The sequence below is a fragment of the Girardinichthys multiradiatus genome, chromosome 2 (assembly GCF_021462225.1).
Source record: "Girardinichthys multiradiatus isolate DD_20200921_A chromosome 2, DD_fGirMul_XY1, whole genome shotgun sequence".
Taxonomy (NCBI): domain Eukaryota; kingdom Metazoa; phylum Chordata; class Actinopteri; order Cyprinodontiformes; family Goodeidae; genus Girardinichthys; species Girardinichthys multiradiatus.
In genome coordinates, this window is record NC_061795.1 from 12,584,952 (window position 1) to 12,687,445 (window position 102,494).

The window sequence follows — 102,494 nt, forward strand, 5'->3', positions numbered from 1 at the left end:
TTATTTTTATCAGAATTTTGTGTGACGTGCCTGCATTAACCCGAGTGACCTTTATTTTAATCAGAATTTTGTGTGACGTGCCTGCATTAACCCGAGTGACCTTTATTTTTATCAGAATTTTGTGTGACGTGCCTGCATTAACCCGAGTGACCTTTATTTTATCAGAATTTTGTGTGACGTGCCTGCATTAACCCGAGTGACCTTTATTTTATCAGAATTTTGTGTGACGTGCCTGCATTAACCCGAGTGACCTTTATTTTTATCAGAATTTTGTGTGACGTGTCTGCATTAACCCGAGTGACCTTTATTTTCATCAGAATTTTGTGTGACGTGCCTGCATTAACCCGAGTGACGTTTAATTTCATCAGAAGTTTGTGTGACGTGCCTGCATTAACCCGAGTGACCTTTATTTTCATCAGAATTTTGTGTGACGTGCCTGCATTAACCCGAGTGACGTTTAATTTCATCAGACGTTTGTGTGACGTGCCTGCATTAACCCGAGTGACGTTTAATTTCATCAGAAGTTTGTGTGACGTGCCTGCATTAACCCGAGTGACCTTTAATTTCATCAGAATTTTGTGTGACGTGCCTGCATTAACTCGAGTAACCTTTATTTTCATCAGAATTTTGTGTGACGTGCCTGCATTAACCCGAGTGACGTTTAATTTCATCAGACGTTTGTGTGACGTGCCTGCATTAACTCGAGTGACCTTTATTTTCATCAGTATTTTGTGTGACGTCCCGCATTAACCCGAGTGACCTTTATTTTTATCAGAATTTTGTGTGACGTGCCTGCATTAACCCGAGTGACCTTTATTTTTATCAGAATTTTGTGTGACGTGCCTGCATTAACCCAAGTGACCTTTAATTTTATCAGAATTTTGTGTGACGTGCCTGAAATAACACGAGTGACCTTTATTTTTATCAGAATTTTGTGTGACGTGCCTGCATTAACCCGAGGGACCTTTAATTTCATCAGAATTTTGTGTGACGTGCCTGCATTGACATGAGTGACCTTTAATTTTATCAGAATTTTTTGTGACGTGCCTGTATTAACCCGAGTGACCTTTATTTTTATCAGAATTTTGTGTGATGTGCCTGCATTAACCTGAGTGACCTTTAATTTTATCAGAATTTTGTGTGACGTGCCTTCATTAACCCGAGTGACCTTTAATTTTATCAGAATTTTGTGTGACGTGCCTGTATTAACCCGAGTGACCTTTAATTTTATCAGAAGTTTGTGTGACGTGCCTGCATTAACCCGAGTGACCTTTAATTTTATCAGAATTTTGTGTGACGTGCCTGCATTAACCCGAGTGACCTTTAATTTTATCAGAATTTTGTGTGACGTGCCTGCATTAACCCGAGTGACCTTTAATTTTATCAGAATTTTGTGTGACGTGCCTGCATTAACCCGAGTGACCTTTATTTTCATCAGAATTTTGTGTGACGTGCCTGCATTAACCCGAGTGACCTTTAATTTCATCAGAATTTTGTGTGACGTGCCTGCATTAACCCGAGTGACCTTTAATTTCATCAGAATTTTGTGTGACGTGCCTGCATTAACCCGAGTGACCTTTAATTTCATCAGAAGTTTGTGTGACGTGCCTGCATTAACCCGAGTGACCTTTAATTTCATCAGAATTTTGTGTGACGTGCCTTCATTAACCCGAGTGACCTATATTTTTATCAGAATTTTGTGTGACGTGCCTGCATTAACATGAGTGACGTTTAATTTCATCAGAAGTTTGTGTGACATCCCGCATTAACTCGAGTGACCTTTAATTTTATCAGAATTTTGTGTGACGTGCCTGCATTAACCCGAGTGACGTTTAATTTCATCAGAAGTTTGTGTGACGTCCCGCATTAACCCGAGTGACCTTTAATTTTATCAGAAGTTTGTGTGACGTGCCTGCATTAACTCGAGTGACGTTTAATTTCATCAGAAGTTTGTGTGACGTCCCGCATTAACCCGAGTGACCTTTAATTTTATCAGAATTTTGTGTGACGTGCCTGCATTAACCCGAGTGACGTTTAATTTCATCAGACGTTTGTGTGACGTCCCGCATTAACCCGAGTGACCTTTATTTTTATCAGAATTTTGTGTGACGTGCCTGCATTAACCCGAGTGACCTTTAGTTTTATCAGAATTTTGTGTGACGTGCCTGCATTAACCCGAGTGACCTTTAGTTTTATCAGAATTTTGTGTGACGTGCCTGCATTAACATGAGTGACCTTTAATTTTATCAGAATTTTGTGTGACGTGCCTGCATTAACCTGAGTGACCTTTAATTTTATCAGAATTTTGTGTGACGTGCCTTCATGAACCCGAGTTACCTTTATTTTTATCAGAATTTTGTGTGACGTGCCTGCATTAACATGAGTGACCTTTAATTTTATCAGAATTTTGTGTGACGTGCCTGTATTAACCCGAGTGACCTTTAATTTTATCAGAATTTTGTGTGACGTGCCTGTATTAACCCGAGTGACCTTTATTTTTATCAGAAGTTTGTGTGACGTGTCTGCATTAACCCGAGTGACCTTTATTTTTATCAGAATTTTGTGTGACGTGCCTGCATTAACCCGAGTGACCTTTATTTTTATCAGAATTTTGTGTGACGTGTCTGCATTAACCCGAGTGACCTTTATTTTCATCAGATTTTTGTGTGACGTGCCTGCATTAACCCGAGTGACGTTTAATTTCATCAGAAGTTTGTGTGACGTGCCTGCATTAACCCGAGTGACCTTTATTTTCATCAGAATTTTGTGTGACGTGCCTGCATTAACCCGAGTGACGTTTAATTTCATCAGAAGTTTGTGTGACGTGCCTGCATTAACCCGAGTGACCTTTAATTTCATCAGAATTTTGTGTGACGTGCCTGCATTAACTCGAGTGACGTTTAATTTCATCAGACGTTTGTGTGACGTGCCAGCATTAACCCGAGTGACCTTTATTTTCATCAGAATTTTGTGTGACGTGCCTGCATTAACCCGAGTGACGTTTAATTTCATCAGACGTTTGTGTGACGTGCCTGCATTAACCCGAGTGACCTTTATTTTTATCAGAATTTTGTGTGAAGTGCCTGCATTAACCCGAGTGACCTTTATTTTTATCAGAATTTTGTGTGACGTGCCTGCATTAACCCGAGTGACCTTTATTTTTATCAGAATTTTGTGTGACGTGTCTGCATTAACCCGAGTGACCTTTATTTTTATCAGAATTTTGTGTGACGTGCCGCATTAACCCGAGTGACCTTTATTTTTATCAGAATTTTGTGTGACGTGCCGCATTAACCCGAGTGACCTTTATTTTTATCAGAATTTTGTGTGACGTCCCGCATTAACCCGAGTGACCTTTATTTTTATCAGAATTTTGTGTGACGTCCCGCATTAACCCAAGTGACCTTTATTTTTATCAGAATTTTGTGTGACGTGCCTGCATTAACCCGAGTGACCTTTAATTTTATCAGAATTTTGTGTGACGTGTCTGCATTAACCCGAGTGACCTTTATTTTTATCAGAATTTTGTGTGACGTGCCTGCATTAACCCGAGTTATCTTTAATTTTATCAGAATTTTGTGTGACGTGTCTGCATTAACCCGAGTGACCTTTATTTTTATCAGAATTTTGTGTGACGTGCCTGCATTAACCCGAGTGACCTTTATTTTTATCAGAATTTTGTGTGACGTGCCTGCATTAACCCGAGTGACCTTTATTTTTATCAGAATTTTGTGTGACGTGCCTGCATTAACCCGAGTGACCTTTATTTTCATCAGAATTTTGTGTGACGTGCCTTCATTAACCCGAGTGACGTTTAATTTCATCAGAATTTTGTGTGACGTGCCTGCATTAACCCGAGTGACCTTTATTTTTATCAGAATTTTGTGTGACGTGCCTTCATTAACCCGAGTGACCTTTATTTTTATCAGAATTTTGTGTGACGTGCCGCATTAACCCGAGTGACCTTTATTTTTATCAGAATGTTGTGTGACGTGCCTGCATTAACCCGAGTTATCTTTAATTTTATCTGAATTTTGTGTGACGTGTCTGCATTAACCCGAGTGACCTTTATTTTTATCAGAATTTTGTGTGACGTGCCTGCATTAACCCGAGTGACCTTTATTTTTATCAGAATTTTGTGTGACGTGCCTGCATTAACCCGAGTGACCTTTATTTTTATCAGAATTTATGTGACGTGCCTGCATTAACCCGAGTGACCTTTATTTTTATCAGAATTTTGTGTGACGTGCCTGCATTAACCCGAGTTACCTTTATTTTTATCAGAATTTTGTGTGACGTGCCTGCATTAACCCGAGTGACCTTTATTTTTATCAGAATTTTGTGTGACGTGCCTGCATTAACCCGAGTGACCTTTATTTTTATCAGAATTTTGTGTGACGTGTCTGCATTAACCCGAGTGACCTTTATTTTCATCAGAATTTTGTGTGACGTGCCTGCATTAACCCGAGTGACGTTTAATTTCATCAGATGTTTGTGTGACGTGCCTGCATTAACCCGAGTGACCTTTATTTTCATCAGAATTTTGTGTGACGTGCCTGCATTAACCCGAGTGACGTTTAATTTCATCAGAAGTTTGTATGACGTGCCTGCATTAACCCGAGTGACCTTTATTTTTATCAGAATTTTGTGTGACGTGTCTGCATTAACCCGAGTGACCTTTATTTTCATCAGAATTTTGTGTGACGTGCCCGCATTAACCCGAGTGACCTTTATTTTTATCAGAATTTTGTGTGACGTCCCGCATTAACCCGAGTGACCTTTATTTTTATCAGAATTTTGTGTGACGTGCCTGCATTAACCCGAGTGACCTTTATTTTTATCAGAATTTTGTGTGACGTGCCTGCATTAACCCGAGTGACCTTTATTTTTATCAGAATTTTGTGTGACGTGCCTGCATTAACTCGAGTGACCTTTATTTTCATCAGAATTTTGTGTGACGTGCCTGCATTAACCCGAGTGACGTTTAATTTCATCAGAAGTTTGTGTGACGTGCCTGCATTAACCCGAGTGACCTTTAATTTTATCAGAATTTTGTGTGACGTGCCTGCATTAACCCGAGTGACGTTTAATTTCATCAGACGTTTGTGTGACGTGCCTGCATTAACTCGAGTGACCTTTATTTTCATCAGTATTTTGTGTGACGTCCCGCATTAACCCGAGTGACCTTTATTTTTATCAGAATTTTGTGTGACGTGCCTGCATTAACCCGAGTGACCTTTATTTTTATCAGAATTTTGTGTGACGTGCCTGCATTAACCCAAGTGACCTTTAATTTTATCAGAATTTTGTGTGACGTGCCTGAAATAACCCGAGTGACCTTTATTTTTATCAGAATTTTGTGTGACGTGCCTGCATTAACCCGAGTGACCTTTAATTTTATCAGAATTTTGTGTGACGTGTCTGCATTAACCCGAGTGACCTTTATTTTTATCAGAATTTTGTGTGACGTGCCTGCATTAACCCGAGTGATCTTTAATTTTATCAGAATTTTGTGTGACGTGTCTGCATTAACCCGAGTGACCTTTATTTTTATCAGAATTTTGTGTGACGTGCCAGCATTAACCCGAGTGACCTTTATTTTTATCAGAATTTTGTGTGACGTGTCTGCATTAACCCGAGTGACCTTTATTTTCATCAGAATTTTGTGTGACGTGCCCGCATTAACCCGAGTGACGTTTAATTTCATCAGAATTTTGTGTGACGTGCCCGCATTAACCCGAGTGACCTTTATTTTTATCAGAATTTTGTGTGACGTCCCGCATTAACCCGAGTGACCTTTATTTTTATCAGAATTTTGTGTGACGTCCCGCATTAACCCGAGTGACCTTTATTTTTATCAGAATTTTGTGTGACGTGCCGCATTAACCCGAGTGACCTTTATTTTTATCGGAATTTTGTGTGACGTGCCGCATTAACCCGAGTGACCTTTAATTTTATCGGAATTTTGTGTGACGTGCCTGCATTAACCCGAGTGACCTTTATTTTAATCAGAATTTTGTGTGACGTGTCTGCATTAACCCGAGTGACCTTTAATTTTATCAGAATTTTGTGTGACGTGCCTGCATTAACCCGAGTGATGTTTAATTTCATCAGAAGTTTGTGTGACGTGCCTGCATTAACTCGAGTGACCTTTATTTTCATCAGAATTTTGTGTGACGTGCCTGCATTAACTCGAGTGACCTTTATTTTCATAAGAATTTTGTGTGACGTGCATGCATTAACCCGAGTGACGTTTAATTTCATCAGACGTTTGTGTGACGTGCCTGCATTAACTCGAGTGACCTTTATTTTCATCAGAATTTTGTGTGACGTGCCTGCATTAACCCGAGTGACCTTTAATTTTATCAGAATTTTGTGTGACGTGCCCTCATTAACCCGAGTGATCTTTAATTTTATCAGAATTTTTGTGACGTGTCTGCATTAACCCGAGTGACCTTTATTTTTATCAGAATTTTGTGTGACGTGCCTGCATTAACCCGAGTGACCTTTAATTTTATCAGAATTTTGTGTGACGTGTCTGCATTAACCCGAGTGACCTTTATTTTTATCAGAATTTTGTGTGACGTGCCTGCATTAACCCGAGTGACCTTTATTTTTATCAGAATTTTGTGTGACGTGTCTGCATTAACCCGAGTGACCTTTATTTTCATCAGAATTTTGTGTGACGTGCCTGCATTAACCCGAGTGACCTTTAATTTCATCAGATGTTTGTGTGACGTGCCTGCATTAACCCGAGTGACCTTTATTTTCATCAGAATTTTGTGTGACGTGCCTGCATTAACCCGAGTGACCTTTAATTTCATCAGAAGTTTGTATGACGTGCCTGCATTAACCCGAGTGACCTTTATTTTATCAGAATTTTGTGTGACGTGTCTGCATTAACCCGAGTGACCTTTATTTTCATCAGAATTTTGTGTGACGTGCCCGCATTAACCCGAGTGACCTTTAATTTTATCAGAATTTTGTGTGACGTGTCCGCATTAACCCGAGTGACCTTTATTTTTATCAGAATTTTGTGTGACGTGCCTGCATTAACCCGAGTGACCTTTATTTTATCAGAATTTTGTGTGACGTGCCTGCATTAACCCGAGTGACCTTTATTTTTATCAGAATTTTGTGTGACGTGCCTGCATTAACTCGAGTGACCTTTATTTTCATCAGAATTTTGTGTGACGTGCCTGCATTAACCCGAGTGACGTTTAATTTCATCAGAAGTTTGTGTGACGTGCCTGCATTAACCCGAGTGACCTTTAATTTCATCAGAATTTTGTGTGACGTGCCTGCATTAACTCGAGTGACCTTTATTTTCATCAGTATTTTGTGTGACGTCCCGCATTAACCCGAGTGACCTTTATTTTTATCAGAATTTTGTGTGACGTGCCTGCATTAACCCGAGTGACCTTTATTTTTATCAGAATTTTGTGTGACGTGCCTGCATTAACCCAAGTGACCTTTAATTTTATCAGAATTTTGTGTGACGTGCCTGAAATAACACGAGTGACCTTTATTTTTATCAGAATTTTGTGTGACGTGTCTGCATTAACCCGAGTGACCTTTATTTTTATCAGAATTTTGTGTGACGTGCCTGCATTAACCCGAGTGACCTTTATTTTTATCAGAATTTTGTGTGACGTGCCTGCATTAACCCGAGTGACCTTTATTTTTATCAGAATTTTGTGTGACGTGCCTGCATTAACCCGAGTGACCTTTATTTTATCAGAATTTTGTGTGACGTGCCTGCATTAACCCGAGTGACGTTTAATTTCATCAGACGTTTGTGTGACGTGCCTGCATTAACTCGAGTGACCTTTATTTTCATCAGTATTTTGTGTGACGTCCCGCATTAACCCGAGTGACCTTTATTTTTATCAGAATTTTGTGTGACGTGCCTGCATTAACCCGAGTGACCTTTATTTTATCAGAATTTTGTGTGACGTGCCTGCATTAACCCAAGTGACCTTTAATTTTATCAGAATTTTGTGTGACGTGCCTGAAATAACACGAGTGACCTTTATTTTTATCAGAATTTTGTGTGACGTGTCTGCATTAACCCGAGTGACCTTTATTTTTATCAGAATTTTGTGTGACGTGCCTGCATTAACCCGAGTGACCTTTATTTTTATCAGAATTTTGTGTGACGTGCCTGCATTAACCCGAGTGACCTTTATTTTTATCAGAATTTTGTGTGACGTGCCTGCATTAACCCGAGTGACCTTTATTTTTATCAGAATTTTGTGTGACGTGTCTGCATTAACCCGAGTGACCTTTATTTTCATCAGAATTTTGTGTGACGTGCCTGCATTAACCCGAGTGACGTTTAATTTCATCAGATGTTTGTGTGACGTGCCTGCATTAACCCGAGTGACCTTTATTTTCATCAGAATTTTGTGTGACGTGCCTGCATTAACCCGAGTGACGTTTAATTTCATCAGAAGTTTGTGTGACGTGCCTGCATTAACCCGAGTGACATTTATTTTATCAGAATTTTGTGTGACGTGTCTGCATTAACCCGAGTGACCTTTATTTTCATCAGAATTTTGTGTGACGTGCCCGCATTAACCCGAGTGACCTTTATTTTTATCAGAATTTTGTGTGACGTCCCGCATTAACCCGAGTGACCTTTATTTTTATCAGAATTTTGTGTGACGTGCCTGCATTAACCCGAGTGACCTTTATTTTTATCAGAATTTTGTGTGACGTGCCTGCATTAACCCGAGTGACCTTTATTTTTATCAGAATTTTGTGTGACGTGCCTGCATTAACTCGAGTGACCTTTATTTTCATCAGAATTTTGTGTGACGTGCCTGCATTAACCCGAGTGACGTTTAATTTCATCAGAAGTTTGTGTGACGTGCCTGCATTAACCCGAGTGACCTTTAATTTCATCAGAATTTTGTGTGACGTGCCTGCATTAACCCGAGTGACGTTTAATTTCATCAGACGTTTGTGTGACGTGCCTGCATTAACTCGAGTGACCTTTATTTTCATCAGTATTTTGTGTGACGTCCCGCATTAACCCGAGTGACCTTTATTTTTATCAGAATTTTGTGTGACGTGCCTGCATTAACCCGAGTGACCTTTATTTTTATCAGAATTTTGTGTGACGTGCCTGCATTAACCCAAGTGACCTTTAATTTTATCAGAATTTTGTGTGACGTGCCTGAAATAACACGAGTGACCTTTATTTTTATCAGAATTTTGTGTGACGTGCCTGCATTAACCCGAGTGACCTTTATTTTTATCAGAATTTTGTGTGACGTGCCTGCATTAACCCGAGTGATCTTTAATTTTATCAGAATTTTGTGTGACGTGTCTGCATTAACCCGAGTGACCTTTATTTTTATCAGAATTTTGTGTGACGTGCCTGCATTAACCCGAGTGATCTTTAATTTTATCAGAATTTTGTGTGACGTGTCTGCATTAACCCGAGTGACCTTTATTTTTATCAGAATTTTGTGTGACGTGCCTGCATTAACCCGAGTGACCTTTATTTTTATCAGAATTTTGTGTGACGTGTCTGCATTAACCCGAGTGACCTTTATTTTCATCAGAATTTTGTGTGACGTGCCCGCATTAACCCGAGTGACCTTTAATTTCATCAGAATTTTGTGTGACGTGCCCGCATTAACCCGAGTGACCTTTATTTTTATCAGAATTTTGTGTGACGTCCCGCATTAACCCGAGTGACCTTTATTTTTATCAGAATTTTGTGTGACGTCCCGCAATAACCCGAGTGACCTTTATTTTTATCAGAATTTTGTGTGACGTGCCGCATTAACCCGAGTGACCTTTATTTTTATCAGAATTTTGTGTGACGTGCCGCATTAACCCGAGTGACCTTTAATTTTATCAGAATTTTGTGTGACGTGCCTGCATTAACCCGAGTGACCTTTATTTTTATCAGAATTTTGTGTGACGTGTCTGCATTAACCCGAGTGACCTTTAATTTTATCAGAATTTTGTGTGACGTGCCTGCATTAACCTGAGTGATGTTTAATTTCATCAGAAGTTTGTGTGACGTGCCTGCATTAACTCGAGTGACCTTTATTTTCATCAGAATTTTGTGTGACGTGCCTGCATTAACTCGAGTGACCTTTATTTTCATAAGAATTTTGTGTGACGTGCATGCATTAACCCGAGTGACGTTTAATTTCATCAGACGTTTGTGTGACGTGCCTGCATTAACTCGAGTGACCTTTATTTTCATCAGAATTTTGTGTGACGTGCCTGCATTAACCCGAGTGACCTTTAATTTTATCAGAATTTTGTGTGACGTGCCCTCATTAACCCGAGTGATCTTTAATTTTATCAGAATTTTTTGTGACGTGTCTGCATTAACCCGAGTGACCTTTATTTTTATCAGAATTTTGTGTGACGTGCCTGCATTAACCCGAGTGACCTTTAATTTTATCAGAATTTTGTGTGACGTGTCTGCATTAACCCGAGTGACCTTTATTTTTATCAGAATTTTGTGTGACGTGCCTGCATTAACCCGAGTTATCTTTAATTTTATCAGAATTTTGTGTGACGTGTCTGCATTAACCCGAGTGACCTTTATTTTTATCAGAATTTTGTGTGACGTGCCTGCATTAACCCGAGTGACCTTTATTTTTATCAGAATTTTGTGTGACGTGCCTGCATTAACCCGAGTGACCTTTATTTTCATCAGAATTTTGTGTGACGTGCCTTCATTAACCCGAGTGACGTTTAATTTCATCAGAATTTTGTGTGACGTGCCTGCATTAACCCGAGTGACCTTTATTTTTATCAGAATTTTGTGTGACGTGCCTTCATTAACCCGAGTGACCTTTATTTTTATCAGAATTTTGTGTGACGTGCCGCATTAACCCGAGTGACCTTTATTTTTATCAGAATTTTGTGTGACGTGCCTGCATTAACCCGAGTTATCTTTAATTTTATCTGAATTTTGTGTGACGTGTCTGCATTAACCCGAGTGACCTTTATTTTTATCAGAATTTTGTGTGACGTGCCTGCATTAACCCGAGTGACCTTTATTTTTATCAGAATTTTGTGTGACGTGCCTGCATTAACCCGAGTGACCTTTATTTTTATCAGAATTTTGTGTGACGTGCCTGCATTAACCCGAGTGACCTTTATTTTTATCAGAATTTTGTGTGACGTGCCTGCATTAACCCGAGTTACCTTTATTTTTATCAGAATTTTGTGTGACGTGCCTGCATTAACCCGAGTGACCTTTATTTTTATCAGAATTTTGTGTGACGTGCCTGCATTAACCCGAGTGACCTTTATTTTTATCAGAATTTTGTGTGACGTGTCTGCATTAACCCGAGTGACCTTTATTTTCATCAGAATTTTGTGTGACGTGCCTGCATTAACCCGAGTGACGTTTAATTTCATCAGATGTTTGTGTGACGTGCCTGCATTAACCCGAGTGACCTTTATTTTCATCAGAATTTTGTGTGACGTGCCTGCATTAACCCGAGTGACGTTTAATTTCATCAGACGTTTGTGTGACGTGCCTGCATTAACCCGAGTGACCTTTAATTTCATCAGAATTTTGTGTGACGTGCCTGCATTAACTCGAGTCACCTTTATTTTCATCAGAATTTTGTGTGACGTGCCTGCATTAACCCGAGTGACGTTTAATTTCATCAGACGTTTGTGTGACGTGCCTGCATTAACTCGAGTGACCTTTATTTTCATCAGAATTTTGTGTGACGTGCCTGCATTAACCCGAGTGACGTTTAATTTCATCAGAAGTTTGTGTGACGTGCCTGCATTAACCCGAGTGACCTTTATTTTCATCAGAATTTTGTGTGACGTGCCTGCATTAACCCGAGTGACGTTTAATTTCATCAGACGTTTGTGTGACGTGCCTGCATTAACTCGAGTGACCTTTATTTTCATCAGAATTTTGTGTGACGTCCCGCATTAACCCGAGTGACCTATATTTTTATCAGAATTTTGTGTGACGTGCCTGCATTAACCCGAGTGACCTTTATTTTTATCAGAATTTTGTGTGACGTGCCTGCATTAACCCAAGTGACCTTTAATTTTATCAGAATTTTGTGTGACGTGCCTGCATTAACCCGAGTGACGTTTAATTTCATCAGACGTTTGTGTGACGTGCCTGCATTAACTCGAGTGACCTTTATTTTCATCAGTATTTTGTGTGACGTCCCGCATTAACCCGAGTGACCTATATTTTTATCAGAATTTTGTGTGACGTGCCTGCATTAACCCGAGTGACCTTTATTTTTATCAGAATTTTGTGTGACGTGCCTGCATTAACCCGGGTGACCTTTAATTTTATCAGAATTTTGTGTGACGTGTCTGCATTAACCCGAGTGACCTTTATTTTTATCAGAATTTTGTGTGACGTGCCGCATTAACCCGAGTGACCTTTATTTTTATCAGAATTTTGTGTGACGTGCCTGCATTAACCCGAGTTATCTTTAATTTTATCAGAATTTTGTGTGACGTGTCTGCATTAACCCGAGTGACCTTTATTTTTATCAGAATTTTGTGTGACGTGCCTGCATTAACCCGAGTGACCTTTATTTTTATCAGAATTTTGTGTGACGTGCCTGCATTAACCCGAGTGACCTTTATTTTTATCAGAATTTTGTGTGACGTGCCTGCATTAACCCGAGTGACCTTTATTTTTATCAGAATTTTGTGACGTGCCTGCATTAACCCGAGTGACCTTTATTTTTATCAGAATTTTGTGTGACGTGCCTGCATTAACTCGAGTGACCTTTATTTTCATCAGAATTTTGTGTGACGTGCCTGCATTAACCCGAGTGACGTTTAATTTCATCAGAAGTTTGTGTGACGTGCCTGCATTAACCCGAGTGACCTTTAATTTCATCAGAATTTTGTGTGACGTGCCTGCATTAACCCGAGTGACGTTTAATTTCATCAGACGTTTGTGTGACGTGCCTGCATTAACTCGAGTGACCTTTATTTTCATCAGTATTTTGTGTGACGTCCCGCATTAACCCGAGTGACCTCTAATTTTATCAGAATTTTGTGTGACGTGTCTGCATTAACCCGAGTGACGTTTAATTTCATCAGACGTTTGTGTGACGTGCCTGCATTAACTCGAGTGACCTTTATTTTCATCAGTATTTTGTGTGACGTCCCGCATTAACCCGAGTGACCTTTATTTTTATCAGAATTTTGTGTGACGTGCCTGCATTAACCCGAGTGACCTTTATTTTTATCAGAATTTTGTGTGACGTGCCTGCATTAACCCAAGTGACCTTTAATTTTATCAGAATTTTGTGTGACGTGCCTGAAATAACACGAGTGACCTTTATTTTTATCAGAATTTTGTGTGACGTGCCTGCATTAACCCGAGTGACCTTTAATTTTATCAGAATTTTGTGTGACGTGTCTGCATTAACCCGAGTGACCTTTATTTTTATCAGAATTTTGTGTGACGTGCCTGCATTAACCCGAGTGATCTTTAATTTTATCAGAATTTTGTGTGACGTGTCTGCATTAACCCGAGTGACGTTTAATTTCATCAGACGTTTGTGTGACGTGCCTGCATTAACTCGAGTGACCTTTATTTTCATCAGAATTTTGTGTGACGTGCCTGCATTAACCCGAGTGACGTTTAATTTCATCAGAAGTTTGTGTGACGTGCCTGCATTAACCCGAGTGACCTTTATTTTCATCAGAATTTTGTGTGACGTGCCTGCATTAACCCGAGTGACGTTTAATTTCATCAGACGTTTGTGTGACGTGCCTGCATTAACTCGAGTGACCTTTATTTTCATCAGAATTTTGTGTGACGTGCCTGCATTAACCCGAGTGACGTTTAATTTCATCAGAAGTTTGTGTGACGTGCCTGCATTAACCCGAGTGACCTTTATTTTCATCAGAATTTTGTGTGACGTGCCTGCATTAACCCGAGTGACGTTTAATTTCATCAGACGTTTGTGTGACGTGCCTGCATTAACTCGAGTGACCTTTATTTTCATCAGAATTTTGTGTGACGTGCCTGCATTAACCCGAGTGACGTTTAATTTCATCAGACGTTTGTGTGACGTGCCTGCATTAACCCAAGTGACCTTTAATTTCATCAGACGTTTGTGTGACGTGCCTGCATTAACCCGAGTGACGTTTAATTTCATCAGACGTTTGTGTGACGTGCCTGCATTAACTCGAGTGACCTTTATTTTCATCAGTATTTTGTGTGACGTCCCGCATTAACCCGAGTGACCTATATTTTTATCAGAATTTTGTGTGACGTGCCTGCATTAACCCGAGTGACCTTTATTTTTATCAGAATTTTGTGTGACGTGCCTGCATTAACCCGAGTGACCTTTAATTTTATCAGAATTTTGTGTGACGTGTCTGCATTAACCCGAGTGACCTTTATTTTTATCAGAATTTTGTGTGACGTGCCGCATTAACCCGAGTGACCTTTATTTTTATCAGAATTTTGTGTGACGTGCCTGCATTAACCCGAGTTATCTTTAATTTTATCAGAATTTTGTGTGACGTGTCTGCATTAACCCGAGTGACCTTTATTTTTATCAGAATTTTGTGTGACGTGCCTGCATTAACCCGAGTGACCTTTATTTTTATCAGAATTTTGTGTGACGTGCCTGCATTAACCCGAGTGACCTTTATTTTTATCAGAATTTTGTGTGACGTGCCTGCATTAACCCGAGTGACCTTTATTTTTATCAGAATTTTGTGACGTGCCTGCATTAACCCGAGTGACCTTTATTTTTATCAGAATTTTGTGTGACGTGCCTGCATTAACCCGAGTGACCTTTATTTTTATCAGAATTTTGTGTGACGTGCCTGCATTAACCCGAGTGACGTTTAATTTCATCAGAAGTTTGTGTGACGTGCCTGCATTAACCCGAGTGACCTTTAATTTCATCAGAATTTTGTGTGACGTGCCTGCATTAACTCGAGTGACGTTTAATTTCATCAGACGTTTGTGTGACGTGCCTGCATTAACTCGAGTGACCTTTATTTTCATCAGTATTTTGTGTGACGTCCCGCATTAACCCGAGTGACCTTTAATTTTATCAGAATTTTGTGTGACGTGCCTGCATTAACCCGAGTGACGTTTAATTTCATCAGACGTTTGTGTGACGTGCCTGCATTAACTCGAGTGACCTTTATTTTCATCAGAATTTTGTGTGACGTCCCGCATTAACCCGAGTGACCTTTATTTTTATCAGAATTTTGTGTGACGTGCCTGCATTAACCCGAGTGACCTTTATTTTTATCAGAATTTTGTGTGACGTGCCTGCATTAACCCAAGTGACCTTTAATTTTATCAGAATTTTGTGTGACGTGCCTGAAATAACCCGAGTGACCTTTATTTTTATCAGAATTTTGTGTGACGTGCCTGCATTAACCCGAGTGACCTTTAATTTTATCAGAATTTTGTGTGACGTGTCTGCATTAACCCGAGTGACCTTTATTTTTATCAGAATTTTGTGTGACGTGCCTGCATTAACCCGAGTGATCTTTAATTTTATCAGAATTTTGTGTGACGTGTCTGCATTAACCCGAGTGACCTTTATTTTTATCAGAAGTTTGTATGACGTGCCTGCATTAACCCGAGTGACCTTTATTTTTATCAGAATTTTGTGTGACGTGTCTGCATTAACCCGAGTGACCTTTATTTTCATCAGAATTTTGTGTGACGTGCCCGCATTAACCCGAGTGACGTTTAATTTCATCAGAATTTTGTGTGACGTGCCCGCATTAACCCGAGTGACCTTTATTTTTATCAGAATTTTGTGTGACGTCCCGCATTAACCCGAGTGACCTTTATTTTTATCAGAATTTTGTGTGACGTCCCGCATTAACCCGAGTGACCTTTATTTTTATCAGAATTTTGTGTGACGTGCCGCATTAACCCGAGTGACCTTTATTTTTATCAGAATTTTGTGTGACGTGCCGCATTAACCCGAGTGACCTTTAATTTTATCAGAATTTTGTGTGACGTGCCTGCATTAACCCGAGTGACCTTTATTTTAATCAGAATTTTGTGTGACGTGTCTGCATTAACCCGAGTGACCTTTAATTTTATCAGAATTTTGTGTGACGTGCCTGCATTAACCCGAGTGATGTTTAATTTCATCAGAAGTTTGTGTGACGTGCCTGCATTAACTCGAGTGACCTTTATTTTCATCAGAATTTTGTGTGACGTGCCTGCATTAACTCGAGTGACCTTTATTTTCATAAGAATTTTGTGTGACGTGCATGCATTAACCCGAGTGACGTTTAATTTCATCAGACGTTTGTGTGACGTGCCTGCATTAACTCGAGTGACCTTTATTTTCATCAGAATTTTGTGTGACGTGCCTGCATTAACCCGAGTGACCTTTAATTTTATCAGAATTTTGTGTGACGTGCCCTCATTAACCCGAGTGACCTTTAATTTCATCAGAATTTTGTGTGACGTGTCTGCATTAACCCGAGTGACCTTTATTTTCATCAGAATTTTGTGTGACGTGCCTGCATTAACCCGAGTGACGTTTAATTTCATCAGAATTTTGTGTGACGTGCCGGCATTAACCCGAGTGACCTTTATTTTTATCAGAATTTTGTGTGACGTGCCGCATTAACCCGAGTGACCTTTATTTTTATCAGAATTTTGTGTGACGTGCCGCATTAACCCGAGTGACCTTTATTTTTATCAGAATTTTGTGTGACGTCCCGCATTAACCCGAGTGACCTTTATTTTTATCAGAATTTTGTGTGACGTGCCTGCATTAACCCGAGTGACCTTTAATTTTATCAGAATTTTGTGTGACGTGTCTGCATTAACCCGAGTGACCTTTATTTTCATCAGAATTTTGTGTGACGTGCCTGCATTAACCCGAGTGATCTTTAATTTTATCAGAATTTTGTGTGACGTGTCTGCATTAACCCGAGTGACCTTTATTTTTATCAGAATTTTGTGTGACGTGCCTGCATTAACCCGAGTGACCTTTATTTTTATCAGAATTTTGTGTGACGTGCCTGCATTAACCCGAGTGACCTTTATTTTTATCAGAATTTTGTGTGACGTGTCTGCATTAACCCGAGTTACCTTTATTTTCATCAGAAGTTTGTGTGACGTGCCTGCATTAACCCGAGTGACCTTTATTTTTATCAGAATTTTGTGTGACGTCCAGCGTTAACCCGAGTGACCTTTATTTTTATCAGAATTTTGTGTGACGTGCCTGCATTAACCCGAGTGACCTTTATTTTTATCAGAATTTTGTGTGACGTGCCTGCATTAACCCGAGTTAACTTTAATTTTATCAGAATTTTGTGTGACGTTTCTGCATTAACCCGAGTGACCTTTATTTTTATCAGAATTTTGTGTGACGTGTCTGCATTAACCCGAGTGACCTTTATTTTTATCAGAATTTTGTGTGACGTGCCTGCATTAACCCAAGTGACCTTTAATTTTATCAGAATTTTGTGTGACGTGCCTGCATTAACCCGAGTGACCTTTAATTTTATCAGAATTTTGTGTGACGTGTCTGCATTAACCCGAGTGACCTTTATTTTTATCAGAATTTTGTGTGACGTGCCTGCATTAACCCGAGTTATCTTTAATTTTATCAGAATTTTGTGTGACGTGCCTGAAATAACCCGAGTGACCTTTAATTTCATCAGAATTTTGTGTGACGTCCCGCATTAACCCGAGTGACCTTTAATTTTATCAGAATTTTGTGTGACATGCCCGCATTAACCCGAGTGACCTTTATTTTTATCAGAATTTTGTGTGACGTGCCCGCATTAACTCGAGTGACCTTTATTTTCATCAGAATTTTGTGTGACGTGCCTGCATTAACCCGAGTGACCTTTATTTTTATCAGAATTTTGTGTGACGTGCCTGAAATAACCCGAGTGACCTTTATTTTTATCAGAATTTTGTGTGACGTGCCTGCATTAACCCAAGTGACCTTTAATTTTATCAGAATTTTGTGTGACGTGTCTGCATTAACCCGAGTGACCTTTATTTTTATCAGAATTTTGTGTGACGTGCCTGCATTAACCCGAGTTATCTTTAATTTTATCAGAATTTTGTGTGACGTGCCTGCATTAACCCGAGTGACCTTTATTTTTATCAGAATTTTGTGTGACGTGTCTGCATTAACCCGAGTGACCTTTATTTTTATCAGAATTTTGTGTGACGTGCCTGCATTAACCCAAGTGACCTTTGGTTGTAAAAACATCTAAAAACATACAATTAGAAAGATTTGCTTCCTTGTAATGACAACATCCGGTTAATGACGATATCCGGTTACTCCACCGGAAGTCCCGCCCTAGGATGTCCCGCCACCGGAAGTCCCGCCCACCTGTCAAGATTTTCACACCTTGTTTGATTTAAGGATGTACATTTAGTCTCTAAGCTAAAACAAAAGCAGAAATTCACATTTAACCAGGGGATCATTTCTCCCTCATCATTCTCCGTTCATGCAGTTCTTGCCTCATTTAGTTTCCCTGTTACTTTGGATGAACTCTTGTTGACTCTGTAGTGCTCTACTTTTCTAAATCAGGCAGCGTTTAAAAGGTTATTTTAAAATAATTCTGTTACTGTCTGCACTGTAGGGATGGAGAGATTCACTGATTAAAATCGATAGTGTGAAACAGATGTTTCTGATGCGACTACACCAGTAACTTCAGTGTGCATCAAATATAGCCGCCGGCTAAATGCACAATTTATCTTTCTTAGCATGTCTACATAAAAACCTATGGTAAAAACCCATGGTTACATCGAATATTACATACTTTATCTCCTCTGATTTCGCGTCTATCACTTTCTTTTGCCATTTTGTTATTCAAACTTACGGGAGTTGAGTGGCGCAGCCGCAGTTCGACAACAGCAAAATGGATGTAAGTAAAGCAGGTAAGGAGTCAGCAACTTTAAAGACACAAAAGTCCAAAGTTTGGCTATACTTTGAATTTTCAAGGCAGATAGAAAACTTGCTAAAAGTCACGCAAGTTGCAAATAATATCGTGCAACTATAAAATATGTTAGAAGCACCACGAACATTGCAATGCACATGAAAAGACGGCATGACGTGGATACCTCGGATGCTGCTCAGCCCCACTTCTTCCTTGGATGTCTCTGCTGGTTCACATTCATCCACAACCAACAGCTGCAATACTGGTGAGAGGAATATGGTTTTTTTTTCTTTTATTAAGTTGCTACTATTTAAAATTAATCTGATCAACAAATTAAACATGTTTTTGCATTAACTTTTAGATCTTGAGCCCTTTTCAACAAGAAGTTGTGCTTCGCTAATATGTCAGCTTCAAGTTCTACATTGGTCTTCGAAAATGTCTTCCAATTTACTCTTCAACAGTGTGTTTTGCATTGACTTCATCTTGTTCTGCAAATTTTTGCTTAGGCTAAAATTTTCTATTTAAGTTGATCAGCTTACAGTTTTGCTGTTTTATATACAGCAATATGCTACTTTTCTATATTTCAGCATATCATTTCTGTTGACTTTCAGTTTCAACTGAAAAATTCAGTTTACAGGATTTCCACTGGATTTTCACAGGAAATGCAACTTTTAATTTGTTCCCTCTTTTCTTTATTTGTATATAGTTTGTTTTCTTTACTTCCTGTATCTTGCTCTGCATTTTTCAGTTGAATTGTTCTAGCCAAGAGTTTAAATTAACTATGTTAAACTTGGAGTTGAATTGTTTATGTTAATAAACTCATTTTATGGAGAGGTTATTGGGAATTTATTTCATGTGTGCAGTTTGCTGCTCAATAATATTAGCATTCTGATTACACATCATCTCTGTCCCTGATAATACGCCATTTATGTGCATGATTTTACATGCTCATTTTTGAATGCCTCGTTTAGACGTGAAGATAGCATACAGGTAAATTTCACATCAGGGCTCAGATGTGATCTGAAAGAGTTCTCCCTGTGACTTTCGTTTACCTGTTGCAAAGATGGTGGATGTCACCAAAACCTCAGGTGCCTTTTTAATACATTTAAAAAGTTGAGACTTTTTCAAGCCTTTCTTTCTGGTAATTATGATCATTTTACATCAACATCTGATGAAAAGACATTTAATTTCTTAGATTAAAACAGACCAACAAACAGCATTTTAGCCAAAATGTGGGAATTAATGAAAAGTATATTTAATACCTTCAAGAATATTTTTAATTGGACAAATAAGCCTAATCAGAACACATATTTCAATTTACCGGGATGTACTGTATGAATAAAAGGAGGTGTGGCATATAAATGAAAATTGTTTCCAGCAAGCTGATTCATTACCATTTCATTGTCATCAAGCTGGGATCAAAATGCAGCGACACTGTTTTGTATTTCACATGTGGAATTTGTCCTACATCATGCTTCCAAATCTAATCCAGTTTTTGATAAGCTTCATGGCATTAAACTACATTTGAAGGAACAGAAGTTACATATACAGGTAAATCTCAATTTGTTCCATTTAGTGTTACAATAAGAACATTTATTTTTAATATATTTTATTTATTGAGAACTGCCTGTACAATCAGAGACACACACATTAGGAGCAGAATATTTTTTAGAACTGTATTGAAGTATTTAGTACTGCGTTCAGAGAAAAAAAAGTCAGCTTGTTCATTTGGCTTGTTTATTAAAGTCCTGGGTGTTGGTGGAACTTTTCACAGCTCCAGGATGTTTCTCCCCATCTGTGAGAAACATATGCTGTCGCGTGTCTACATATTCTGATGGGTCTGAACACAAGTTTGATCCAAAACACACAATCCAAAAAAATAATAATTACAAGGACTCTATCCATCCTCCTTTCTGCAGGGGCCACTGTCCTTCAGCAGCTGGTTGAGGATGCTGTTCTGTTTTAGCGCTCTTAGGTTGGATATGTCCTCTGCAATTACTGGTATGTCCTCACTGTGACATGTCTCATCTTCTTCATCGCTGTCACACAGCGTAAATAGAAGGCCATCGTTCTCATATGTTGGGAAATAATATCTGCAAATCACAGATTGAGAACAGAGCTTTACATGAGTTTGAACATGTGTACCTTCCAATGCTAAGTGCAGACAGCTAACTGATGAATTCACCAGCAAAAAGACAGATGGAAAAAGTGGGACCCACTGTGGCTGGTCCCAGGCGGACATCTGTGGCAGTTTCATCAGGTGCCCCATAGAGATGATATGGTCCAACATGTCTGCTCTGGAGTCGAACTTCTCCTGGCAGCCATAGCAACGGCACTGGTGGATCTGCCGCCGAATGAAGTTGACCAGCTTCACCTGCTGGTAGAACCCAAGATCTGAAAGACGAGAAATGAGGACAGGATAAGGAGACGGACACTAGTCTTATTCACCAAGTGATAAACTGTCTTCCTGTTTTATACATCCCAGCTTTAAAACCAAATGTTTAATTACCAGTTTGTACACAAGTCATCTGTTCCGTCCTAAACAAATGATATAAAAAAAGATTAAACTGTTTTTTGGAAAACAGAACCATTTCTAGAAAGTTTTTTATTAGTACAACTGCAACTGACGGTGCCAACTTTATGGCTAATGAAGCATAAATATGCCTTTATGCTGAAAACATATGCTCCATCTGACCCAGCAACATTTGCCCAGATCTGAAGCCACAATTGTCAAATATTGACCAGCAGTGCATTTTATTTTAGAAGTTGTATATGTTTTCCTGAGAAATCCTAGAGATGGTTCTTAAAACGTTTTGGCTCTTTGTGCAAAACCTTGGTCAGCAATTATAGGAAAGGTTTGATTGCTGTAATGCCAATAAATATTTTTCCACTACAGTGATGGGCCCCCAAATTTAAACATGGCTCAGATAATCATACAACCTAGGGCCTGCTCTAATTGTTTCACAGGAAGCTCAAAAGTTGGGATATCATTATCACACCTAAACATGGCAATTGTTGCTGCAGCAGTTTACCTCATTGTATGGCAAACAGCAAGTGATTAAAACTGACCAGCTTCCACCTGGCTTGATGCCTTAAAGTTACTCCAGCAAGTTTCATGGTGTCTAGTAGCTACTTAGTGATTATTGCCAGTTACAAATATTTTACTTACTGAGCTCCATCTTCAGGTTAGGAAGGTCAAAGCCATGGGAATCCTACAAAAAAAAAAAAAGAAATCAGACAACAAATTCAGGAATCCCATCACAACGGTGTTCAGTATGCAGAGCAAAAAAAAACAAAAAACTGCTTTCTTTCCTTTTAGAAAATTAACCTACATATTTTTATACACATACTTTACCTTCATGTGTGTATAAATCAGATGCAATGTCTCTGACTGATGATCACAGAAGAGACAAACAGCAGAGACAGGATGGGCTTGCCAGTCCGACCATTCACTGTTGACAACATATATGATATCAGAGGGCAGGGGCAAGTGCAACATGTTTGATGTAGAGGTGGATATACAAAACTAATTTAACCTTCAGTATCCAAATGTTCAGATACTATTAGAAAAAACTGGGTGTCATAGATGTGGGCTGAGATGTTAACCTTCATGTAGATTTAGCTGCGAATACTTACTCGTCTTCACCATCTACCAGCTCCCGGTCATCTTCACTCTGAACCTCCTCCCAGGTTTTTCCCAGTTCCTTACAAGAGAAGAGACAGCGATGAGAAAAACTACCCTCCAATGCAGTGCCTCATTCATTAACAGCTGAATTCAAGAGCAAAAGGCAAGATTCTGGAAATTTGTTCTGGAAGTAGTTAAAATGGATGAATTGATAGACAATGACAAAAGGCAAACCTTGCCCAGATTAGAGAGACCAGGGAACCTTCTTAGAGCATGGCTTGGTTGGGAGCACGCTGGCAAGTCCCTGGGGGTTGATCCATGATTCCTTGGGCTTGGCCTGGCCTGGCCTGGCTCAGCCCAAAGAAGCTGAAAGCCCCTTACACTTGTGTGGAGGAACATCAGGATTGGTGCTATCCCTGCTTAGTGGCAGGTGAGGAGGGAGCCTTAGCATACCAATTCTCACCATTGAAATGTGGTTTTGGAGACATGGAATGTCACCTCACTGACAGGTAAAGGGCCAGAGCTGGTGTGTGACGTTGGCATGTCCAGCCAGACATAGCTGGACTCACATCAATGCACACCTTGGGCTCTGGAATCTGACTCCTGGAGAATTGGGTTCCAGAAAGAGGCTTGGCGAATTTTCTAGGGAAAGACACGGGTGTGGGGATACTGCTGTGATCGGGTGATCTTCCAGTTTACATTCACACCTCAGTAAGTATTTTTTTTTGTCTTAAGGAAAGTTGGGAAAATGGAAGCAGAATGGGCCATATTCAGGACATTTGTTGCAGATGCAGCTTCCAGGAGGTGTGGCTTTAAGGTTATTGGCACCCCTTGAGTCAGGCTGAAGAAGGTCCTCAAGGCTTGGTTCACTTCTGTCAGTGTCCCCCTGGGCAGCTGTGGCTACAATGTAGCTTACCTCTGTCAGTATGTGTATGCGAATGGGTGGATGACTGAATGTAGTGTGAAGCGCTTTGAGGTCTCTGGGTACTTCATAAAGCGCTATGCAAGTACAAGCCATTGGTTGTCCTGAGGGACTCCTGAAGTAACTGTAAGGTACCGAGTTACCATAAAGCATGCATCTTCTATAGTTGCAAAACACGGGAGTGGTACGAATTTGGAGAGGCTATGCTATGAAGAAAAGCCTTTGGTTGCTCTCAAAGAAGTTTTAGAAAACTGTTTGGTAACTCAAACATGAAAAACAAGGACCATCGAAAACAGTTGTTTGGTAGCAACTGTGGACCCAAACTGAGGATATTGTTGGGTAGAGGAGAAAGCACTTTGAGAATCTCCTGTTTTAGGTCACCAAGTCCTCCATGGATGAGATTTGGCCTAAGTTGCTGAAAGCTCTGGATGTAATTATTTTAATGACTTGAGTCACTCCCCAAGCTTAATAGGTTTTTGAGGAAGTTAGATAATTGAATTAGTGACCCTGAGTGTCATACACGTTCCACCCAATGCTTGTACTCCCTGATACATATAGCTAAAACCACAGATTTTAAAAGGGGAAAGTTATAATGTTTCGTAAAGAAAGATGACAGATTAATAGCACTTAAAGGGAGTTATTTTTTTGTTTCTGAATCACAAAACATGCAAAAAACATTAGTACACATCTCTAGTAACAATGCTTTTGATAAATCGAGTAAACAGTTAATTAATGATTAATAATGTAAATTAACAAACTTAAAGAACTAAAAGGGCAAAAAGTAGCGGGAAAAATCCCCACTGCAGTTATTTTTCCTTGGAACAGACTGTGGAACTGGCTAAACATTTTTATTCAGTCTACTTTGGGATACAAACATCACATGAATGGTGAATCATTTGTTTCTACGAAACTACGGGGAACTTGGGGTATTATAAGCAGCATCAGGCAAGGAGAGCAGCTAACTGCCACACGAGTGGAAGAGTGAGTGAGTGGTAGTCCTAGAAACGTTAAGGAGATATTGAGCTGGATTGAGTTACGGAGACAGTGATTATTTCGTTCTTTAGTGGTGCTTGGCTATTGAGCAATTGTTTCATTCAAAGTTCATTGCAGGGAGGGAAACTGTGAGTTGAGTTGCTTTTCCCACAAGGCAGATACAGAGGTTAAGTTGAAATATCTGTATGAATACACAGTTACAATAGCAGTTGCAAAATTTCATATTGTGTAGGTTTCTCTTCTTTGCAGTTGGCTAACTAGCAATAGCAGGAACAAGTCAGGAAGCGAGATAATAGAAATTCCCACATCGGTAAAGTGACTTAGGACTCCCACATACTGGAGTTAGTCAAGCCGCCATGGTTGTCATGCCTCTTTCGCATGCTGGACTAGGAAAACACTGTAAGAGTGGCAGACTGAAGTTGTGGACCCAGTTTGTAAGAAAGGGGCCAACCTTCTCCAAAGTATGGGGTAATTTGGTTGGCCTTTAAGGGCTATCAGATCCTTGTATTTCCAAAGCAGGAGCTGTGTCCACATTTTCAGCACAAAGTCGAACTTGTTAAGAGTGTGCGTTGAACTCCACCAAGGGTGCCCCTCTTGTCCCTGAACCTCTTTGTAGTGTTAATGGACAGGATCATAAGGTGTAGTCATGGAAAGAACCACAGGGTCTTGCTTTTTGGAGATGATGTGGTTCTGTCAGCTTCTTCAGGCCATGACCTTAAGCATTCATAGAAGCGGTTTGCAGCTCAGTGTGAAGCTGCTTGGAGGAGAATTAGCTTCTCCAAATCTGAGGCCATAGTTTTTGGATTGGGGCTGCATCAACAATAATGCAGGCACGGCTCTGGTGTGTTGTGGTGAAAACAGAGCTGAGTCAGAAAGCAAAGCTTTCTATTTACTTCTGTCTATATTCAGAACCTAACATGTATTCATAAATTATGGACCATGACTGAGACAATGAGATCCTGGATACATGAGGCTGAATTTAAAGAGAGTGATGTGCTCTTTGAACTGGTGGTAGCTCCAAGTAGATGTGCTGCCTATAAGCATCAAAACATAAATATTGGGGATCTAATCACGATACCTCCTGGACACCTTTGTTTGGAAGTTTTCTAGCCATGATTTACTAAGAGGACCCCCAAGGGAAGACCAAAAACTGGCTACATTTAGAACTGGATAATTTATAGCTTTTGGCTTTGGGAAGCCTTTGCCCAGCAAGACTTTTGACATCATTCAGGGGGATTCAGAGGGATGTCTGGATTTCCCCCAAGCACCCATGTACCCCTGTGACCAGATCTGTGATAAGCAGAAGACAATGGATGGATAGATAGTTTGAGAGGGTAGCCTGTGTGACTCATCCATAACATTGTTAAACCTGACTAGTGAAGGAAAAAACATTTTTTGTCAAGTTAAACACAAGGAATGTAAATATATACCATATGGAGACAGCTTAATAATGACTATGAATCACCCAGCACATCAATTACTGCTTTTTCTGGATTTTCTTTAGACTGGAGTGGTCAGAACGAATGAAATTGGTCCAAGGAAGGATTACCAAAGAGTTGGGGAGAAACATACAAGTGGAAGGCTGGGAGATGTTGTCCATCTCAACAAAAGTCAAAAAGTCTTTTCAAAGCCTATAATATTGTAGCCTTCTCAATGAAAGTCTTTTTATTTACCAGGTAGTTGATGACATAGAAGCGGTCATATTCATGGTTGTTGGCATTGATGCGACGATGAGCTTTCTTCCTCATATGATCCTTTAGTGTGGTTTTATCTCGGAATATCTTTTCACAGTACAAACACTGCAGGCTGAAACAGGAAAGAAAACAGATCCTCAGAAATTGTTTGTACCATTTGGCAACGTAAAAGAAACTAAAAATACTTTTTAAAGGTAGGGGACAATCGTTACTAAGCTGAAATGTGACAAATAGTACACAGAGATGACAGCAATAATTTATGGTAATGCTGGGACTTTAAAGCTGCAATACCTAACTTTTGTAAACATGTATTTTTGTTAACTTTTTTTTTAACACTGTCACTAGGTCCTGACAGTACAATATTAGACAAATATGTGAAAAAAAAATCTAGCTCCTCCAAATGGTCCAACTGCCATTTGCAGAAATACACCGCTCCTGGTCAGAAACAACCAATCAAAGCCAGGCTGGATGTCTGAACGCTCAAGTACACACTGCTTACACCCTTCCCCCACACAGTGCATACACAGTTCATGCTTAAGATTGCAATGTTCTGCAGCTGCGTTAATGTCTGTGCTAATGATTTAAGAACCAAGTTTGTAGTCCAAGTATGGGCAGGTCATAGTCAATGTAAAGCATAATGATGCTTCTTCCCTGCCAGTGAATGTGCCATAGCCGTTAATCCGCTGTCTTCGGTGTCCCTGCTTACTAGCTTGCATGTTCACAACAGCCTTTGCTTTTTTCTGTCATGCCACTGTATAGTTGATGTGGAACAGCCCAGTAGGTTGCAGTAATGCACCAAGACTTCCATTACCAGCTGAGAAGACAACGCACAGGAGTTATATCGGTCAACTAGAAAGTTCTAGAACGTTTGGTGAAAAATGATGGAATACTACTTTTTCACAACAACTATTCAGAGAGGCTACCTTGTCAAGGTACTCGCAACTAGCCCTCTTCTGAGCACTTTTCAAATGGACTTTGAGATTTGTGGGTTTTTATTCCACATATTTCATCACCTATTTGTACTACAAGACACATGCTTCATCTCTCTCGCAGTCATACTATGGTGCTTTCTCCTAACTTTTGTTGTCATTTTGCTGGCTAGCATGCCAAACAAAAATGTAATTAATAGAGACCACTTAACTATTAATAGAGACCACAGTTCCAACAGCTGAGATAAATTGCTCATGTGGAAAAAGTTTGAAAGGCTTATAAATTGCTAAACACCGAAACAAAGGGCCTTATACCTTTATATATATCTATAAATCGCTTGTACACAGAGAGCTGTGCCAAAAACAATGAAGAGAGAGTCCGAGGAGACGGAAGAAGCTGTTTTAACTCCACTGTGTGGGAAGAACTCTTCTCATTTGGAGAACATTGACAGCATCATGGACTACATTAACTTCTGTGTGGACAACACCACGCCCCTCATGAAAGTATGGCGTTTCTCCACTAACAAGGCCTGGATCAACTCTGAAATAAAGGCTTTCTTCAAGAAGACAAAGGCCTTTAGATCAGAAAAAAATGAGGAGCTGAGAGCTGTACAGAAGGAACTGAGAAAGAAAAACGGTTAAAAAAATGAAAAAGATGATAGAGGACCAGCTGCAGTAGAACCACACCAGTAGGGGTTGGAAAAGCCGGAAAGTTTCAGGCCACAAACCAAACTGAGGCTGTAGGAAATATAGGGTGGGTGAAAAAGCTGAATCAGTTCTTGAACATGTTTGATAAGACACTCACCCCTCCCCCAGCATCATGGAATACATTTTCTTTCTTTTTTTTAAGACTTTTTGGCACTAGAGGCCTTTGTTTTTCATTTTTCAACAGTAGGCAGAAAGGAAAGAGGGGGAGAGAGGGGGGAAGACATTTGGCAAAGATCGCTGGGTCCGGGACCAGAACCCAAGATGGCCGCATCGAGGACTATAGCCTCTATTTATGATTGCACGTTTAACCCCTACACCACCAGCACCGCAGCCATGGAATACATTTTCAACATAAGCCTAAAGCTGGGAAAAATACAACAGCTGTGGAAGACTTCCAATGTGTTATCAGTGCCTGTACATGCAAGGGACCTCAGCAGCTACAGGCCAGTAGCACTGAATTGAATCTGATGAAGACCCTCGAGAGGTTGGTCCTCACCAACCTCGCCTCCTGGTGAGGTCTTCAATGGATCTGATGCATTTAACCTCTCAGCATGGCACGGGGGTAGATGATGGCCATCATCTACCTCCTGGACCACGCTTTAGCCCACGTGGAGAAGCCTGGAAGCAAACGTGAAGATCATATTCTTTGATTATGCCATCCAGCCTGGACTTCTGAAGGGCAATCTAGAGCTGTCACAAGTGGCCCACCATCTGTCCCAGGACTGGACTGGACTACCTCAATGGACACTTGCAGTAGGTGAGGACACTACACCATGTCTCTGATAGGCTGGTCTGAAGTATGGGGCCCCCACAGAGAATTGTGGTGGCAGCGCTCCTGTCACCTTTTACATTGCACACTTCTCCATCAACTCCCTAGGTTGCAATCTACAAATGTTTTTGGTCAGATGACTGCCATAGTCGGGCTCATCACAGGTGAGGACGACTCAGAGCACAGTCAGTGGACACAGGAGTTTGTCAACTGATGCCAGCAGAACTACCTCCTGATCAACGCTTTTAGCTTCAGATCAGCGCTACAGAGCGCCATGTGCTGAAACCAGCCGCCACAGAAAGTTTCTCCCCATAGGCTGTTCCTCTAATAAACACTTGACAGTCAGAGTTCCAGAACAACACTATGCATATTTGGACTGATCCCACATTATATTCTCTTGTAAAGTCGCTTGTGTATACATACATTTAAAAATATATTTTTTATTTTCACTAATATATATAAAAAAACAAATAAACACTGAGAGCTAGGTGTACCGAAGGTAAATTCTTCTTTTGCGTCACAAACTTGGCAATAAAGCTGATTCTGAAAAGCTAAGAAGCTGGAGATGGATTTTGGACCCACCACACTGACACTGGTAAACATCCAGGGAACTGACATTGAGATAGTGGACTTTTATAGGTACCTGGGTGTTTCCCTGAACAATATATCTGGACTGGAGTCATAGCAATTTGAAGAGAGGGTCAGGGCAGACTACTGCTCAATAATTAAATCTTTTGGAGTTCAGGGGGTGGCTCCTTAAGACCTTTTTAGAGTCTATGGTGGTATCAGCCCTCTTCTATAGTGTAGTTTGTTGGTGCAGATGTTCAGCTAGAGCTAAGAGGAAGTGGTTGGATAATTTCATTAGGAAGGCCAGCTCTGTTCTAGAATGCCTCCTCAACCCAGTGCAGGTGGTAAGAGACTCAATGACTATAGCAAAAATAACCTAATTGTTGTACCCCGTCTTCCACCTCATGCATGAATGTGTTGTAGAATTGGAGAGTTCATTCAATGAAGTTTTTCCATTTCTTTTAAGGTCTTTCGTATGTTTTTTATGCATGCAGGTTTTGTACATTTTCAAAATCACCCTACTGAGTTTCACTTTCCATTTAATCTGAGTCATGCCATTTCTAATAACTAAAGTTTTTTGTAATGCTGTAGATTTACTGTACAGGTATTGTTTTTGTTTTAATAATTTTTTACCTATGTGTGTATCTGCATGCTTTCATTTGCCTTTCACTTTGTTGCTGGTACACTTGAATTTCCCCACTGTGGGACAATAAAGGATATTTCTATTCAATTCTGTCTTCATAAAGACATTTAAGTGGTCCTGCACAGTTCTGAGTGGCAAAGGCTTTTGGACAAAAACTGTTAGCCAGAGGCACATGGGAAAAACCGCCACCGCATTGCCTTTGCTCCTCAATGCAGAAGTCACTCGTTCAAGTCCCACCCTGTTGTCGTTTGCTGCATGTCTTTCCCTCTCTGTCCACCCAGCTCCCTGTCAGTCAACTAACAAAATAAAGGCCACTAATGCCATGAAACAACCCGTTATGTCGTCCATGCATTAATGGACCTGTATCTCCTACCTGATGCGGGGAAAATCTAACTGTTTGTGTGCTGGATGGCAACAATTCCTGGTGCTTCTTAATGCCTTCCATGAGATGTAGATGTCTTCCAGGGTGGGTTTGTATTGATGATGGGTTCAGCAGTATTTACGACTCACTGAAGAGACGTTTTGTTTGTTGCCAAGCTGCTACTGTTCCACAAGAAGATTGCAAAGGTCACAACACTTTTAATGGAGCAGAAGTAGAAAAAGTGTTCTGAGGAATTGCTAACACTGAAAATCGTACTTCCGTTTAGATATCAGCCATTTCGATCACTTCTGGTGGAACCCTGCACCCTATTTCTTTTAGCGGTAGCTGCTTCAGCTAGAGCAAGGACTGAAAATCCTACTTCCGTTTAGATATCAGCCATTTCGATCACTTCTGGTGGAACCCTGCACCCTATTTCTTTTAGCGGTAGCTGCTTCAGCTAGAGCAAGGTACAATAGAGTACTTGTTTTTTTCCATTTTCCTGATGAGGAGTTAAGAAGACAATAGATTGTAGCTATCAACAGGGAAAACTTTCCCATAAAAGCTCACACTTACATGTGTAACCAGCATTATAAACCTGAGGGTATTCAAGAGCGAGCCTCAGAAATATTTCCTTCCAATTCCAAGACCGGGTATATGGGAGAGAAGGCAAACACTGCCGCAAGATGACAGCAGAGAGGAGGATAACACAACAGATAATTGAACTGTAATCATCCTGAAGGAACACGACTATGCCTCTCCCTCAGACCGTCCAGTGATGGATTTGGTGTTGGAGGAAAACAATACTCTCCGGGAAGAAATCCGCCAGCTACAGAAACACGTTTAGAGCCTAATGCTGAAGCAGTAGTTCGGCATTCACCATTTTGCTTCCACTGATAAGGACATTAGATTTTACACAAAAGCACACTCCTTCTACTCCTGCATACTTTGTGCCATTTCAACAGCTCAACTTTAAAAATATTCAGCCCTTTCAGGACATTCCAGCAATGACATTTGGTATTTATACCTTTTATACTTAAAAATATTCAGCTTTTTATGTTTTTTTTTGCTCCTATTGAAGTTAATGGAAAACGACAAAAATTCCACTAAAATGTCACTGTTTTTGCCATTTAACTACTTCTGCATACTTTCAGCTAGAAACAGCATTCAAAATGCTTTCACAACCTTCTGCTATTTTTGTATTATTCAACTTTTTAAAATCTTTTACAGTTTTTCAACAATTTTGGTTAAACCTTTATTACACTTTTTCAGATTTTCAGTTTTGTAATGTAATCCAATCACTGAATTCATCAGTTGCTAGAGTGTACACTAACTTTTTGAATAACCTGAGAAAGGACGAACAAACTCTCCTCACTCGCCCAATTTTCACTTGACCTATACAAATTATACATCAAAACGTAGGAATCTCTTTCGCAATTAAGAAAATTTCATTCTCATAGACGTGGGACAAGCAGTTTTCCAGCAACATGCCCCAAAGCAATCCAAAGTCAACACACCTTGAATAGGTCCACCTATAGGAATTTCAAAAAAAAGTCAGAGCAAAAAATCTTTAAACTCACGTTTTCGAAATGCCGCCTCTCGTAAACCGTTCGAGGTAGAGACATGAGGCTTGTGCAGATTTATCTTCAGACATTGCTGGTGCTCACAGTGAAGGAATTTCTTTGAAGGCACCAGCTTTTATCTGCCAGTTTTCAGCTACAAAATTCAGCTTACAGCATACACACTGCATTTTCACAGGACATACAATTTTTTCTTGTTAAGCTAATGGTGCTGAATAGGCTATGCTAGCATTTTCAATTTTCACCACAAGTGTTTATATCTTACTCCCAAGCATTATTTTACAGCACTTTGTGGCCAGTTCTCTCCTCAGTCTGTGCTGGCTTCAGCAAGTTGTACATAAAACCAACTACTTAGTGTTTATATTACAGACCGTATTAAATAGGCCAGACAAAAACCTGCATAACCCGAGTGCCCCTGCCAGTACAGAGGGCAACAGTATTTTCGCCAGAAAATCCTTCCATCATTCCATTCCAGTAACGTCAAAAACACATAATCCTATTCATACAAATAGCCTATCAAATTAAAGACCAAGTTTTTCTCTTTTCGTAGGCATAAGTGTTATTGCCCTACATTAAATAAAATAAAAAAAAGAAAGAAAATAACAGAACGTGGGTTACGTACTGTAACCCCAGATTTTATGAGTATAGGTGCAGCCCTTTATGAGCTTATCCCTTTGCGCGCAGCGCAGCACTGAAAACTTTAGTCCACGCCCACCTGCTGTGTGGGCCCCACCCCAGTCCATATAAATTATGGTGAGACCGGACAAACGGCTCCCAAATAGCTTTTTCTTCAGCCATTCAGGAACCAGTGAGGCCCAGAGCTTAAAGGGCTGCGCCTATACTCATATAATCTGGGGTTACAGTACGTAACCAACATTCTATTTCGTATAGGCTTCGCCCTTTAAAGGCTATTGCTAGTGGGTTAAAGGCGAAGCAGGATGTAGTCTATGCCTCACTGGGTCCATCCAGACCACAACTGAAACATCTGCTCGCATAAATGAAACCAAACTCAGCCTTCTGAATGCGTAATTACGCACTCCAAGCGTCCTGCGCATCACAATGAACAGAGAAGAATATCTCTGGTCAGGTAAAAGGCTGAGATAACAGACCTGCTGCTGTAAATAGGAAAACGAAGGTTACGAACTGTAACAGTGTAACAATGAGCAGAGCAGGTCAAAAAATCTCCAGGCGGGAACGTGGAGACAGATCAGCAACTGGATCATGCGTAATGATGCAGCATCATAACCTCATGTGCCAGAGACAACACAACAGAGGAGAATAACCTCTGTTCACACGGAGGCTTAATAAATTACAGCCGCAGTGACAATAACAGCAGAAGTCACAAACCGTGGCTGATAATAAATATTATGGCACCCTGTGTCTGCATGCAGGAAGAGTGACTCAATAATAAACACAATGAAATAATAATCCTTCTGTCAGAACCCTGAGAACAGAATGAGTCATGGAGAAACCTGACATCTCACAGGTAGAAACGAATAAATGAACATGGAGATGACCGTGAGGCTGCTGTGCAAATGTCCTCCACTGTCATTCCTCCATGCAGAGCCGTGGAGGATGAAATCCCCCTGATTGAATGAGCTCTGAGATTCTCTGGAGGATCCAATCCAGAGGAAATATAAGCCTCTGAAATAGCCTCACACAGCCAATGTGAGAGGCGCTGGACAGATAGAGGACGTCCTGCAGAGTTTTCTCTGTAATGCACGAACAGACGCTGGGAGCGACGAGGTGCAGCCGTGCGCGCTACATAACGTGAAAGCACGTGCACGGGACAGAGGAGATGAGAGGTGGCCTCCTCTTCAGAGTTATGAGGAGGAGGATAAAAGCTATCCAGAGTTATCACATTCGATCTGAACGAACTCGTGATGCTTTTAGGTATAAAAGCGGGGTTAGCACAGCTGAGCTGCAATCGGCTCGTATTCTGAGACATGAAGGAGCGACAGAGAGCACAGATAAATCGTTCACTCTCTCTGCAGATGTCAGAGCTAACAGCAGGGCTGTTTTAAAAGACAGAATTTTAAGTGGAGCCTGATCTAAGGGCTCAAATGGGGCTTTAACCAGTGCGCACAGGACGAGTGCTAAATCCCACTGAGGGACTAGGGGGCGTGACACGGGTCTGTGTCTACATACACCCCGCAGAAAACGCTTCATCAGCGGGTGGTTAAAAACCATTCTGTCACCAAAACCCTCATGACAGGAGGAAATAGCTGCAGCATATGTTTTAATGGTGCTGAAAGCTAAATTTCTGTTCATCAGCTGCTGGAGGAATGACAGCACGCAGCCTAATGAACATGAAAAGGGCTCCACGTCTTTCTCTGCGCACTAGTGCTGAAAAGCTGCCCACTTTGATGCATATGACGCTGTGGTAGAGGCGGCTCGTGCGCCCTGGATCATGCGGGAGACCCAGCCTCTCTAAGCGCTCCCGTTCAGCGGACAGACCCAGAGACGCTGACCTAACTCTGGGACGCTCCTGATCGCCCCTCCTGCCTGGAGGAGTGCATCCTCTCTCCATGGCAGCTGCCATGGGCGACCTGACACCAGCTGCTGCAGGCTCAGAAACCATGGCGCGCTTTTGCGCTCGGGGGCTACAAGAATCACTGAGAGCTGTTCCTCTAGGACTCGATCCAGGAGCCGCGGGATCAGCAGGCTGTGAGCAAAGGCGTCCACTCCTAACGGTGTATCCTCCCGTGGGCTCAGTGAGAACCACAACTGGCATTGTGCGTTTTCCTGTGTGGCGAAAAGCTCCACTGCCGCTTTCTCAAATCTGCTCCAGATCTGAACAATCAGCTCGGGGTGGAGACTCCAGTCCCCGGGACGAGGACCACCTCTGGACATGATGTCCGCTCCTCTGTTCAGGACGCCGGGGAACTGCTCTGATGGAGAGCACGTTCATGCGTGCCCAGCGCAGCAGCCTTCTGGAAATGTTTAGCAGCTGAGCCAAGCGCACACCCCCCTGGCGATTTATGTAGGCTGCTACCACTCTGTTGTCTGTGTGGATCAGAACATGCTGATCCTGCAGCAGAGGAGCAAAATGCTGTGTCACCTTCCACACTGTGAGAAGCTCCAGAACGTTTATGTGGAGAGACATGTGGTCTGGCCACTGTGTTCCCACCGCCTGAGACTGACACGTCCCTCCCCATCCCGACAGGGATGCGTCTGTGAACTGCATCACGTGAGACGTGTGATGCAGGTCTGCTAAGGGGAACTCCCTTTGACGATGCGGGGATTACCCCAATGGGCCAGGTCGGGTCCCACTGAAGGAGGGACTGAGATCATCCGCCTCTTCTGACACACAGGATTTATGCGCAGGCAGATGAACCATCTCTGAAGATGTCTCATATGGAGCAGACCCAGCGGAACAACCACGTGAGCCGCTGACATCATTCCCAGTAATCGCATAAGTGACAGAGCTGTCACTACGCTGTGAGGATTGACATGGCGGAGAAGCGCTGACAGCGCGTCTGCTCTTGGCTGTGAGAGCCGGACTCTCATTGTGGCTGAGTTGAACTCCACCCCCAGATAAACGATCATACGGGATGGGAAAACAGCTTTTTTGTCAGTTTATGGAAACCCCAGGACTGTCAGAACGCCTTTGTCTGTACCGCCGCTTCCTCTCTGGACCGAGCCAGCAAAAGCAGGTTGTCCAGATAAAAGAGGATTCTCATCCCTGCCGAGCGCAGCGGCTGCAACGCCATCTTCACACACGTGCGTGGGGCGAGAGAGTAATCGAACGGCAGGCGGTTGTACTAATATGAGATCCCCTGATAAGCGTAACGCAGATATTTGCGGTGTTTCGGGATGATGGGGATGAGAAAATAAGCATCCTTCAGATCTATGGAGGTGAACCAATCGTTCTGGCGAACGTTCTCCATCACCTGTCTGACTGTCAGCATGTGGAAACGTCTCTCCATGATCGCTTTGTTGGACAGGGACAGATCGAGAATCGGTCTCATTCCTCCTGTTTTCTTGGGAACCAGAAAATATTGAGAATAAAACCCTGTGTTTTCCTCCCCGTGAGGAACCATGGAAATGACGTTTTTTATCAGGAGTTCCAGCAGTTCTGACATAAGAGCGGAGCTCTGCTCCGGGGAGGACAGGACTGTCTCCAAAATCCCTCTGAACGGTCGGGGGTGTGACAGGAACTGCAGCGTGTAACATCTGCTGATCAATCTGTCCATCCACCTGTCCAGGGAACATACGCGCCCCCACTCTGACTAGTGCTCTGAGAGCGGGCGCGGATTTATCTGTCGTGCCATGGTGCTCATGGATACGAGCCAGGCTAGAGCCCCTAGCGCCGTTACCCGATTCGCATTCTGATCGGAGGTAACCAATGTTTTACACATCCCCCCCACCAGTAATTTCTTAAATCTCCACCGTGACTCCTGTGGAGGGTTGGACCAGGGTGCATGCAAACTGCCGACCTCTGCGATGCTGCTGTGGCTGAGTAGAAGGAGCAGTGGGCGGAGGAACTTGGGGAGCCACGACAGAGCCATGGAGCGTCATCGACCGGTGGTATGGGAGGAACGGACGCCGGAGCGACTAAGAGACCCATGTCTCCTGAGTTCAAGTTCAAGCTCCTCTTGAGAGGTCTGCATCTTCCCCAGCACAGACTGGAAATGAGGCCCGAACAGCCCATCCGGACTGATCGGTCCCTCCAGTAACTCTCTTTTAAAGTCATTGGGAATGGAGGAGGACAGCCGAAGCCATATCTGTCGCTGTAGCAAGGTCTGCCAGGCAGCGATGTGGGAGGAGCACACAGCCGATGCCACACAGATGTTAAGGATGGTGTCCGCAAAATTGCAGAATTCCTCCACATCTTCCAGTTTCAGCTCCATCTCCTGAGCCTTCTTGGAGATGGAGTAGGCTAAGAACCCGGTGTTGTTTGTTGACGCAGCGAACTGAGCGGCACACTGGTGGGAGCGATCTGTCAGCCTGGCCGTGATCTAATCGCTGGGGGAGGGGGGCACAGGCCGTCGTCCGATGCTCCTTGCCGACCTATCCCCAAAATCTGCCGACAGACTGGGCTCCAACGCAGGAACTGGGGGAAATCCCTGATCCATCAGGGACTCCACCCTCGTGATGGGTGTGAAGGTGGAGACCGGTGTCTCCACCTTCACACCCATCAGGGTGAAGCGGCTCGGCCGCCGCTCCCGACAGGTAAGCAGTTACCGCAGGGAAACGGGGCCAAACCAGATCTCGGCGAGTTGGATGAGCTGGGGCAACTTTTTCCGCCAGGTCATCAGTCGGATGCTGGGCTAAAGGCGCGGGAACAGGGACACCTTTAGCATTAGCTACTTTAGCAATGATATCCGGCATTGGGTAAGAAGTGCGCCAATCGCCGGAAGTGGGGTGGTCGCTGACATCGGGAGGCCCTGAGCTTGGACTGGTTATGCATCTGCCTCCGCATCCTCCGTCCGGAGGAAGGGAGTGGAGATATCAGTTGCTGTCTCCGGGGCGGAATCGTGCGATTCCCGCCCAGCATCGAAGATGCCCAATGTCTCATCGAGGGAGCATTGGTCTGCTATGGGGAATTCCCCTTCTAGCAGGGAGAAAATTGCTAGCCGCCGTTGCTTCTCCCCCAGAGGAAGACAGCAGGTGGGCGTGGACTAAAGTTTTCTGTGCTGCGCGCAAAGTGGTAAATCCACTAGCTATAGCCTTAAAGGGCGAAGCCTATATGAAATAGAACAAGCAGCCGAACAAGAGCCTCTTTTCTTGTACCCCGAAACACAGATATCTTATATTTGCTGTTTTATGGTGATAATTCGATATAAGACTAAATATTTCCACTTGCCTCCTGAAATTCATTGTCCCTGCGTTACACAGACATGATTCCTGACTTTATTTGGCTATTTTTATATCCTGCAGACACCCACTCAGTTTTATTTATTTTTTTCAATGAAGGACGTAGGCTACGTGATTTCTTAAATTAGATTAGCTTTGACAGTTCAATAGACTTCAATCACACAAGCTGATCTACAGGGGTTGGACAATGAAACTGAAACACCTGACATTTTAGTGTGGGAGAGAGAGAATTTAAGTACACCCTTTCATCAAACTTTTTGACAGGTGGGTGGGACTTCCGGTGAGGGCGGGATTTCCGGTGGGCGCCATATGGGCGCCATGTGGTTGCCATGTGGGCAGGAGGTCACGTGGTCAAGCAGGTGGTGTGTCCAAGGGGGGCGTAACAGTGGATGCTGATTGGTTGTCGTCATTAGGGGCAATACCTTAAATGAGTCAATTAAAACACAGGGGTGTGTTTGTTATAAATAGAACAAGACAAATATGGTATTATCGGAAACTGTTTGGCATCAGCACCAATTAAAAATAGAGGGGGTGTGTTTGTAAGCATTGTTAAACCTTGAATAACCCAATGAAAACTATAGGGCGTGCCTTAGTGTTTACTTTAAATACAGAGATAAAACTCTGCACTTTACATGCAGCATTCGTTGGAAAAAAAAGAACACCCGTTCAACAATGGCTAGAGTTAAGAGAGTTTATCGTCAAGCGGAGGAGAAACGCAACGCGTGCCAAGATGATGATGATGAACAAGCAACTGCATCATATACTTCCTCAACGGAGATACCTATCGGAATTCCCGTCGTGACATACTCTACCGATGATGAGGATCCAACATCAACTTCAACAACCATGGTTGAAAATCAGACCTCGGTTCGGCCAAGAGGTATGTCAGTTCTGTGCGAAACCCCAGTGACCGTCTACCAGTATTCATCCCGTGAATTGAATGCTCCTAAGAAATCAACATACTACATCTGCAGGGTACAAAGACCCCCGTTCAACACTCTGCAGGAAGAATGGTCTTTGGAGCCATATGGCCTGGTTGGCAGCTGGGGTTATATTTTCATGTATGAAATAGGAGAGCTTTGCCTGTATCAATTGGATCAAGATGAGGTATTAAATGGATCACTGGCTCTGTGTACACTCACCCACAGCGACTGGGCTGTGTTAAAGCTTGCAATCCCGCACCTTAATGATAGCCCTGAAACAGTCTCAAGGCAGGAGAGGGAGGAAGAAGAAGAAGAAGAAAATGAACTGTCTCCTCGACCTGTAAAACGGGCGAGAATGTTTCATATACCATCCGATGTTGAAATAGCTGAGAGAGAACCTCTCTTTAGCGCAGTGTGGGGGTCAAAAACCACAGCAAATGGCCGCTGGTTTTTTCGGGCAAGCAGACGCAGGAACAACCGGACGAGTCCCTCAGATCTGTTTGTGTTGGAGGCTTTCAATCAAGACTGCGGCGTATTCAAGACAATGCTGGCTCTGCCGTTTGAAGCTTGGGCAGAGAAGATGAGTGAAATTGGACATCGTCTTTCCGACCTTTTCCAAAAGTCACGAAGTTGGATCGATGTCATGTCAGTGAAAAAAACGCTGACGTTTCCTGTTTTACGTTTAGAACGAACCCTCTTCTGAGGACACGCCCCTTCCTATGATATATATACGGGGGGATAACTGCAAGCTCACAGACACTGAGAATCGTATCATGAGAATGAGTGGACCGACACCATACAGGGATCTCTACAACCACCGAGCAGAGATCCACTTCTCTCCTGAGCACGATGAAAGCTTCAACATTGGACCATATCATCCGCCTTCCCCTGACCTCTTCTCACCATCCACCTCAACATCCTCATTCTCAGAGAACCACTTCAGTCCTGCATCACCTACAGGATACAACATGAAATATCTACCGCTTTCTCCAGACCTCTGCTCACCATCACCGCTATTCATGGCTGAGTCTGTAGACGCGAATGTCCTGCCTGAAGACATGAAGGTGGTCGTGGAGGAGGAGGTAGCCACCGGCTACTCACCCTCTACCGAAGCCCCTACACAAACCCTGGGACCGATGGAGGACCCTCAGCCTTCAGCAGAGGATGAGAGTAACCAGGAGGACGAAATTGACGGTTGGTTCTCAACCACCCTCATCAATACGGTGAAAACAGCGATACTTCATTTATTCAACATAACCTCTTTGAACTATCTCAGAGAAACCTGCTATGGATGTATAACGAACCACCCAAGCCAGCGTCAACACCATTGCCTGGAGGTACTGGGGGAGGATTATTACCAAGTCAACTTTCAACACATCGTACGACGACTCGTAACCCCCAAACTCATTCCTGCTATTCAGAATCTTCTGGTACTTCGAAGCATACAAGCGGATGACTTCAGAGTGAAGACGATGGCCAAGACGGTTTTATATGAACTGAAATCGGTACAAGGCATCCACAGTGCAATAGCGCACGTTTATGATCGCATGGTCGATGAGAAACATCTCAAACAACTTAACTCTGTTTCAGAGTGCTATGGACTAACAAACTGATCTCACATGTTTGATGACTTGTTGTATCATTTATTTTTTTAGTATTCCAGTACTTTAGTTAATCTGCATTATATGATTTTTCTTCTTTTTTCTTTTTACTATTAAATACAATTAAAGTAGGAACATAGTAACCTTTCCCAAAAGTGTTGTTTAAAAGCTAGTAGTGTTTGAATTCATCTGCATTTTATCTGATTTTGTTTTCTGGTTGTTTTTTGTTTATATTAAATAAAAAAATAAATAAAATAAAAATAAGGATAAATCTACCCTCCTGTGTGTTTTTTCTCATTATTTAACAAGTAATCGGCAGAGTGAGCATAAGGCAGAGATGGCAGGAAGACGGCTGATGAAGAAAGTATATTATAGCCCTTCAAATCCGGGAAGTTTTGGGGGTGTAGATAGGCTGAGGAGGGTTATGCAAGATGAAACGGGAAAGAAGGTTGCGGTTGAAAAAGTTAAAGATTTTTTATCAGGAGAAGATACCTATACTCTACATAAACCTGCAAGAATAAAGTTCCCGAGAAACAGAGTTTTTGTCACCAGACCATTGAGGCAGTTCCAGGCTGATCTCTGTGACATGCAAGCTCTGGCCATGGAAAATGATGGTTATAATTATTTATTAACAGTCATTGACATCTTTTCAAAAAGGGCGTATGTACGAGTTTTGAAGAGGAAAACAGCCGCTGAGGTGGTAAAGGCATTTGAATCAGTTTTTACAGAAAGTCAGATCCCCAAAAAACTTCAGACTGATGCCGGTAAAGAATTTTTTAACAAGAAATTTAAGGTTTTAATGGAGAAACACGGTATTGAACATTTTGCCACAGCGAGTGAAGCAAAAGCTTCAGTGGTCGAGAGATTTAACCGCACATTAAAAACAAGGATGTGGAGATATTTTACAGCTAACAATACCCGGCGGTACGTCGATGAACTGCAAAACCTAGCTAGAAGCTACAACCATTCCTACCACTCCAGCATTAAAATGAGCCCTATGGAAGTGACCCCAGAAAATGCCTTTCAAGTGTTTCAGAATCTGTATGATGTCAAGTCCAACAGATATTGCAAGGACTCAGTGACAACGTTTAAACAAGGGGATCTTGTCAGAATATCCAAGGTCCGTGGAGTGTTTGACAAAAAATACGAACAGAGTTTTACGGATGAAGTGTTTACAGTGTATGACCAGATACCCCGTTCTCCTCCTGTATACAAACTCAAAGATTTGGATGGAGAACCTATCGAAGGTTCCTTTTACGCTGAGGAACTTCAAAAAGTAAAAATATTTAACGACAAGATGTATCAAGTGGAAAAAATATTAAAACAACGTACGGTCAAGGGAGTCAAACAGGTTTTTGTAAGCTGGAAAAACTGGCCTGAGAAATTCAACAGTTGGATCAAGTTTGATTTAGCTCAACATATTGATTTAGAAGGCCAATGGATGGTTGCATTAGCCGAGATTTCATATCCTCATACATGGCATAATTTACCGGATTATGATGCCTACTTTGAATGGAGGAAGGTTGGTGATGTGGAGATCAATACGCAAAGGATCAGAAGTGGCTACTATAACAGCGTTATTCAACTCGAGACAGAGATGGAAATGTTTTTCAAAAAATTGAAATCGGGTTTACGCATTAAATTCAGCAAAGTTCAAAAGAGATTTGCATTTCAAGCAAACAGTCCGTATGAAATACGCTTCTTCAGCACTCTAGCTTATATGATGGGCGTGAAACCAGGGGAATGGATTCATGTTTCTGAACCAAAACTGGCTCCTTTTCCAGCGGATATAAAGGCTGGTTTCTATCACCTATACTGTTACAGCGACGTGGTCAGCCCTCAAATAGTAGGCGACACTTTTGCACCTTTACTGCGGACCGTCAAAGTACAAGGCACATTCAGTGATATGATTACTCAGACGTTTAACCCCGCCCACTACCTTCCAGTCTCCAGAAGACATATTGAAAATATCAATATAGAAATTAAATCGGACCAAAACGTTCCTGTAAATTTCGTCTATGGAAAGACCGTCATAAGACCACACTTCAGACCGGTGATATCACAACGTAGCCTGAGATAAATTTTATTTGTATAAACTATTCCAGAGATATGTATATAACCTCTAAGATTGATTGGTTATCATTCATATTACGCTGGTCATTCAACACTGCATCAAGCAGGCAAGAGAGAACATGGCACAGCTAAGTCTGAGACGTGATTCAAATCGCTTTGTAAATTACTATGTAAGTCAATCAGGCGGTAATCTGCCAGGGTTTTATGGGGCCCCGGTCATGTACGGACGCGGAATTGGATCATTATTTTCAAAATTATTCCGCTTCGTATCCCCTCTGGTTAAAAAAGGATTTGCAATTGCAAAACCCCATCTTAAAACGGCTGCATCAAATATCGCTTCGGATGTCATCGGTAGAGCCGAGAGTAAAATGAGTGGTTCTACACGCACCGAAGGTCAAGAAGGTTCAGGAATTATGGTTTTATCCAAAAGACCCAGAACAAGACCCCCTGGTGATCGTTTAAGGACGGTTAAAAAACAAGGACAAACGCGAAAAAGGAGATCAGTCGCAGCTGACAAACGAAGAGGAAGGAAGTCATCCGCAAGTTTTGATATATTTAAATAATGGCTCTTTTACATAACAAATCATCAGAGTGCACGCTGGCAGAGTTGGACTTATTTTCTGCCCCGATGACGCAGCTATCGATCGAAGATAAAATTTACACCGAGATCCAGCCTTTATCAGCAATCACTGATGGAGGGCCGATCGAGTTTTTCATTCCGGGAGACGGAGAAAAGTATTTGGATCTCAACGATACGCTGTTGCATCTCAGAGTGAAAATTACTAACGAGAATGGAACAAACCTGCCAGATGATGCACCTGTAGGGCTCATCAACTACCCATTAAACACCATCTTCAGTCAGTGTGACGTCACTCTCGGAGATCGAATGATTTCACAATCCAGCGCTACACATCCATATAGAGCCATGATTGAGACATTGTTAAACTTTTCTGAGGATTCTTTAAAAACCCAGTTTAGCTCTGGTCTTTTTTATAAAGACACTGCAGGTGCTCTGAACTCTATTGTTACAACTAACGGCCCTAACCAAGGTCTTAACAGCAGAGCAGGCTTTACGGCAAATTCCAGGGAGGTACATCTCCTAGGCCCCCTGCATGCAGACATATTTTTCTGCGAGAGACTTCTTTTAAACTCTGTTGACCTTAAAATTAAACTTACAAGAGCCAACGATGCCTTTTGTCTCATGGCCGCAAGAGACTCCACTTACAAACTCAGGATATTAGGAGCATCTCTTTTTATCAAAAAAGTTACTGTCTCTCCAGCTGTACGACTGGGGCACGCTTCAGCTTTAATGAAGGCAAATGCTCTGTATCCACTTTCACGTGTGAATGTAAAAACATATTCCATCCCTGAAAATTCAAGGGTATGCAACCAAGAGAATCTTTTCTTAGGCGTCTTTCCCAAGTATGTGGTGATTGCGTTACTGGATCATGACGCTTTTACAGGAACACGCAATCTCAATCCGTTTGACTTTAATCATTTTGATATGGAATATTTAGCTGTGTGTAAGGATGGCAGACAAATTCCTGCTAAAACCTTCCAGCCAAATTTTAACCAAGGTCATTCAGTGAGAGAGTATTACAACTTGTTTACAGCTACAGGACGACATCTAAAAGATCTTCCACTGAGTATAACACGTCAGGAATTTAATCAAGGATACTCTCTATTCACATTTAATCTTAACCCGGGCGAGGACACAGATGCTCTATCTCCAGTTTCCAGTGGGAATTTAAGATTGGAAATGCGCTTCAGAAACCCGTTGCCTCATACCACCACGCTGATCATCTACGCTTGTTATGATTCTATTTTAGAGATTGATTCAAAGAGGCGTGTGCTGGTGGATTATTATTAATCTAATCAGGCATGAATAATCATGAAATTGAGAGCCTGATGCGTCATCTGCTGGGAGATTTGTTTTGCGGTGTGTGGCCGTGCGACCAGCTGCCGCTGCTAGCTGACAAATTCCCAGGGCCGGCCTACTTTATTGTGAATACACATCCTTCACACATGCCGGGGGAACACTGGCTAGCTCTGACATTGGATGAGAATGGTCAATCCAGCTTTTTTGACTCTTATGGATTCTCTCCGGATTTCGAGTTCTACCCGTCAAGCATCGTAACATTTTTAGAAGACAGATCCTCAAAAATATTGTATCATAATAATCAGCTTCAAAACACTCTGTCCACTGTGTGCGGTCACCATTGCATTTTTTATCTATGTCATAGAGCGTGCGGATTATCAATGCAGCAAGTGTTGTCGAAATACACCGGAGATGTGATTAAGAATGATTTAATAGTATCTAACTTTGTGAAAAAATATCAGAAATGTGTCATTAATCAAAGTTGTACATTTTATACTCACGGAACATGCTCTTTGGAGATGTTTCTGGATTGTTATGGAATTTAAAATGTCTTGTTTTTTTTTCATTGTTTGTTTTTTTTTCTTCTTATGATTTAATATTTGTGTAATGATATCATATGTTAGTGTGTGAAGTAGAGAACGAAGTTAGACTTGAAAAATATAATCAATAAATATTTTATTGAATAAAAGAAATAGACTACATGTTTCATTTTCTTATAACGGTTTATGGTGAAAATGTAATCCATCGGGGTGGTAGTGTCGTCTTACGAAGAGACCTTTTTGATCTCCCATCAGCATTTTTTGGATCTTCCAGCTCAGATCTCGACCAGTAGGGAGAATGAGTTATCTGCCTTCTTCTTCTTTTTCTTCTCTGCTTAACGCTGGGGGGTGTACCCCCATTTTCAGAGGCTTGAGCAATAACATCGTCTAGAATAATCAGATGATTCTGATCAGGAGGAAACAGGTTTTCATCTTCAAAAGAATGAGGCAATCCTTCCACAAAGGTAATATTTTTATTCATCTTCTGCAATTCAGCATACATGGGTTGAAAAGATGTGTAAATCCATACAATATTTTCTGGAACAATATCCATGACATGATTACAGTTTTGTAAAATACTTTTTACAAAGAAAGTTTTCCCGCAGCCGCTGGGTCCAACTATCATACATGAGAAAGGTGCTCTAAATCTAGGATCAAAATCAATCTCCTGTAAATCCATGTGACTTTTTATTTTATTTCTTCTTCAACTCTAATAACCGAAAGGCAGAGTTGTCCCGTCAGAAAAAAGACGTCTCTTATCATACACCAGTCGAAACTTTTTAAGAAATGTCGCGTTTGTCAAACGGAATCTCTTTTTATCCCTCCTGATCGTGTGCTGAGGGATTTCAATGACACCCTCACTTGACCCCTGTAAGTAGCCCTCGACCAGCCCTTTGATGCTGTCAAAATTGACCCTCTCGCTGCATTCATGCGTCTGAGTGATGCCTTTAGCACGTATCACTACTTTTTTACGGTTTTTAGTTTGGTATGCATAACTCTTGGGTCCTGTCGATGCAAACTCCGAAATGCTGTCACCATCTAACTCGTCAGTAAGATCACCCAGATAATTCCCCAATTCCAGAGGAGTTTCACCACTTTTTGTCACATAAATCAAACTGTCCGTGTCAATATAAATCAATCTGTCCTGTAACTTCTCCATGCTGCTGAGAAGTTTTAAACGTGCATAAGCGGTGGTGAATGCTGCTATAAACACATTATTTGTCTTACTTGGTGGATATATGACACGTTTGCTGTAGTTCCACTGCACTACACACATTTCAGGGTTGAAAAAATGAAAATAGTTAACCCTGTATTTACTCGAGAACATGAAGCTGAAAAAGTCTTCAGGGTTAGTGATGACTGTGGTCTGAGACAGATCACTTCTTTGCGCAAATATCCCCCAAAAACTGTTTAAACACAATTTTGCAACCTGCCTTTTGGCAGGATTCATCTCGATTTTCTCAAGGTCTAATTGGATGCCCTGATGCAGTTTGTAGTCGCTTATATACTTTGACTTACTCTCCTGATCCACTGCTTCAGACGGATAGCCTGAAGCCTCCTGCTTACCCTTTAAAAAGCAATGAATGTAACCTTTAAAGATTGTATCACTTCTCTTTTCAAAATGCCACAACTCTGTGATTTTAGCAAGACGATAACTACACTCCAACGCTTTACAGAATTCTACACTCGTCCAAACTCCCATCAAAGCTCTTTCTTGATCATTATGCATGCAAGGACCTGACTGGTAATTTAATTCAGCGCATGTGCGGCAGAGAGTGAACACAAGTTTACCTTGGGATGTTCTGTAAGGTAAAACAGGGAACAACAGGTTACGTGGTGGGTAGACCACAGCTTTGATTATACCGAAGTAGCTGCTGGGGTCATCAAAATCTTTGTAAATGATGGTGGGGTGTCCGAGGGGAAAAACGCAGTTGGCGTTTACATAAGGGTACAGAGATGTGTAATCCACATAGTGTACAGTTTCATCCGGTTCCGCTGTGTACCTCAACTTCATAGGACAGGTGCGTCCACCATACAGCGCATCCCGGGGGGATAGCGGTTCGGGTGCATTAACTTTCTCAAGAAAGCTGATCACCCCTGGGTCTGATTTTTTCATTTCAATCCACTCATGCTCCCATATGACTTCGAGACGAAGGCCGTACACAGTTTGTAACACCTTGCTTCTCTCAACAGTGGCTGCGTAAAACTGTTCAAATGCGACCCCTCTCAACGGACACTTGTCATGAGGCATGTAACACTTTTTACAGCCGTGGAAAAAACAGCCATAAAATTCAAACGCAACTTTGACACCGTTAATCTCTGCATACCCATCCACTGAATATGGCCCGATTTTCTTTTCACCCCTATTTAATGCATGCTCGATAAATATGGCTCTGCTGTCTGCAATCCAGCCGAGCCATTGAATGGACGCGCTGGAGAACGTTTTACTGCTACGTCTATAGTCCAGAGGTGATGGAATGGCTAAGGTTTGAGGAGGAAGGAAATTGGTTACAAAAACCTTCATGCAGGCTGATGCTATTGTGATACTTTTAAACGGATCCACACTTGTCTCCTTAAAGAACTCGTCTCTGAATTTTAAGCATCCTTGAAAAAGAATTTCAACGTCATTTTTACAATAACGAATAGCTTCTTTCTTAAAGTCAAAGACCTCTTTGCTCGCTTCTCTGTACCAGCTGCTAAACACCTGTTGTTCTTGAAGACTCATGCGTTCTACAGTGTAGCAGGATGGAGGAGGAAAAGGCCCCACATACTGGAGATGTTGTTCAGAGGAAAATAGGTGGGGAAAAAAACCCTTGCTTTGATCGGTAAAGCCTAACGCTTTCGGCATGGCACTAAGCTTCATGCACATGAAGGACAGGCTATCAATGTATTTTAACCTGTAATCAGGGTCGGTTAAACAGAGAAGTTTACTCCCTACCATGACGATATGAGGTTTAATCCCTAACTGCAGCATTGCTGTGAGAATCAGGTAACCATCGTACCCCCGCGCATTGTGCGCTATTAAGGTGTAACCTTTGTACATTGGCCTCCTGAAATGCAGGAGAAATTTTTGGGTGCAATTCAGTCCATAAGCGTACCATTCATCACCTTTCAACGTTTTAGCACAGACCAGAAAGGGGGTATGCATGCCGCTCTCATTGACGAGGCATTCGAAATCATAAAAAATCAGTTTATCATCAAGCTGATTAATTGCACTGCAAGGCTGAATGTAACACTTATGATCATCGCATGTAATGTCTAGGCTGGGGGGTACATTTTCACCGCAAATACTGCATTTTACATTACACACGTGTGGTTTATTCGGTTTACTGATTGGAATAACGTATATCCGTTTGCATACTTTACACAGTTTTACCAACTCACAGTCACTCATAGGCCTTTCAGCACTATTTCTGATGCGCGGTTCCCTGTGTCTGCTGAAACATGAAGAATTACGACAGACTCTTTGACAGCCTGCACAGCTTACAGGATTGCTAATCTCTTGCATACATGTATATGTTCGACACACTGGACAATAACCTTCACAATGGTGTGTATTGGCATTCTGATAGCTGCCGTAACAGTAATTACAAATATATCTGCACCCCATAAAACCTTTGAGATTTTTTATCCCATAGTAATGACCTTGAAATAACAGCAAAAACAGAGGGTTTGGACGATCAGGGAAACTGGTCTCAAATTTACACAGAGCAGTAGAGCCCGTGGTTCTGTGAAACACTACAATTTTTCTCTTCAGAATGGTTTCAAATTTACCAATATCACTAAAAGTAACTGCTGTTTGCTCGTCGAGGCCTACCTGATGCTGCCATCTCCTCCCCAGTTCTACAGCACGGTGATCCGTGAGCTCAGGATCAGAGACGTGTGCGAGGCTGATTGCAAAACATAACTGATTACCGGTATTGTTTATAATATACAAATGACGCATTTTCTTATTAAACAGTTCACAGTCTAACGTTCCTGCAGCTTTACGCTTAGAACCTCCTGCTGGGTCATTAACAACCTGAAGAACAAATTCCATGTTATTATCTACAGGTATATTTGCATTCGATTGTACTAAATCGTCGAGGAAGTTTTCGAAAGCAGGCAGGATCATATTTCCATCATCTGTAACAGTAAATGTGATGTGACGATTGAGATTTTCACCCACTAATTCCAGCTGCACAACGTCGTTACGTCTGGTTAACGATCTCGCAGCGTCGACTAATTCAATTATAATACGCATGATGTCTGTATAGAATGCTGCTAAATCTGGAACGTTACTTGGACAGGGCGGCGGTATGGTAAAAGGTCTCCTTATTTCATGGTTATTAAAATGTTCACGTTCAACCACAGCTGGAGGATCTCGCTCTATTTGATCAGAACTAACTGCTACGTCCGTATTGAAATGACCCCCGTGCTGATCTGCGGCGTGTGACGTAGAAGGATTCTGATGAGTGTCAGGTGGATAATTTTGCTCAATGCTGTGTGGAGACGGTACGCTATTTAAATCGGAAAGAGCCTGATTGATTACGTTTAAAACGTCACCGTGCCGATCTGCGGCGTGTGACGTAGAAGGATTCTGATCATTTTCCTCAATGCTGCTGTGTGGAGACGGTGCGCTATTTAAATCGGAAAGAGCCTGATTGATTACGTTTAAAACGTCACCGTGCTGATGTTCATTTATTACATTTTCACTGTTAGCAGGAGATGCATTTAAAACGATGTTATCTGCTACTTCTGCATTAACGGGGATTTCGTTAAGTTCATTAACTAAATTTCTTATTTCATCCAGGGCAAGTCTGATTATTTGATCAGAACTAACTGCTACGTCCATATTGAAATGACCCCCGTGCCGATCTGCGGAGTGTGACGTAGAAGAATTATGATAATTTTGCTCAATGCTGTGTGGAGACGGTGCGCTATTTACTTCTGCATTAACGGGAATTTCGTTAAGTTCATTAACTAAATTTCTTATTTCATCCAGGGCAAGTCTGATTCGGTTATCCATTTCTATGAACATAAGAAACAAAATAAAAATAAAACTAACCTACAGAAAAAACAAAAAAACAAAACACAGTGATCAGTTCAGTTTAAAATCACCTTGATGTCACCAAAATGCTTCTTTAACAGAATCTGACATGCTGCCAGAAGCGTTAACGATGAGGCCTTATTACGAAGATTCCGTGAGGCTGTAGAGACTGTCTTCCTGCGCTGTCCGTTTCTGTGACCAATCTGTCCTACCATCAACGTTACCTCTGTAAGGAGAATGAACAGAAAATAAATAAATAGATAATAAATATATATATATATATTGAAATAATCACATTAAAGCTGGAAAAAAAATAAAGGAATTCAAATTAATTCAGTATGTATGTATGAATTAAAACGTACCGTTCATTAATCCACTCACTAGCGTTGCTCTGCTTTGTAGCGCAGAGAGTCGCTGTCTTTTGGCCGGGGTTAAATATTCTGTAAAAACAGAAGACAATAAAAGTTATCTTACGCTGCGCAGCACAGCGTTCATAAATAAAACGAAAAAATAGTTTTTAAAATACACAAGTTTTTTTTTTTTTTATCTTACTCCGATTCTTTGCGGTAAAACCTCCAGATTTCACTTCTTGTTGGACTGAAACGGTGCCTTTCTGCTGAAAGCTGTCTTGATCTTTGAAAAGCGACCTTCTGGTGGGCGGATTCAATGTGGCATCTTTGGATGTATCTGTAAACAGGTTTATATGACATTTTATTGAACTATGCTTAAAATACATATATATATATATATATATATTGTTTTCATTTAATTTTTATTTCCTTACCTTGCTCCTGCTCGACAACTATGTCTTCCACAGAGCTCTCAGTCGAATCTGTAAACAGTTTTTTATCTGAGGTTTAAAATACATTCACTCTCAAAGAAAAAATAGATAGTTCTTAGGACTTACTTACTTTCTGGTGGTGCTGGTAACTTATCCGGTGTGTCTTCAGGGGAAATTATGATAATTGACGGGGGGGTATTCAAAGAATCAGTTTTAATTTCTGTGTTAAAAGAAAGTTCAGTTGTTGCGGGTTTTTCTTGTTTGGAAATAATTCGCCTTCTCAATTTTGACTGTCGATTCCAGCCACTGAACCCTCCAACTTGATCATTCGGGTTTACCTCTCTCATCAAATCTATAAATTGAAACATTGTCAAGGGTTAACTATAATATATATATATATATATATATATATATATATATATATATACATATATATATACATATACATTTTATTGCATTTAACATTTACTTACCATAATCTGATTGTGTCAAGATGAAATCATCAAGGTCATCAGCGGTGGGTTCTATGACAAAGAAACAAATATATATATATATATATAAACAATATATATAAACAAAATTTGAGAACATTCACATGCATTTAATGATTTCTTAAAAATGAATACTTACTTACTTACTTACGTTTAAAGATGTCATTGTGCTTTTGTGAATTATCAGAAGTAGAAGCCACAATTTCCGGGTTTCCTGAAATATTTACCGACATTTTTTCTTGTCAGTACTGGTATTTTTCAATGTAACAAGTGTTATGGTTCAAAGACATTCAGCATTTGAAGACCCTGACACTGAGGTTAACCAATGAAACAGAGCCCCAACATTTACACACAGTATTTATACCAGAACATGACAGTGTTATCTCAACTGCAAAGACTATGTTTTTAAGACCAAAACCCTTCTTGAGTTCAAAGGTGATATGTTATCTAAGAAACAGACATAACTGCCCCTTCCTGACATCGCCCCTAACAGTTGGATATGGTATAACTGTAACCCTGTAACTCTAAGATGAAAAAGTAAAATGTTTTAGAAAAGCTACAGGTAACTAAAATTATCATTCCTTTTTCCTAAAATGGAGTCTCTCATGATTCAAAAACAAACACATCATTGCTAGTCAATTTGTAACTTGGAAACAGTATACTGATGTTCTTTTTTTTTCTGTTAATCTGATATTCGTCTTACCTATTTCAGCTGCTTTTCCAGTATGTTGACGCAGAAGCTGAAGGTTTTTCTCGTTCCATCGATGTAGTGAAGCACAATTTTTTTTATTTACTTTTTTAGGTCTTTTCTATTTTGAACGGATTTAGACTGGCTCATATAAATGTAAAGCAAAATTAACTTACAATTCTGTCAGGTTACACAGTTCCTTTATTAGGATTTCATGTGATAGGTCAACATTAAGTTGATTATACCTTTAAAATATAAAAGGATGCATGTCTTTTTTTTTTTTAGATGTATTAACACCTGAAAAAACATACAGATTATTAATAACACCCTTAAACACACCCCTGTGTTTTAATTGACTCATTTAAGGTATCGCCCCTAATGACGACAACCAATCAACATCCACTGTTACGCCCCTTGGACACACCCCCCTGCTTGACCACGTGACCTCCTGCCCACATGGCAACCACATGGCGCCTACCGGAAGTCCCGCCCTCACCGGAAGTCCCGCCCACCTGTCAAAATGTTTGATGAAAGGGTGCACTTAAATTCTCTTGGGAGGTTTCATGGCTAAATTGGACCAGCCTGGTAGCCAGTCTTCATTGATTGCACATTGCACCAGTAAGAGCAGAGTGTGAAGGTTCAAATAGCAGGGTAAGAGCACAGTTTTGCTCAAAATATTGAAATGCACACAACATTATGGGTGACATACCAGAGTTCAAAAGAGGACAAATTGTTGGTGCACGTCTTGCTGGCGCATCTGTGACCAAGACAGCAAGTCTTTGTGATGTATCAAGAGCCACGGTATCCAGGGTAATGTCAGCATACCACCAAGAAGGACGAACCACATCCAACAGGATTAACTGTGGACGCAAGAGGAAGCTGTTTGAAAGGGATGTTCGGGTGCTAACCCGGATTGTATCCAAAAAACATAAAACCACAGCTGCCCAAATCACGCCAGAATTAAATGTCCACCTCAACTCTCCTGTTTCCACCAGAACTGTCCGTCGGGAGCTCCACAAGGTCAATATACACGGCCGGGCTGCTATAGCCAATCCTTTGGTCACTCATGCCAATGCCAAACGTCGGTTTCAATGGTGCAAGGAGCGCAAATCTTGGGCCGTGGACAATGTGAAATATGTATTGTTCTCTGATGAGTCCACCTTTACTGTTTTCCCCACATCCGGGAGAGTTACGGTGTGGAGAAGCCCCAAAGAAGCGAACCACCCAGACTGTTGCATGCCCAGAGTGAAGCATGGGGTTGGATCAGTGATGTTTTGGGCTGCCATATCATGGCATTCCCTTGGCCCAATACTTGTGCTAGATGGGCGCGTCACTGCCAAGGACTACCGAACCATTCTTGAGGACCATGTGCATCCAATGGTTCAAACATTGTGTCCTGAAGGCGGTGCCATGTATCAGGATGACAATGCACCAATACACACAGCAAGACTGGTGAAAGATTGGTTTGATGAACATGAAAGTGAAGTTGAACATCTCCCATGGCTGGCACAGTCACCAGATCTAAATATTATTGAGCCACTTTGGGGTGTTTTGGAGGAGCGAGTCAGGAAAGGTTTTCCTCCACCAGTATCACGTAGTGACCTGGCCACTATCCTGCAAGAAGAATGGCTTAAAATCCCTCTGACCACTGTGCAGGACGTGTATATGTCATTCCCAAGACGAATTGACGCTGTATTGGCCGCAAAAGGAGGCCCTACACCATACTAATAAATTATTGTGGTCTAAAACCAGGTGTTTCAGTTTCATTGTCCAACCCCTGTATATCAAGGCTTTTTAAAGTGTGGTCTCCCCTACAGGGCACCGAAGCTCTTCAGTGGATGCACAACGTGAGACATTTATTCATCTAATTGATGTGTAAACTCATAGTATTTATGAGGTATTTAATATATTTTATTAAAGTAAAAAAGGCATATTGTGTGCTTGTTTGCGTAACGTTTAAAGCTTGAAATGGACCTATCATGCTGCTTTCACTGCAGCATCACACAAGTGAGTTCAAGGATGTGGAGGGGTGTTGTTTTGTAATGCAAAATGTTTTCCTCCAAATTAGATGACATACCATATTCATTTACTCATACTCGATAATGTTGATTGTGAGACCTATGAAAAATTCTCTGTGGTGTTACTTTTATAATTACACCACAGTCACTTAGATTAAATGCTTTACTTCCTGAAACATAATCAATTCATTTGATCATAGCTCTAGAAAAGATGCCTTTAATTTTGATTATGTGTAGTTAAATATGAGCACTTCTTATTGGCATCTGTTTTTTTTTTCCCTCCAGGTTTGCATTGTATGACCTCCTGATGCGTTTCTGGACCATGATTGAGCCCTCTCTGCCATCCATGGTTGGTGTTCTACAGGGACAGAGGGGAACTCCCATCGATTCCACTGCCTCAATACATTCCCTGTAGCCTATCGATGAATCGTTCCTGTTCTTGAATTAACTTACCCTTGGATCCAAGCCACAGGACCTTGCTGACCGGTATGGTGATCAGTGCACGGTCAGTCGGTCATCACAGCATGGAGCAACTTTTTATTTGCAGTACTCTGCTTAATTAGGATCTGGACACCTGAGGACCAAAAATCTACCAGCAGACTTCAAGGGCTACCCTGACACTAGACATCCTTTACTGCACTGAGCTGCGATGTCAATGCCCATCTTCCCTTTTCCCCCTTGCTCTGAAATTACCTGCACCTGGTGGTAAATTTAGTTAAATAACATTTTTATGTGGCTAAAATCAATATGAAATCTTGTGAAGCAGAATAGAGAAAGAATATTTGAAGGAAGAGAAATGGGAATCCTTAAAAAGGGAGAGATACAACCATTTGACCACCTTTTGATGTGCCAATTAAAGAAACGACACTTCCAGCAAAACCCAGCACATATGGATATTTTATTTTATCTAAGGTAATCAAATAATTCAATTAGTTATAGCAGTCTTGCTTATATAGAAAATATGAAGTAAAAACTTCTGAAAACTAACCCTCTAGCATGTTCATAAAATTATTCTAAACTGGATGCAAAATGGGTTAAAAAATATTTACACTGCTACTTAAACTGGTCAGATATGCACTGTAAACAAAAAAAAAAAAAAAAAAGGTCAGTTCTTTGTTTTATAGTTTCAATCACCTCTATGTCACAGGGAACTCTCTATATAAACATGTCATTTTCTGTGTAAATGACAAAGTTACACCATTCACACCCAGAAATCAACATTTGTCCCTTGATCTGCAATTAATATGGTTGTGTTTGCTTGAGTGTGTGTCTACCATCCCTGATAATTATGTAAGGGATGTCCACATAGTTTGTCACATTTGGGCATTTTATTTCTAAAAGTTCAAACGTTGCTTGCCCCTCAGGATCGTAGATGATCCTGTCCGGTGATGACCCCATCCATGGTGCAGCAGGATCCCAGTCATCTCCTTAGCGTGGAGAGGACTGGGAGAGGTCCATAGCACCTTTATACAAGGGGCATCTGTAAAAATAATATAAGTGTGTCATAAATAGAAAATTAACATACAAAAGCAGTTGTGTAGGCATACACATGTATGTAACCAAATATGTTTTATGCATGTGACAGTGTATACGGGTAATAGTGCGCAAAATTGGATAACATGCATATTAATTTGAAGTTACATGTGCGTTTAAGCCACTATATGCTTCTTTGTTATTGTAAATGTGTGTCTGTTTTGGGGTGTGTGTGTATAGCATTTATAGTAAAACACACCTAATTCCTTCAAAGAGTTTCCTCTCTTTTAGTCTTGCTGACAGGATGACTATGTCGTTTACTGGACCAGGTTTTATGCCCTGCAACCAAACAGCGCCACATTTCTGTAAATACTGAAGTAAAATTTTTACATAAGAGTCATTAATATGTAGTTACCATGGTCCTTCAGTTCTGTCTGCGTAGCTAAAGACTGGAGGAAAAGCTGGAAGCCTTAACTGGGAGTAGTGGGCTGTCTGGGACAACAGAGCTGCTATATAACTGCACGAGGATGTGCCTGTCACACAGGTACAATAGTATCCCTGCAACTCCAGTGTTTGCAATACCAAATATTTCTTAGAAAACAAAATGTACCAGCTATTATAGAAAGACAACGCCTAACATCAAAGTGAAGCTGTAAATGGTGTTATAGGACACATGTTTTAAATTCTATTTCACCAAGTAAAATAAATGTGTAATTCTCACTCGACTCATTTAAAAAACTGAAAAGAACTCAGAACACAATATTGTTTCTGTGAGAACCAATACTATTGTACCTGTTCTGGAAGACCCTGTATTTATATTTCAAGTCAACTCAGGTAACATATGATATAGTTCAATAATATGTCTTCATCCATATTTTATTTGTAGTGGCATGACTCGCTTGATTAGAAAATAACAAACCTGAAACAAACTGTCTCCTTGTGTGTCAGTAATGTGTTTTTAAGGAGCATGTTCACAGTTTACCGACACATTTTTGACACATGGACCTGAAGCACTTAGCCCTAACTGTGACCTCACCTGCCTTCTTGTTTGAAACAGAGATTAAGATTTAGGAAAACACATAACATTGCACAAACAAACAAAACCCTTAACATTTACATATCACTATATTTAAAATATATGGTATGCATAGTAAAATTTTCCTTGCAGAGCTAACAGTGTTACATGAATAACACAGTTCAGTGAACTTCAAAATAATTATCAACTTACCTTTGAAGTAATTTATAAAGCTGGACACGTACAGCTTAAATCCTTTGTCCTTTTTGGACGTGAGGCCGGTCGAAATAGTTTGAAGTGTTATGTAGACGGCGTTAACACTTACAGTCGGCAAATCCTGCAGCGACAGTGTAAAAAACGCCATTGCGGACTCTATTATTGCTTCCTCACCCGAAGTGATCGACGTGTCCAAAGAATGTGGAAGTGCCAGAATGGAAGCCGGTGGCATATAGGCTATTGTTCATTAAAATCAACCACAATATGCTTGTATTAGCAAATTAATCCAACCAATATGAGGAACCACGAGTGAGCTAGGGACGTGTATAATACTGCAGAACATTGTGCATTTAATCATTGCCAATTTTTTTTTAATTTGACATTTTCACAACTATGTTAAACTAGAAAAATTTGCATTTCCTGCAAAAATGCAGTGTGAATGCTGTAAACTGAATTTTTTAATCTGAAATCTGGCAGAAACAAGCTGAAATTGACTGCAGAAAATCTGCTGAAATGTAATGAATTAGAAAAAAACAGAAATGCTAAACTCCTGTTGAAAGCTGGCAAAAAGTGGCTAAAGTTGTCAGCTGAGTTTCAGCTGAAATCTAATAACTTAGTAGAAATAACGGAAACATTAGCAACATTAGCTGATGGAGTTTGGACCTGGTTCTGGTGGAGTTTTCTTCCTGGTTATGATAGGTTTGACCTGGTTCTGATAGTCTTTGGACCTGGTTCAGATGGAGGTTTGTACCAGGTTTTGATTAAATTTGGACCTGGTTCTCATAGAAGGTTCCTCCTGGTTCAGAAAGCAATTTGTACCTGGTTCTGTGGAGGGTCACTAACTGGTTCTGATGGAGATTTCCTCTTGGTTCTGATGGATGTTGGAGCTGGTTCTGATGGAAGCTTCTTTCTGGTTCTGATTGAGTTTGAAACTTGGTTTTGATTAACATTTGTTCCTGGTTCTGATGTAGTTTGGACCTGGTTCTGGTGGAAAGTTCCTAACTGGTTCTGATGGAGATTTGTTCCTGGTTCTGATGGAGTTTGTGTCTAGTTCTGATGAGTGTTGGACTTGGTTCTGATAGAAGGGTCTTCCTGCTTCTGAAAGTTTTGACCTGATTCTGATAGACTTTGGACCTGGTTCAAATGAAGGTTTATGCATGGTTCTGATGAAGATTTGTACCAGATTCTGATAAAGATTTATTTATTGTTCTAACGGATGTTTTTTCCTGGTTCTGATAGTGTCCACCTGGTTCTGATAGTTTGGCGTCGTTCTAATGGATGTTTGTATATGGTTCTGATGAAAATTTATACAATGTCCTGATGGAGGTTTGTTCATGGTTCTGATGGAGTTTAGGTCTGGTTCTAATGGACATTTGCTCCAGGTTCTGATGGAGTTTGGGTCTGGTTCTAATGGACATTTGCTCCAGGTTCTGATGGAGTTTGGGTCTGGTTCTAATGGACATTTGCTCCAGGTTCTGATGGAGTTTGGGTCTGGTTTTGATGGAGATTTGTTCCAGGTTCTGATGGATATCGGACCTGGTACTGGCAAAAGTCTGTACCTGGTTCTGAAGGACCTTTGTTCCTGCCTTTGATGGAGTTTGGACCAGGTTCTGATAGAGTTTCTACTTGGTTTTGAATAATGAATGTAATCTATTGATATGTGTGTGTGTGTGCCTGAGTTGGAAATGGAGAGAAGTGTTATGATTATGATTATTGATTAATTAATATTTATGAAGAATTATAATCTAAAATCATAATTTGAAAAAAATTTTTAATTCTTAATCAAAAATCATTATTTACAAATAGAAATCAGAGATATCCTCTGGTGTTGTGATTATGGGCTCAAAGCTCTTTAATAATTACAAATTATTAATCAAAACCACCAACTGTCACTGTTTATTCAACCACTTCACCGAAGGTGGGGGAACTTTGACCTTGTTTTGACAGATAAATCACTCTTGCACGAAATAAACACAAACGCTTCTCTTAATTATATATATGAAGATTTATTGAAGCCAAATAATCCTAATATACAATTATTGTGGTCCAAAATCCTTCACCTAACTAACAAGCACCGTTCTACACAAAGGAAATAAAAATGACTACCTAACAATAATAAAAGAAAAATATATATGCGCATTTAGTGTCTATGAAGATCAAACCAGCAGTTTTATGGACAAAATGTGTAATTTGGGTTAAATGGAAAGAGAAGTCCTCCTGGTGCTGTCTTGATTGTAACAGTAAGCTGATAAAATGGTGAGCTGGGTGCTCTTAGCCACTATCAGCTGATCGCACAAAATCTTGAACAAAGAGTCATAAAACTCTGAGGCGGGAACTCAGTGGAAAAACTCCAGCAATAAAACTGGAACAAAGGAGTAGTCAGGCCACGAGGCCCAGACTGCAGTTGCTTTGAATGAAAACTTTTAAAAGTCCAACTTCTAACTCCTGGCTGATTTGAGATCAGCCAGACAAAACATGAACACGCACAATTCAGCAACAAATCAAAACACAGCTCAGCATAACATAATTCAATCAGTATTGCATGCAACAAGTTAATACCGGAGATTAACTACTGGTGATCCTGCATCACCTTAACTGCCTCATCCTGCCCAGACCTCTAAATGTACCTATCCGGTTTACTATGAAAAGAACGAAATTACTTTGACGTTGATTTCTGCTCTCCACCGGTTGAGGATGGATCATGTCTGAAGAAAATGGAGGGGAGGGGGAATCACGCGTTCGTGATCATATTAAAGGAAAAAAATAAACGGTAACTTCTCATCCGTCCAGGAGGGGAATAGATGAAGAACTGTTTAGTCAACTGAATAACGAGAAAACTCATCTGCGCCTGCGTCGGGTGTCGGCGCGGTCTTCGATTGGCGAATAAATCTGCTGATCTTCATGTATCAGACAGATTTCCAGCTTTCAAGCTCTTCCGGGAATGGCCTTGTGGAGCAAAAGTTCACCTTGGAGCTTTTGTCTCTCCAGATATGCGCCTCCGTTGCGCTGTCTTGTGAGACACGCGGGAAATGGCAACGAAACTCTCCATCTCAGCCGGTTTATGCTCCAAGTGACGTCAGAACTGCGACATTTGTTGAGTTGTGCGTGTCAAAATGTGCGACCAAAATGGATGACCCCAACACCCCCCCTAGGTTCGAAGGGTATGATTAATCGCAGTCTTTGAAGCTACTGGGTCCATCCATCATAGGAGCTGAAACACAATGATCCATGATCTGCGAAGAAGCAAACAAAACCAAAAAAAAAAATACTGTCCCTGTGTTCCTCTTGGCAGGAACGGGAGTTCACAGTTCAGTTCGCTTCTGAAAGGCCTTTGACTGGGCAGGACTAAACTCAGACTAACTCATACCTGTCTATGTCATTCATTGAGAAAATGCAAATCAATACATTCACATCATCAACACATTCTTTTGGTCATCAGCTTTGGTAACCCTGAGACAAAGTGAAACAACCATGAAAAGAAAGAGAAAAAAAACACAATAACAAAATAATGAGGTCTTAGCTTAGTTGTCCAATTCCAGTCAGGCATGGAAATCAGCCTGTGGCATTGGCAAAGGTAGCGCTATGAACCAAGGGAAAATAAATGTGAAGGAGTCAATCCTGGTTTGTAACCAACTATGCAATGTTATCTTAACAAAAACCAACGTTTAACATGAGTTTAGGTTTAAACACATTAGTTCTTTCAAATGATGATGGGATTTAACATAACTCCTGTCTCTAAACTTTTTAGATAGGAAAAGGGAAAGAGAAAAAAATTTATAATAATAATAATAATGGAACTGCACTACTTAGGCTATCAGCCAGATGTGTTTGTGGAGGTTGCAAGGTGTCTGCTGTGGTGGACTTTAGGATTTTCTCTACTAAATCCAGCAGAACTTGGCAAGTAGGTTTCCGTGCCTCGGTGAGAACGCCTACAGATGAACCAACCTCTCTTAATAAGACTTTGCATGAAATCTCTGGCAGCATGTGTGTCCATTAAATCATTCTTAATCACTTCTGAGAGGGTCTGCAGTGCATGCAGAGGGTTAATGGAAAAATAGCGTGCAACTTGCAGTTTAACACTGTGTATACCTGAAAGGTAGTGATATTTTTAACAGTTCCTGTTGGAGAAAGTTGTTAGTGGTTAGTGCATGATAGTGTGAGTTTAGGAAACATGCACCTCTTTAAACTGGTCCTACGCACTGGTTTCTCCTTTCCCGGACGTGGAGACAAGCTCTGTTCTTGGGGAGGAGAGTTCGATGTAGAACTTCATCTGGTTCAGCAAAAGAGCACCAGCTGGGATGACAGTGTCATTTAGTGCTGACTTAATAAAGCTGCATGTCACAGTTAGGAGGAATTTGTTACCTCCTGCTAATTTTGGAGCTGGTTCGACCCAGTTGGTCTGAAGGTGGAACCAAGGTAATGTAACCCCCCTTCGCTGAAGCGGAGGTTGGCTGATTGGCTGGGATGGCTGAAACTAGCAGCAGGTTAACCATCCTTGGATGTAGACCTGAGTGTCGTGAGACATTGGAGGCCAGTACGTCATCTGTGAGAGGGTGTGGAGTGTAGCTTTGTAGCTCCTATGGCCCCCTACAGGAGAGTAATGGGCGTAGAATAATGTGACCCCCCTTTGGTCTGTTGGAACAATGCTGAAAGCATGGGAGACCTGTTTTATGCCAATCCGCACACTGGGGTGCACACTCTGGCTGTCTTGAGGAGAGGGCGGAGCCTGTCTGCTAAAAGGAGTGTGTGGCTGTGTTGTGCCTCAGTTGTTGTGTTGGGCCTGGCATTTAACATGGAGGAGCATGCTGCTGACCTACCGCCCATAACTTGGAAACTGTAAGGGCTATCGACATCATTCTTGGACCGTTTTTCTGAGAACGGACAAGGGAACGGGAATGTTAACACTTTTTTGTTGAAAATATAATATTAAAGGCACAACACTAGGTGAAAAGAAAGGGAAAAATGGAGAACAACGTCTAATAACTCGGAAACTATACGGGCTATTGGTTTGATTCAGCAGGCCTTGCTGAACAATCACGGAGCTTCTCAATTTTCTACAAAAATCTGTCTTGGAGGTGTGACCCTGTGAAAAAGTGAATCATTTTGACCATTTTTAACCCGAGTCAAGGTGAATTTTTCACTCTCCAACAAACATAGTTCACGAGGAAACATAAAAGGTTTCCAAAAAATCTTTGGACTGTAGGTATCAGCAGGGATTGGTGAACAATCCTGGAGATTTTCATGTGTCTACATAAATCCATGTACGACATGTGACAGTATAAAAAAGTCGATAATTTTGAAAATGTTCAATTTCAAGCGATTTTGGGAAGGACAGATTTGGTAGTGCTAAACAAACCTTTTTTATGACAAAACGATAAAAGGTATAAAAAAACATTCCTTCACTGTGAGCGCCAGCAAGGTCTGAAGATAAATCTGCACAAGGGTCATTTCTCCATCTTGAACGGTTTACGAGAGGCGGCGATTCGAATACATGTGAGTTTAAGGATTTTTGGCTCTGGTTTTTTCTGACATTCATATAGGTTTCCCATTCAGGGTGTGTTGACTTTGCGTTGCTTTGGGGCGTATTGCCGGAAATCTGTTAGTCCCACATCCATGAGAGTGATATTCTCGTAATTGCAAAAGAGATTCCTACGTTTTGATGTATAATTTGTATAGGTAGAGTGAAAATTAAGAGAGTGAGGAGATTTTGTTCGTTCTTTCTCAGGTTATTCAAAAACCTAGAGGGTACACTCTAGCAACACGAACATTCCGTCCCTGGATTAAACTATAAAACTGAAAATCTGAAAAGATTCTAAAACAGCTTGAATCAAAATTGTAGAAAAACTGTAAAAGATATCAAAACATTTAATTATACAATAGTAGCAGAAGGTTGTGAAAGCATTTTAAAAGTTGAATGGCGTTTCTAGCTGAAAGTATGCGGAAGTAATTAAATGGCAAAAACAGTAAGGTTTTAGTGAAATTCTTATCGTTTTCCATTCATTTTAATGGGAGCAAAAAAACCATAAAAGGCTGAATATTTTCAAAAGTACTCGTACTCGTCGTCTTCCGCTTATCCGGGACCGGGTCGCGGGGGCAGCAGACTCAACAGAGACGCCCAGACGTCCCTCTCTCCAGACACCTCCTCCAGTTCCTCCAGGGGGAGCCCAAGGCGTTCCCAGGCCAGCCGAGAGACATAGTCCCTCCAGCGTGTCCTGGGCCGTCCCCTGGGCCTCCTCCCGGTGGGACGTGCCTGGAACACCTCCCGAGGAAGGCGTCCAGGAGGCATCCGGTATAGATGCCCGAGCCACCTCAACTGGCTCCTCTCGATGTGGAGGAGCAGCGGCTCTACTCCGAGCTCCTCCCGGATGGCTGAGCTCCTCACCCTATCTCTAAGGGAGTGCCCGGCCACCCTACGGAGGAAGCAAATTTCAGCCGCTTGTATCCGGGATCTCGTTCTTTCGGTCATGACCCAAAGTTCATGGCCAATGGAGACCCCGGGAGGGGCACTATCCAGCACCCCCGACAGGGACGCCAAGAAGGCCGGGTACTCTGCACTGCCACTCGGCCCGTAGGCTGAAATGATAGTCAGAGACCTCTCCCCAACCCGAAGGCGCAGGGATACGACCCTCTCATCCACTGGGGTAAACCCCAACACGAGACGGCTGAGCTGGGGGGCAACAAGCAAACCCACACCAGCCCGCCGCCTCTCCCCGTGGGCCACTCCAGAGTAGAACAGAGTCCAACCCCTCTCAAGGAGAATGCTGAAGGCACTTACTTGTCCAGTTTGTGTTGCAGTGTGTCCAGGAACTCATTGCAGTACACAATGTTGTCTGGGAGCCCAATGCTGAACGAGTGTTCTCTGGCCATGTGGTTTAGCAGAGATGCCCTGAACATAGGAAATGGAAGGATAGATATTATATTGTGTTATTGCCTAAATAACTGGTCACTCAAGATGAGTACAGGTGCTCAAATTCGCCCACAAAAATCACCTATATAAAAACTTAAATGTGACTATTATGAATACACTTACATGTGGTTTCTAAATTTGCATGTGCTCACCTATTTCCAGTGAACTCCTCACTGCAGAATAAGCAGATATGACTGAAGTAGCAGTCTTCTCGCTCCTTCTGCTGTTGTTCCAGCACCTCCTCCTGTAGTACATCAGTGTTTATTTTTAAGAGAGCAAAGTCAGAGAGGGGAATTTTATAAACTGACAAAACAAATTTCTGTGAAAAATTAAAAGAACCAGTGGGTGAAAAGAGTGACAGCTAAGTTGCATCACCAAGAAACAGAATGTTGCAGTAAATTAGAGTAAACTGTCCTCCCTGGAACTCTCAGCGCAAAGCCTGGGATAAAATATTTTCTTCGGACATGGAAAAACAGCTAACAGAAAGAACCCTGAACCTAGATGAAACAGCTTGGCCGCCAATACAGAGAAATGTCTCTTCAACCCCAACAAAAAGGAGAAAACAGCGGACTGTTCAAACAACGAATGATAGGAGTAACCCAACTAAAAACACACGAATTCCACTAGACAACAGGTTTGCTCCACTTCTGCAAGATTGTCTCTCTGAAAGAAAGCTCTTCTTTCACCAGCAAGAGGTATGACAACAGATTGCCCTATAAATGGTTTCCTTCAAAATGGCTTCAGAAAGAGCCAGCCACCAGTCCACAAATCCTAACAGTGGGTGACTGAGATTAAAAACATTTGCAACCAAAAAACAAAAAAAGAAAAACATTTGTTTTGTCAATAGCTTGGTGTCTGTTATCCCAGAAAATATTGATGAACGTCGAGCAGCAAAGTTTAAAGTGTCAATATCAAGGCGTTTCTCAGTGGAGCTCTACTGACAGTTCGGGGTGGAGATTGGAGATTCAGTAGATTGCTGAAGCTCAACAAACAGCTTAACGTACTGCAAAATTCGTGACCTTTATTCACAATTTCAATATTTTAATGGAAAGAAGGCATCTTTAAGAAAGATGGATTTTGTCTCAAGTCTGGAGCACATCTATTCACTTCCAACATGTTCTATTCTGTGAATCAGACACCAGCTGCCTTGGCCACAAACGGGAGACAAGAGAGTACAAAACAACTGATAGAAAGGCGTTCTGAAGGACAACTGCAGGCTGCTGAGTTAACGATGGACCTGAGAAAAACAAATGACAGAAAGAGACTTCTTCATCACTTCCACAAATGAAATCTCCCCAGACTCTGGACAAGTGGACCCCCTTAGCCCCAACAGAATACCCCATACCTCCTTCCCCCCAGACCCTACATCTCTATACAACCTTGACTCATCTGTCCTGGCAACTTTTTACCGACAACATGTAAAACTTTGTCAAGATTTGAATACAACTTATTCCACACCCAAATCTCACATTTTCTCCACAAATTTCCCATCTCTGTCTAGCTTTTGACAACGCTTTTTGTATTGAGGGTGTTCCAGAAACATATCAATGATATGTACAGGGCCCATATGATAAGACTACCAGTGGTGATTATCTTTGGGTAAACCATGGGGCTCCAATGGGAGAATGCAATAATACATCTGTGCTAAAACGTAACAGAAAAAATACGGCTAATAAGATCAGAAACAATAAAAGAGAACTTAAACTTAAAATCCCTTTTCATGCACAACTTGCAACTGAAATATTACCAGTCACCAAGTCATTTAAACTGGCTCCATTAATCATTAGATCGTTGACAGGAAAATAATTTTTTAATCAACGACTTCATCGCTAAGCATAATCTTGGGTTTACGTGTTTAACAGAATCTTAGACGAAAATAGGGAGATACACTGATAGACTCAATGCCTCCCAATTACAATTTTCTACGTGAGACCAGGAAGCATAGGAGAGATGGAGATATAGCCAAATTGTTTCATGATTCACTTAAGTGTAAAAATGTGCAGAATATGAAACAACCACAGTGCTTGCATTATAATATCTTAACGCAGGATTCGACACCGTTGATCGTGCTATAGTACTGGAGCGACTGAAGAATTGGGTCGATCCTTCTGGAACAGCACTTGGCTGGTTTGAGTCTTATTTGAAAGACGGGAATTTTTTAAGTCAACAGGTAAATTTACATCACAGTTGACAAAAATCACATGCGGGGTTTCCCAAGGTTACATCCTGGGACCCCTCCTAATGAAAATCTACATGATCCCCCTGGCTTAGATCGTAACAAGCAACAAGACAAGTTACTATAACTTCACAGATGATACACACCTCTACATTACACTGTCACCAGGTGATGATTAACTTGTTCAAGCATCAGATAGAGGCATTCAACAAATACCGTATTTTCCGCACTATAAGGCGCACCTTCAATGAATGGCCTATTTTAGAACTTTTTTCATATATAGGGCGCACCGGATTATAAGGCGCATAGAATAGAAGCTACTGCAGTCAAACGTTTGACTGTGGTTGCGTTATGCATCCACTAGATGGAGCTGTGCTAAAGAGAATGTCAACAAAACAGTCAGTCAATCTTTATTAATACACTACAAACCAGCGTTCTGATAACTCCATTCACTCTCATGGTAAGGTCTCCTCTACATAGAATTCTATTGAATAGAGCCAACCGCACGTTAGGAATGCATTGGAGTCTATGAAGTTGAAGTTGAAATCAAACGTTAGTTAAAACGTGAAAGGGAACTTTTCCCTGATTCAGTAAACATGTAAAAGAAACAGTTTGATGCACTAAATCAAACATTAGTACTGTTAACCTTTCCTGTTTCTGTCCCCTGACCGTAGTCTGATGACACAGGGGAGACGCTTTCTCCAGGGCCGAAGTTACTAGTTTCCTCGGGGTTAACTCCCTCACTCATACGTTGCTGAGTTGAGCATGAAGAAACAGCATCAAAACACTGAGTTGTTGATGAGATTCGGGGTTCTTTTTAATGACTTTGCAGCACGTAAAAACACAGGGCTTACAGACTCATACACCGCTGCTCCGGTCGCCGTCTCTACCCACCCCACACACACAATAATACCAACGTCACTCTTTCACTCTTGATTCTCAGCTACAGCAGCACACAGCGCCACCTCTGTCCAGAGGAGTAATGTCAACATCTTCCATACACACACACGAAACATACAACCCACACACTGAGCTTCTAATCACATATAGTTCAGGCAATTCCTGCAACAATACGGTAACTGTGTGGATATGCCATAATTTTCTTCAGGTTGAATAAAAATAAAACTACGGCTACCGTAGTCAGGGTTGTCGCTGAAGTAATAGCGGTAAACACCTGTACTGTGCTTACTCCTAGTCCAACACCACTTGTGTGTGTATAACGTTTGAATGTATTGTTGCAGGAATTGCCTGAACTATATGTGATTAGAAGCTCAGTGTGTGGGGTGTATGTTTCGTGTGTGTGTATGGAAGATGTTGACATTACTCCTCCGGACAGAGGTGGCGCTGTGTGCTGCCGTAGCTGAGAATCAAGAGTGAAAGAGTGACGTTGGTATTATTGTGTGTGTGGGGTGGGTAGAGACGGCGACCGGAGCAGCGGTGTATGAGTCTGTAAGCCCTGTGTTTTTACGTGCTGCAAAGTCATTAAAAAGAACCCCGAATCTCGTCAACAACTCAGTGTTTTGATGCTGTTTCTTCATGCTCAACTCAGCAACGTATGAGTGAGGGAGTTAACCCCGAGGAAACTAGTAACTTCGGCCCTGGAGAAAGCGGCTCCCCTGTGTCATCAGACTACGGTCAGGGGACAGAAACAGGAAAGGTTAACAGTACTAATGTTTGATTTAGTGCATCAAACTGTTTCTTTTACGTATTTACTGAATCAGGGAAAAGTTCCCTTTCACGTTTTAACTAACGTTTGATTTCAACTTCAACTTCATAGACTCCAATGCATTCCTAACGTGCGGTTGGCTCTATTCAATAGAATTCTATGTAGAGGAGACCTTACCATGAGAGTGAATGGAGTTATCAGAACGCTGGTTTGTAGTGTATTAATAAAGTTTGACTGACTGACTGTTTTGTTGACATTCTCTTTAGCACAGCTCCATCTAGTGGATGCATAACGCAACCACAGTCAAATGTTTGACTGCAGTAGCTTCTATTCTATGCGCCTTATAATCCGGTGCGCCCTATATATGAAAACAGTTCTAAAATAGGCCATTCATTGAAGGTGCGCCTTATAATCCGGTGCGCCTTATAGTGCGGAAAATACGGTAATTACTTTTGGATCAATCAAGGAGGAGCAATCAAGAGCCACAGTCCTGGCCTGAAATCTGAGTGTAGTGATGGACCTGAACCCCGAGTGGCACATAAAGGCAACCACTAAGTTGGCATTCTATCACCTAAATAACAATTCCAGGATTCAAAGACTAATGTCCCAGCAGGATCTTAATACTTGGTGATCCGGGAAACTTAAGCATTTTCTCAGTCAACAGGATACAGCAAACTATCCTGAACAACAGCATTATGTACTATTCAAACTCACAAGCGATTAGATTCTTCAGCAACATGAAAAAAGTTAGCCGCTGCTAGTAGCTCTTTTTCAGAACAAGGCAGGCATAATGAGGCTCCTTCTATTTCCTAGAGGCTTGACCTCAGCCAACAGGCGAGAACCTTAGGCAGAGAGGCTGCAATTAGTCTTGCAATTAGTATTTTGGTATACGTCTCTGAAATTGACACTAACTGAGGCTAACTTTTGCTAATTTTTCTTTCCTAAATAGCTCAAGCTCAGTCAGATTGGATAAAGAACATCTGCGAACAGTAATTTTTAAAAGTCTTGCTAAAGGTTGTCAGTTAGAATTATGTCCGGACCTTGGTCCATTCTAGCATTTGAATTTGCTTTGATGTAAACCATTCCATTGTTGCTCTGGCTGCTGGAAGGTGAACTTTTTTCCCAGTCGCTGCTTCATGCTTTCCTTGCCCGGTCTATCAGTTCAGGTAGAAAACAATGTCTTTGTAGGTCTGCAGTCGTGCCATACTCTATTTTCAGACAATGAGTTGAAGGGTACTCTGTGAATTTTAGGGGACTGCTTTACGAGCAAAACATGCTTTAAATGTCTTGTGTATTCCGCGTTCCTTAGTCTTATGTAGGCTGTTTGTTCACTAATGTTTTCTAACAAACTGCACCTACTTAATACTAAGACAATAATTCTGGGAACAACTAGATTTACAAATGAGATTAATAGTGCGTTCCATTTGTTACTTCCATGGGTTTTGAGCAATTTCATTATATTTATAATCCCTCATAGAGGGATCATATAAATGCCAGTACAGGCAAACCAGCTCGTGAACACTTTCAAATTAGTCCATTTTGAATGGAGCATGTGCGCACAGTCCCCGCCAAGTTACAAAAATTGGGAAGTGCACGACCTCATGTGGGTGCGCTTGTCAACAGTGACCATCCCCACCCCTGTCCAAAGGCCCAGCGCAATTGCATCACTGTTTGCATGTGCAGCCTTGCCCCATGTTCTGTGCATCAAGCATAAACATAGCTTTCATTATAAACTTCTTTGTATTGGGCAATCACATTAAATCCCAGTCCAACACATTAAAGTTGATAGTTGTAATGTGACAAAATGGGAAAAGGTCGAAGGGGCACTGAATAAACCCATTTTTTGCTCTAAATGACTATGAATTTTCTGCTAACCAGAACTATTTGATAAAAAATGAAATAAAAGCACAGCTCTTGGGGCGACTGTGGCTCAGCGGGAAGTTGTCTTGCATTAGGAGGGTTTTGGGCTCGTTTCCAGTTTCCCCTTATCACATGTTGATGTGCACCTAGGCAAGGCACTTAACCAAATGTTACCCATCGATCTGCATATAGATGTAAGAAGGTATGCCTGATTGTGAATGAGTCAATTTGGCTCAATTTTTGTAATTTGATTAGTCAGTATGACTGGAAAAGCATTAAATAAATTCAGTCTATTTACAATTTACCTTATCTATCAGTGAAGTACAGACTACTTGAGATATTTGACCACAGTTTAATTGTATGCATCTTGTGATCATGTTTTTTAGAATTAATTAAGGATGTACTTTATTTGACCAGTCAACGTTTGCCTAAATAATAAGTACATGTTTTTAAATGCACCACAATGCATAAAGCAAGCTTTCCACAAAAAACAACCCATACCTGATATATATTCTGAAAAATTGACCAAAAGAATTTAAAACCTGCATCTCAGGAATAGCTGTTCACAATAAGTCATCAAAACAGTCTCTAACTTATGTGACTAGACTTAAAAAAAAATAAAAAAAGCATTCACTGCCCCAGAGCTGCCTTTTTAAAAAGTGTTGGATTTATGATCCTCACCAGTCGTTTTTGCTGGAGCCTCTCTCTAAGTAATCGGTCTTCTGGAAGGACGTCACACAGAAGGAAGTAGTTTTCTTGCGTCTCTGCAAGGCAAATAACATTTCATAAGATAAGTTATGTTCACTAACTTCAATTTATTTACATTGAACACTCACTTAAAACTGTGCACATATATTTATATTATATTGTAGATATGTTTATACTGTTTAATTTGTATTGTATTGCACTGACTACGCCAAAACAAATTCCTTGTATATCCAAAAACGTACTTGGCAATAAAGCTTTTCTGATTCTGATTGAACACGGCCTGAAATTGTGCATTTTTACTCTTCTCTAAATGATACCCAAACTACTACAATGGCTTTTGTGAAGAGATCATAAGTTGTGTTCCAACGAACTCACCAACTGGACCAGTGGAGTTTGTCTTTATCACACTGCAGAAGTCAGTGACTGGTTGCTCTAGGAACCTCCCCTTCCAGTAAACCATGTATCTGATAAAGTAAACTCAATTTAGTGTGGTCAGTCATAAATGTGTGTTATTCCACATACAGGCAAAAAGACCTACCCTGTGAGGTTGACAATGAGCTTGACATCAGCAATCACAAGCTTGTGGTCAAGCAGCATGTGTCTGAGCAGGGCGTCTTTCTGCATCAGAGGGACAGACTCGGAACAAAACAGGCAGACCAGCAACTCATCACTTGGATGCTGCAGCAGACTGGAAGCACTGGGACCCCCAGCTTCAAACTCTGGAAAACTCAGAGGCTCCAATATGCTGTCCCCACCTAAAAGAAAAGAGCAGCATTCAATCATATAAGACAATGAAATAGAATTTATGAACATATTCAACATATTGAAAAGAGGTAGGACGAAGCATAAGCTTTGGACATTGGAATTCAGCATCCAGATAAGTGATGAAATTGTTATTGTAAACTGTCACGTAGGCCAACCTGTTCTTTTCCAGATGTTTGTAGTGCTGGAACTGTGCTTGAGAATCAATGTTGTGTCAAAATGTGCTTAAGTGAAAGGGTACATCTGATTGGTCAAAATGTCTCACATACACAACAATGATATGACTGTTGTATATATATATCTTGACTCATGAAAGGGATTTTGTTGAAGATGTAATTCAGAGATGTGTTCTGGATAAAAGGTCCCCTAAGTCAGCATTTCAGCCACTTGTATCTGTGATCTCGTTCTTTCGGTCACGACCCAAAGCTCATGACCATAGTGGAGGGTAGGAACATAGATCGACCGGTATATCGAGAGCTTTGCTTTTTGACTCAGCTCTCTCTTCACAACGACAGACTGATACAGCACCCGCATCACTGCTGACGCAGCACCAATCCGTCTATCGATCTCCCGCTTAATTTTTCCCTCATTCTGGAACAAGATCCCAAGATACTTGAACTCCACCACCACTCAAATAATCAATGTACATTAAATTCTGAATTATTTTGGCAGCAGAAACACAAATAAATAACTTTTTTATATAATTCATGGCAAAGGAATCAACACCACAACAGATTCCACAGGCTCATGACCTCCATAACACATTGCATCAATGCAGTAATTCACACAAAAGGAGCTCCGACCAAGTATTTATTGCACATACTGTAGGGTAACATGGACGAACTAGTCGATAGGTCAAAATTTCCGGATTAAAATCTTCATTATCTTAAATTTTTAATTTAATTAAATTTTCTGAGAACGCTTCTTTTCCTCTAGTAGAATTTTAATTCTGATTAATTATTTTTAAGAACTGATATTCCTCTTGTGGTGGATAAAAAACGATTTTTTTGGACGATTAACCTCTACGTATATCGTATGCTCTTCAGCTGGAAGGACTTGTCCCATCCAGTCTTCAGACTCTTCAGGAGGACCTACTGGTTTGTACGGCAGACGGATATCTCCATGTACTGCACTGGGACGGGCTCGGCAGCAATGGACGCAAGGCCATCTGAATCACTACAATCCCCTTTTCACTAGACCTGGAGTCCGCTCGAGGTGGTCCCTCACTGGACCTGGAGGGGGTCTACATCCGTTGCATGGAGTACTGTTTGATGTTTCTACCTCAACAGTGGTTGGTGCAACGACGTGACAGTGATTCAGCAGCACTGTTCTCCAGACCTGGAATCCTTCATCTTAAACTGTAAGCCTTTCTATTCCCCCCGTGAGTTCGCTTCATTCATCCTGGTCGGTGTTTACATCCCGCCGCAAGCTAACGTGCAGGTCACACAGCACGTGCTTGCCGACCAGATACTGAGTGTGGAGCGGACCAACCCGGACTCCTTAGTTATCGTCGCTGGCGACTTTAACAAAGGTAATCTCACCCAGAAACTCCCCAAATATAAACAGTTTATTAAATGTCTGACCAGAGAGGACAACATTCTGGATCACTGTTACGCCATCATCAGAGGCGCTTATCACCCCATACCGCGTGCTGTACTGGGCTAATCCGACCACATCATGGTCCACCTGATTCCTGCATACAGGCAGAAACTAAAGCTCTGCAAACCTGTTTTGAGGACGACAAGGAAGTGGAGCAGTGAGGCTGTGGAGAATCTCCAGGCGTGTTTAGGCTGTACAGACTGGGATGTGTTCAGGACTACTACCAACAGTCTGGACGAGTACACAGAGGCTGTGACTTCCTACATCAGCTTCTGTGAGGACAGCTGTGTACCATCATGCACCAGGGTGAGTTACAACAACGACAAACCCTGGTTCACAGCCAAACTCAGAAGGTTAAGACTGGATAAGGAAGAGGCCTTCAGGAGTGGGGACAAAGACATATACAGAGAGGCGTAGTACAAGTTTGGCAAGGCAGTGAAAGAGGCCAAACGACTGTACTCTGAGAAGCTCCAAATCCAGTTCTCAGCCAACGACTCTGCGTCTGTCTGGAAAGGGCTCAGGCAGATCACCAACTACAAGCCGAAAGCCCCCCACTCCATCAACGACCGACGCCTCGCCAACGACCTGAACGAGTTCTACTGCCACTTTGAAAGACAAAGGGACAGTCCTGCAACCATCCCCCACGACAACCCCCAACAGCTGCAGCCACAATCCACCTCCCCCATCTCTCCAACCTCAAGAGGGGCCTTGGCACCTCCAACCCCCACCCTGAAGTTCCCCCCCCACCAGCCCCCTACCCACGCCGTGGACAGCTCTTTCCATCCAGGAGAGGGACGTCAACAAACTCTTCAGGAGACAGAATCCCCGGAAAGCTGCTGGACTTCACGGATTCTGTCTCACCAGCCAGCCTGAAGCACTGTGCTGATCAGCTGTCTCCAGTCTTCACAGACATTTTTAACACCTCACTGGAGACATGTCATGTGCCAGCCTGCTTCAAGTCCTCCACCATCGTCCCTGTTCCCAAGAAGCCAAGGACCACAGGGCTTAATGACTTCAGACCCGTCGCCCTGACCACTGTGGTGATGAAGTCCTTTGAGCGCCTTGTGCTCTCACACCTAAAAAACATCACCGATCCCCTCCTGGACCCCCTGCAATTTGCCTACAGAGCCAACAGGTCTGTAGATGATGCAGTCAACCTAGCCCTTCACTTCATCCTCCGGAACCTGGACTCCACAGGAACCTACGCCAAGATCTTGTTTGTGGATTTCAGCTCTGCCTTCAACACCATCGTCCCAGCTCTGCTCCAGGAGAAGCTCTCCCAGCTGAGTGTGCCCGACTCCACCTGCAGGTGGATCACTGACTTCCTGTCTAACAGGAAGCAGCGCGTGAGGCTGGGGAAGCACGTCTCTGACTCCCTGACCATCAGCACCGGTTCCCCCCAAGGCTGTGTTCTCTCTCCTCTGCTCTTCTCCCTGTACACCAACAGCTGCACCTTCAGTCACCAGTCTGTCAAGCTTCTGAAGTTTGCGGACGACACCACTCTGATCGGACTCATCTCTGATGGTGACGAGTCCACGTACAGATGGGAGGTGGACCATCTGTTGGACTGGTGCAGCCAGAACAACCTTGAGCTCAACGCTCTAAAGACAGTGGAGATGGTTGTGGACTTCAGGCAGAACTCAGCCCCACCTGCCCCCATCACCCTCTGTGACTCCACAATTGACACCGTGGAATCTTTCCACTTCCTTGGAACCATCATCTCCCAGGATCTCAAGTGGGAGCCAAACATCAGCTCCCTCATCAAGAAAGCCCAGCAGAGGATGTTCTTCCTGCGGCAGCTGAAGAAATTCAACCTGCCAAAGACTATGATGGTGCACTTCTACACAGCCATCATTGAGTCCATCCTCACCTCCTCCATCACCATCTGGTACGCCGCTACTACATCCAAGGATAAGGGCAGGCTGCAGCGTGTCATTCGGTCTGCTGAGAAGGTGATTGGCTGCAGTCTACTGTCACTCCAGGAACTGTACACCTCCAGGACCCTGAAGCGAGCAGGGAAGATTCTGGCTGATCCCTCCCACCCCGGTCACAGACTCTTTGAAACCCTCCCCTCTGGCAGGAGGCTGCGGTCCATCCGGACCAAAACCTCACGCCACAAGAACAGTTTTTTCCCATCTGCCACCAGCCTCCCCCCTCTTGTAACTTGCAACTCTATGTCTTACATTAACGCTCAGCTAGGACTTCTGCTTTACTTGCACTGCCATACTTGCACACTGACCACGTGCACTGTTGTGCCGCTCTCGCATCTTATACTCCTCTACATACTGCTCTATTTTTACTCTCACTCACTTAAAACTGTGCACATATATTTATATTGTAGCTATATTTACACTGTTTAATTTGAGTACTGTATTACACCGACTACGCCAAAACATATTCCTGGTATGTCCAAAAACATACTTGGCAATAAAGTTTTTCTGATTCTGAAGGGCCTAGAGAGACTCCTGTTGGCCCACCTGAATAAGCAAACAATAAACTATCAGGACCCCCTTCAGTTTTGCTTATTGCTGTAGAGTTGGAGTTGAAGATGCCATTATACACCTGCTTCAACACACCCACCGTCACTGTGAGGATCATCGTCATTGATTTTTACAGACCGCTACAGGAGATCCTTCCTGCCCACAGCCATCAGCCTCTACAACGGCTCTTTGAAGAAACCTGCATAATATGAGCTACAACAACATATAATTTCCCTTTGGGATGAGTAAGTTATTTTTATATAGTACTGTCTTTTTTTTTTTTTTTTTGAGTTTTCATTGCAAGCCATATTAAAATTTGCAGAAATAAATGCCTGAAATATATTAATCTGTGATATAGGTCTATTTAAGTTTCACTGCTTGAGTTGAATTCCTAAATTTAATTAACTGTAGAAGACATTCTTACTTTACAAGATGCGCTTGTAACTAGATATAAATTGGACCCATATTTCTTGTAAATAAACTCAATTTAAAATCCTCTTTCTTAAATCAGTGAAGCTGTGGGCTCTGTAGAACTCCATTAACAAGCCGTGTTTTCCAAAGATTCACTGCTTTCTCGATGCCTTTTTAATAGTAACGAGAGCAGCTGGGAGGTTTAAATCAGCAGTTAACATTGTGTGCCGTAACAGATGAACCTTTGCTGACCTCACTGAAATAATGCAGCTAATGATGTTTTCGTTCACAGCCCCACACTATGTGTATTTAAAACATGCCAATTCTTTCAGTGTACAGCCACAACAAATTCACTACACCCACGGTCACGGACAGCTTTCAAACTTTAACATACCACAGAGTGAAGTTCCATCGCAGGCAGCCATGATGGATGTCTCGTGGTAAAACCTTGTCTTCTTCGTCTTCTGGTGTTTAATGGCGGTTGGCAAGAATCTGTAGGTGTGCATTACCGCCACCACTGGTATGGAGTGTGCTTCATCATGGACTAATATCTTCTTCTTCTTCTTGTTGGTTTTATTGGCGGTTGGCAAGAAACTTTTAGTAGCATTACCGCCACTTACTGGTATGGAGTGTGGTTCGTGTCGGTCTATCTATCTATTTATATATATTTATTTAATTCTACAAATTAAATAAATAAATATGTCTTACCTATATGTATATATACAAATAGACATACTTACACATTACATTGTATTCTACCCTTCTATATCCTCCATACTTTCACAATTTTATCCACTATAATCAAATTCTATGAAATAATTTAGTTTTCTTTAAAAATGGAATCACTATTTGTATATGTTTACTCCCTAAATTCTTCCTCAAAATATCTAATAAATTAACCTTTTCCTTAATACCTTCAAACTCTCTCCTCATATATCTTCTTTCTCTTTCATATTTATGACATTCTAATATAACATGTCCTATTGTTTCATATTTTCCACAGTAATCACATTTACCAGTATTATGCTTTTGAATTTTAAAAAGTGTATAATTAAGTCCTGTATGTCCAAATCTCAACCTTGTTATCACTCTTTCCTCCTTTCTATTTCGTCTTCCATTTCTTCTTTCTCCTACTATCTTCTGAATTTTATAAAACCATCTTCCTGTTTTTCCTTCATCCCACTTTTTTTTCCATTTTTCCATCAGCTTTCCTTTAACAATACTCTTTCCCTCAGATTTACTTGTTTTAACTATAAAACTAATAGGATTTTGAATTACCCTCTTTGCTATTTTATCTGCCCTCTCGTTTCCTTCTACTCCAATATGTGCTGGAACCCACACAAATATAACTATCAAGCCCATTTTTTGTATTCTGTATAATGTATGAAATATTTCTAATAAAATGTCCATCCTACTATCTGATTGATTATATTTTAAACTTAATAATGCAGAGCTTGAATCTGAGCAAATTACTGTTTTTAATGGTTTTATATCTTCTACCCATTGTAAAGCTAATAAATTGCCAACATTTCTCCTGTGTATACTGATAAGCCGTCTGTAATTCGTTTTCCTATTTTTAGATTGAATTCTGGTACTACAAAAGCTATTCCTACTTTTCCATTTATTTTTGATGCATCTGTATATATTTGAATATATCTATAATAAGTATTTAATTGTATCTGTACTGAATAACTATCTACTATGGAAGATTTATCTTGCTTCTTTTCCATTATTGACATATCTACTGTTGCTTCTGGTAGAATCCATGGTGGTATAATTGATATTGGTGTTGTTTGACTAATTTCTAAATCAATCATTTTAAATTATTTTATTTTATTTTCAATTGTCCATCCAAAACTCTTCATTTCTTTCTTTTTTTTTTTCCCAACATGGATTTAAAATTTCCCAAATTGGATGATCCAAGTTATTACCTTGTAAATTTAACCAATAATGTATTTCTAGTTTTATTCTTCTTAACTCGAACGGCATTTCTCCCATTTCTATTTCTATTGCTGCTGTTGGTGTAGTTTTAAATGCTCCAGTACATAATCTTAATGCCTGATGTTGGATAATATCTAATTTAACCAGATGTGTTTTAGCTGCTGAACAGTAAACTATACAACCAAAGTCTGTTAGATCTTATCATTCCTGTGTAAATCTGTTTTAGTGATTTCCTATCTGCTCCCCAGTCACTGCCAGCCAAGCATCTCATAATATTTAAAATTTTCTTACATTTATCAACAACTTTTTGAATATGTATATTCCATTTTAGTTTTTCATCAAACCATAATCCTAAAAATTTTATATACTTTACTTGCTCTAATTCTTGGTTATATAATTTTTATTTTATTTCCTTGTTTATTTTTTTCTGATTAAATATCATTACTTTGGTTTTTTCAACTGAAAGCTTAAATCCCCATTGTAACGCCCATTTCTCTATTTCAATAATAACCTCTTGTAATTTCTTTACAATGAAATCTACATTTTTTCCTCTTTTCCAAACAGCTCCATCATCTGCAAAAAGTGAACATCCCATTACTTTTCCAATATCTTTAAATACATCATTTATCATAATTGAAAACAATAACGGACTTACAATACTCCCCTGTGGAGTTCCATTTTCTACTATGTATTTTCCTGAGATCACTTCCCCAATTCTAACTTGTATTTTCCTATTTGTTAAAAAGTCTTTAATCCATTTTAAATATTTTCCGTTTAATGCCCAGTATTTGTAATTTAATTAATAATCCTTCCACCCACATCATATCATATGCTTTTTCTATATCAAAAATTACTGCCACTACACTTTCTTTATTTACCTGTGCTCTTCTAATTTCATGCTCTAAACATAGCATTGGATCATTAGTACTTCTCCCTTTTCTAAAACCACTTTGATACTTTGACATATATCCTTTATTATTTAAATAATATACTAGTCTACTATTAATCATCTTTTCCATTATTTTACATAGATCTGATGTTAAGGCTATTGGTCTATAATTTCCTGGTTTTGATTTATCTTTTCCTGGTTTAGCTATTGGTACTATAAGGGATTCCTTCCAGCTCAGTGGTAATTTCCCCTCCTCCCATATTTTATTATATAATTGTAATATTATATCTTTCGATTTTCCACCAAGTTGCCTTATCATTCTGTACCAAATTTGATCTTTACCTGGTGCTGTATTTTTTATCTTCCTAAGTGCATAATTTAATTCAGCTTTTGTAAATTCAACATTTAACAAATTATTTGTTTCTTCAATACTCTGTAATATATCTTTATATATAAGTTTTGTATTTTCTCTTCCTTTTCTTCCCTCTTCACTAATATTATTTGAACTGTTAATTTTACTAAATATTTTTGCCAATATTTCAACTTTATCTTCATCTTTTACTATATTTATATTATTTATTTTTAATATAGGATATTCAAACTCTCTCTTTATGCCATTCATTCTTTTAATTATTTTCCAAATCTTTTCTATTTTTGTTTTTTTCCCTATTGTGCTACAGAAATTCCTCCAATATTCTCTTTTTGCCTTCTTAATAGTTCTCTTTACTATTGCTTGCTTTCTTTTATAATCAATAAAATATTTATAAAATAGATTTCCTATTAGTACCTTAAATGCTTTATTTCTTAACTTTATTACTTCTTTACATTCATTTGTCCACCATGGTACCATTTTCTTATTACTTTTACACCCTGCTTTCTTTATAGAATTACCTGCTGCTTCCATGATTATCTTACAAATGTTTTAATTTACATCATTTATATCCATTCTCATATCTACTTTCTCTAAGTTTATTTGACTCAAGTATCTAAATTTAGTCCAGTCTGCCTTATTAAAATTTAGTTTTTTATTGACATTTATATTCTTATTATTTAAAGTTAATCCTACTCTTATTGTAATGGGAGAATGATCACTACCTATTGTTGATTTTTTATCAATGCACCACTCACAACTACCAGCTAAACCATTTGAAACCATTGTTAAATCAATAACTGATTCCATCCCTGTTCTTACATTGATTCTTGTTCCCCTCCCATCATTAATACATATTAGATTTTTTATTTCCATTAATTCTTCTATAACTTGTCCATTTTTATCATTACAATTACCCCACAATGTACTATTTGCATTAAAATCTCCACACCAAATTACTTTCCCTTCCAAATATTCATTTAACTCCTCCATTATTTCAATTGACAATGTTTTACATTTATAAAATTTATTATTTGAAATTTACATTCTTGTTCCCATATCACAAGTACTATATATTCAAGTTCTTTCCCTTTCCCTAATACCTGATATTGTATCCCTTGCTTAATAAATATTCCACTTCCTCCTCCACTTCTCTCCTGTCGATCTCTTCTTACACCATCATATCCTTTTATCACAAAATCCAATGTTGTTTTTAACCATGTTTCCTGAACACAAATAATTTCTGGTTGTTCTTCAAGACTATCAATATAACCTTTAAGTTCTTGTCCGTTAGCAATTAAACTTCTTGCATTCCATTGTAATATTAACATGTACTTTCACCAGATGTTCCTTGTCTCCCATCTACCTCCAACTTTTTATTTATGTTCTCCCACAATCCCTCCTTAAACCCCAAAAACTTTTCAGCTCCTCTCACTATTATTTTAATCTTCTCAGTTTTATGCTTGGCTTGGTCAGTACAGTTGATAACATATGCTACGAATAATATTAGTTTTTCTACTGATATTGTAACATTTTCTTCTGACTGTACTTTGCTTTGCTGTGGAATTTGACTCGCTATTTGTTCAATCTTTCTTGTTTTCTGTTCCTTCACATTTTTAACTGCTTCTGCATAGCTTATGTTTTTAGTCATTTTAATCTGTATCATTTCTTTTGCCTTCTTCCTTACTTCACATCCTCCATACGTAACTCTATGTTGCCCTCCACAGTTACAACATTTTTCTTGTACTTCTTTACATTCTTCAAACTTGTGATCTTCACCACATTTGGACATCTCTGCTTCCCTTTACAAACTGCTGCTATGTGTCCATACCTTTGACATTTGAAACAACGAAGTGGTGGAGGAATATAAGGTCTAACCTGAAAGCTGAGATAACCTATTTTGATGTTTTGTGGCAACTCTTTTTCGTCAAATTCAATGAAGATTGATATACTTCCTACTTTTACTCCATTTATTGTTTTTGACAATCTCTTCACTTTTGCACCAATAATACTTCTCTTAATTTTATCAAGATCTTCATCTAGAGGGATCCCATAAATCACTCCTCTAATTTTTTTATTTTCTCCCATGATTTTCTTCTCCAACACCATTTTCTTGCAGATATTATCCACCTTTAAAGCCTTGTTCTTTTGTTCTTCATTTTTACAAACTACCAATAAGTTTCAATCTCTCAAAATCTTTACCATTTCAACATCTCCGATTTTCTTTTTTATCTATCTTGACACCAATAAAAGGCAGAGATAGCGGTCCTGCCGCTGGGTTGTTGCCCTGCAATAAAAGTCACCATCTTCTTCTTTTATTTTCCTTTCAACCATTTCCATAATCTTTTTGATCACTTGTTTCTACCCTCTCAATGATTTCTCATTCTGTTTCTCTTTTTCAGCCATTTCACATGCTTCTGCATATGTTACTTTCTGCATAACCTTCGTTTTCTGCACAACTATTTGCTGCTCAAACTTTCCGTCTTCTCACTCCTGTGATGATATGTGGCTGTTCTCGTTTGACTCTGACCTGCGCGAGACCGGAGTCCTTCTGGATCTGAGTCTTCAAACTTCTGCCACATTCAATATGGGGGTGACGTCGACGTTCGATCCCCAGCGCCCAGTCCCATCTCCTTCTTTGTCTTCTTCTTCTTAAAGTTTTATGCCGGTTGGCAACCCACTTAATGGGGCATTACCGCCACCTACTTATCTGGAGTATGGGTCAGCCACTACCTACACCCTCCAATAGATCCCTGTATCTTTAAAAAGGACACTGATACCTGAAGTTGTGCTCTACTTCCCAAACCCAAAATACATTACAAAGTGAATTCCTTTACCCCTAGTTCCTTCAACTTTTCCTCAAAATCTCCTTGTATTCACTGCAATCTCCACACCTTAAAATCACATGTTCAACTGTCTCTTCTTCCTGGCAACCTTCACATCTTGCTGTCCCATGTTTCCCTATTTTGTATAGTGTACTATTTACTGAGAAATGTCCTATCCTTATTCTTGTAATAACAGATTCTTCTTTCCCTACACTCTGGACTCTGCTATCCCACTGTGAATGTTATAAAGATGTCTTCCCTTCTTTCCATTATCCCACTGTCTTTGCCACTCCTGATTTATGTGTTTCCAAATCATGCTCTTTACCTCAGATTTACTCAATTTAACTCTCATGTCCACTATACTTTTGTCTAGAGATTCTTTTGCCAGTTTGTCCAGTTTTTCATTTCCGTCGATCCCAATGTGCTGGCACCAACAGAAACTGAACCCCCCACCGATGAATTCTGAGAATAGCAACAAGTATACATAGAGAATATCCTGTCTACTGTTTGAATGAAATTATCTAATACTTGAGAGGACAGAGGTTGACTTCAAGCAAATTAATACCATGAGAGAATTTAAGTGCACCCTTTCATCAAACATTTTGACAGGTGGGCGGGACTTCCGGTGAGGGCGGGACTTCCGGTGGGGGCCATGTGGGCGCCATGTGGTTGCCATGTGGGCAGGAGGTCACGTGGTCAAGCAGGTGGGGTGTGTCCAAGGGGCGTAACAGTGGATGTTGATTGGTTGTCGTCATTAGGGGCGATACCTTAAATGAGTCAATTAAAACACAGGGGTGTGTTTAAGGGTGTTACGGGGAAGGCCTTAAATGAGCCAATTAAAACACACAGGGGTGTGTTTAAGGGTGTTATTAATAATCTGTATGTTTTTTCAGGCGTTAATACATCTAAAAAAAAAAAAAAAAAAAGACATGCATCCTTTTATATTTTAAAGGTATAATCAACTTAATGTTGACCTATCACATGAAATCCTAATAAAGGAACTGTGTAACCTGACAGAATTGTAAGTTAATTTTGCTTTACAGCAGGACCTATTTGTTGAATATATGAGCCAGTCTAAATCCGTTCAAAATAGAAAAGACCTAAAAAAGTAAATAAAAAAAATTGTGCTTCACTACATCGATGGAACGAGAAAAACCTTCAGCTTCTGCGTCAACATACTGGAAAAGCAGCTGAAATAGGTAAGACGAATATCAGATTAACAGAAAAAAAAGAACATCAGTATACTGTTTCCAAGTTACAAATTGACTCTAGCAATGATGTGTTTGTTTTTGAATCATGAGAGACTCCATTTTAGGAAAAAGGAATGATAATTTTAGTTACCTGTAGCTTTTCTAAAACATTTTACTTTTTCATCTTAGAGTTACAGGGTTACAGTTATTCTATATCCAACTGTTAGGGGCGATGTCAGGAAGGGGCAGTTACGTCTGTTTCTTAGATAACATATCACCTTTGAACTCAAGAAGGGTTTTGGTCTTAAAAACATAGTCTTTGCAGTTGAGATAACACTGTCATGTTCTGGTATAAATACTGTGTGTAAATGTTGGGGCTCTGTTTCATTGGTTAACCTCAGTGTCAGGGTCTTCAAATGCTGAATGTCTTTGAACCATAACACTTGTTACATTGAAAAATACCAGTACTGACAAGAAAAAATGTCGGTAAATATTTCAGGAAACCCGGAAATTGTGGCTTCTTCTTCTGATAATTCACAAAAGCACAATGACATCTTTAAACGTAAGTAAGTAAGTAAGTATTCATTTTTAAGAAATCATTAAATGCATGTGAATGTTCTCAAATTTTGTTTATATATATTGTTTATATATATATATATATTTGTTTCTTTGTCATAGAACCCACCGCTGATGACCTTGATGATTTCATCTTGACACAATCAGATTATGGTAAGTAAATGTTAAATGCAATAAAATATATATATATATATATATATATATATATATATATATATATATATATATTATAGTTAACCCTTGACAATGTTTCAATTTATAGATTTGATGAGAGAGGTAAACCCGAATGATCAAGTTGGAGGGTTCAGCGGCTGGAATCGACAGTCAAAATTAAGAAGGCGAATTATCTCCAAACAAGAAAAAACCCCAACAACATCTGAACTTTCTTCTAACACAGAAATTAAAACTGATTCTTTGAATACTCCTCCGTCAATTATCATCATTTCCCCTGAAGACACACCGGACAAGTTACCGGCACCACCAGAAAGTAAGTCCTAAGAACTAACTATTTTTCTTTGAGAGTGAATGTATTTTAAACCTCAGATAAAAACTGTTTACAGATTCGACTGAGAGATCTGTGGCAGACACATCTGTCGAGCAGCAGCAGCAGGGTAGAAAAAATAAATAAAAATTAAATAAAAACAATATATATATATATATGTATTTTAAGCATAGTTCAATAAAATGTCATATAAACCTGTTTACAGATACATCCAAAGATGCCACATTGAATCCGCCCACCAGAAGGTCGCTTTTCAAAGATCAAGACAGCTTTCAGCAGAGAGGCACCGTGTCAGTTCAACAAGAAGTGAAATCTGGAGGTTTTACCGCAAAGAATCGGAGTAAGATTTAAAAAAAAAACTTGTGTATTTTAAAAACTATTTTTTCGTTTTATTTATGAACGCTGTGCTGCGCAGCGTAAGATAACTTTTATTGTCTTCTGTTTTTACAGAATATTTAACCCCGGCCAAAAGACAGCGACTCTCTGCGCTACAAAGCAGAGCAACACTAGTGAGTGGATTAATGAACGGTACGTTTTAGTTCATACATACATACTGAATTAATTTGAATTCCTTTATTATTTTTCCAGCTTTAATGTGATTATTTCAATATATATATATATATTTATTATCTATTTATTTATTTTTTGTTCATTCTCCTTACAGAGGTAACGTTGATGGTAGGACAGATTGGTCACAGAAACGGACAGCGCAGGAAGACAGTCTCTACAGCCTCACGGAATCTTCGTAATAAGGCCTCATCGTTAACGCTTCTGGCAGCATGTCAGATTCTGTTAAAGAAGCATTTTGGTGACATCAAGGTGATTTTAAACTGAACTGATCACTGTGTTTTGTTTTTTGTTTTTCTTTGTTTTTTCTGTAGGTTAGTTTTATTTTTATTTTGTTTCTTATGTTCATAGAAATGGATAACCGAATCAGACTTGCCCTGGATGAAATAAGAAATTTAGTTAATGAACTTAACAAAATTCCCGTTAATGCAGAAGTAAATAGCGCACCGTCTCCACACAGCATTGAGCAAAATTATCATAATTCTTCTACGTCACACTCCGCAGATCGGCACGGGGGTCATTTCAATACGGACGTAGCAGTTAGTTCTGATCAAATAATCAGACTTGCCCTGGATGAAATAAGAAATTTAGTTAATGAACTTAACGAAATCCCCGTTAATGCAGAAGTAGCAGATAACATCGTTTTAAATGCATCTCCTGCTAACAGTGAAAATGTAATAAATGAACATCAGCACGGTGATGTTTTAAACGTAATCAATCAGGCTCTTTCCAATTTAAATAGCACACCGTCTCCACACAGCAGCATTGAGGAAAATGATCAGAATCCTTCTACGTCACACGCCGCAGATCGGCACGGTGACGTTTTAAACGTAATCAATCAGGCTCTTTCCGATTTAAATAGCGCACCGTCTCCACACAGCACTGAGCAAAATTATCCACCTGACACTCATCAGAATCCTTCTACGTCACACGCCGCAGATCAGCACGGGGGTCATTTCAATACGGACGTAGCAGTTAGTTCTGATCAAATAGAGCGACATCCTCCAGCTGTGGTTGAACGTGAACATTTTAATAACCATGAAATAAGGAGACCTTTTACCATACCGCCGCCCTGTCCAAGTAACGTTCCAGATTTAGCAGCATTCTATACAGACATCATGCGTATTATAATTGAATTAGCCGACGCTGCGAGATCGTTAACCAGACGTAACGACGTTGTGCAGCTGGAATTAGTGGGTGAAAATCTCAATCGTCACATCACATTTACTGTTTAGTAACTGATTTAGTACAATCGAATGCAAATATACCTGTAGATAATAACATGGAATTTGTTCTTCAGGTTGTTAATGACCCAGCAGGAGGTTCTAAGCGTAAAGCTGCAGGAACGTTAGACTGTGAACTGTTTAATAAGAAAATGCGTCATTTGTATATTATAAACAATACCGGTAATCAGTTATGTTTTGCAATCAGCCTCGCACACGTCTCTGATCCTGAGCTCACGGATCACCGTGCTGTAGAACTGGGGAGGAGATGGCAGCATCAGGCAGGCCTCGACGAGCAAACAGCAGTTACTTTTAGTGATATTGGTAAATTTGAAACCATTCTGAAGAGAAAAATTGTAGTGTTTCACAGAACCACGGGCTCTACTGCTCTGTGTAAATTTGAGACCAGTTTCCCTGATCGTCCAAACCCTCTGTTTTTGCTGTTATTTCAAGGTCATTACTATGGGATAAAAAATCTCAAAGGTTTTATGGGGTGCAGATATATTTGTAATTACTGTTACGCCAGCTATCAGAATGCCAATACACACCATTGTGAAGGTTATTGTCCAGTGTGTCGAACATATACATGTATGCAAGAGATTAGCTATCCTGTAAGCTGTGCAGGCTGTCAAAGAATCTGTCGTAATTCTTCATGTTTCAGCAGACACAGGGAACCGCGCATCAGAAATAGTGCTGAAAGGCCTATGAGTGACTGTGAGTTGGTAAAACTGTGTAAAGTATGCAAACGGATATACGTTATTCCAATCAGTAAACCGAATAAACCACACGTGTGTAATGTAAAATGCAGTATTTGCGGTGAAAATGTACCCCCCAGCCTAGACATTACATGCGATGATCATAAGTGTTACATTCAGCCTTGCAGTGCAATTAATCAGCTTGATGATAAACTGATTTTTTATGATTTCGAATGCCTCGTCAATGAGAGCGGCATGCATACCCCCTTTCTGGTCTGTGCTAAAACGTTGAAAGGTGATGAATGGTACGCTTATGGACTGAATTGCACCCAAAAATTTCTCCTGCATTTCAGGAGGCCAATGTACAAAGGTTACACCTTAATAGCGCACAATGCGCGGGGGTACGATGGTTACCTGATTCTCACAGCAATGCTGCAGTTAGGGATTAAACCTCATATCGTCATGGTAGGGAGTAAACTTCTCTGTTTAACCGACCCTGATTACAGGTTAAAATACATTGATAGCCTGTCCTTCATGTGCATGAAGCTTAGTGCCATGCCGAAAGCGTTAGGCTTTACCGATCAAAGCAAGGGTTTTTTTCCCCACCTATTTTCCTCTGAACATCTCCAGTATGTGGGGGCTTTTCCTCCTCCATCCTGCTACGCTGTAGAACGCATGAGTCTTCAAGAACAACAGGTGTTTAGCAGCTGGTACAGAGAAGCGAGCAAAGAGGTCTTTGACTTTAAGAAAGAAGCTATTCGTTATTGTAAAAATGACGTTGAAATTCTTTTTCAAGGATGCTTAAAATTCAGAGATGAGTTCTTTAAGGAGACAAGTGTGGATCCGTTTAAAAGTATCACAATAGCATCAGCCTGCATGAAGGTTTTTGTAACCAATTTCCTTCCTCCTCAAACCTTAGCCATTCCATCACCTCTGGACTATAGACATAGCAGTAAAACGTTCTCCAGCGCGTCCATTCAATGGCTCGGCTGGATTGCAGACAGCAGAGCCATATTTATCGAGCATGCATTAAATAGGGGTGAAAAGAAAATCGGGCCATATTCAGTGGATGGGTATGCAGAGATTAACGGTGTCAAAGTTGCGTTTGAATTTTATGGCTGTTTTTTCCACGGCTGTAAAAAGTGTTACATGCCTCATGACAAGTGTCCGTTGAGAGGGGTCGCATTTGAACAGTTTTACGCAGCCACTGTTGAGAGAAGCAAGGTGTTACAAACTGTGTACGGCCTTCGTCTCGAAGTCATATGGGAGCATGAGTGGATTGAAATGAAAAAATCAGACCCAGGGGTGATCAGCTTTCTTGAGAAAGTTAATGCACCCGAACCGCTATCCACCCGGGATGCGCTGTATGGTGGACGCACCTGTCCTATGAAGTTGAGGTACACAGCGGAACCGGATGAAACTGTACACTATGTGGATTACACATCTCTGTACCCTTATGTAAACGCCAACTGCGTTTTTCCCCTCGGACACCCCACCATCATTTACAAAGATTTTGATGACCCCAGCAGCTACTTCGGTATAATCAAAGCTGTGGTCTACCCACCACGTAACCTGTTGTTCCCTGTTTTACCTTACAGAACATCCCAAGGTAAACTTGTGTTCACTCTCTGCTGCACATGCGCTGAATTAAATTACCAGTCAGGTCCTTGCACGCATAATGATCAAGAAAGAGCTTTGATGGGAGTTTGGACGAGTGTAGAATTCTGTAAAGCGTTGGAGTGTAGTTATCGTCTTGCTAAAATCACAGAGGTGTGGCATTTTGAAAAGAGAAGTGATACAATCTTTAAAGGTTACATTCATTGCTTTTTAAAGGGTAAGCAGGAGGCTTCAGGCTATCCGTCTGAAGCAGTGGATCAGGAGAGTAAGTCAAAGTATATAAGCAACTACAAACTGCATCAGGGCATCCAATTAGACCCTGAGAAAATCGAGATGAATCCTGCCAAAAGGCAGGTTGCAAAATTGTGTTTAAACAGTTTTTAGGGGGAATTTGCGCAAAGAAGTGATCTGTCTCAGACCACAGTCATCACTAACCCTGAAGACTTTTTCAGCTTCATGTTCTCGAGTAAATACAGGGTTAACTATTTTCATTTTTTCAACCCTGAAATGTGTGTAGTGCAGTGGAACTACAGCAAACGTGTCATATATCCACCAAGTAAGACAAATAATGTGTTTATAGCAGCATTCACCACCGCTTATGCACGTTTAAAACTTCTCAGCAGCATGGAGAAGTTACAGGACAGATTGATTTATATTGACACGGACAGTTTGATTTATGTGACAAAAAGTGGTGAAACTCCTCTGGAATTGGGGAATTATCTGGGTGATCTTACTGACGAGTTAGATGGTGACAGCATTTCGGAGTTTGCATCGACAGGACCCAAGAGTTATGCATACCAAACTAAAAACCGTAAAAAAGTAGTGATACGTGCTAAAGGCATCACTCAGACGCATGAATGCAGCGAGAGGGTCAATTTTGACAGCATCAAAGGGCTGGTCGAGGGCTACTTACAGGGGTCAAGTGAGGGTGTCATTGAAATCCCTCAGCACACGATCAGGAGGGATAAAAAGAGATTCCGTTTGACAAACGCGACATTTCTTAAAAAGTTTTGACTGGTGTATGATAAGAGACGTCTTTTTTCTGACGGGACAACTCTGCCTTTCGGTTATTAGAGTTGAAGAAGAAATAAAATAAAAAGTCACATGGATTTACAGGAGATTGATTTTGATCCTAGATTTAGAGCACCTTTCTCATGTATGATAGTTGGACCCAGCGGCTGCGGGAAAACTTTCTTTGTAAAAAGTATTTTACAAAACTGTAATCATGTCATGGATATTGTTCCAGAAAATATTGTATGGATTTACACATCTTTTCAACCCATGTATGCTGAATTGCAGAAGATGAATAAAAATATTACCTTTGTGGAAGGATTGCCTCATTCTTTTGAAGATGAAAACCTGTTTCCTCCTGATCAGAATCATCTGATTATTCTAGACGATGTTATTGCTCAAGCCTCAGATGATGAAAACGTGATGAAGGTCTTTACCCAGTTTCGTCACCATCGTAATATGAGTGTTGTGATGTTGACTCAGAATGTTTTTCATCAGGGAAAGTTCAGTCGCACTATTAGTTTGAACTGTAATTATATGGTGTTGTTTAAGAACCCGAGAGATAAGCTGCAGCTGAATATACTAGCCCGCCAAATGTTTCCATCTCAAAAGGGTCTCTTCTTGGAGAGTTTTGAAGACGCAACGAGAGAAGCTCATGGATATTTAATCATCGATTTTACGCCTACCTGCCCAGAACATTTCAGACTGAGAACGGGGATACTTCCTCAGCAGTGGCCTGCTGTGTACGTACCCGGAACAAAGTAAGTCATCATGTCAGCGCGTATAAAAAGGAATTTACCATTATTCAGAGCTTTGTACCAGGCCTGTCCACAGAAACGTAAAGATATTCTCGCACACTGCTCTCCCGACTTTATTCAGGCTCTGTGCGAGATTGCACTGAATATCCTAAAAGGTAACATTAAACTATCACCCTCTCAACACCGACAATTGAAGAAACAAAGAAATATCATCAGATTGTTGGGTGATAAAAGAACCGGGATAAAAACTAAACAGTTGGCTCTCAAAAAGCAACGAGGTGGTTTTATTCTCCCCATCTTAACGGCTCTTGCACCCTTGATCGGTGATCTAGTGGGTGGAATCATCAGGAGATAATGTCTCTCAGAACATCGCAGAAGATGTTTCTCATTTCACCTCATCAATTCAAGCGTCTGACTCAGTCAGACACGTCCATCAGACAGACGGCGGAGGAGAATTTGGATGCTGAAATGAGAGCGATATTAAACGAGCCGGGTTTGACTTCTTATGAAAAAATCAAGAGATACGATGCTCTTCTCCAGAGGTATCTGACTTTACTTAAGCAAGGTGTCAAAGAAGAAAAACAGCGAGTCAGTTTAACGCTGCAGCGTGACACAGAGGTTCCTGAACATGAGCGGTCCCAAGAAAAACAAGGCCCAGGGCAGGACGAGGCCCCTAAGGATCAGGTTCTTACGGAAGTACTGAAAAGCCTTCCTAAACACAATCGTAAAAATGCCGAGTACATTTTGAAGAAATTATCCGAAAGAAGTGAGAGTTGGACTTCGCGAGGTGAATTTGTATTTAACGGAAATGTTATAAAGGGGTCCCACATGATTGATTTGTTGAAAAATCTCATGCTTCCGTTTAAAAAATCTGGAGCATCACAAACCCGAGGATGGTCTGATTTTCTACACTCCATGTCAGAAGTAAACATACCTATATCTTCAGTCATTAACCCTTATGCTCGTGAAGAATATAGACGTTTCAAAACAGAGGGTACATCGATTGAAAATGGGGGTACACCCCCCAGCGTTAAGCAGAGAAGAAAAAGAAGAAGAAGGCAGATAACTCATTCTCCCTACTGGTCGAGATCTGAGCTGGAAGATCCAAAAAATGCACGCTCTATGACATAGATAAAAAATGCAATGGTCACCACACACAGTGGACAGAGTGTTTTGAAGCTGATTATTATGATACAATATTTTTGAGGATCTGTCTTCTAAAAATGTTACGATGCTTGACGGGTAGAACTCGAAATCCGGAGAGAATCCATAAGAGTCAAAAAAGCTGGATTGACCATTCTCATCCAATGTCAGAGCTAGCCAGTGTTCCCCCGGCATGTGTGAAGGATGTGTATTCACAATAAAGTAGGCCGGCCCTGGGAATTTGTCAGCTAGCAGCGGCAGCTGGTCGCACGGCCACACACCGCAAAACAAATCTCCCAGCAGATGACGCATCAGGCTCTCAATTTCATGATTATTCATGCCTGATTAGATTAATAATAATCCACCAGCACACGCCTCTTTGAATCAATCTCTAAAATAGAATCATAACAAGCGTAGATGATCAGCGTGGTGGTATGAGGCAACGGGTTTCTGAAGCGCATTTCCAATCTTAAATTCCCACTGGAAACTGGAGATAGAGCATCTGTGTCCTCGCCCGGGTTAAGATTAAATGTGAATAGAGAGTATCCTTGATTAAATTCCTGACGTGTTATACTCAGTGGAAGATCTTTTAGATGTCGTCCTGTAGCTGTAAACAAGTTGTAATACTCTCTCACTGAATGACCTTGGTTAAAATTTGGCTGGAAGGTTTTAGCAGGAATTTGTCTGCCATCCTTACACAAAGCTAAATATTCCATATCAAAATGATTAAAGTCAAACGGATTGAGATTGCGTGTTCCTGTAAAAGCGTCATGATCCAGTAACGCAATCACCACATACTTGGGAAAGACGCCTAAGAAAAGATTCTCTTGGTTGCATACCCTTGAATTTTCAGGGATGGAATATGTTTTTACATTCACACGTGAAAGTGGATACAGAGCATTTGCTTTCATTAAAGCTGAAGCGTGCCCCAGTCTTACAGCTGGAGAGACAGTAACTTTTTTGATAAAAAGAGATGCTCCTAATATCCTGAGTTTGTAAGTGGAGTCTCTTGCGGCCATGAGACAAAAGGCATCGTTGGCTCTTGTAAGTTTAATTTTAAGGTCAACAGAGTTTAAAAGAAGTCTCTCGCAGAAAAATATGTCTGCATGCAGGGGGCCTAGGAGATGTACCTCCCTGGAATTTGCCGTAAAGCCTGCTCTGCTGTTAAGACCTTGGTTAGGGCCGTTAGTTGTAACAATAGAGTTCAGAGCACCTGCAGTGTCTTTATAAAAAAGACCAGAGCTAAACTGGGTTTTTAAAGAATCCTCAGAAAAGTTTAACAATGTCTCAATCATGGCTCTATATGGATGTGTAGCGCTGGATTGTGAAATCATTCGATCTCCGAGAGTGACGTCACACTGACTGAAGATGGTGTTTAACGGGTAGTTGATGAGCCCTACAGGTGCATCATCTGGCAGGTTTGTTCCATTCTCGTTAGTAATTTTCACTCTGAGATGCAACAGCGTATCGTTGAGATCCAGATACTTTTCTCCGTCTCCCGGAATGAAAAACTCGATCGGCCCTCCATCAGTGATTGCTGATAAAGGCTGGATCTCGGTGTAAATTTTATCTTCGATCGATAGCTGTGTCATCGGGGCAGAAAATAAGTCCAACTCTGCCAGCGTGCACTCTGATGATTTGTTATGTAAAAGAGCCATTATTTAAATATATCAAAACTTGCGGATGACTTCCTTCCTCTTCGTTTGTCAGCTGCGACTGATCTCCTTTTTCGCGTTTGTCGTTGTTTTTTAACCGTCCTTAAACGATCACCAGGGGGTCTTGTTCTGGGTCTTTTGGATAAAACCATAATTCCTGAACCTTCTTGACCTTCGGTGCGTGTAGAACCACTCATTTTACTCACGGCTCTACCGATGACATCCGAAGCGATATTTGATGCAGCCGTTTTAAGATGGGGTTTTGCAATTGCAAATCCTTTTTTAACCAGAGGGGATACGAAGCGGAATAATTTTGAAAATAATGATCCAATTCCGCGTCCGTACATGACCGGGACCCCATAAAACCCTGGCAGATTACCGCCTGATTGACTTACATAGTAATTTACAAAGCGATTTGGATCACGTCTCAGACTTAGCTGTGCCATGTTCTCTCTTGCCTGCTTGATGCAGTGTTGAATGACCAGCGTAATATGAATGATAACCAATCAATCTTAGAGGTTATATACATATCTCTGGAATAGTTTATACAAATAAAATTTATCTCAGGCTACGTTGTGATATCACCGGTCTGAAGTGTAGTCTTATGACGGTCTTTCCATAGACGAAATTTACAGGAACGTTTTGGTCCGATTTAATTTCTATATTGATATTTTCAATATGTCTTCTGGAGACTGGAAGGTAGTGGGCGGGGTTAAACGTCTGAGTAATCATATCACTGAATGTGCCTTGTACTTTGACGGTCCGCAGTAAAGGTGCAAAAGTGTCGCCTACTATTTGAGGGCTGACCACGTCGCTGTAACAGTATAGGTGATAGAAACCAGCCTTTATATCCGCCGGAAAAGGAGCCAGTTTTGGTTCAGAAACATGAATCCATTCCCCTGGTTTCACGCCCATCATATAAGCTAGAGTGCTGAAGAAGCGTATTTCATACGGACTGTTTGCTTGAAATGCAAATCTCTTTTGAACTTTGCTGAATTTAATGCGTAAACCCGATTTCAATTTTTTGAAAAACATTTCCATCTCTGTCTCGAGTTGAATAACGCTGTTATAGTAGCCACTTCTGATCCTTTGCGTATTGATCTCCACATCACCAACCTTCCTCCATTCAAAGTAGGCATCATAATCCGGTAAATTATGCCATGTATGAGGATATGAAATCTCGGCTAATGCAACCATCCATTGGCCTTCTAAATCAATATGTTGAGCTAAATTTACACGGAAACTTGAACTGGTATTATTTTTAAACACTTCCATGCTAGCATTAGATGGAAGAGTAACGTAAAAGCCATCATCCTCTACCTGACGGTTCATGATGCTGTGTCAACTGTGAGGTTTAGTGCAAACCTTTTTTATACGTTTCGAAGTTCATCAAACTTGATCCAACTGTTGAATTTCTCAGGCCAGTTTTTCCAGCTTACAAAAACCTGTTTGACTCCCTTGACCGTACGTCGTTTTAATATTTTTTCCACTTGATACATCTTGTCGTTAAATATTTTTACTTTTTGAAGTTCCTCAGCGTAAAAGGAACCCTCGATAGGTTCTCCATCCAAATCTTTGAGTTTGTATACAGTAGGAGAACGGGGTATCTGGTCATACACTGTAAACACTTCATCCGTAAAACTCTGTTCGTATTTTTTGTCAAACACTCCACGGACCTTGGATGTTCTGACAAGATCCCCTTGTTTAAACGTTGTCACTGAGTCCTTGCAATATCTGTTGGACTCGACATCATACAGATTCTGAAACACTTGAAAGGCATTTTCTGGGGTCACTTCCATAGGGCTCATTTTAATGCTGGAGTGGTAGGAATGGTTGTAGCTTCTAGCTAGGTTTTGCAGTACATCGACGTACCGCCGGGTATTGTTAGCTGTAAAATATCTCCACATCCTTGTTTTTAATGTGCGGTTAAATCTCTCGACCACTGAAGCTTTTGCTTCACTCGCTGTGGCAAAATGTTCAATACCGTGTTTCTCCATTAAAACCTTAAATTTCTTGTTAAAAAATTCTTTACCGGCATCAGTCTGATGTTTTTTGGGGATCTGACTTTCTGTAAAAACTGATTCAAATGCCTTTACCACCTTAGCGGCTGTTTTCCTCTTCAAAACTCGTACATACGCCCTTTTTGAAAAGATGTCAATGACTGTTAATAAATAATTATAACCATCATTTTCCATGGCCAGAGCTTGCATGTCACAGAGATCAGCCTGGAACTGCCTCAATGGTCTGGTGACAAAAACTCTGTTTCTCGGGAACTTTATTCTTGCAGGTTTATGTAGAGTATAGGTATCTTCTCCTGATAAAAAATCTTTAACTTTTTCAACCGCAACCTTCTTTCCCGTTTCATCTTGCATAACCCTCCTCAGCCTATCTACACCCCCAAAACTTCCCGGATTTGAAGGGCTATAATATACTTTCTTCATCAGCCGTCTTCCTGCCATCTCTGCCTTATGCTCACTCTGCCGATTATTTGTTAAATAATGAGAAAAAACACACAGGAGGGTAGATTTATCCTTATTTTATTTTATTTTTTTTTGTATTTAATATAAACAAAAAACAACCAGAAAACAAATTAGATAAAATGCAGATGAATTCAAACACTACTAGCTTTTAAACAACACTTTTGGGAAAGGTTACTATGTTCCTACTTTAATTGTATTTAATAGTAAAAAGAAAAAAGAAGAAAAATCATATAATGCAGATTAACTAAAGTACTGGAATACTAAAAAAAAAAAAAAATGATACAACAAGTCATCAAACATGTGAGATCAGTTTGTCAGTCCATAGCACTCTGAAACAGAGTTAAGTTGTTTGAGATGTTTCTCATCGACCATGCGATCATAAACGTGCGCTATTGCACTGTGGATGCCTTGTACCGATTTCAGTTCATATAAAACCGTCTTGGCAATCGTCTTCACTCTGAAGTCATCCGCTTGTATGCTTCGAAGTACCAGAAGATTCTGAATAGCAGGAATGAGTTTGGGGGTTACGAGTCGTCGTACGATGTGTTGAAAGTTGACTTGGTAATAATCCTCCCCCAGTACCTCCAGGCAATGGTGTTGACGCTGGCTTGGGTGGTTCGTTATACATCCATAGCAGGTTTCTCTGAGATAGTTCAAAGAGGTTATGTTGAATAAATGAAGTATCGCTGTTTTCACCGTATTGATGAGGGTGGTTGAGAACCAACCGTCAATTTCGTCCTTCTGGTTACTCTCATCCTCTGCTGAAGGCTGAGGGTCCTCCATCGGTCCCAGGGTTTGTGTAGGGGCTTCGGTAGAGGGTGAGTAGCCGGTGGCTACCTCCTCCTCCACGACCACCTTCATGTCTTCAGGCAGGACATTCGCGTCTACAGACTCAGCCATGAATAGCGGTGATGGTGAGCAGAGGTCTGGAGAAAGCGGTAGATATTTCATGTTGTATCCTGTAGGTGATGCAGGACTGAAGTGGTTCTCTGAGAATGAGGATGTTGAGGTGGATGGTGAGAAGAGGTCAGGGGAAGGCGGATGATATGGTCCAATGTTGAAGCTTTCATCGTGCTCAGGAGAGAAGTGGATCTCTGCTCGGTGGTTGTAGAGATCCCTGTATGGTGTCGGTCCACTCATTCTCATGATACGATTCTCAGTGTCTGTGAGCTTGCAGTTATCTCCCCGTATATATATCATAGGAAGGGGCGTGTCCTCAGAAGAGGGTTCGTTCTAAACGTAAAACAGGAAACGTCAGCGTTTTTTTCACTGACATGACATCGATCCAACTTCGTGACTTTTGGAAAAGGTCGGAAAGACGATGTCCAATTTCACTCATCTTCTCTGCCCAAGCTTCAAACGGCAGAGCCAGCATTGTCTTGAATACGCCGCAGTCTTGATTGAAAGCCTCCAACACAAACAGATCTGAGGGACTCGTCCGGTTGTTCCTGCGTCTGCTTGCCCGAAAAGACCAGCGGCCATTTGCTGTGGTTTTTGACCCCCACACTGCGCTAAAGAGAGGTTCTCTCTCAGCTATTTCAACATCGGATGGTATATGAAACATTCTCGCCCGTTTTACAGGTCGAGGAGACAGTTCATTTTCTTCTTCTTCTTCTTCCTCCCTCTCCTGCCTTGAGACTGTTTCAGGGCTATCATTAAGGTGCGGGATTGCAAGCTTTAACACAGCCCAGTCGCTGTGGGTGAGTGTACACAGAGCCAGTGATCCATTAAATACCTCATCTTGATCCAATTGATACAGGCAAAGCTCTCCTATTTCATACATGAAAATATAACCCCAGCTGCCAACCAGGCCATATGGCTCCAAAGACCATTCTTCCTGCAGAGTGTTGAACGGGGGTCTTTGTACCCTGCAGATGTAGTATGTTGATTTCTTAGGAGCATTCAATTCACGGGATGAATACTGGTAGACGGTCACTGGGGTTTCGCACAGAACTGACATACCTCTTGGCCGAACCGAGGTCTGATTTTCAACCATGGTTGTTGAAGTTGAAGTTGGATCCTCATCATCGGTAGAGTATGTCACGACGGGAATTCCGATAGGTATCTCCGTTGAGGAAGTATATGATGCAGTTGCTTGTTCATCACCATCATCTTGGCACGCGTTGCGTTTCTCCTCCGCTTGACGATAAACTCTCTTAACTCTAGCCATTGTTGAACGGGTGTTCTTTTTTTCCAACGAATGCTGCATGTACAGTGCAGAGTTTTATCTCTGTATTTAAAGTAAACACTAAGGCACGCCCTATTGTTTTCATTGGGTTATTCAAGGTTTAACGATGCTTACAAACACACCCCCTCTATTTTTAATTGGTGCTGATGCCAAACAGTTTCCGATAATACCATATTTGTCTTGTTCTATTTATACGCCCCTTGGACACACCCCCCCTGCTTGACCACGTGACCTCCTGCCCACATGGCAACCACATGGCGCCCACATGGCCCCCACCGGAAGTCCCGCCCTCACCGGAAGTCCCGCCCACCTGTCAAAAAGTTTGATGAAAGGGTGTACTTAAATTCTCTACCATGTTTAACTTTGCAAGCTCTAGCCATCCTAATCCCACCAAGATTGCCACCATCTCCACAGTATAAACCACCAACCCATCTGGAGAGCGTCTATTAATCCCAATTCTCCTTGCTGGAACTGACATTCCAAAACCTGTCACTCCTGTCTCTGGATTATTGGTTCTATCTGTGAAAATGTTAACATATTCAGAACATTTGCTTTCCACATAATGAATAAAGGAGATAACAAGATCTTATTTTCTTTTCATTTCTCTCTTCTTGTCTAAGAGGTACCAATCAACCAAAGGGCATATCAATAACCAGGGGGGCACTTCTGGGTACAGCACCGCAGGACATATCTGCAGACCATCAATATGACATTCCTTAGCCAGTTGTTTCCTCACTTTACCAAATTGATCCATCTGGCACTTTCCATACTCCCAACAGTACTCAAGCACTTGTTTAGTGGGGTGAGATTTGCCATGACTGCCGAGATGAACTCAATAGTTTGCCATGATAGGTTTTCTCCTCAAACTTAAAGACATTTCTCCAATCTCCACCTGTATGTTATGATTCTGGCACGTCTGCTCTACCCTGTCTCCCTGGCTGCAATCAGCAGAGTAGATGCACCTGTTGGCTGCTGCAGTGTAGTGCAATCTGTGGAATGCCAAGCACCTGTGTCTTCCCTGATATATACTAACTCTGACAAGCAGACGGTGCCAGGATGCTACTTTGACAGTGAGCGAGAGAAGGGGACAGCTGGAACGGCGTCACAACGAGACTACGTCGAAGAAGAACGGTTGTGGTGCGGCGCGGGAAAAACAAAAAATAGAAATATATCGGATTTGGAAAAGATGGATTTGGGCATAAACTGGTATGTGAATGGTTCGGTTGGAAATGGAGACAGGAAATGAGAAAGACATGGATTTTGAAGGGTGGACGCCAGCGGGGAGAGGAAGAGGGAAAAGACGTGGAAGAAATGAAATAGATGAAGGAAAGGGAATTGGTGATATTCAAGGTAGCAAACGAGAATTGGAAGGAAGCAGTTCAGAAGAAGAAAGGATAGTTAGGAGGAAAGTTATGAGGGAGGAATTTAAAATAATATTGAAACTTAATAACGAGGAAGAACAGGATAACATCAGCCCCACTGTGGTGTCAAGAGAGATAAAAAAGAAAATTGGAGATGTTGAAATGGTAAAGATTTTGAGAGATTGAAACTTATTGGTAGTCTGTAAAAATGAAGAACAAAAGAACAAGGCTTTAAAGGTGGATAATATCTGCAAGAAAACGGTGTTGGAGAAGAAAATCATGGGAGAAAATAAAAAAATTAGAGGAGTGATTTTTGGGATCCCTCTAGATGAAGATCTTGATAAAATTAAGAGAAGTATTATTGGTACAAAAGTGAAGAGATTGTCAAAAACAATAAATGGAGAAAAAGTAGGAAGTATATCAATCCTCAATGAATTTGAAGAAAAAGAGTTGCCACAAAACATCAAAATAGGTTATCTCAGCTTTCAGGTTAGACCTTATATCCCTCCGCCACTTCGTTGTTTCAAATGTCAAAGGTATGGACACATAGCAGCAGTTTGTAAAGGGAAGCAGAGATGTCCTAAATGTGGTGAAGATCACAAGTTTGAAGAATGTAAAGAAGTACAAGAAAAATGTTGTAACTGTGGAGGGCAACATAGAGTTACGTATGGAGGATGTGAAGTAAGGAAGAAGGCAAAAGAAATCATACAGATTAAAATGACTAAAAACATAAGCTATGCAGAAGCAGTTAAAAATGTGAAGGAACAGAAAACAAGAAAGATTGAACAAATAGCGAGTCAAATTCCACAGCAAAGTACAGTTAGAAGAAAATGTTACAATATCAGTAGAAAAACTAATATTATTTGTAGCATATGTTATCAATTGTACTGACCAAGCCAAGCATAAAACTGAGAAGATTAAAATAATAGTGAGAGGAGCTGAAAAGTTTTTGGGGTTTAAGGAGGGATCATGGGAGAACATAAATAAAAAGTTGGAGGTAGATGGGAGACAAAGACCATCTGGTGAAAGTAGTACATGTTAATATTACAATGGAATGCAAGAAGTTTAATTGCTAACGGACAAGAACTTAAAGGTTATATTGATAGTCTTGAAGAACAACCAGAAATTATTTGTGTTCAGGAAACATGGTTAAAAACAACATTGGATTTTGTGATAAAAGGATATGATAGTGTAAGAAGAGATCGACAGGAGAGAAGTGGAGGAGGATGTGGAATATTTATTAAGCAAGGGATACAATATCAGGTATTAGGGAAAGGGAAAGAACTTGAATATATAGTACTTGAGATATGGGAACAAGAATGTAAATTTAAAATAATAAATTTTTATAAATGTAAAACATTGTCAATTGAAATAATGGAGGAGTTAAATGAATATTTGGAAGGGAAAGTAATTTGGTGTGGAGATTTTAATGCAAATAGTACATTGTGGGGTAACTGTAATGATAAAAATGGACAAGTTATAGAAGAATTAATGGAAATAAAAAATCTAGTATGTATTAATGATGGGAGGGGAACAAGAATCAATGTAAGAACAGGGATGGAATCAGTTATTGATTTAACAATGGTTTCAAATGGTTTAGCTGGTAGTTGTGAGTGGTGCATTGATAAAAAATCAACAGTAGATAGTGATCATTCTCCCATTACAATAAGAGTAGGATTAACTTTAAATAATAAGAATATAAATGTCAATAAAAAACTAAATTTTAATAAGGCAGACTGGACTAAATTTAGATACTTGAGTCAAATAAACTTAGAGAAAGTAGATATGAGAATGGATATAAATGATGTAAATTAAAACATTTGATGCATACAAGAAAGCAGGGTGTAAAAGTAATAAGAAAATGGTACCATGGTGGACAAATGAATGTAAAGAAGTAATAAAGTTAAGAAATAAAGCATTTAAGGTACTAATAGGAAATCTATTTTATAAATATTTTATTGATTATAAAAGAAAGCAAGCAATAGTAAAGAGAACTATTAAGAAGGCAAAAAGAGAATATTGGAGGAATTTCTGTAGCACAATAGGGAAAGAAACAAGAATAGAAAAAATTTGGAAAATAATTAAAAGAATGAATGGCATAAAGAGAGTTTGAATATCCTATATTAAAAATAAATAATATAAATATAGTAAAAGATGAAGATAAAGTTGAAATATTGGCAAGAATATTTAGTAAAATTAACAGTTCAAATAATATTAGTGAAGAGGGAAGAAAAGGAAGAGAAAATACAAAACTTATACTGGTCCTTCTCAAAATATTAGCATATTGTGATAAAGTTCATTATTTTCCATAATGTCATGATGAAAATGTAACATTCATATATTTTAGATTCATTGCACACTAACTGAAATATTTCAGGTCTTTTATTGTCTTAATACGGATGATTTTGGCATACAGCTCATGAAAACCCAAAATTCCTATCTCACAAAATTAGCATATCATTAAAAGGGTCTCTAAACGAGCTATGAACCTAATCATCTGAATCAACGAGTTAACTCTAAACACCTGCAAAAGATTCCTGGGGCATTTAAAACTCCCAGCCTGGTTCATCACTCAAAACCCCAATCATGGGTAAGACTGCTGACCTGACTGCTGTCCAGAAGGCCACTATTGACACCCTCAAGCAAGAGGGTAAGACACAGAAAGAAATTTCTGTACGAATAGGCTGTTCCCAGAGTGCTGTATCAAGGCACCTCAGTGGGAAGTCTGTGGGAAGGAAAAAGTGTGGCAGAAAACGCTGCACAACGAGAAGAGGTGACCGGACCCTGAGGAAGACTGTGGAGAAGGGCCGATTCCAGACCTTGGGGGACCTGCGGAAGCAGTGGACTGAGTGTGGAGTAGAAACATCCAGAGCCACTGTGCACAGGCGTGTGCAGGAATGGGCTACAGGTGCCGCATTCCCCAGACCTGGGCTACAGAGAAGCAGCACTGGACTGTTGCTCAGTGGTCAAAAGTACTTTTTTCGGATGAAAGCAAATTCTGCATGTCATTCAGAAATCAAGGTGCCAGAGTCTGGAGGAAGACTGGGGAGAAGGAAATGCCAAAATGCCAGAAGTCCAGTGTCAAGTACCCACAGTCAGTGATGGTCTGGGGTGCCGTGTCAGCTGCTGGTGTTGGTCCACTGTGTTTTATCAAGGGCAGGGTCAATGCAGCTAGCTATCAGGAGATTTTGAAGCACTTCATGCTTCCATCTGCTGAAAAGCTTTATGGAGATGAAGATTTCATTTTTCAGCACGACCTGGCACCTGCTCACAGTGCCAAAACCACTGGTAAATGGTTTACTGCCTGCCAACTCTCCTGACCTGAACCCCATAGAGAATCTGTGGGATATTGTGAAGAGAATGTTGAGAGACTCAAGACCCAACACTCTGGATGAGCTAAAGGCTGCTATCAAAGCATCCTGGGCCTCCATAAGACCTCAGCAGTGCCACAGGCTGATTGCCTCCATGCCACGCCGCACTGAAGCAGTCATTTCTGCAAAAGGATTCCCGACCAAGTATTGAGTGCATAACTGTACATGATTATTTGAAGGTTGACGTTTTTTGTATTAAAAACACTTTTCTTTTATTGGTCGGATGAAATATGCTAATTTTGTGAGATAGGAATTTTGGGTTTTCATGAGCTGTATGCCAAAATCATCCGTATTAAGACAATAAAAGACCTGAAATATTTCAGTTAGTGTGCAATGAATCTAAAATATATGAATGTTAAATTTTCATCATGACATTATGGAAAATAATGAACTTTATCACAATATGCTAATATTTTGAGAAGGACCTGTATATAAAGATATATTACAGAATTTTGAAGACACAAATAATTTGTTAAATGTTGAATTTACAAAAGCCGAATTAAATTATGCACTTAGGAAGACAAAAAATACAGCACCAGGTAAAGATCAAATTTGGTACAGAATGATAAGGCAACTTGGTGGAAAATCGAAAGATATAATATTACAATTATATAATAAAATATGGGAGGAGGGGAAATTACCACTGAGCTGGAAGGAATCAATTATAGTACCAATAGCTAAACCAGGAAAAGATAAATCAAATCCAGGAAATTATAGACCAATAGCCTTAACATCAAATCTATGTAAAATAATGGAAAAAATGATTAATAGTAGACTAGTATATTATTTAAATAATAAAGGATATATGTCAAAGTATCAAAGTGGTTTTAGAAAAGGGAGGAGTACTAATGATCCAATGCTATGTTTAGAGCATGAAATTAGAAGAGCACAGGTAAATAAAGAAAGTGTAGTGGCAGTAATTTTTGATATAGAAAAAGCATATGATATGATGTGGGTGGAAGGATTATTAATTAAATTACAAATACTGGGCATTAAACGGAAAATATTTAAAATGGATTAAAGACTTTTTAACAAATAGGAAAATACAAGTTAGAATTGGGGAAGTGATCTCAGGAAAATACATAGTAGAAAATGGAACTCCACAGGGGAGTATTGTAAGTCCGTTATTGTTTTCAATTATGATAAATGATGTATTTAAAGATATTGGAAAAGTAATGAGATGTTCACTTTTTGCAGACGATGGAGCTGTTTGGAAAAGAGGAAAAAATGCAGATTTCATTGTAAAGAAATTACAAGAGGTTATTATTGAAATAGAGAAATGGGCATTACAATGGGGATTAAAATTTTCAGTTGAAAAAACCAAAGTAATGATATTTA

The 102,494-nt window shown here is 40.6% G+C and overlaps 1 protein-coding gene across 1 annotated transcript; it reads right to left on the bottom strand.

Annotated features, from left to right (window-relative positions):
• Nucleotides 1–20,483: 20,483 nt before the first annotated feature.
• On the bottom strand, nucleotides 20,484–75,328 carry znf277 (zinc finger protein 277). The gene is made up of 12 exons (XM_047348842.1): nucleotides 75,189–75,328; nucleotides 70,081–70,297; nucleotides 69,918–70,006; nucleotides 69,516–69,598; nucleotides 63,285–63,376; nucleotides 63,001–63,111; nucleotides 26,105–26,237; nucleotides 22,528–22,595; nucleotides 22,247–22,343; nucleotides 22,061–22,103; nucleotides 21,111–21,285; nucleotides 20,484–20,984 (listed from the first exon to the last, which is right to left on the bottom strand). The coding sequence occupies exons 1-12, from the start codon at nucleotides 75,298–75,300 to the stop codon at nucleotides 20,789–20,791; spliced, it is 1,416 nt and encodes a 471-aa protein (XP_047204798.1). The 5' UTR covers nucleotides 75,301–75,328; the 3' UTR covers nucleotides 20,484–20,788.
• Nucleotides 75,329–102,494: the final 27,166 nt, after the last annotated feature.

Excerpts from the sequence above, each read along its gene's own strand:
- znf277 (XM_047348842.1), bottom strand. The coding sequence starts at position 75,300 with ATGCACACCTACAGATTCTTGCCAACCGCCATTAAACACCAGAAGACG. Across the intron at positions 63,112-63,284 it reads GAGGAGTTCACTGGAAATAG|GGCATCTCTGCTAAACCACA; the intron begins GTGAGCACATGC and ends TCCTATGTTCAG. Across the intron at positions 22,344-22,527 it reads CTGGTAGATGGTGAAGACGA|TGAATGGTCGGACTGGCAAG; the intron begins GTAAGTATTCGC and ends TGTTGTCAACAG.